This window comes from Balaenoptera acutorostrata, chromosome 16 (genome assembly GCF_949987535.1).
Source record: "Balaenoptera acutorostrata chromosome 16, mBalAcu1.1, whole genome shotgun sequence".
Lineage (NCBI taxonomy): Eukaryota > Metazoa > Chordata > Mammalia > Artiodactyla > Balaenopteridae > Balaenoptera > Balaenoptera acutorostrata.
Window position 1 is genome coordinate 62,983,515 of NC_080079.1, and position 120,873 is coordinate 63,104,387.

General features: G+C 39.7%; 2 protein-coding genes and 1 non-coding gene across 7 annotated transcripts; 2 read left to right on the forward strand and 1 right to left on the reverse strand.

The window, feature by feature from the left end:
• Positions 1-11,255: 11,255 nt before the first annotated feature.
• ANAPC16 (anaphase promoting complex subunit 16) lies at positions 11,256-22,676 on the reverse strand. Of its 4 annotated transcripts, none has more exons than XM_057530917.1 (5): positions 22,553-22,676; positions 19,240-19,408; positions 14,115-14,189; positions 13,230-13,385; positions 11,256-11,652 (listed from the first exon to the last, which is right to left on the reverse strand). In XM_057530917.1, the coding sequence occupies exons 2-4, from the start codon at positions 19,379-19,381 to the stop codon at positions 13,270-13,272; spliced, it is 333 nt and encodes a 110-aa protein (XP_057386900.1). In that variant the 5' UTR covers positions 19,382-19,408; positions 22,553-22,676; the 3' UTR covers positions 11,256-11,652; positions 13,230-13,269. The 4 variants fall into 4 exon arrangements, with proteins under 4 accessions (XP_057386900.1, XP_007167773.1, XP_007167770.1 ...); XM_007167711.2 differs by lacking the exon at positions 11,256-11,652 and adding an exon at positions 12,246-12,832; XM_007167708.2 differs by lacking the exon at positions 11,256-11,652 and adding an exon at positions 21,744-21,931 and having other exon boundaries at positions 12,246-13,385; positions 22,553-22,630.
• ASCC1 (activating signal cointegrator 1 complex subunit 1) lies at positions 22,376-119,671 on the forward strand. Of its 2 annotated transcripts, none has more exons than XM_007167705.2 (11): positions 22,376-22,484; positions 24,178-24,322; positions 25,492-25,591; positions 29,512-29,609; positions 35,258-35,436; positions 67,132-67,268; positions 74,484-74,603; positions 85,558-85,682; positions 91,616-91,701; positions 117,788-117,947; positions 119,026-119,671. In XM_007167705.2, exons 2-10 carry the CDS (start codon positions 24,211-24,213, stop codon positions 117,902-117,904), a joined length of 1,074 nt encoding a protein of 357 aa, XP_007167767.2. In that variant the 5' UTR covers positions 22,376-22,484; positions 24,178-24,210; the 3' UTR covers positions 117,905-117,947; positions 119,026-119,671. The 2 variants fall into 2 exon arrangements, with proteins under 2 accessions (XP_007167767.2, XP_007167769.2); XM_007167707.3 differs by lacking the exon at positions 22,376-22,484 and adding an exon at positions 22,690-22,801.
• Positions 76,928-76,999, forward strand: TRNAR-UCU (transfer RNA arginine (anticodon UCU)). Its single transcript has one exon. It is a non-coding gene; the product is annotated as a tRNA-Arg (tRNA).
• Positions 119,672-120,873: the final 1,202 nt, after the last annotated feature.

Sequence of the window (120,873 nt, forward strand, 5' to 3'; positions counted from 1 at the left end):
TTCTCAGTTCTATCAGTGAGCCGCCTGATCTCTAAATTCCAGGTCTTCACAAGCACTGTTACCTTTGCTTGAAGTTCCCTTTCCCAGGCTCCTCTGTCTGGCTAATTCCTCACTTCCCTTTGGGTCTCAGTTTGAAGAGCTCTCCCTCGAGGACTTTCCTGGGCCCCCAATGTTCTTAGGTGTCCCTGCTCTGTGCTCACCCACAGCACTCTGGACTCCACCTAGGATAACCCTGGATCCTTGGGATTGTTCTTGCTTATTGAATGCCTTTCTTTGCACTAGACTGTGATCTCTAGGAGGGGTAGACACCATGGCTGCCTTTCCTTTGTTTGTACATTTGTTTTTAGCAATTGTGTGCCCTTTATCAATCATTGCTTACTTAGTACACAGTAGGTGCTCAATGTGCAGTTGGGAAAGACTGTGATCCATGGCTACAGGCAAGGCCTTCCGGTGAGTGACTTCCACTCAGGTCGTTCAACAACCGTTTATCAAGGACCAGCATACCCACAGGATGCAAAGATGACTTGGAAAAAGAGGCTCACCATCTAGTAGAGGAATTGATGATCCAGAAGCCAGTTTAAAAACTGCAAAAATCTCTTCTAACCAGAGAGTTCAACCCCCTTCCTGAGTCCCTTTCCCTCTCTCCTGGCCCATTGATTCTTGGCTACTTGGGCTGGGGCCCAGCGTCTGCCTCTGAGTTTCAGGACCCTACCCAGGCCCAGAACAATCCGGGCCTAGTGTGGGGCTGCACATAGGCTTCTGGTGGCAGGTCCAGGGAGCTGAGGCACAGGGCAGACAGAGCACTGGGCTCTCCAGTTTCCTCTGGTCAGCCCTACACCACATGCCAGAGCTTTTAGCTGTTTTGGAGAATTCGTTAAGAAATCACCTTACTGTCAAATTCATCTGGAGAGAAACTTCGAAGGTAAAGGCTTACATTCATTTCAAGGGTTTGAAGTGCTGGTCTTTAAATAGTTATCGCTAAAGTGTCAGGAGATCTGGGTCCAAAAACCTTGAATTACTGACCTTGGTTGTTCCTCCCAATTTCCCAGAGCCTCAGTTTTGTCACCTGAAGGAGGTTTTGTCATGAGGAACATGAGATGCTATTACGTGACAGTGCCAAGCAAGTCGAAGATGCCTCAGGATGAATGGGAAGGTAAGTGCCCACAGTCTGGTCACTGGAGGCTCACACTGTAGGGAGGGCACAATGGAAGTGGCCTCCTGGGGTCCTTCAGTGGGCTTTACGCGGTGCAGGTGACCTAAGGCTGAGGCTAGTGGAAGGCAGCACTAGGACCCAGGGGCCGAGCCTGGAGCCGGCTCAGCCGGGTAAGTTCACAGCCAGAACACAATGTTCTCAGTGTACCCACAGGAAACCCTGAAGAGGAGAACTGCACATGGCCTTCTGCTGGGTGTGTTCTGGTCCTAGCCTTTTATTCTTTTTCCTAACCTCAGTCCCCACTTTCACATCCTGTAACCTGCAGAGCTGCCCGCCCCGCCCTGGTGGGCTGGTCCCAGGCCCCAGGAGAGCAATCAATGCAGGAAGCCCAAAGCCTGGCTGGCCTTCACCATTTTCAAATAAGACCGTTTGCCTCTAACCTTGGTTTCCTGAATCAGCCCTTTGTGATGGAAACTTTTCACAGTGCGGAAGGCAGACACAGGGGACAAAGCTGAGTTTCTAGCCGAGGCGAGGGTCTTGGCTCACATGCAGGGAAACAGCTGATGCCTCTGAACCACCTCCACCCTTCCTCCCTGAAGTCCAGGCCCCACCTGGGACGGGGTGAGGGCCTCCACGGCTGCTGCATGAATCAGAAGGAACTGGGAGCTGCCTGGGGAACCAGGGCCAAGTTTGGAGCAGAACATCCTATGATGTGGTTCCTAGTTTTTATTTCCACGAATGCTATAATATGTCGTCCCACCAAGCGATTTTTATTGAATGAAAAAATTTTTAAAAAGCAAACCTCTGCAAAACCAACAGCCCTCTGTTACAGGGAAGGACAAGGTGAACTTTTCACTTCCTTCCCCGCAGCCTATCAACTCATCTGCGGTTTGGTGTCACCCACACTTCCATACTATATTCAATCTCAATTTTTGCCTCCTCGTTTTTGAAGCTGCGAGAGCAAGGCTCTTAAACCCATGTTGCTCCTGCACGTTGCGTGAGACCTGCAAAAGAGTTTTCTTAGTGAGTTCTCACAGCTGATTGCAGAATGGCCAGGTATGGAGGCCAGATGCCAGCCCGGAGGCAGACACAAGCCCAGAGAGAGTGAACAGTCGGGGAGAGTCTGTGAGCAGCCAGCAGCACCCAGCCGTACTCTGGCTCCCTGCGCTACTGGGGGCTACAAGTAAGGAGCAAAGCTCTTCTTTTATAACACACCACATATCTGCCTCCTTAATGAGGGGCCTGGCCATTGAAAATAAACCCCAGTGCTTATATTAAGCTCCATTAATAGGGCTCCTTCCACTCTGGCATGTCAGAGTCTTTTCCCAAATATTGGTTTGTAAGAGAGTTTTAGTGTGTCCTCACCCCATGCCTATAAAGAGACTCGACTGGGTGCTTCCCATACTTATCCAAGCTCAGGGGTTCCTTTCTTGGAGAAGGAGCTTCCCAAAGCTGGCAGTGCTGCTACTGCACACTGGGAAATCTGCACAAAACTTGCAGCCCCCAAAGACCTGGGTTCTAGTCTCAGTTTTTCCAATTTGCTGTGTGACCCTGTGCAAGTCACTTTCCTACTCAAGGCTTCAATACCCTCATTTATAAAAGTAGAGGATTTGGTTAGACATCATTGCTGTTACAGGTGGAATTGTGTCCCTCCTCAAAATTTACATGTTGAAATCTTAACTTCAGTACCTTAGAATGTGATCTTATTTGGGGATAGAACTCAATAGAGGTAGTTGAGTTAAAGTGAGGTTCAGTAGGGTGAACCCTAATCTAATATGACTGGTATCTTTATAAAAAGGGGAAATTTGGACACGGACACATGCATAGAGTGATGATGATGTAAAGAGACATTGGGAGAAGATGGTCATCTACAAGCCAAGGAGAGAGGCCTGGAACAGATCCCTTCCTGCACAGCCTCCAGCAGGAACCAACCACGGTGACATCTTGATCTTGGACTTCTAGACCTCAGAACTGTGAGACTATTAAGTTTCTGTTTAAGTTGCTCAGTCTGTGTACTTTGTTATGGCCGCCCTAGTAGGCTCTTATGGCAGCCCTAGCTCAAATGAATACAGTTGCTAAGGCCCTTCAGCTCTTAGTCTATGGGATTCTTTCCTGCCATTCCTTGGTGGCTTCTTCTGCCCCACATGGCCTTTCTGTCACCCTCTCCCAGTGAGTAAATGACATCATGTGTGTGAAGTGCTTGGCACAATGCCCCACATATAGTTACTCCTCACTATATATTAACCATGATGAGTCCCCAGTGCCTGGGTATGACTTGTACCTACCCTGAGAGCCTCTGTGCCAAAATGAGAGGTGTGGGTGCTGAGCCCAGGCCCTCATGGTCACTCATGCCTTCATTACTGAAGCCTTTCCCATCCCCCTTGGCAGCTTTTAAATTGAAGAGTATTAAATTGGCACCTTCCAGGAGCCTAACTCTTTTTCATGGAAAGTTCATTTTGGCCACAGAGCCAGCAGGACTCAAAAGAGACTGCAGAGGCTCAGAATGGGAGATGGTTTCTCTGTCCTTGGACTCAGTGATCCCCGGGGTCATGAAGAGCTGCAGAACTCTGAAGCTAAGGCCCTGCTTTCCTATTTGCCTAATAAGGATGCCCCTTGGCTGCAGCATAGTGGATAAGGCTTAACTACAGGCGCAGCCAGAGCTTATGCTCCCAGACAGCAAGGCGCTGCCCTCCTCCTTGGTCCTCCATCCCCCCTTCTGCTTCTTTTCTAGCTCTCGGAATGAATACTCCACTGTACTGAGAGATGGCATGGGGATGATGTCCTGCTTTCTTCCTGGCTCAATGTCCTGCTTTCTTCCTGGTTCCTAAGTCCATAGGTCTCTGGAGGCCATAGCACCTGGTCCTCCAGCTGCAATCTCAGGCTGGCTAGGAGAGTCTGATTTTCCTTGTCATGATCAGGAGTGCTTTCAAAAAGCACTCTAGCCTTGAGCACTGAAGCGGGATCACAGAATGAGCCTTGAGTCTTCTCTGGGCAGTGACACTGGTCCAGGATAGAAAGTCCTAGGTTATCCTCTAGGCACTATGTTGGAGAGCTAAGTTGCCCTGACTTCACAGAAGATTCCAGATTTACTATATTTTGGAGACTCTGCAGAAAGTTACGTGGGTAGAATCTGACTTCAACAGCCCTCAAACATGACCTTTGGGTTTGCTAAACAGATGAAATGCCCATGCTTGTGTGGTTTATCTTCAAATATATGCCTGGAGATTTCTGAGAACAAGGAGGGGGAGAGAGGGTGTGGGATTTTACTTCAGGCCTTCAGGGCCAGGGAAGGAAGGAGGAGAAACCATTTGGGGGGAAAAACATCTCTCCGCAATGTCCATATACTTTATATTTGATCCCTTCAAGCTGCCTCTTATCCTGGTTTGGCTCAGAGCCCAGAAGGGAGGCTCCTTCAATAATTCTGAGCTTAGAACATCTGCCTTTCCCTAAAAATAAGTAAATAAATACAAATCTGTAAATACTTACTTTCCAGCCAGAGCAAAAATACTGTGAACAGTACTGCCTAGTGGCCTGTAAAGATCACCTCTGATGCGTTATACCAGCCTAAGGGTCTAATCCTTCCAGGTCTTGAGGAGCCTGCTTCCTAAGTTACTTATTGTAAAAGTCAGGAGTGTTGGCCTTTTTCTTAGGTGTACCCTGTCCGTGTCAGAGAAATGCTCTTTTGATGGAAAGTAGAGCACGGTGAATGAGGCTCAAAACAATCTGGTTCTTGCTTCCTTCTCCTGAGAGGTTGCACCCTTCCCCTGTTTACATGCTCAGCTCCAGCCACACCAAATGACTTGGAGTTCCATGAATGCGGCCCTGCCTATGCACGTGCTATTCCCTGTACTTGGAATGGTTCTCTGGCTTATTCCCCTCTAACCCCAATTGAGCAGTCATGCTCAGGCCCAGGCTTACCTTCTCTAGGAAAGTTTCCTTGTTATTTCCCTTTCTTTCCCACCTCCAAGACTTCTTGGCTTCCACAGCACCCCATATAGACCAGAGTCATGGAGTTATGGTGCTGTATAGATTCCATATGTCTGTTTACTTGTCTGCTTTTTCATTGGTCCAAGTGGTTTCCAAACCTGGCTGCAGGAGAGTCACACGAGACCCCCAGTCATAGACCTATTGGACCCCAGGAATGAGGCCAGGGAGTATTTTTATTAAGCTTGGTTCTGAGGCACAGCTAGGTTTGGGAACTATTGCTCCATCTTTGTATTTCTATTGCCTACATATTACCAGAGACATAGTAGACCCTCAAGAAATGTCTGACCCTTCTAATTTCTCTCTGGTAACCTCTTCTTGTTTTCACTTCCTTCCTTTGCTAGCCCTAGACCAACAATTTGCTTACCCCCTTGCCCTTACTGGGTAAAACTGTAACCACCAACTATTCATTCTTTCCATTCCTACTGCCAGGCTGCTAGGAGCTGCTGGTATACTTCCCCAACGATTGGTGCCATTGCAAATTCAGGGACTCAAACTGGAAATGCCCCTGAATGTGCTTGGCAATCCTCTGACCCTGGTCAGCTCCCTCCCATTCTTCACAGGGACCATTCCCAAGCCCACTGTTCCTGCTTCCCCCTCCCCCTGCCACAGACCATACACCAATTTGCCGCCTCCATCACAGAGAACATAGAAGCCATCTGATGGGAACTCCCTTAACTTCCTGCCACCTCACCTACACATTTACCCGCATCAGCACTATCCTTTTGCCCTCCTTCCCTCTAAGGGGTAATCACTCCACCTAGGCTCTGGATCCCATCCCTTCCACTTCTTCAGGGACCTTACACCCTCAATTATACCCTCTTTCTCTTTGACCCCTCCCCAGAACAAACGTCTTGACTATGTGTCCTCCTTTAACCATCACCCTCTTTGTCCCCCATTTTTGCCCCTGCTTCCCACTGAACTTCTTAAAGATGTTGCCTAGATTTGGCCCCATATTTTCGCCTTCCACTCACTCTCCCAGCCACAGCAGTCTGGCTCTGCCCCCACTGTACCACTAAGGTGGCTGCTCTTGAGACAAGGTCACCAACAAGTTCCTTGGTAAAATCCGAAGGCCTTCTCCACCCGTCAGTTAATTGCTTGGCTATACCAGATACTGGTATTTGCAGCAGGCTCCTTCTTTTTTTTTTTTTTAAATAAATTTATTTATTTATTTATGGCTGCATCAGGTCCTCTTTGCTGCACGCGGGCCTTCTCCAGTTGCAGCGAGTGGGGGCCACTCCTCGCTGCGGTGCATAGGCCGCTCATTGCAGTGGCCTCTCCTGTTGTGGAGCACGGGCTTTAGGTGCGTGGACTTCAGTAGTTGTGGCTCGCGGGCTCCAGAGCGCAGGCTCAGTAGTTGTGGCTCATGGGCCCAGCTGCTCCATAGCATGTGGGATCCTCCTGGACCAGGGCCTGAACCCGTGTCCCCTGCATTGGCAGGCAGATTCTCAACCACTGCGCCACCAAGGAAGTCCAGCAGCCTCCTTCTTAAAACATCCTTTCTCCTGGTTTCCCTGATACCACATTCCTCATTTTCTGGCTGTCTCTGGTGACTTCCTGCCAGTTGCTTTCCTGGGCTCCTCCCCCTCCTCTTCCTGTCCCTTAGATCAGGGGTCCCCAACCCCTGGGCCACTGTACCAGTCCGTGGCCTGTTAGGACAACAGCAGGAGATGAGTGGCGGGGGAGCGAAGCTTCATCTGCTGCTCCCCATCACTCGCATTACCGCCTGAACCATCCCCCCTCGGCCATCCTTGGAAAAATTGTCTTCCACGAAACCGGTCCTTGGTGCCAAAAAGGTTGGGGACCGCTGCCTTAGATGCCAGGGTTCCAATTCTCTTCTCACTCCGTGGGCTCTCTCCCTGGGCAATACCATCCATGCCCACCTTTGGTTGCATGTCTCTAGGTGGGTGAGTCCCAGATCTAACTCTAGCCCAGCTCACTCTCCTGAACTATATGTAGACCACTGAGTCACCTGCCTACTGACATCTCCTTGACCCTGCTCCTCTCCCTGTACTCCTGTCTCCGTGAATAGAATCCAGTCCGTCGGCTACTGACACAAGAAACCCGGGTGTCCTCCCTGAGTTCTCCAAGTTTGACCAGTCACCAAGTCCTATATATGCTACTTCTTGAGTGACTCTCAGATAAAATCTATCATCTTGTCCTTATACTCTATGAATCAGCCATAACAAAGCACCTGCAGCCCCACAGAAGCACGATGTCCTTCCTCACTCTTGAGCCTTTGCATATTTTGTTCCTTCCATCTAGAAAGTCCTTCCTTCCCACCCCACCTACTTGTTCTTCAGGTCTCAGCCTAAACACCATCCTCCTAGGAAGTCTCCTCTGACCCCTGCTCAGCTGGATTAGCTGTCTCTGATTTTATAGCATTTCATGCTTTCTGTTATCAGACAGTTTTTTACACTGCAAATTACTCTTTTGTCTTTCTTAATATATTTATAAACTTGAGGCTGATGACTGTGTTTTGTTTGACAGCATATCCTCAGCATTTAGCAGATGCTAAACACATAGTAAGTGCTCAATAAATGTCTGTTAAATGAGTAAAAGACATTTGGAAATAAACATCCTCTCTGTTGTTGCTGGTAATAAACTATATTGTTTCATTACCTTCCCTAAAGAGCTAATATTATAAAAATGAAGTAAGCGGATTCTGGATAAACAGTTCTTCTAGGGAGACTTGACAGGCTGCAGAAATTAAAGTACCTGGAGAGGTGGAGACCGGCTCATGGATGCTGACATGTGGAACTACCATCAGGCCCATGTGCAGGAGCCTATGAGAAGGGCAGCGGGCCACCAGCATTATTTGCCCAGGCTCCTCCCATGGCTGTTTTGGACACAGTTTCCATTTGTTCCACAGCTTCCACCTGTCAGTACAGCATTACAGAGAACCCTGGGCTAAGCTCTGGCTTATTGTCTTGGCTCTGCCCACCACCTATCTCAATTACGTTAGGCTTTTCTCCACTGTGGATGCTGCACTGTAAATAGCTAGCACAGCTTCTAAAACAGGGTAAACATGCAACAGATTCATACATTCATTCACTCAGTAAATACCTGTAGCACACCTACTATGTGCCAGGTAGTGTTCTAGGTACTGAATATACAGCAATGAATGACACAGACAAGGTCCCAACGTCCTATTTGTCAACCAGGGGGGATGAACTAGATGATCTCTAAGGTCTCTTCTATTCAGCTCTAAAATTCTCAGACTCCCTCTTTGACCAGATGCAAATTAACAAGGCAGGCTAGTGGCAAAGCATCCTGCTCCCGCCTCCTTCTCCCATTCTTCTTCACCCTTGGTGCCATCTCCATCCCAAACTCAGCTCTGGGAAACAGGAGAAGATCTGGTATCATCTGTACTCTGCCTGCAACCCAAAACTTTCCCATGTATCTGTTAGTTAAGCCTTTTATCTGTTTTGTGGAAAGGATCTGTCTTGGTTGGAACTTTGGGCAATTACAAGGAGGCCAGGCAAGATATTTTAGGCAAAGTTAGGTGCTTTGGCAAAAGGAGAGGGAGAGGCAGAATGGCCTTCTCCTCCAAGTGTAGTATCTCTTGGGTTTGCCTGAAAGGGAACCGCATCCTTGGGCAGGTTCCTCCTCTTTGTTGTGGATGATAGGCATCTCCTGGTCCTATCTCCTTTCTTCTACCTTTGGTTTGGCCTTAAGGTCCAAAGTTTCTACCACTTCAGTGTCTGGTGTTCTGATTGGGAACAAGAGATTCAAGGCCTCCCAACCATTTGGGGGAAGGGAAGCCACAGGCTGCAAGCAAATGGACAGAGCAGAGGGGTCCTAGGGTCAGGAATGTGATTTAGAGTTCCAGACCACTGTCATTCCAGGTCAGTATCAGCCATGCGATGGCACTAATAACCAACACATTAAAGCTTATCAGTGAAAACTCAGGACTTTAATGCTGATCCTGGATAAAGTCAGAAAGTAAGATTTTTGACTACATAAAAGTAAAACCAGGGCTTCCCTGGTGGCGCAGTGGTTGAGAATCTGCCTGCTAATGCAGGGGACACGGGTTCGAGCCCTGGTCTGGGAAGATCCCACATGCCACGGAGCAGCTGGGCCCGTGAGCCACAACTGCTGAGCCTGCGCGTCTGGAGCCTGTGCCCCGCAACGGGAGAGGCCGCGATAGTGAAAGGCCCGCGCACCGCGATGAAGAGCGGTCCCCGCACCGCGATGAAGAGTGGCCCCCACTTGCCGTAACCAGAGAAAGCCCTCGCACGAACCGAAGACCCAACACAGCCAAAAATAAATAAATAAATAAATAAAGTAGCTATAAAAAAATTAAAAAAAAAAAAAAAAAAAAGTAAAACCAGCTTTATTTATTTTTTAAAAAATATTAATTTATTTATTTGGCTGTGCTGGGTCTTAGTTGCGGCATGCGGGATCTTTAGTTGCAGCATGCAGGATCTAGTTCCCTGACCAGGGATCGAACCCGGGCCCCCCGCATTGGGAGTGTGGAGTCTTAACCACTGGACCACCAGGGAAGTCCCCAAACCAGCTTTATTTAAGTTTACTATTTATGTCTCATTACCATGAGACAAAACACTTATATGGAATTATGTATCAAACCAACATGAACAATTCTTTATTAACAGCAAGTTCTGCCTTCAGATTTTCTAGTATATGATGAACTAGAAGGCACAGAGACAAAGATTTGAAAGGCCTATATTATTAACTATAATTTGGATAATTATCTTGCTACCTTACCTCCTCTGTACTGGTTTCTTCAACTGTAAACTACCTGCCTCATTTATCTCACAGCGTTGATGAGCGACTGAAGACAAGACATATGAGAAAATGCTTTGGAAGCTGCAAAGTGTTTTGTGCACTGAGGCACCGTTACCGTCCGCTTTCTTAGGATGGCTGTCTGTGCAGTCCTGGTTGTTAGCTGCCATCTGCCCTCTTGCCTTCCTCCTTGCTCACTTAGGTAGGTACCCCTTAAGCATCTAACTACATTTCATCATACTGAATCTTAAAAGGTTATGTAGATACTAACATATAGCTAATTCCTATCAGTTTTTTTGTTTTATAAATTTATTTTTATTTTTGGCTGTGTTTTGTCTTCGTTGCTCCGTGCGGGCTTTCTCTAGTTTCGGCGAGCGGGAGCTACTCTTTGTTGTGGTGTGCAGGCTTCTCATTGCGGTGGCTTCTCTTGTTGCAGGGCATGGGCTCTAGGTGCATGGGCTTCAGTAGTTGTGGCTCGCGGGCTGTAAAGCGCAGGCTTAGTAGTTGTGGCACATGGGCTTAGTTGCTCTGCAGCATGTGGGATCTTCCCGGACCAGGGCTTGAACCCGTGTCCCCTGCATTGGCAGGCGGATTCTGCGCCACCAGGGAAGCCCCTAATTCCTATCAGTTCTTAAAGGAAGAGGCCTTCATTGTACTTAAGACTCTTTATCACCAAGCACTGGGAGGAAGAAGGGAGGGTAGTGACAAGGCTTATTTCCTCCAGGTAGTTAATTCATTTTATCATTAAAAAGAAAAAAGAAGGTTTTAGGATTTTCCTTTGTACAAGGCCCTGGGTTGGGCTCAATGGGATGCCGCATGATACAACTAAAATAATCTTAGCTTTGGAGTCTGGCAGACTTTGAGTTCAAATCCAGACTCGGCCATTTACTTAGCTATGCAGCCTTGGCATGTAGTAATGCCTGCTTTGTGCTTCAAGTTCCTCTTCTGTATTAGGGGGTGTTACACATCTTACAGCATTACTGAAAGGATTATGATTAATGCCTGTGAGTGGCTGGCACATAATGAGTGCAGAGGGGATGAAAGATGAGCAACAACAGGTCCATTTTCAAGCCCAAAACATGGTAATAGGAGTTGTGGATGAGACATAACGACCAACAGAAAGGTGCAGAGAGGGAGGGGCCATCCTCAAATAGTGAGGGTCTCGTTCCTGGCAGCACTCAAGTAGAAGCTGAATCATCACTGGGAAAGGTGCTTCAGAAAGTATTTCTGCTCAACTCTAGGATCTCTTCAATTTCTAAGGTCATAAAAGGAAATGTCCAACTTAAAGAGAAAAAAAATTTTTTTTTAAATGAACTATGCTAATGTAATTGTATATCTGGGAGAAATTAAGGAAAGCTATGAAGCTATAAAATCCCCAAACAATATAAATTTATTTTATTTATTATTATTTGTTTATTTATTTATTAGTTTTGGCTGTGTTTGTTGGGTCTTCGTTGCTGTGCACGGGCTTTCTCTAGTTGCCGCGAGCAGGGGCTACTCTTCGTTGCGGTGCGCGGGCTTCTCACTGCGGTGGCTTCTCTTGTTGCAAGCACGGGCTCTAGAGTGCACGGGCTTCAGTAGATGTGGCGCGTGGGCTCAGTAGTTGTGGCTCGCGGGCTCTAGAGCACAGGCTCAGTAGCTGTGGCGTACAGGCTTAGTTGCTCCGCAGCATGTGGGATCTTCCCGGACCAGGGCTTGAACCCGTGTCCCCTGCATTGGCAGGCGGATTCTTAACCACTACGCCACCAGGGAAGCCCGAGAAAAAAATTCTGTAAGTTCAAATACCAAAGGGTAACAATGAGGTAATACAGCGTCTGTGCTGTACAGTTACATAAATCAAATGAGAGAAAGTTAGTGATTGCTTGTGAACTGTCACTGAAAATATGATTTAAAGGTTTATTGCAGACTAGGTATTTTAAATTTTTCCTTTGGTAATCATAAAGATGGTTGATGCCAAAAAGGACAATGTTAGGAAACTCAATGGCTTTCAAATATGGAACTAGTTTAGGTTAAGAAGTATTAATATGGAAGTAGGTGAGTTTGAGGACTGGTAATTTTTGTGTTCTGATGTGCTTCAGAGACAAGGTTAGTGGGCTGAATTGTCAATCAACTGCAATCTATTCCAAGTTCCAAGATTTTCTTCTGTCTGGGCTACGTGGCCATGAGCAGGTCTTTAACTTCCCTGTGCTCAGATTCCTTTTCGACTCAATGAGGTCACCACCTGCCTGTTATATACTATGTGTTAAAACATTCTGAACTCCTGAGATTAAGGCCATTTGCTACTGGGATCTTATTTATTCATAATTAACCAACTCTAAGCAGGTCAGGTACAAGTTATTAATGAGGAGAAAGGCAAATGCTGTCTGAGGCAAAATTTGCATACAATTTAATAAATGATTCTCCTAACTGTGCAGTGTGGACCCTGGGGTCCCATGAGGGAAAACAAAAGACACCTCTTAGCTTTCCAGGTTTTTCCTTTTCATGGTAAAAAACCTACTCAGATATTGATGATAAATTCATATACTTCTAAAAAGACAAATATCCCTGAGAGAAAGCAAATCTACCATTTGCTTAGGAGAAATGGTTTTTAGATTCCCTTCTTATAAAAAGTAATTTGACCTCTTTCCCCTATCCCAAATCCCTGAGGCTTTGAAAGGATAAAGAAACCAATTTGGAGCTCTGTCAAAGGATTTATTTGCTACAGAATTGCCTGAGCCCACCAACAAGATGAACTCAGGATTTCTGTGTTTAAAAGGATTTTGCTCACTGCTTTATTTTTACCAGAACTTCAACATTCAAAAAGCAATTCTTTTTGCCAGCATTTGGCATGCCTAGAGGAGGTTAGAAAAAGATAGAATCTATAGAATTAGATGTCTAAAAATAGAAAAAAAATCCCAAACATTAAAAAATTCCTAATTTGGACAGGTCCTGAGTTGAAATCACATTCATCTGCAAAAAGAACAGTTTTAGGTCAGAAATGCTGTATTTTATAACTCCAGATCCCGACCTTGGACTTGACTGGTGAGGATTCTAGGAACTGCATGAATTGACAGGAGGGATGCCATTCTGTTGGCCAATTGTGGCATGTGTCATGGCTTGTGAAGTTTTATAAATCTCTCTTAAACCCAAACCTCCTGGTTCTGTGATGCCAATTGCCTAAATCTGATTCTCAGTACTTTTTTAAACAAATAAACAAAAAATGTCCTTGTAAGATCACACATTTAAGTATTCGTTGCTTGTGGATAGATACAGAGAAACCAAGTATGGATGTGAATGAACAATTCAGTGATGGAGCTGTGAATCTCTAGATGGCTATGTAAGCTGTAAGAAAAGTTCCTCACTGGACCTGCACTTGCTGTGCCCCAGAGGTGACTGTCCAGGCAAGGTCAACCTGAAGAGGGTGTGAACCCCAGCAGCTGCTCGATGGGTTTATATCGCCACTCATCTGCCTCCAGCTCTTCTACCAGACCAGCTAGTTTTTCCATCCGAGCAACTTGCTGATCTGTAAAGAATCAAGGAGATAATATATAATATACCAACCACCAACATGATTACTGATTTAAAAGTAATTTCTAGAAGGATTTCCCCCTCAAGATTCTAGTAATGGGGTCTTACCCTGTGTTGGTTAGAAGACTTATCTTAAAAAAAAAAAAGAAAAAGTAGTACTTATCCTCCATTCCATTTGTGTACTAAATTTGTGATTTGTATACTAAAAACCTAGGGTTACAGGCAATTGCAGCTTTCCCCCCCGACATTATGCTCTCTATGGAGAAATGGTCTGGTTTGGTGGGGAGAACAGAGTTCCCTGATGCATAAATGAAGACCTGATAAGGGATGATGGAACAGAAAAGGTGCTACCAGGATCTTAAGAGTCCAGTTAGACCAAGAGGTATTACATAAATACCCAAAGGTGCAGATAATGATGGTAACCAATGGAGGACAACAGTAGAAGAAGGTTTCAGAAAGGAGAGGAAAAAGCAATACAAGCAGAGTAGGAAGCATTAACTCCCCTAGAAAACTAACCCCTTTGACTTCAACTTTAAGCCTCAATGTGGACATTATGTCTGGATTAAGACCATACAATGTTCTTGTCTGCAGGTAATTTGGAAAGTCCACTTAAACAGCCTTGCTGAGTTTTTGTTACAGAGCACTCTGACCTTTCTAAGTCCCCCTCTCCCACCCCCCAATAAATTTATTCTCACAGTTAAGTACACAACACTCATGTGCTTACCATGTTTCACCTGTTTAAGCGTAGACGCCACTTGATAGCTGAAAACGGATTCACAGAGGAATCTCTCAGAGCCATCTACAAAGAGAAGAGGAAAAGTGTTAATCTGCTCTAATCCATTTTAATCTAATGGTGCCTGATAAACCTAGTAAACATGTCCATTCTTTTCCCTGCTTTTACATTCGGGGTCTAGTTTTTAGTGTTTACAAAGAGGACTTCTGTTTCACTTAGAATTAACACTGTTGTGTTATAAAAGCTACTTCTTCTATACCTAGAATATTAAAATAGTCCCTCCGCTTGTTAAAGAGTTTAAAAATAGTGTTAAAAAAACAAAAACAAGAAACCCCAGTTTGATGTCCTGGTCAACATTTCCCCCATCCTAACCTGACAATTTCTTAATGTTTTCCTATTGTGTATGTCAAGCAAACACTGACAGCTTACATATTTGGCCATGTGGCTCCCGTGCTTTCAAAATACAAAGGTACACCAACACTCTTAAGCAGTTTCATTCTAAAAAGTAAAGCTGAGGAAAAATAGCTATTGTTGATATTTTATATTTCAAATTACATCACTATGGCCATCACAAAACACTGCTGGGAAGCTTCATTCTGTAAACGCCAACTGTAACCTTGATTTTCCAACTGAATCAAAACACTGCAATTTGCATGGCCATAAGGGTATGGTGCAACTTCAGAACCTAGCATTGTACTGGTGCCAAGAACTGGCTACAAGAAGGTAGCTAACTCAGTCACCCCAGTACTTGAAAGATGATTGTGAAACATAAGCTAGTTCATGTTTTTCCTTGTCAGGCAAGGGCTGATACAGCAAAACATACCCCCAAAGACAAAGAACTCATGTAGGAAAATGTGACTTTTAAAGCGGTAGCCGAAACCATTCGGTGAAGGGATCTTATTGCAAAAATCCTAAAACAAATGGAGGGAGGGGACACAGCTGTCTTTTTTTAGGCGGTAGCTCATGCCAGCACTACTGGGTGTCACGCACTCACTCATCAATCATGGGTTGGTGCGTCAGCCAGGTATTAAGTGACAAGGAGATAGGACTAACACATCCTGGCTTCATGCTGAGTTTCACGCAAGGCAGACACCTTATTTCAGAAGCTCATGGTAAAAAAATAAGAAAAACTATAGATACTGTATCCAAATAGCTTGAATATACAACCAAGAGGGCTTCTAATATTATCTTCAAAACTGATGCAAAAATAATATATATAATTATTTCCATACATATGTATGAAAATATATTATGCATTGATATATACATATTGTATAATATTTCAAAATATAATTTCTTTCATATAGTGATGTAGACTTCGGGGAGAGTGTTATTATTTAAATCCAATCTCTTTTCTAAATACTGTGCTACACGGGATATGATCCTATTCCCTCATCCCACCCCTATTCCTCTGGCTGAATGTAAGTCATTTGTGAGCATATCATCTAAATTGAGCAAAAAACTTTTTATTTTCAATTAACTAAATATTATACTGGCTGTCCAGTTTAAAGATCTAGGTAAGCTAATGATATTACTGAGTTTTTTAGATAAGGGCAATGGCCAGAAAATAACTATGAATCCCACTATAGGAAGAGGGACTGTGTGAACATTTGACACTAATGATGCAATTTATTATGCCTCTTTTGTGTAAATATGCCAGCATTCATACCCTTGCTTAAAGGATCAAATTATAATTTGTTTTATTTTAGGAAGAGCAAAGCATAGAGAATTAGAGCTCACTTCTCAGGTGGTTTGATCCTGAACTTTAGGATCTCACACAAGGCAGCGGGGATTCTGGCTGTTAGGACCAGGCCAAGATTTGTTTGGAAGCTCTTGCAAGTGCTACCTCCCACTTACATTTGATCACAGGTGTTATTAGGATAAATGCTTAAATTATAACATTTGCATATTTCCCTTGGTAATGAACTTCAAAGCAAAAGGATGTAAGCTAATCTTTCAAAAAGGCACCTGCATATCACTTTTCCACTCTATATGTCTATGGAACACACTTTTGCTGATTTGCAGCTCTGTATTAACCACAAAGTCTACTGCTTCTTAGCCACATCCTATTAGATGTGATATCTGTACCAATCTAAAGCCTGGAATTTCTCCAGAGGAGTCAGCCTGGGGCAATCTGTCTTCCATTTAGAAATTGTAATCAAACCCTTTGTAACACACCAAGTAGCAATACATCAGCTTTCCTCTTAAGGGACAAGTAAAGGTTATAAATGGTGAAAAGTTCAGTAAATTGTCCAAATCTAACACCATTGCCAACTCCAATAAATAGGATGCTAACAAATTCATTTAAAAGAATATTACCTCACAGCAGGAAAACAGGCAATGGCAGATAATTTATGCTTCAGTGGCCTACAATGTCACTAAAATTCAGCCCCTTTTGGGCTGGAAGGCAGTCTCTAATTTGCTTACCAGTAACTGGGTGAGGACAATCCTAGCCAAGGGCAGGGGAATGCTGAAAAGTCCTGTACAGTATACTGCTTATGTGAGATGTCTGTTATCAGAGAGCAGGTACACAAAAAAGTTAAATCACAAGGTTAAGTACAGGTTTTTTGGGTTTATTATTTCCTAGATTTAGGAGGACGCAAGATCAGATTAACCTGTTAAGATTATAGACAGCATTCAACCTTGATTCCTAATTGCTTTTGTTCCTTACTCTGAAGAGGCAACTATTCCTTCTCTATTTTCATACAGGCATATCTCAGAGATATTGTGGGCTCAGTTCCAGACAACTGCAATAAAGCAAGTCACACTAATTTTTTGGTTTCCCATTGCATAGAAAAGTTATGTTTATACCATACTGTAGTCTATTAAGTGTGCAACAGCATTATGTCTAAAAAAACAATGTACGTACCTTAATTAAAAAATACTTTATTGCTAAAAAATGCTAACCATCATTGAGCCCTCAGTGAATTGTAATCTTTCTGCTGATGGGGGGTTCGAAATATTGTGCGAATTACCAAAATGTGACACAGAGACACGAAGTAAGTGCTGTTGAAAAAATGGCGCCAACAGACTTGTTCAAGGCAAGGTTGCCACAAACCTTCAATTTGTTAAAAAAAAAAAAAAAAAACACTTTCTGCGAAGCCCAACAAAACAAGCTTTGCCTGTATTCGATTAAACTACCGTAAGAAAAATGGTCAGGTTCACGTGTGTTAGATTACTTGCATAATAGTATCACCTATAAACATGGTAGATGATGCTTCCAAACTAGCATCCTTATTAACTCACATTTAAGGGTACTCTTTTCAATTTAACATTCTTCATTTGACCAGGATAGTTCAAGGACTACCATCTCTAAGTTTTCATAGTCTGTCCTTAAATGTAAGCAGCTTTAAAATGTAGGTGAAACTTTAAACCCGAGGAAGAGAATCAAAACTGTGCACTGTGAATTTAAACTTAATTTAAATTCATTCTACAATAGAAAGGCAACACAGTCCCCCATGAAGCATAATGGGATGGAATAGAAGTGGATAGAACTATAACTTGTTAGAATATCAACATTTAGAGTCATTTTAGAAGCCTTTCTTCTTTAGTGTTTCCAAGTAATCTGGTGTACACTGACAAAGAATGCTGATAGCTTTGAGACCAAGGAGGTACCTCCTGTATTAAATTCCTCCTGTAGCTAGAATTTAAATGACTTCAATCTTAGGGTCCATTGTTAAATGATGATTCCTCTTCTCCTGCTACAAAACTCATTAAGCAATTTAAGTTCCTCCAACTTCTGGTTTGTTTTGTGGGAAGCTTCCTTAATACCAGGTCTCTGCTGCATATAACTGAAGTCATAATTTATTTTTAGCGCCAAATATGGTAAACAAGGCACCAAATATTCGCTACCTCCAGACTCAGTGATGCTAGCTTGAGTATTCAGCTAACACAACTGAAGAAAACAAAAGGGCAAAGACAGAAGTACACACACCTCAGATGTATCACTGACTGACTGTCTACTAATCATGACTTGAACCAATTCTAAAAAGCCTTATGGTTCCAGCCTTCCCATGTTTTCCTGTCACAAATGATTCTTCTGTTTGTCCTGGCTTAATCCAAACCTCTGCTTTTTATTATACCTGATATAAATGAATAAAGATTACCCCCAAAAGCCAACTCTCAACTACAGTTTGTACCTTTCTCAGACATTTCCAGATTTTTAAATATACTTAGTGAGATTTGCAATATTTAAAGCAAAAAAGATCAATATATAATTAAGCACAGATGTGCTAGAATCAAGTAGATTTTGAATCCTTGATAGGTTCTTTGGTAATTTTTTTCAAGGTATGATGAATAGTTTAACAGTTAAGGACCATTTTCATGAGAATCCCCTGGATGTTGGTCAAAATGGAGATTCCTGTGCTATAACCTACACTAACTTGGAATCTCTAAGGTGAGCCAGAAAGGTACACTTTAAATAAGCTCTTCCGGTGATTTTTATGCTCCCTATTAAGAATTTATTGGTCCAGATCCTAAAATGACATGAATCTGATAAATTCTAGGTACCAATGCTGTTTCATGCTTACAGCCTGTGCCCGATCTTGGCCAGCCAGTTTGCAAATGTGTGCTGAATAAGACGGGGGATGATTTGATGCAAATCCAGCTCCAGTGCTAGAAAAACCACACAGCACTGTCCTGCAGTGGGCCAGGAGAGTCATCTGCACATACAAGAGTAGTAAATTGGTTTTTATTTCCTCTCAGAATCTCTTAATCTAGCTGTCGATGAATTATATTAGAAAAAAATATATCAAACCTACCAACCATAGGGAAGCAGACTGGTGCCAAGATAAAGCAAACTGGAGCAGGAGCTCAACAGAATTCCTGGTTCCAGTGCTGACTTTGTCCTTTCACATGGTCAAATTACTTTATCTTTGCTGGGTCTAAATAACTCTAGATGACCTCCTTGATTTCCAAAGTCTTTTTCAGCTCCAAAATTCTGATTCTAGAGAAAGATTTATGTTTTAAAGATATTATTTTGAAATGGGGACAAGAAATGAAATATGGAGCTGAAATCAGGGCAAACTTGTCTCTAATCCACTTAATAGCTTCTTTACAATTAATATTCATAGCAGGTCTGAATCCAATTATTCAGCAAAAAGCAGCATGAGATCACCTTCTAACATCTCTCCAGCTCCTTTGGGGTAGGTGAAAAGGGCTTTCCGTGGTGGGGCAAGGTCTGAGACACTGAAACCAGATCCAGTGACAGAACTTCCACTGACCCCACCGGCTGAGGAGGATGATGAGGAGGCAGCCATTTCCTCTCTAGTAGAATTCTCACTGCACTACAGAGAAAGAAAAACAGCAATTGGCAAGTTTATGGAAGTGAGATTGACAACATTTCATTCTAGCTGCCATGAAAGCCAGCATACAGTTAAGTCAAGAATTAGCTCCAATTTTTTCTGCCCTCTGTACTCCACGATCTTTTATTGATGCCTCAGGCCAAAATGTCACTCAGGATTTTAAGTGAAAATATATTTATTCTTAGTTTTTCTACTCGAAACACTACTTCCTACCATTAGCAAACTGTTTATGTCACTTGGGATTGACTGTGGGTGATTTATAGCTTATGAAGTGGTGATACGGCAGTGCCAAGGTAGCAATTTAACTGAGGAAATGAATTATATGAGGATAAAACAGCCATGCCTCATAGGGTAGTTTGTCTTGGACACATCCTGACCCAGCCACACCAAGAAATTCACTTATAAAATTTTCCAAATAAAATTCCAGAATAACAGTGTGTTCTGTTCCCAAGGAAGGGGAATTGGTTAGGAAATACATATTGGCCCTTTCATTAAAAAAAACCAAAAAACAAAAAAACCCCACAACTTTTGCATTCAAATGTAATACCCAAATTGATCACTTGGTGGCGTCCCAAAACTGGAACAAAATATTAATAGTACAGGAATGATCTTAGAATTCAAGGCCTATTAGGAATTAGAGGAATGGTGAGTGTTTAATATTATGTCACATCAAAAAATCAGAAAGTCCAAATGTAAATGAGAAAAATCTGTACCGAATACACGACTCCTTAAAAGAGTTCAAAACAGAAGCTTATACTACACATTTACAAAAGATTCTAAAAAGTTTATGTTTTCTAAAAAGAATACTGTAGTCTTCCTGCAAACTCAGAACTACTATCATTCAATACAAAAAACAGGGCTTCCCTGGTGGCACAGTGGTTAAGAATCCTCCTGCCAATGCAGGGGACATGGGTTTGAGCCCTGGTCCAGGAAGATACCACATGCCACGGAGTAAGTAAGCCCATGCACCACAACTACTGAGCCTGCGCTCTAGAGCCCTTCAGCCACAACTACTGAGCCCGTGTGCCACAACTACTGAAGCCCGCGTGCCTAGAGTCCATGCTCCGCAACAAGAGAAGCACCGTGATGAGAAGCCCGCTCGACGCAACTAGAGAAAGCCCGCGTGCAGCAACGAAGACCCAGCGCTGCCAAAAATTAAATAAATAAATTTATTTTAAAAAAGGTACAGGAATTAGAAGATATAAAAAAAAAAACAACAACAAAACAGCCAGGGTTGAAAAGTGGAGTGCAGAATTAGCACTAACTTTAACATAAATAAGCAGTTTTCTGCTGAGGTGGAAAGATACACCTAAGTAATTTCTAGCTTTAAAGATTTAGGTTAAATTTTGCATGCTACCAGCAGGTGGTAACAGGAGTTAAAGTGAAACCAACAATAAACACTAGTTTGTAACTTCTCTATGAAGGCAGGCATTCTGATCACCAGAACCAAACATTATGCTTGGCCTATACTAAGTAGCTGCTGATTTAAATAAATGTTTGCTAAATGAGTTAAACATTTCACAGGAATCACAAGATTCCTTAAAGGTCAGCTAATCCGATTCCCCCATTTTACAGATGACAAAACAAAACGGAGGTGTAGGGACTTTAGCTTATTTGCCGTGCCATTTTTTAAGCAATTGCTTCATTGGCATGTCATGTGCTATGTGAGAGGTAAAACAGCATAGTGATTAAGAGCTCAGACTCTGAAGCCTCTTGGCCTAGGTTCATGTCCTGGTTTTTTTACTTAACTTGCTGTATGACTTTGGACAAATCACCTAACCTCTCTGCTTCTCAGTTGCCTCATCTCTAAAATGGGGATAATGATAGTACCTACACCAGAGGTGTCAGGAAGGTTAATATAACTAAAGCATTTGGAACGGTTATAGGCAGAGTAAATACTTAATATTAGCTACCCAAAATCACTGATGGATATTTAGTCCTGAATCTTTTTTTTTCCTCTGCAGATCCCAGTTTTTCATACTTATGTTTCAACACACTTACTCATGGGAAATGTCCTAATTCTTCCCATTTGACATAGAGTGTCAATGTCAAATGACTCCTAGAGGAGAAAGGGCCTGCTCAGGAGGAGGGAAAATGCACTCGACACTTTCATTTTAAGGTTCAAGATCTTAGGAAGAACCCCTTTCTTAGGAAAAGGGGAAAGAGTTGTCTTTCTACCCTCAAAGCCTAGCACAGAACCTGGATCACAATGTTTCCTGAATGAATGATGAACAAATAACAGAACACAGAGCTAGCAGCTCAGCAAAGGTTATGCAGGGGATAGAGAAGCTTGGTGTCATGAGGGTTGGTCCATTACCGTTTTCTTTTTCTTCCTTATTCTGCAGATCTATTCACACAACTGTTTCTCTCATTAGGCTGCCAAGCCTAAGGTAGGTGCTCAGTAAAATTTTGTTGAATGTTTAAATACTGATGATGAAGTATTTGACCCCATCAAGGAAGTCGGAACTATCGGCAGTAGAGATCCTTATAGTAGAGCAATGCTATCTGGGGAAATACAGCATGGTTGTGTTCACAGTGATAAGATGATCAACACATTTACTTCATGTATGATAGGGATGACCTCGTATTCATAAACTACTTTCCTTCCTAGCAGATACAAGCTTATGTTCTTAAAAAGAATCCTTCCTTTTGAAAAAGTCTCCGTATCAAAAAGACGTTGAAGGAAGTACCCTGGTACAATGGCAAATTATTACAAGCAAATCATTAAACTCCATCATTAAGAAATCATTCCAAAGAGCTGGATTACCATTCAAAAAGATGCTGCAGCTAAAAACAGGTCGGGTGGAAAGAAAGGGGTAGAAGAGCGGAGGGGGCAGAATGCCAACGGTTCCCAAGCTAACTCCAAGCCTCACCCCCCCCCCCCCCCCCACCCCGGTCCCCAGCGGTCGACATCGGCGCTGCCCCACTGCGCAGGCGCCACCCCTCGGTCCGCATGCGCACTAGTCTGGTGCGGCCTGAGGAAATTTCCTCTTAACACGCCCTCTGCGGCAGGCTCCTGTTTCTCCACCTACTTTCTCCATTTTACTAGTCCCTGCAGGTAGGATCCTAGGGATCAACTCCCTTTCCACCAAGCTCCCGAGGGTCCCTGAGCCCTCGACCACTTACCTCCGCGGCTTTGGCCCTTTCCTCTACAGCCCCGCCCCCAAGGCCAGCCGGAGCGGCCCCGTTTACTGCGACAAGGGCGGCGGTGTGCTCGAGGCCGCGGCGTGCGCGTGCCCGTGCAATGGTGGGCGTGGTCGGGGCGGAGAGGCGCTGGGAACGCGTTCTCGAAGAGGCCTTCCGGGTCCTTCGTCTGCTGTGTCTACGGAGGTTTTCCTACCGCAGTGGAGCCACTTTCTCTTCGTTTGCTTTGACGTACTCGTTTTATTTTTGCTCGTTTTTATGATTCAGGGTTTCATCTTCCCCCACGACATTGCAGGCCTTCTGCTTTCCTCTCTGTCTCTCTTTCTCTCTCCAAACCACCGCGAAGCAGGGTGAAATTGGTTATTTTCCCATCATTCCTAATGAGCAGTCTCGTAGCCCAGGGCCGTATAGGAAAGGCAGATGAAGGGTTTCCTGTCTCTGAGACAACCCTATCTCCCCTCTAGAGCTCAGTCTGAGGCCCGACCTTAACATTAAAGTCTGTGTTTGTGGAGAGTTTTTGTGTGTGTGTGAGAGGTCCCGACCTTAACATTAAAGTCTGTGTTTGTGGAGAGTTTTTGTGTGTGTGTGAGAGGTCCTGGGAAATTGGGCACTAGGGTATATTGTCATTAAACTATTGCTAATTATGCCCCCTCTTCCGACATTCAAGTCTGTTTACCTTTTATATTGTTATTTCTCACAACACGAAATCTCCTCTTGGTTCTGTAAGCAAATTACCAATTAAATTACCAATTAAAGTGACTTACTTGCTGAGGTTGGATTGAGCATTAGTGTATTTAGTAAGGATTGTTTTTTTGGGAGGGGGCACTCTTTTAAGTTATTTTGGGCTTCAAGACCATCTAACATACGTGGTAGGAACACCGGTTAAACATAACCACAGCTAACCCGTAAGGAACCTTTGCTTCGTAAATTACTGATTCATTAAATGGTGACTGGAAACTTGGCTTCTCTGTGAGTGATGTACAGTTTTTGAGCAGTGACCTACGGAAATCGGATTCCTCCCCTCAGCAATGTGTTGGTTTGGAGAACCATGTTGGTTAAGTCATATTTTAACTTTGTTTTGATAGGCAACTGGATCTAATTGTTGGGTATATATTTCTAGCACCTCTAAAAGAATTTAGGGGTTTTTTTTGTCCTCCCCTTGAGGATAAGTGTATTAAATATCCCTAATTCTCTTAAAGGTCGTGCTGGATAGTGAGGGTAAGACACTTTGCAAATGTTTAGATAAGCACAGAAGGTTGCATTTTACTCCCTTTAGGTTAAAGTAATGAAGAGATCTCTATTCTCTCTTTCAAAGTCATGGATGGGCTCAGTATCTTTTAATCATTTCTGGGGGGAATGCTGAATAGCTTACAAATTACTGTCTAGAGTGTGCCAGGAGTGGTGTAGTGTAGTGGAAAATGCAGCAATTGATTTAAAACAGCTTCTAGGTAGGGGAAATCTAGTGGAAACAATGCTGCTTTTGCTTAGGATGTACTGTGAACTGATGCCCAATTATGCCCTTTTAGGCCTACGTAAAGATCCACATAATAGAGGTGGGGTTTTATTTATGATTAAAACAAAAGGTAAGGTGATCGTTTATTTTTCAGTATTTCACAGGACTGTTGTTTGGAGAAAGTATCATGGAAGTTCTGCGTCCACAGCTTATAAGAATTGGTGGACGGGTTTACAGGAAGAATCCCATCCAAGAGCAGACTTATCAACATGAAGACGAAGATGATGACTGTTATCAAGGTAATCCTGGTTGATCTTTGGTCAGATTAGAAGTAAAATGTTCTCCGTATTGTAGAAGCAGTTCTTTGTTTCAGTGTATTTCTGTGTGAGCCCTGAAATTTGAGATGTTTGGGCTCTCATAGCTCCCTTTGTGTTGATGTCCGAGGGGACAGATGAGTGAGTTTGATGAGGTGCTCTCAGTTCATACATCAGGTTGTGTCTCATCTTTGTGCAAAGGCTTAAGTGTAATATGGGGTAATTTTAGTTAACTATTAATATTAACCATTAATAACCTGTGGCAAAATGAAGTTCTTTTATCTGTAAAGCTATGAAGTAATTTCTATAAATTATTGAAATAAATGAACATGTGCCCAGTGTTAGCTGTTGTTATTATTATTGTTGTGTTGTAATTTTTCTTTTCTTCTTTGCAGTCATATACAGGCAGTTTCAAATACACAACCAACATTATTACTATTTAAAATAGGGATGATTTTTAAGAACTAAACTAAACCGTTGAGATGGGCAATATTTTCAGGCTGATTAACTTGGACTTGGGTTTAACGCACAAATAGGGCCTTTCAGGTTCTCTGCTTCCTTTTCCTTTTGGTTTGTAAGTTTTTCCATTAGGCCCTGAGCCTTGAGGAATAGTCTTCCCCTTGGTCCTCCCTACTGTTTCCCTTTTGCCTTGGGGCCTTGAGCTCCTTTATTTCACCCTCCTCCTTTCTCTTTGTCTTGGCTGTTTGGAGTAAGTTCTCCAGTATCACTCCTACCTCATTCACTGAAGTGATTTTGTGTTTTAATACTAAAACCCACTGAGTTGTACATTTTAGGAGAATGAATTTTATGTTACATGAAACACATCTCCAAAAGAAAAAACAGTACAAAAAATTTTATTGTGTCTTAGATTTCTGGGAGAAAACAGTTAAATAGTGGTATGTAAATACTCCTTTTCTACGGTTCCAAGATTGGAAGATTTAAAATAGTCATGTGTTTTTTATTCTTTATTTTTCTTCTAAGAGCAGGTCAGAAGGAATGTCAAAGCAGTGTTCTGTAGTGTAAAGTGTATGGCTGTTTTGTGTGTGTGTGTATTGCTTTTTTTAAACCTCGAGAATGGTTGGACAGCTGGGGAGAAAGCAGACTGTTGTCCATAGAGCAGCAGCTCTGAGCAAGATGTTACCATTTCTGTACAGGTCTCGTGGAGTGTGCAGAAGAGTCCTGTGAAGCCTATGAGGTGGTGCAGACCCCGCAAGGTTTCCGGTGTACTGTGAAGGCCCCCAGCCTGCTCTACAAGTGAGTGAGCCCCCGGCAGCTTCATGGGAAGGCATTTCTAGGAAACATAGCAGGAAGTGGATTCCTCTCTTTTCCACACTTACTGCAATGCTTGATTACTAGTGATAAAATGGTTTAGTGTTTAATGCTTGATTACTAGTGATAAAATGGTTTAGTGTTTAATGTCCTAGAATTTCTAACGACTGATTGTAGATCAGTTTCATCATTTCACATGTGTCACCAAGTCCTGTTGATTTTGCTTCTTAAATATCTTTTGAATCCACTTATCTCTTTCTTTACAGCCACCCTGCTGCCTCATCTGTGAATTACTTCAAGTAGCCTACTTACTGGTCTCTCCACATTGATTCTTGCTCTCTCTTCCAATCAGTTCTTCACATTGAGGGTGGAATGATCTTTTTAAAAGGCAAACCTGATTATTTTACTACCTTTGCTTGAAATCCATTAACATCCTTCCTGTGAAGACAGAATTCTCTTCCATTAGAGCAGTGGCCAAAATCTTGAACATGAGTTAGCTAGCCTTGATTTTTCAGTCTCATTTCACACCACTGTTTCCCTGGCTTTGCACTTAAGCTTAACTGGTTTTCTTCAGTTCTTCACATGTGCTGTGTTCCTTCCTGCCTTTGAGCCTTGGCATATGCTGTTCCCTTTGCCTTTTAATCTCTCCTGTTCCTTAGCTAGTTTTATTCTCCTTCCTTAGGGAAGCTTGCTTTGACACCGACATCCCCACCGCCACATTGATTACCCTACTATATGTTTTCATAACACCATCTACTTTTCCTTTGTAGCATTTCTCAGTCTTATGTTTGTATTTATTTGTGTGCTATTTGATATTTTTCCCACTAGATGGGAAGCTTCTTGAAGGTAGGAATGTGTCCTGTTATTCTCCAATGCTTGTCAAATACTGATGTGCTTTTTCCAGAGTTATCGTTATATGTAAATTGCTTGGGAAGCTTTGCCATCACTTCAGTCTGTGCTTGCTTGCTTGCGTGATGGACCACATTCTATCTCTTATTAACCACTAATGCGGTTAGCTTATGTGGCTGACTGGCTTCTTTTGGGCTTGTGCCTCTGGAGATAGGCTGGTCTGGGAAGTCATAGATTTTTTTTTCTGTGTTGTACCAGATGAATAAAGTCTACCCTTGATCTTCTGTGAGAGGAGATCTACAAATATGGAATCATATACCTTTAAGCGCCAAGAGGCAAGTAGTTTCATTTTTGTCAACCTTGAGAATCTCCTGAAACAGCTATTAAGGATGAAATTCTTATGGAATGTGGCTGAATGTGAAACCAAATGTTAATCCTGACAGCTCACTTTCCTCTCAGGTTCCAATGACATTTTCTTCTAAGAAACATGATTTTAGAAAGTTGTGGCTCAGGTTCCTGATAAAATCAATGCAACATGTCTTCCTTAATGTATATATTTGCTACTGCTAAGCTGTGTAAAGATTCCTTAAATATCTGATTCTAACTTGATGACCTTTTGAATTCTATATATTCTAAGTACTCATTTTGTTCCAGATGACTTGCAATTTAGATTAGGTATTGGTTCTGCTAAATCCTAATTAATAGACAATATTTACTAGGAAGACTCCTTCCTCCCTCTGTCCCTTCCTGTCTTATTGAGAAATAATTGTCATACAAGGAAGATTTCTTTCTTATGAATCATTTATGTAAGGTTATTTGGATCAAGGAAGAGATTACTTGACCAGACTAATTTATAATCAAAGCCTAATGGTGATACACGTGTCCACGGACTGGATCTAATACTGTGGTTCTCAACTTCAGGTGCACATTTGAAGCTCCTGGGGAGCTTTAAAAATTCCTGATGCCTAGGTGCACCCCAGACCAGTTGAGTCCGAATCTCTGGGAGCTGAACCCAGGCATCATTAGTTTTTGTAGCCTCCCAGGTGATACCAGTGTGTAGCCAAGATTGAGAACCACTTGATCTGGCAAGAATTTCCACTTACATATTCAATAAAGGAGTCACCCTTTCATTGCATATCTGTTTTATTGTAGTGAGTGTTTTAGACTTTCCATGTAAACCTCTTTTGGGTCTGGTACTCTTAACTGGAAGGATGCCACCATGGGCTTAATGAGGATGGCATGGGCTGTACTGAGCTATGTGTCAGTCACTAGGAAGCCCTTTTATATATGATCACATTTAATCCTTAAAACAACCTTATGTTACTTAGGTATTATTCACTCCATTTTTATAAGTGAGGAAATAGGCTTAGAGTGGTTAAATGACTTGCCCAAGGTTTGATTGTAAAGCGTCCTTAACCTCAACCACTTCCCTAAGGTGCCTGGACTATTAATAACACTTTGAGCCAACTACTTTATGGTAAGTTTGTCCACTAGCCATGTGCTAACAAACAGGAGCCTGGTTGAAAGCTCCCCTTGTTGATAAAGCCTGGAAAGACAAAGGCCTGACGGAGTTGGTGCTGCACAATCCCTAGCCCAATACAGAGAAAAACCACATGGAAATTGTGGAGTTCTCGTCCTCTTTTAAACATCTTGTTTTATAAAAAAACTGGCTTACTACAGTAGATCTCAATGGAAATAACCGGGCTTGGTTATCCCATGTAAAAAACAAATGCAGAGTTTTAGACATAGTCACCCGTGCTGTTGGATACTGTAATTGAAATCATAGAAGCTGAAATACTGTTGATGAGGAAGTTTTATCTCTTAACTTTATGGTCCTGTGATGGTCTCTTAGTGCTTTATAGACTCTGAAACTTTTCTCCTGGGATCCGGTAGTCTCATTTGCTTTAACACATCTAATTACTATGGGTTTCAGAAGATAACCTTGGATTGTCAGAATTATTTATGCTAGGAGGCCTAGGCAAGTAATGCAAATGAGCCAGCAGATGATTGAGGTGCAGTCAGTGAAAGACAGTAGGGAGGGACAGGGTTTGTGATGAGCTCATGTTCCATTTTTAGGAACGAGCTCATGTTCCAGCCTATTTTTGCCATGAGTAGTCAGATCTCCCAATTTTTCAAAAGAAGTTAGAAATCTATATTTTTAGGTAAAATTTCCCAATTTTTAGGTGAAATCTCCCAAACAAAACGTGCCTATGTGTTTGAATTCAACCTGAGGGTTACCTCTTTACTCTGTGTGCTTGAATCTGTCCTGACTGGTGAACCCTGCTCTTTGTTAAGCTCTTTACCTTTATTTAATTAATCAAGGATAATTCCCTTAGGGTGAACTCATAATGTAGTTAATTTGCTCTCTAAGAGAACAAGGTTTTCCCCCTTCAAACTGTAGACCCATTCAAGTGCCCTGTGAGACTGTGCCAGCTTTCCTTTCACTGAAGTGCAGACCCAGATTTTGAATATAGGTTTTTTTTGTTTTATTTATTTATTTATTTATTTTTGGCTGCGTTAGGTCTTTGTTGATGGGCGCGGGCTTTCTAGTTGTGGCGAGCGGGGGCTACTTTTCGTTGCGGTGGCTTCTCTTGTTGCGGAGCATGGGCTCTAGGCACGTGGGCTTCAGTAGTTGTGGCTCGCGGGCTATAGAGCTCAGGCTCAGTAGTTGTGGCACACGGGCTTAGTTGCTCCGTGGCATGTGGGATCTTCCCAGACCAGGGCTCGAACCCATGTCCCCTGCATTGGCAGGCGGGTTCTTAACCACTGCGCCACCAGGGAAGTCCCTGAATATAGTTTTGAGAAGCAAGCAGGCATTGAGCATAGTTATTCTTTCTATGTGGTTGAATTGGCTGTAGGATATCATTTTGCCAATGAGTGTAATGCAGTATGTTCTATAAAGCTGTATGACTTGTAATTTCCCCTACAGATACTGAGTTTTTACTGAAGCACTTTTCTATGAGGGAGTGTCTCTGGCCACATATGATTTAAACATGATGGAGTTCTTTATTCTTGTACATTTTGATTTATGTTAATTAATTTTCTTTATATTATAGGCATATAGTTGGAAAGAGAGGCGACACTAGGAAGAAACTAGAAGTGGAGACCAAAACTTCCATAAGCATTCCTAAGCCTGGACAAGAAGGAGAAATTGGTGAGACCCAATATATATGTTATATTTGGAATCATTTGTGTGTGTGTATGGAATAATATGACCCAACTGAGGTGTTTGGTGACTATATTCTTTATGTGGTTCTGTAGCTGTTGGCCTTTTTATATCAGTGTCAGTCTCCCAAATGAAGAAAGATGTAGTCATACAACCTTATCTTGATTGAGTACCTGGGCCTTAATTTTATACTTCACCACGCACTGATGGAATAAAGCTTCCAGATTTTGTTGTGGACGAGGCGATTTCTTTCATGCTTCAGTAGCTTGAAATGAAGTTGTGAATTATTTCAAGTTAGAATTAGAGAAAACCAGTGAGATCAGCAAATTTGAAATAAAGTTCAGCCCTTTCCATATTGTTCTCTTGTTTTTATCTTGCTTTGTAGACTAGGAAGGAAATTGTAAGAGTAATAATTAAAACAACAACCTGATTCAAATAACTGGTCAGGTGAGGAAAAATAGTTTAGCAATAGAAATCACGTCAGAAAGTGTCTGTACTAAAGCAACAGTGTGAACCAAGGGCATAGGCTTGTGTTGTAAAGTGGCTTTGAGTGAGAGGCACTGGAGGGACAGAATTTTAAAAAACTCATCCTAAAGCAGTAGGACTTCTTCAATGTTGAATAAGTGCAGCAGCCTCCAATAATCCATTTTCCATAAACACTCATAGGTTGTATTAAGTTTTAGGAGAAAAAAATAGTAAGTACTCTTTTCATTTTGTGCTGTGTAAGGATAATCACTGTGGCAGATAAGTAGCAGTTGACTTTAGGGCAGCGCTGTCCAGGAGAACTTTCTGTGGTTGTGAAAATGTTGTGTATCTGCACTGTCCAGTGCAGGAGCCACTAGCCACACGGGACCGTGATTACTTGAAATGTGGCTAGTGTGACTGAGGCACTGAATTTTAAATACTACTTCATTCTAATTCATTTAACTTTTAATTTAACTAGCTGCGTGTGGGCTCCTGTTTTGGACAGTGAAGTGCTAGAATTTTCCAAGCCCCTGAAGTTACCAACCCCTTGGTAACTTCAGCAAACTTTAGCTTTAGGACTTTAATGACATTTTTGAAGGACTCTCACTGAAATAAATATTTAGAATTACAGTTAAAAAAACTTGGGTCTTTCCTTAAGTGTTAAAGTTCAGGTTACAAATATTGAAGTAATTTTATTAATTGCATTAAAGCTTATTTCCTGATTTAAAAATTAATACATGGTTTCAAAAACAAAAACTTGTAGAAATTATATATAAAGTATAAAGGGAAGTCTCTTGTGTTACAAACCTCAGCCATAATTGCTGTTAATAGTTGAATCTGTTCCCCATTTTTTCTATGCATATAGCAACAGATGGATAATAATTTTTATTTTGGTAAAAATTATTACATGCTGTAAATGTAGAGACATTAGCCATTTTAAGATACTGGAGGCATTCCAAAACTTATCCAGAAAAGGTTAGACAGGTTGTTAAGATTCCATTTTGACTTAGAAACCACAAATATTTGAGTGTGAAAAATAAGTGTGTCTAATCATTAAAAGTAAGAGTTTAGTGGAACTAATTTAACTGAAAAACAAGATGATAAACTGGCTTATTGGTCTTGTAGGGAAGTAAAGTATATAGAAAAATCAAATTTATTGCTTACAGTAAATAGGGTTGTTATGTGAAATCAAGACTGCAGGTGCATTGGTGTGGTATATGCTGTAATTAGTTATTTTCTTTTTCCTCTCCTAAATTAGAGAAACTAGAGAAGAAAATGATCTAGTAGGTTTTAATTTTTCCTCTAGATAAGGATCTGGTCTAGTCTGTTTTGAAGTCTCAGGCAATGAGATGTAAGAAGATGCTTTTAAAATGTTACTGTCATTGTAGTTAGGCAATTGGTTTTTTTAAAGTTTCACATCAATGCCTTTAATTGTTTTCTTCCTCTGTATCCCTTATTGTAGTCTTTAGACCCATGCCATGTGAATTCTGGTCCTCTCAGAATATTTAAATATTCTAATATTTTAGAATATTTCTAACCTCATCATGTTTGCTCTTTAGTAATTGTTTGCTCAACTTTGAATCTTTTTCTGGAAATCAGCCTGAGCACCTTTGAAGTGCCCTTTTCAGTTTTCTATGTTAAAAAACTGAAAATGTCTTATTGGTCTTATTCTCTACTGAACTACCTTCTTAATGGAAAATAATAGATTTAGCATATTGTACTAAATTTTTACAGAAATAAAACATAAACATGAATTTTAAGCTTCCATCCCCTCCATCCCTTTTCCTTTTATTTTCTCACCATATTTTCTGTCTCTTGCAGAAATAATTATAATTTCTACTTTCCTTTAATTTTGTCCCAGTTTACCATTAAATCCTCCTTTGTCAGTATTTCTATAGCACATTATTTGAATGCCTGCTAGGATACTTCCCTTCACTGGGCATCTGAGTCTTTTGGATTCTCAAAGTATCCTATTTGAAAATATAAATAATGTCATTAGAAAATATCCTATCTCAGCTTCTTACATTTTTTGGTTATTACTTATGTCAATTTTTTACTTAGGTAAACAGTATTTAGGCTTTCTGTTAATTCATTCATTCATAATTTACTTCTTTTCTTAGAAATTTCCATCTTGTTTCTCTACAACAAAATGGGTATGATAATTTCATTCTTATTAAGAAATAGATAGGTTGTTCTTTAGAAAATTTCAAGTGCTTTTTTTTTTTTTTTTTTTAAACTTTGGGTTTATTTATTTTATTTATTTATTTATTTATGGCTGTGTTGGGTCTTCGTTTCTGTGCTAGGGCTTTCTCTAGTTGCGGCAAGTGGGGGCCACTCTTCATCGCGGTGCGCGGGCCTCTCACTATCGCGGCCTCTCTTGTTGCGGAGCACAGGCTCCAGACGCGCAGGCTCAGTAATTGCGGCTCACGGGCCTAGTCGCTCCGCGGCATGTGGGATCCTCCCAGACCAGGGCCCGAACCCGTGTCCTCTGCATTGGCAGGCAGACTCTCAACCACTGCGCCACCAGGGAAGCCCTCAAGTGCTTTAATGGGAAGTATTAAAGAAATAATTCGATTTGTTTGTCCTAACTTCTACAGTTGCTTGGAAGGAACAAGCTTTGTGGTCTTGAAAGTACATAGCACATTTTGCTACTATTAGAGTTAATACTTCAATATTTTATATTCAGAAGTCTGTCCTTTCCTCTTTAATAAATAGTCTGTTAAAATGCCAGTTTTGTTCATTGTTCCTATCTTCTGCACCTTTCCTTAGTTTCTGTTTTGGACCAAGCACTGCCAGTTCTGGAACCTAGAAGATTAATCTCTGCTTAAACAGAGGTTGTGTAATCCCTAAATGATTTTTTTTTCTTTGCAGACAGTGGTGTTAAGGCTTTGTGGCTTTTCCCCCTATTTTTGTTTACATATATATAAAGACAGCCCAGACCAAAGAAGACCAAATTACACCAAGGCGTGGAAATTTGATATTCATACATCAGTACAGATATAGATAAAACTTTTACTTTAACCTTATGTTTTCATACAGTTAGGGTAGGATTGTATATACTGTAGTAGACTCTCTTCTGCTCTTCTACTATAGTGAATCACTAAAAATTCTGCCACAGTATTTTTAAAAATTGAGGTAAAGGGCTTCCCTGGTGGCGCAGTGGTTGAGAATCTGCCTGCTAATGCAGGGCACACGGGTTCGAGCCCTGGTCTGGGAAGATCCCACATGCCGCGGAGCAACTGGGCCCGTGAGCCACAATTACTGAGCCTGCGCGTCTGGAGCCTGTGCTCCGAAACAAGAGAGGCCGCGATAGTGAGAGGCCCGCGCACCTCGATGAAGAGTGGCCCCCACTTGCCACAACTAGAGAAAGCCCTAGCACAGAAACGAAGACCCAACACAGCCATAAATAAATAAATAAAAATAATTAAAAAAAAAAAAAAAGATTAGTAAAAAGCTATCTGAACAGGTAAACTTATTAAAAAAAAAAATTGAGGTAAAATTTACATGACAGCTCCACTCTTTTTGTTCTTAATTTTTTATTGTTATTTGAATTTCTGTGTGATATATTGTTCTTTTTTTAAATGGTAGAATATACACAACATAAAATTTACCATTTAGACCACTTTAGAGTGTTGAATTCAGTGGCATTTAGTATATTTACAGTGTTGTGCAACCTTCACCACTGTCTAGTTCCAGAACATTTTATCACCCAAAAAGGAAACCCCATACCCATTAAGCAATCACTCACCATTCCTCACTACTCCCCAGCTCTTGGCTACCACTAATCTGCTTTCTGACTCTCTGAATTTGCCTGTTAGGTATTTCCTATATGTGGAAACATACAATACGTGGCCTTTGTGTCTGGCATCTTGAACTTAGCATAATATTTTCAGGATTGATCCATGTTTTTGCATGTATCAATACTTCACTCCTTTCTTTTGGCCGAGTAGTATTTCAGTGTATGGAAATACCACATTTTATTTATTCATTTATTGGCTAATGGACGTTTGTGTTTTTCCACCTTTTGGCTCTTGTGAATAGAGCTGCTATGAACATTTGTACAGGTTTTAAAAATTTATTTATTTATTTATTTATTTTTGGCTGCATTGGGTCTTCGTTGCTGTGCATGGGCTTTCTCTAGTTACAGCGAGCAGAGGCTACTCTTCATTGAGGTGTGCGGGCTTCTCATTGCAGTGGCTTCCCTTGTTGCAGAGCACGGTCTCTAAGTGCACGGGTTTCGGTAGTTGCGGCACGCAGGCTCAGTAGTTGTGGTTCAAGGGCTCTAGAGCACAGACTTAGTAGTTGTGGCACACAGGCTTAGTTGCTCTGTGGCATGTGGGATCTTCCCAAACCAGGGCTCGAACCCGTGTCCCCTGCACTGGCAGACGGATTCTTAACTGCTGTGCCACCAGGGAAGTCCCTGTACAGGTTTTTTCTTTGAACACCTGTTTTTACTTCCTTTGAGTTTCTATCTAGGAGTGAATTCCTAGGTCACATGGTATTTTTCTGTGTACCTTTTCAAAGAACTGCCAAACTTTTCCATAGCAGCTGTACCATTTTACATTCATACCAGCAAGGTATGAGGGATTGCTTGTAGCTTTTTTTTTTTTTTTTTTTTTTTTTAAACTTTTGGGTTTATTTGTTTATTTATTTATGGCTGTGCTGGGTCTTCGTTTCTGTGTGAGGGCTTTCTCCAGTTGCGGCAAGTGGGGGCCACTCTTCATCGCGGTGGGCGGGCCTCTCACTATCGCGGCCTCTCTTGTTGTGGAGCACAGGCTCCAGATGCGCAGGCTCAGTAGTTGTGGCTCACGGGCCCAGCCGCTCCGCGGCATGTGGGATCTTCCCAGACCAGGGCTTGAACCCGTGTCCCCTGCATTGGCAGGCAGATTCTCAACCACTGCGCCACCAGGGAAGCCCCTGCTTGTAGCTTTTGAACTCATTTTTCTACTTCATCAGATGGTCTTAAGGTTATTCTGTTTTTAAACCTCATTCTGCTTAGACTGAATTCATTAACAGCTTTCTTACCCTTGGTACTGTCCCCTGTTCAGAATTATATACACATTCATGACAATTTTATTCCCCAGAGATGATAGTTTCAAGAGGTCACCTATTTTACAACCATTTGATGGACCTTGAGATTTTAATCTTTTCTTTTTTGTTTTTGCTTACAGTAATCACTGGCCAGCATCGAAGTGGTGTAATTTCAGCCCGAACTCGGATTGATGTTCTTTTGCTCACTTTTAGAAGAAAGCAGCCCTTCACTCACTTTCTAGCCTTTTTCCTCAATGAAGCTGAGGTTCAGGAGCAATTTCTGAAGTTCCAGGAGGAAGTACTGGAGAAGTGCTCCATGGTAAGCAGCAAACAGAACAAAACAAAAAGTTAAAGAAAAAAATATAAAGAAGAGTACAAAAATGACTCATAATTCAAACAGTAGAAAGATAAAAGTCTCTTCTCCCACTGAAAAAGGGAACCATTTCTAATGGTTTCTTTTAATTCTGAACTGCAAAAAATATATAGACGTATCAGCACGTAAGTTTTTATGTTACAGAAGTATCCTTTAAAGGATGCTAAAGACACAAAAGGATCATCCTAATATCCACACTATTCTGCACTTTGTGGGTGTATAGATTTCTGTAGCCACCTACCACAATCAGGATACAGAACAGCTCTACTCCCCCAAAAAACTTCCTCATGTTGTCTCTTACAGTCACCTCTTCCTCACCCCATACTTTGGCAATCACTGATCTCTTCTTGGTTGCTATAGTGTTGTCTTCCTGAGAATGTAATATAAGTGGAATCATACAGTATGTAACCTTTTGAGATTGGTTTTGGCTTTCAGATTCATCCGAGTTGTGGTATGTTTCACTAGTTTGTCCCCTTTCATTAATTTGTTTCCAGTTTTTGGCAGTTATGAATAGAACTACTATAAACATCTGTGTACAGGTTTTTATGTGAACGTAGTTTTCATTTCTTTAAAGTAAATATCCAGGAGTGGGATTGCTGGGATATATGGTAGGTATATGTTTAACTTCATAAGAAACTACCAAACTATTTCTGAGTGCCTGTACTATGCATTCCCATCAACAGCATAAGAGAATTCCAATTATTCTGTATCCTTGCCAGCATTTGGTGGTGTTGGCATTTTCATTTTAGCCATTCTAATAAGTGTGTAGTGATATGATATTGTGGTTTGTTTTTTTTTTTTTGGCTGCATTGGGTCTTCGTTGCTGTGTGTGGGCTTTCTCTAGTTGCGGCGAGCGGGGGCTACTCTTCGTTGCAGTGTGCAGGCTTCTCATTGTGGTGGCTTCTCTTGTTGCAGAGCACAGGCTCTAGGCGTGCGGGCTTCAGTAGTTGCAGCACTTGGGTTCAGTAGTTGAGGCTCGCGGGCTCTAGAGCGCAGGCTCGGTAGTTGTGGTGCACAGGCTTAGTTGCTCCGTGGCATGTGGGATCTTCCTGGACCAGGGATCAACCCCGTGTCCCTTGCATTGGCAGGCAGATTCTTAACCACTGTGCCACCAGGGAAGTCCCTCTTATTGTGGTTTTAATTTGCATTTCTCTAATGGCTAATGGTGTTGAACATCTTTTTAATGTGCTTTTTTGCCATTCTTATATCTGCTTTGGTGAGGTATTCTTATCTTTCACACAACTTAAAATTGTTTTCTTACTGTTGAGTTTTGAGAGTTCTTTTATATATATTCTGGATACAAGTCCTTTCAAGGGTATGTGATTTCCAGATATTTTTCCCAGGCTGTAGCTTATCTCTTCATTCTCTTATCAGTGACTTTTACAGAGCGAAAGTTTTAAATTTTGATGAAGTCCAATTTATTAATTTTTCTTTTATGGATTGAACTTTTGATGTCATGTCTAAGAACTTTTTGCCTAACCCCAAGTCACAAAGGTTTTCCCTTAGAATTTTTATGGTTTTGCTTTTTTATGTTTAGATCTGTGACCTAGTTAAGTTTGTATAAGTTGTAAAGTTTAGGTCGGGGTTCATTTTTTTGCATATGGATGTCCATGCTGTGTTTTCTTTTTATTTATTTATTTATTTAAAATTTACTTATTTTATTTATTTTTATTTTTGGCTGCATTGGGTCTTCGTTGCTGCGCGCAGGCCTTCTCTAGTTGCTGCGAGCGGGAGCTGCTCTTCGTTGCGGTGCGCAGGCTTCTTGTGGAGCACGGGCTCTAGGCTCCTGGGCTTCAGTAGTTGTGGCACGCAGGCTCAGTAGTTGTGGCTCGCGGGCTCTAGAGCACAGGCTCAGTAGTTGTGGCACACGGGCTTAGTTGCTTCGCGGCATGTGGGATCCTCCCAGACCAGGGATCGAACCCATGTCCCGTGCATTGGCAGGCAGAGTCTTAACTACTGCGCCACCAGAGGAGTCCCAAAAAGTTATTAAAAAAAAAAAAAAATCCATGTGGGGTATTCCCGGGCCAGGGCCCAAACCTGTGTTCCCTGTATTGGCAGGCGGATTTTAAACCACTGCGCCACCAGGGAAGCCCCATGCTGTGTTTTCTTAATCTTGTAATAAAGAGAGGAATATAAAAGCATGTGGAATAAAATAGAACTGTGGTTAGTATTTTTTTTTTTTTTTTGGTTCTTGAGACAGATGGACCTACATCTGATTCTGGGTTCCTCAATCTGTAGACTTGAGCAAGTGAACCTCTCCAAATTTTTACAGCCTGCTTTGGAGAGTTGCAGGAAGGATTAAATGAGATAACATATAGTACTCAGCATGGTGCTTGATACAGAATAAGCATTTAATAAATGGTGACTGCTACTCCTGATATTTTTATGACTGGTTAGGTTAAAATTGTTAGTATTACTTGGAGTATTCAGAGTAGGTGAGCGCTATATTTGATAGCTGTGGGCAAGGTCAGTGAAAATGTTTTTGGTGAAAATTTTTACAAGATCCTTTCTTCCTTCTCTTTTTCCCTTCTCTTGTCTGTCCTGTCCACATTGCTCAAGCTGGGTCTTAGGTGTTAGAATATAGTGAGATACAGGTATGCAGATATAGAAGTATTAGAATCCAAGTACTTTTATGGGACAGGGGGTGACAGTTGATCAACTTAATTATTTAAGAAGTAGGCTATGATGGTGAGAAGATTCAGACTGGGCAAATGTGAGTAGACAGTATGGAATTGTATAATCTATTTTTAGGTGACTTCTTTGGCATTTATGTGCTTGAACAAAGGTACATTTATAAGTTCAATACTCAAATACTATATATATGTGTATGCATACATATATATGATTAGTAAACCATCAGAATATTACTAATTGTCATTAGTAAACCATCAGTATCTTTTTTCCTCTTAACATTTCATAGCAAGATGATTTCATTCTCAGTGGGAGTGGAGGGTGGGGTAGGAGAAGATCAATAACGCTGAAGTTATAAAGATGCAGATGTAGAGAATGGACTTGAGGACATGGGGATGGGGAAAGGTAAGCTGGGACGAAGTGAGAGAGTGACATGGACTTATATACACTACCAAATGTAAAATAGATAGCTAGTGGGAAGCAGCCGCATAGCACAAGGAGATCAGCTCGGTGCTTTGTGACCACCTAGAGGGGTGGGATAGGGAGGGTGGGAGGGAGACGCCAGAGGGAGGGGACATGGTGATATATGTATACGTACAGCTGATTCACTTTGTTATACAGTAGCAACTAACACAACAATGTAAAGCAATTATACTCCAATAAAGATGTTAAAAAAAAAAGCGGAAGTTTCAGTATGGTCTGGTAAATTTTGTGGGGGTGGTGTTGGTAAGTTTTGGAGTTGTTTTGCCTTGTAAATACCACTTATTGAAGCTCAGTGATTATTTATTTTTTGGAGTATTACAAATACCTGATAATCAACAAGCAGATTGTAATAAATTAGGCTTTTTCTTTCTCTGTGTGTGTGTATATGTGTGAACAGTTTCTCACTTTTCTTTTGGATCCTGACAGGGGCTGACAGGAAACAAATATTGGAATGATTACTTTAACTCAGCTGGAATGAGGTTGGCCACTATGAATGTCATGCTGGCCTTAATCAGTCCAAAGTACTTCCTTCCTGCTTTCAGGGAGACTACATACTGACATTGTCTTCTTCCTGCTTTTAAATCAAGTCCTGCCAACAGCAGGGAAGTAAGCACAGCATAAAAGAGTTAATAAGGGACCATTATCTACTTATTATATAGAAGAAAGTTTTTACTGAATTTCATTCTGATGTGAGAACGACAGATGACTGTAAAACCATGTAGGCATTTTCCACTGGTACTCTGCTTTTTTTTTTTAAATATAAATTTATTTATTTATTTATTTATTATTTATTTTTGGCTGCATTGGGTCTTTGTTGCTGTACGCGGGCTTTCTCTAGTTGCGGTGAGTGGGGGCTACTCTTCGTTGCAGTGCATGGGTTTCTCATTGCGGTGCTTCCCTTGTTGCGGAGCATGGGGTCTAGGCACGTGGGCTTCAGTAGTTGTGGCACGCAGGCTCAGTAGTTGTGGTTAGCAGGCTGTAGCGCGCAGGCTTAGTGGCTGTGGCGCATGGGCTTAGTTGCTCCAGGGCATGTGGGGTCTTCCCTGGGCGAGGGCTCGAACCCATATCCCCTGCATTGGCAGACGGATTCTCAACCACTGCGCCACCAGGGAAGTCCCTGGTACTCTGCTTTTATTTTTCCAACTTAGGAGAGTTCCTTTGTAGTAACTCTGAAGAATGTATGCCTGTTCATTGAGATAGCAGTTGTTTCCTGAAAGACTGTGTGGCCCTCAGTCTTGTTTTGATTTCTCTGACACTCATTTGACATCTCTGATGAGAGTTTCTTCATCTCTAAAATAGGAGTGGTCTCAACATTCTCTTACTTATAAGAAAAAGATGACACCTCTTGGTATAAAGTTGGCTCATACATTTTTGAATTTACATATGTATGTATTATATACATTTATTAAAATTAAGTTACACACACTGTTTTGTAACTACCTTTTTGATTTTTTTTGGCCACGCCACGCAGCTTGTGGGATCTCAGTTTCCTGACCGGGATTGAACCCGGGCCCCAGCAGTGAGAGCCTGGAATCCTAACCACTAAGCCACTAGGAACCTCCCTAGTTTTTCGATTTAACAACATGTTTCAGGTCAATGTAAGTAAATCTAATTGCTGCTTCCAGTTGCTATGAAGTATCCTAGTCTATGAATGTACCCTAACTAATTAATACCCTATTGATGGACCATTGAAAGAAATTATTTCTATTAAATAATGCTATAAAGAACATTTTTGTAAATGCATCTTTGTGATCTTGGCTGATGGTTTCTTTGGGGTACATTTTGGGATAAGTTCTTAGAACTGGAATACATGGGTTAAGGGAATGTAAACTTAAAAATTTTTGATAGTTTTTTCCATTTCATTTTAAAAATCTGCCTTTTTGAGTTACAACTTACAAACAATATAATGCACCCATTTTAAGAGTATGCTTTGATGAATTTTGACAGACAGATACAGCAGTGCAACAACCATCAAAAACAAGATGTAGAACATTTCCATCACCCCAAAAAGTTCCCTTACACTACTTCTTTGCAGCCACTTCTGCTTCCTGCCATCTCATCTCCTACTAGTGATTCCAGGCAACCACTTATCTGCTGTCTGTTACTATTGGATTTCCCTTTGTTAGAATTTCATATGTATGGAATTATGCAGTATATAGTCTTTTTTTTTTTTTTAATTCTTTGGTCACACTGTGCAGCATGTAGGATCTTAGTTCCCCGACCAGGGATCGAACTCATGTGCCCTGCATTGGAAGCACAGAGTCTTAACCACTGGACCACCAGGGAAGTACCCAGTATACAGTGTTTTGTGTGGCTTTTTTTTTTTGTTCAGCATAACATTTTTGAGCGTCATTCATGTTGGTGTGTGTTACAGTAGTTCATTTCTTTTTATTGCTAAGTATATTCCTTTGCATGAATGTACCAAAATTTGTTTATCCACTCAACTATTTGGGTGGTTTCTAGTCTTTGGCTCTTATAAATGAAGCTGTTTTAATCATTTGTACAAAAATCTTTGTGTTAAGTGTATGTTTTTGTTCCTCTTGGGCAAGTACTTAGGAGTATAATTGTTGGATCAAGTGCAGATATATGTTTAATTTTATAGAAAACTTAGAACTATTCCCAGAGTGGTGGTGCCTCTTCCTACCACAAATGATATATGAGAGTTTAGGTTGTTCCACATTCTTGCCAACATTTGGTGGTGTCTTTTTTATTTTTTTTAATTGAAGTATAGTTGATTTACAATGTTTTGTTAGTTTCTGGTGTACAGCAAAGTGATTCATTTATACATACATATACATATTCTTTTTCATATTCTTTTCCATTATGGTTTATTACAGGATATTGAATATAGTTCCCTGTGCTATACAGTAGGACCTTTTTGTTTATTTATTTTGTATATAGTAGTTTGTATATGCTAATCCCAAACTCCTAATTTATTTCTCCCCAGTCACCTTTTCCCTTTGGTAATCATAAATTTGTTTTCTGTGTTTGTGAGTTTGTTTTATAAATAAGTTCACATTTTAGATTCCATATGTAAGTGATATCATATGATATTTGTCTTTCTCTTTCTGACTTACTTCACTTAGTATGGCTAGGACCTCCAATATAGTGTTGAATAGAAGTGGTGAGAGGGGACATTCTTTCCTTGTTCTTGATCATCATAGGCGGAAAGTATTCAATCTTTTATCATTAAGTTTAATGTAAGCTGTAGGTTTTTTACAGATGCCCTTTATCTGGTTGAGGAAATTCCATTCTGTTCCTAGTTTGCTGAGAATTAAAAAACATTGCAACTGGATATTAAACTTTGTTAATCTTTTTTTAATATTTATGAGATTTATATAGTTTTCCTTCATAGTGTAAATATGCTTTATTACATAATTGATTTTGTAATGTTAAAACTAACCTTGCTCCTTAGATAACCTCACTTGGTCTCTTTTTTAAAAAATATTTATTTATTTATTTATTTTCGGCTGCTTCAGGTCTTAGTTGCAGCACGTGGGATCTTTTGTTGCGGTGCGCAGGCTTCTCTCTAGTTGTGGTGCGCAGGCTTCTCTAGTTGTGGCACTCAGACTTCTTTCTAGTTGGTGCGAGGGCTCAGTAGTTGCAACATGAGGGCCTTAGTTCCCTGATGAGGGATCAAACCCATGTCCCCTGCATTGGAAGGCAGATTCTCAACCACTGGACCACCAGGGAAGTCCCTCACTTGGTCTTAATGTATTATCATTTTTATATATTGCTGGATTTGATTTACTAGAACTTAATTATTAAGGAGTTTTATACCTATGTTCATGAGGAGTATTGGTTTTAGTTTTCTTGTGATGTCTTCATCTTTTTTTTGTGTGTGTGTGTGTGTTAGCTTTAGGTGTACAGCAGAGTGATTCAAGGTGTACAGTTATGTGTGTATGCTTTTTCAGATTCTTTTCCATTATTGGTTATTACAAGACATTGAATATAGTTCCCTGTACTATACAGTAGGTCCTTGTTGTTTATTTCATACAGAGTAGTGTGTATATGTGAATCCCAAACTGCTAATTTATCACACACACTCCCCACCCCACCCCTTGCTATCCCCCCTGGTAAACATGTATGTTTTCTATGTCTGAGTCTATTTCTGTTTTGTAAATAAGTTCATTTATATCATTTTCTTAGTCTTCATCTGGTTTTGATGTCAGGGTAATACTGACCATATAATTCAAAACCAAATGAGTAAAGTGAGTTGGGAAGGGTTCCCTTCTTATTTTCTGAGTTTGTGTAAGTTTGTGTAGGTATCATTTTTCCTTAAATGTTTAATGGAATTCACCAGTGAAGCCATCTAGATCTTTAGTTTTCTGAGAAGTTTTTAAATTAAATTTATTTAGTCGTTAGAACTATCCAGGTTATTTACTTCTTGAGTGTGTGTTTGTAGTTTGTATCTTTGAATTTGTCCATTTCATCTAAAGTTTTTGAATTTTATTAGAATAAAAGTGTTCGTAATATTTTATTATCCTTTTCATGTCTGTAAGCCCTGAAGTGGTATTCCCTCTTTCATTGATGATATTGGTAATTTGTGTCTACTCTCTTTTATTCCTTATCTGTCTGGCTAGAGGTTTATCAATTGTATTGGTCTTTAAAAAAAAAAAAAAAAAAAAGCTTTTGGTTCCATTGATTTTTCTCTATTGTTTGTCCATTTTCTGTTTCATTGATTTCTGCTTTTGTCTTTATTGTTGCATTTCTTATGCTTAGCTTTGGGTTTAATTTGCTCTTCGTTTTTTGGCTTCTTAATGTAGAAACTTAAATCACTGATTTGAGACCTTTCTTAGTATTTTAGTGTTTTAAGTATTTTAGGTAAACATTTTTGAGATAATTGTCGATTCACATGTGGTTTTAAGTCTTGTGATTTCTTATTTCACCCATGTTATTTAGAAGTTTGTTGTTTAGCTTTCTACTTTTGGGGATTTTTTTTGTCACTGTTACAGATATCTTTCTATTACTGATTTCTAACTTAATTCTCTTGGTCAGATAACATATTCTGTATGATTCCAATTCTTTTAAATGAATTTGTACCTGTTTTCTGTTACAGAATATTATCTATCTTGGTAAATGTTCTGTGTACATTTAAAAGGATGTACATTCTGATGTTTTTTGGTTGATCTATAAATGTTATATGTGCTGTCTGAGTGTTACTGATCATTGTCATCTATATCCATATTGATTTTCTGTCTACTTGTTCTGTTAATTACTGAGAGAGGACTGTTGAAATCTCACACTGTAATTGTGGATTCATCTATTCCTGCTTTCAGTTCATCTATTCCTCCTTTCAGTTTGGTCATTTTTTTTCATATCTTCTTGGCAAATCAGTTCCTTTATAATTATGAAATATCCCTCTTTATCCCTGACAATATTTCTTGTTCTGAGGTCTACTTTTTTAGATATTAATGTAGCCATTCCAGCTTTCTTTCGATTAGTATTTTTCATTGTATATATATTTTTATTCTTTTAGCATATTTGTATCTTTGTATTCTAAATATGTTTCTTAAGACAGCATATAGTTGAATTTTTAAAAATCTGGTCTGTCATCTGTTCCTTTTAACTGGAATGACTAGATTGTTTACTTTTAATGTAACTATAGATATAGGTGGGGTTAAATCTACCATTTTGTGATTTTTTTTGTCCTATCTTTCCTTTGTTTTTTCCTACCATTTTTTAGATTTAAGGTTTTTTGAAATTTCATTTTCTTGACACTATTGGCTTCTTAGCTACACCTGTTTGTTTTATTTTTTAAGTAAATGCTCTTAGATTTACAATATGTATTTAATCCATCACCTTCAAATAATATTACACCACTTTACATATAATTTAAGAACCTCACAATGTATCATCTATTTCCTCCCTCCTGTCCTTTGTTTAATTGTCATTAATCTTGCTTCTATATATAAACAGCTTTCTGTAAGATTTCTTACAGTTCAAGTTTGCTGATGCTGGATACACTTTCTCTCAGCTTTTGTCTGAAAAAAAATCTTTAATTCATCTTTTTTGAAAGATAATTTTTACTGGTTATAGGATTCTAAGTTGATAGTTTTTTCTTTCAACACCATAAAGACATTATTCTGTTGTCTTCTGGCTTGTACAGTTTCTGATAAGAAATCTATTGTAATTCTTTGTTCTTCTGTGTGTACTATGTTTGGCTACCTTTTTTATTGGAAATGTTTTCAAATTTATAAAAAGTGTTAAAAAATAATATGAGGAATACTCATATGCAGTAGTGCTGTATGATCTAATAATGTCCTTTATAATATTTCCAATACAAGTTCCAGGGTAAGGTCAGGAATTGCATTTAATTTTTATGTCCCTTTAACCGCTTTTTTGTGGAATATTTCATAGCCGTTCTGACTTTTATGTTATTGACATATTTGAAGAATGCATCCCTTCCAAACTTTTTTAAACAACAGAGCATTCTTTTTTGCATTTGTCTTATGTTTCCTCATGTCTAAGTTGAGATTATGTTTTCTCAGTTAGAGTACTGCATAGGTGATGTTGTGTCCTTCTGAGGATATCACACCTGGGGACATAACAGCCTTCATCTGTTTTTCGTAAGTGATGTTACATCTAGTCAAGATATTGCCCAAATTGCTCCTAAGTATAATAACTGTATTTTATATCTTCCTTGCAACTAATAAGCAGTCTGCAGGGAGATACTCTAAGATCATGCAAATATAGTTGTGTCTTGGTATCTGTAGGTGATGGTTCCAGGATCCCCTGTGGACACCAAAATCCGCAGATGGTCAAGTCACATATACAGTGGCATAGTATTTGCATATAACCTATGCACATCCTCTTGTATACTTTAAATCATCTCTAGCTTACTTATAGTATCTAGTACAGTGTAAATGCTATGAAAATAGTTGCCAGCGTGTGGTAAATTCAAGTTTTGCTTTTTGGAACCTCTGGAATTAAAAAAAAAAATTCGATCAGGATTGGTTAAATCTGCAGATGCAGAACCTGTGGATACAGAGGGCCGACTGTATCCTGCTTCTCATCAGCATTTTCCCCAGGCTTAGTATCCACTGGTGGTTCTTACCTGATTTTTAAAAAATTAATTAATTAATTAATTAATTAATTTATTTTTGGCTGCATTGGGTCTTCGTTGCTGCACATGGGCTTTTCTCTAGTTGCGGTGAACGGGGGCTACTCTTTGTTGTGGTGCGCGGGCTTCTCATTGCGGTGAATTCTCTTGTTGTGGAACATGAGCTCTAGGCTCATGGACTTCAGTAGTTGTGGCACGCAGGCTCAGTAGTGGTGCCTCGCGGGCTCTAGAGCACAGGCTCAGTAGTTGTGGCACACGGGCTTAGCTGCTCTGTGGCATGTGGAATCTTCCTGGACCAGGGCTCAAACCTGTGTCTCCTGCATTGGCAGGCGGATTCTCAACCACTGTGTCACCAGGGAAGCTCCTTACCTGATCTTTACCATGATGGTTGCAAAATGTTTCTAGCCCTTGCTCTACATTTAGTATTCAGCTTTCTACATTCTGTTGTAAGCAGGGGACCTTCCTTCTCCCCTTACTTTTATTTTTTAACTAAAAAAATCTATTTTTATTTTTTATAAATTTATTTTATTTATTTTATTTTTGGCTGCGTTGGGTCTTTGTTGCTGCGCACGGTCTTTCTCTAGTTGCAGCAAGAGGGGCTACTCTTCCTTGCGGTTCACAGGCTTGTTCTCACTGAAGTGGCTTCTCTTGTTGCAGAGCACGGGCTCTAGAGCGCAGGCTCAGTAGTCACGGCACACGGGCTTAGTTGCTCCGTGGCATGTGGGATCTTCCCGGACTAGGGCTCTAACCTATGCCCTCTGCATTGGCAGGTGGATTCTTAACCACTGTGCCACCAGGGAAGCCCCTCCCCTTACTTTTAAATTTATTTGTTATTGGTGTGATTTCATAAATTATATTTTTTTCTCAAGGGCTTATAATTTACTGTTGTGCTTAATTATTTTGGTGCTTAAATTGTCTGAGATTTATCTCAGGGTCCTCTCAAACCTTTTCTGGGGATGCATCTTCCTTGGCCTGTATTTGTGCTTTCGTTCCAGTTCTCCTATGCGTGTGTACACACACACACACACACACACACACACACACACACACACGGCTGCTTTTAAATGTCTTGATTTCTCTAAGGTCTCACCCCAGTGCTTCCTCTTAGAGCTTTAGTTGTTCTGTTGTATTCCTCTGCCTGTAATCTCTTGTCCCCAGGCGCCTGAAGATCTTCTGTCTCCTGTAGTTCCTTCTCTCCCTCTGCAGGCAATTAACATTTCTTATAGTGGCCTCCAACCTGATAACTAGATTATGCCACTGTTCCAAACTGCACTCCAAGTTAGGTAAGACAGAAACCAGTTCCTCAGGCAGCCTCCTAACAAGCCAGAACATTGCAAACCACTTTCACTCTTCCTTCTGCCCTGATGGAGGAGCAGAAGTTGTGTGGCTTCCTTCTGACCTGTTGTAATGTCCTAGGGAAGGGGTGTAGGGCCAAGGATAGACAGAAAACATGAAATTTCCTACCATTTTGAGTGCAGCTTTCCTTTGGTTAGGCATTTGCTTGGTTGTTGCTGGTTTTTAACTGGTTTCTGGAGTCTTCCCAAAGCTGCTTTGGTCTGTATGTTATTGTTTATTTGGTGTTTCTGTCGGGGAATGAGGGCCTGGATCTTCTTAGTGTGCCATCTTGCTAATGTTGCTCCAAGGGTGGATAATTTTAAGGCATTATTTTCTCAAATATCTTTTCTCTTCCCTTTTCCTCATCTCTGTAACTCTAATTTCACCTGTATTAGACCAACTGATGTTGGTGTACAGATTACTGAAGCTCTGTTCATTTGCTTTCCAGACTTTTTTTTTCCTCTCTCTGCTTCAGTTTGGATAGTTTTTGTAGCTGCATATTCCAATTCACTGTTTTTTTCTGAAGTGTCTAATCTGTTGTTAATCCCATCAAGTGGAATTTTCATTTTTGCACTTATTTTTTTAATCTCTTGAAGCTCCATTTGTTTCTTTTTGATATTGTCCTTTTCCCTCTTCAGTATCTTCACATTTTCCTTAAAATAGTTAAGCTTATAAATAATAGCTATTTAAAGTCATTATCTGCTAATACATTAGCATAATATTATAGCATTCTAGATGTATATCTATTGATAGATTTTTTTTCCATGTAATGTCTGAAACATTTATGTTAACATATTTCCATACAAATAACCCAAAGAAAGTTTAGTATTAGTTTTTTTTAATTTAATTTAATTTTTTTATACAGCAGGTTCTTATTAGTCATCAATTTTATACACATTAGTGTACACATGTCAATCCCAATCGCCCAATTCAGCACACCACCATCCCCACCCCCCTGCGGCTTTCCCCCCTTGGTGGCCATACATTTGTTCTCTACATCTGTGTCTCAACTCTTGCCCTGCAGACCGGTTCATCTGTACCATTTTTCTAGGTTCCACATACATGCGTTTATGTATGATATTTGTTTTTCTCTTTCTGACTTACTTGACTCTGTATGACAGTCTCTAGATCCATCCACGTCTCAACAAATGACTCAATTTTGTTCCTTTTTATGGCTAAGTAATATTCCATTGTATATATGTACCACAACTTCTTTATCCATTCGTCTGTCGATGGACATTTAGGTTGCTTCCATGACCTGGCTATTGTAAATAGTGCTGCAGTGAACATTGGGGTACATGTGTCTTTTTGAATTATGGTTTTCTCTGGGTATATGCCCAGTAGTGGGATTGCTGGATCATATGGTAATTCTATTTTTAGTTTTTTAAGGAACTTCCATACTGTTCTCCATAGTGGCTGTATCAATTTACATTCCCACCAACAGTGCAAGAGGGTTCCCTTTTTTCCACACCCTCTCCAGCATTTATTGTTTGTAGATATTTTGATGATGGCCATTCTGACTGGTGTGAGGTGATACCTTATTGTAGTTTTGATTTGCATTTCTCTAATAATTAGTGATGTTGAGCAGCTTTTCATGTGCTTCTTGGCCATCTGTATGTCTTCATTGGAGAAATGTCTATTTAGGTCTTCTGCCCATTTTTGGATTGGGTTGTTTGTTTCTTTAATATTGAGCTGCATGAGCTGTTTATATATTTTGGAGATTAATCCTTTGTCCGTTGATTCGTTTGCAAATATTTTCTACCATTCTGAGGGTTGTCTTTTCATCTTGTTTATGGTTTCCTTTGCTGTGCAGAAGTTTTTCAGTTTCATTAGGTCCCATTTGTTTATTTTGTTTTTATTTTCCATTACTCTAGGAGGTGGATCAAAAAAGATCTTGCTGGGATTTATGTCAAAGAGTTTTCTTCCTATGTTTTCCTCTAAGAGTTTTATAGTGTCTGGTCTTACATTGAGGTCTCTAATCCATTTTGAGTTTATTTTTGTGTATGGTGTTAGGGAGTGTTCTAATTTCATTCTTTTACATGTAGCTGTCCAGTTTTCCCAGCACCACTTATTGAAGAGACTGTCTTTTCTCCATTGTATATTCTTGCCTCCTTTGTCATAGGTTAGTTGACCAGAGGTGCGTGGGTTTATCTCTGGGCTTTCTATCTTGTTACATTGACCTGTGTTTCTGTTTTTGTGCCAGAACCATATTGTCTTGATTACTGTAGCTTTGTAGTATAGTCTGAAGTCAGGGAGTCTGATTCCTCCAGCTCCCTCAAGACTGCTTTGGCTATTTGGGGTCTTTTGTGTCTCCATACAAATTTTAAGATTTTTTGTTCTAGTTCCGTAAAAAATGCCATTGGTAATTTGTTAGGGATTGCATTGAATCTGTAGACTGCCTTGGGTAGTATAGTCATTTTCACAATACTTATTCTTCCAATCCAAGAACATGGTATATCTCTCCATCTGTTGGTATCATCTTTAATTTCTTTCATCAGTGTCTTATAGTTTTCTGCCTACAGGTCTTTTGTCTCCCGAGGTAGGTTTATTCCTAGGTATTTTATTCTTTTTGTTGCAGTGGTAAATGGGAGTGTTTCCTTAATTTCTCTTTCAGAGTTTTCATCATTAGTGTATAAGAATGCAAGAGATTTCTGTGCATTAATTTTGTATCCTGCAACTTTACCAGATTCATTGATTAGCTCTAGTAGTTTTCTGGTGGCATTTTTAGGATTCTCTGTGTATCTGCATAGAGATATGTATGGTGGCATTTTTAGGATTCTCTATGTATCTCATGTCATCTGCAAACAGTGACAGTTTTACTTCTTCTTTTCCAATTTGTATTCCTTTTATTTCTTCTTCTCTGATTGCTGTGGCTAGGACTTCCAAAATTATGTTGAGTAATAGTGGTGAGAGTGGACATCCTTGTCTCGTTCCTGATCTTAGAGGAAATGCTTTCAGTTTTTCACCATTGAGAATGATGTTTGTTGTGGGTTTGTCGTATATGGCCTTTATTATGTTGAGGTAGTTTCCCTCTATGCCCACTTTCTGGAGAGTTTTTATCATAAATGGGTGTTGAATTTTGTCAAAAGCTTTTTCTGCATCTATTGAGATGATCATATGGTTTTTCTCTTCAATTTGTTAATATGGTGTATCACATTGATTGATTTGCGTATATTGAAGAATCCTTGCATCCCTGGGATAAATCCCACTTAATCATGGTGTATGATCCTTTTAATGTGTTGTTGGATTCTGTTTGCTAGTATTCTGTTGAGGATTTTTGCATCGATATTCATCAGTGATATTGGTCTGTAATTTTCTTTTTTTGTAATATCTTTGTCCGGTTTTGGTATCAGGGTAATGGTGGCCTCATAGAATGAGTTTCGGAGTGTTCCTCCCTCTGCAATTTTTTGGAAGAGTTTGAGAAGGATGGGTGTTAGCTCTTCTCTAAATGTTTGATAGAATTCACCTGTGAAGCCATCTGGTCCTGGACTTTTGTTTGTTGGAAGATTTTTAATCACAGTTTCAATTTCATTACTTGTGATTGGTCTGTTCATATTTTCTGTTTCTTCCTGGTTCAGTCTTGGAAGGTTATACCTTTCTAAGAATTTGTCCATTTCTTCCAGGTTGTCCATTTTATTGGCATAGAGTTGCTTGTAGTAGTCTCTTAGGATGCTTTGTATTTCTGCGGTGTCTGTTGTAACTTCTCCTTTTTCATTTCTAATTTTATTGATTTGAGTCCTCTCCCTCTTTTTCTTGATGAGTCTGGCTAATGGTTTATCAATTTTGTTTATCTTCTCAAAGAACCAGGATTTAGTTTTATTGATCTTTGCTATTGTTTTCTTTGTTTCTATTTCATTTATTTCTGCTCTGATGTTTATGATTTCTTTCCTTCTTCTAACTTTGGGTTTTGTTTGTTCTTCTTTCTCTAGTTCCTTTAGGTGTAAGGTTAGATTGTTTATTTGAGATTTTTCTTGTTTCTTGAGGTAGGCTTGTATAGCTGTAAACTTCCCTCTTAGAACTGCTTTTGCTGCATCCCATAGGTTTTGGATCGTTGTGTTTTTGTTTTTGTTTTTTTTTAAGGAATTCCTTTATTTTTATTATTTATTTATTCATTTATTTTTGGCTGTGTTGGGTCTTCGTTTCTGTGCAAGGGCTTTCTCTAGTTGTGGCAAGCGGGGGCCACTCTTCATCGTGGTGCGCAGGCCTCTCACTATCGCGGCCTCTCTTGTTGCGGAGCACAAGCTCCAGACGCGCAGGCTCAGTAGTTGTGGCTCACAGGCCTAGGTGCTCCGCAGCATGTGGGATCTTCCCAGACCAGGGCTCGAACCCTTGTCCCCTGCATTGGCAGGCAGATTCGCAACCACTGCGCCACCAGGGAAGCCCCTGATCATTGTGTTTTCATTGTCATTTGTCTCTAGGTATTTTTTGATTTCCTCTTTGATTTCTTCAGTGATCTCTTGGTTATTTAGTAACATATTGTTTAGCCTCCATGTGTTTGTGTTTTTTACGTTTTTTTCCCTGTAATTCATTTCTAATCTCATAGCGCTATTGTCAGAAAAGATGATTGATATGATTTTAATTTTCTTAAATTTACTGAGGCTTGATTTGTGACCCAAGATGTGATCTATCCTGAGAATGTTCTGTGCGCACTTGAGAAGAACGTGTAATCTGCTGTTTTTGTATGGAATGTCCTATGAATATCAATTAAATCTATCTGGTCTATTGTGTCATTTAAAGCTTCTGTTTCCTTATTTATTTTCATTTTGGATGATCTGTCCATTGGTGTAAGTGAGGTGTTAAATTCCCCCACTATTATTGTGTTACTGTCGATTTCCTCTTTTAGAGCTGTTAGCAGTTGCCTTATGTATTGAGTTGCTCCTATGTTGGGTGCATATATATTTATAATTGTTATATCTTCTTCTTGGATTGATCCCTTGATCATTATGTAGTGTCCTTCCTTGTCTCTTGTAACATTCTTTATTTTAAAGTCTATTTTATCTGATATGAGTATTGCTACTCCAGATTTCTTTTGATTTCCATTTGCATGGAATATCTTTTTCCATCCCCTCACTTTCAGTCTGTATGTGTCCCTAGGTCTGAAGTGGGTCTCTTGTAGACAACATATATATGGGTCTTGTTTTTATATCCATTCAGCAAGCCTGCGTCTTTTGGTTGGGGCATTTAATCCATTTACGTTTAAGGTAATTATCAATATGTATGTTCCTATGACCATTTTCTTAATTGTTTTGGGTTTGTTTTTGTAGGTCCTTTTCTTCTCTTGTGTTTCCCACTTAGAGAAGTTCCTTTAGCTTTTGTTGTAGAGCTAGTTTGGTGGTGCTGAATTCTCTTAGCTTTTGCTTGTCTGTAAAGCTTTTGATTTCTCCATTGAATATGAATGAGATCCTTGCCAGGTAGAGTAATCTTGGTTGTAGGTTTTTCCCTTTCATCACTTTAAGTATATCATGCCACTCCCTTCTGGCTTGTGGAGTTTCTGCTGAGAAATCAGCTGTTAACCTTATGGGAGTTCCCTTGTATGTTATTTGTCGTTTTTCCCTTGCTGCTTTCAATAATTTTTCTTTGTCTTTAATTTTTGCCAATTTGATTACCATGTGTCTCGGCATGTTTCTTCTTGGGTTTATCCTGCATGGGACTCGCTGCACTTCCTGGAGTTGGGTGGCTATTTCTTTTCCCATGTTAGGGAAGTTTTCGACTATAATCTCTTCAAATATTTTCTCTGGTCCTTTCCCTTTCTCTTCTCCTTCTGGGACCCTTATAATGCGAATGTTGTTGCGTTTAATGTTGTCCCAGAGGTCTCTTAGGCTGTCTTCATTTCTTTTCGTTCTTTTTTCTTTATTCTGTTCTGCAGCACTGAATTCCACCATTCTGTCTTCCAGGTCACTTATCCATTCTTCTGCCTCAGTTATTCTGCTATTGATTCCTTCTAGTGTAGTTTTCATTTCAGTTATTGTATTGTTCATCTCTGTTTGTTTGTTCTTTAATTCTTCTAGGTCTTTGTTAAACATTTCTTGCATCTTCTCGATCTTTGCCTCCATTCTTTTTCCGAGGTCCTGGCTCATCTTCACTATCATTATTCTGAATTCTTTTTCTGGAAGCTTGCCTATCTCCACTTAATTTAGTTGTTTTTCTGGGGTTTTATCTTGTTCCTTCATCTGGTACATAGCCCTCTGCCTTTTCATCTTGTCTGTCTTTCTGTGTATGTGGTTTTTGTTTCACAGGCTGCAGGATTGTAGTTCTTCTTGCTTCTGCTGTCTGCCCTCTATTGATGGATTTTTTACCTGCTTATGGGTCACATTTTTCTGCTTCTTGTGTATCTGTTAATTTTTTATTGGGTGTTGAACATTGTGAATTTACTCTGTTGAGAGCAAATTTTATTTTTTCTCTTTAGAGATTCTGAAACTTGGTTCTGGAAGATAGCTACTTGTGGATCAGCATAATCATTACAAAGCTTGTGTTTAAGCCTTTTAAGGGAAGATCTGGAGTATTCCTTTCTCTAGGGCTAGTTTAGCTTCACTCCTAAGGTGTGTCCCTCCTGGAATCTCTATTCAGTGTTCTTTGTATTCAAGAGTGGTGTCTCCACTCTGGCTGGTGGAAACTTGAATGTTACCATGCTGTTTGAGCTTTGGGTATTGTTAGGCATACAGCTCCCCAGTAGTTGTTTTTCATCTGGTCTTGTGAATTTCACCCTGTGCATGTGCAGATTGTCCTTCAGCTGAAGTCTCAAAGAGAGTTTTATGCAGATTTCTGGAGTCTTTTTATGTTTTTTTTTTTTTTTTTTGGCTTCCTCCTCTTCAGTGCTTGGTCCTACAGATTTTATTTGCCTTTGCATTCCCAAATTCCAGAATTGAATTGAATTGTCCCCTCAGTTCATTGGGATCATTGGGCTCTGTTTGGGTTCCCCACTCTGTACCCCTGTGTGGAAATTGTCTCCATTCAGAAAGCCAAGATGGGGCTCAGTCTGTCTAGCACCATCTGTTATCCAGTGTCTGAAAACATTTGTTTTATGTATTTTATCTAGTTTTCTAGTTATTGATGGCAGGAGGCAAGTCCTGTAGGAGTTAATTCTTCATGGGCAAAAGGAGACATTCTCATACATTTTAAAATTAGGATATAATTCATATAACATAGGTGCACAGTTCAGTGCTTTTTAGTATATTCACTACATTATGCAACCATTGCCACCATCTAATTCTAGAATATTTCCATCACCCCGTAAAAGATAGCTCATACTCATTAAGCTATCACTTCCCATTGCCCCCTTTTCCCAGCCCCTAACAACCACTAATCTACTTTCTGTCTCTCTGGATTTGCCTATTCTGAATATTCCATATAAGTGGAATCACACAATATGTGGCCTTTTGTCTCTGGGCGTCTTTCACTTACAATGTTTTTAAGGTTTATCCATGTTTTATGATGTAATGCTACTTCATTCCTTTTTATGGCCAAGTAATATTCCATCATACGGCTTTACCACAGTTTATGCATTCATCACTTGATGAATGTTTGGGTTGTTTCTACTTTTGGGCTTTTATGAATAATGCTGCTATTCATACATGTTTTCTTATAATAATTTGTAATATTGTAAACAAGGCTGAGTTTACCATTATTTTTATTTACTTAATTGACCTTGATCTGATAAAAAATAGCTCTTGCGTTGTGCTAGACAGTGTTCTGAGTGCCTCCTATGCTTATTTTGTTTAATCTTCAGTCCATCCCTATGAGGTAGATACTGATTTTCCATTTTACTGATTAAGAAAGTGAAGTTTAGAGAGGATAATTTTCCCAAGGTACCACAGGGTACCACCGCTAGTGGGTGCCACCATGCTAAGTCAGATAGATGATACAGAGTTGTGTAGGACCTAGTAATGGCTGTAATTTACACAGTCCAATAGAACAAATACTGAAATTAGTCCTGGGAGTCACTGTGGGAAATTATTTGAAGAGGAAAAAAAAAACAGACTGTTTAGGGACTTCCCTGGTGGTCCAGTGGTTAAGACTTGGCACTGCCAGTGCTGGGGGCACAGGTTCAATGCCTGGTCGAGGAACTAGGATCCCACATGCTGCATGGCATGGCCAAAAAAAACCCCCAAAAAACAACCCTACCAAAAAAAAACTGTTTAAATTGAAGATCTTTTGATGGTTGCTTGTCTGTTAACCACTTGTACCAATCTTTCAGCAGGTATTTTCCTTGGGACTAGCCTTGAGTAGAATTGGATAGTAATTTGTACAGTATTTGAGTATTCAAAAAAGAGCAGCAGAGCCTTTCCAGTTGTGCTTGGGTTTTTCAACTCCAAATCATATTCTGTTCCCTAATAGTTAAAAAAAGATATCACGTGGATCTGATATTATTTAAGAAGGACTTTCTTTCATTAGGGATATCCATCTTCACTCCTGTATTAGGACTGAAGAAGGTGAGATTCTTTATCTTTTAAAAATTCATTAATATTATTCATTTTTCTTTCTTTGAGAAGGTAAATTTATCCTCCTTTGCAGCTTATGTCAAATAAAAGAAGTCCTTTTGGGATCTCTGAGGTGAAAAGTTATATTGGGAAAGGAATTTATTAGATTACATTTGTACCCTACTCTATTAGTTTTCTATTGCTGTGTAATAAATTACCACAATCTTAGCAGCTTAAAACAACACGCATTTATCATCTCACAGTATTGTAGTAGTTCTGTAGATTAGAAGACCTGGTGGACTCGAGGGGGTTCTCTGCTTAGGGTCTCACAAGGCCAAAATCAAGGTATTGGCCAGACCGGTCTCTTATCTGGAGGCCCTGGAGGAGAATCCACTTCCAAGTTCATTCACATTGTTGGCAGAATTCAGTTCCTTGTGGCTGTAGGTCTGAAGTCCCTGTTTCCTTGACATGTGGCCCTTCTCACTTCTGTCAAATCCTGCTTGTGCTTTGAGTCTCTGACCTCGCCACCAGCCAGAGAAAACTCTGCTTTTTTTTTTTTTTAAATTTTTATTTATTTATTTATTTATTTATTTATTTTTGGCTGTGTTGAGTCTTCGTTTCTGTGCGAGGGCTTTCTCTAGTTGCGGCAAGTGGGGGCCACTCTTCATTGCGGTGCGCGGGCCTCTCACTGTCGCGGCCTCTCTTGTTGCGGAGCACAAGCTCCAGACGCGCAGGCTCAGTAGTTGTGGCTCACGGGCCTAGTTGCTCCGTGGCATGTGGGATCTTCCCAGACCAGGGCTCGAACCTGTGTCCCCTGCATTGGCAGGCAGATTCTCAACCACTGCGCCACCAGGGAAGCCCCAAAACTCTGCTTTTTAAAGAGCTCATGTGTATAGGTCAGGCTACTGGGATAATCTGCCTGTATTAAGGTCAGCTGTGCCATATAACTTAGTATAATCGCAGCCGTGATACCACATTCACAGGTTCCACACACAGTCAAAGGAGAGGGGATTATATGAGGTTAAGGGTGTTTGAGGGTCATTCTTAGAATTCTGCCCACCGTAGCTATTAATGTTCATTTTAAAACATTGTTGTGAGGGTCACATTTTTGATACAGCTGACTTTTCTACTCCCGGCTCTCATCGTATCCTTCCCTCACCCTTGAACTCTTTTCTTCCTTTAAAATAGTGGGCCCCTTTTCTCCCTTTATTTGGTAGCATGCTTGTCCTTGACCTCATCCTTGACTCTCTAAGGAAACCCTGGATTTACCTTTTAGAATAACATTTCCTGAAATCACTTTTCTTTATGCTGATCAATTATATAAGAAATGTTGGACTACAGACATCATCATCATCATCCTTGTGCTTCACCTCTCTAAGACTGAGTATTCAATGTAGGATTTAGCTGCTCACAGACACCAGCAAGGTGTTTTTCATCTATGTGATCTGCAGATGAACTGCACCTTATTTTTTCACTCTTTCCTCTCTTGCATTAAGATTCAAAGATGTCTCACTGTCTGCAAGTTCAAGAAGTATGTTAAAACCCTGTATATCTCTCAATCTATCTGTAGCTAGTAATGCTAATATAATTCCATTTTATCTCACAGCAGGGTCTAGTAGAAAAGCACATCAGTAATGAAAAATAGTAATTCAAAGCTGTGTTTGGTGGAGCATTCTGAAGGCTTGTAGATCTGTCTGAAGCAACAGGGGATTTCTCAGGCTGCCTGGAGAACCTGAACAGGTTATAGAACAAAAACTACATCATTCTGCTCATACTGTGGTGTGAAGGCTGACACTGGTCAGAAATGGCTAATGGATTTGGGGTCCATCCCCTCTCCCCAAGTTAGGGTTATTTTCTTCCATTTAGTAGTATTCACTGAAGAAGAAAATTTATATATAAAAGCTTTAGTGGATAATTTAGGATTTTTCATGTGTAAGGGGAGTTGTAGGATTTGTAATTATCTTGTGAACTAATTTAGAATGAAGACGGATACAGGCATACCTTGGAGATATTGCGCATTTGGTTCCAGACCACTGCAATAAAGTGAATACTGCAATAAAGTGAGACATATGAATTTTTTGGTTTCCCAGTGCATATGAAAGTTATGTTTACACCTTACTATAGTCTATTAAGTGTGCAGTAGTATTGTGTCTAAAAAATGTATATACCTTAATTAAAAATAATGCTGTTGGAAAAATGGCGGCAATAGACTTGCTCCACTCAGAGTTGCCACAAAACTTCAATTTGTAAAAAACATAATATCTGCGAAGCACAGTAAAGTGAAACACAATTAAACAAGGTGTGCCTGTAGTTGTTTTTGGTTGTAATAAAAGTTATGAACTCCTGAGTTCTAATGTTAGGTGAGAAAGTAAGAAAAGGAGATGTTACAAGATTCATATAGTGTACCATTTGGATGGAGATGATTGTTGTGAATAAGTGTTTATCTTTTATTCATTCATTCACTGTTTTTTAAATGTCTACCATTGTCCAGGCTATATATTTTGTGCTAACAATGGACTCTACCCTATGGATCCCATACTCTACTGGGGGAAATAGTGTTCTTATAGAAATAGTTACAGTACTGTGAGTTAGGTGCTATTAGAAGGAGTGCAGTGGGTGCACAGAGGAGAGATTCTCCAGTGGTTGGAAAAGGCTTATTAAGGGAGGTGACACTTGAAGTGAGTCTTCATTGAAAGAAGAACAAGAGTTCTGGCAAAGGGGGATGAGCATTCTGGGCAGAGGAACTGGCACTTGCAAGGTATGGAGGTGTTCTAGTCTGGTGTGTTCAGGGAAGAGTTAGGAGTTTGTTAAGTCTGCAACCTGGAAAGTGAGTAGGGTAGGGAAGAGGTAGGAGTCAAGAGTGGAAAGGTGAATTGTATCCAGGTTGTGAAAGGTCATGTGTGGATTAAGGATTTTGAATGTATCTTATAGTTAGGAACCGGCAAAGATTTTAAGTAGGGACTAATGTGATTAACTTAGCATTGTAGAAAAATGCCTCTGAAGGCAGTGTGGAGGATGGATTGAGAGTTAGGGAGTGGGGTACGAGAGGCAGCTACCAGTTAGAGACTATTGATACCATCTATTAAAAAAAAGACTAAGGGCTTCCCTGGTGGTGCAGTGGTTAAGAATCCGCCTGCCAGTGCAGGGGACGTGGGTTCGATCTCTGGTCTGGGAAGATCCCACATGCCGCGGAGCAACTAAGCCCGTGCACCACAACTACTGAGCCTGCGCTTCTAGAGCCCAGGAGCCACAACTACTGAGACCACGTGCTGCAACTACTGAAGCCTGCGCTCCTAGAGCCCACGCTCTGCAACAAGAGAAGCCACCTCAGTGAGAAGACCGTGCACTGCAACAAAGAGTAGCCCCCGCTCGCCACAACTAGAGAAAGCCCGCGCACGGCAACAAAGACCCAATGCAGCCAAAAATAAATAAAAATAAAATAAATTAAAAAAAAAAAAAAGACGAAGGCCTGTGGCATATTCAGGAGGGGATATGTTCCAGAGGTATTTTAGAGGTCTCTCTAAAGTAGGGATAATAATGGTACCTACCTTTAGTGTTGATATGAAGAGTAAATGAGTTAATAAATTTAAGGTGTTTAGAGCAGAGCATGGTGCATAGTTAGTACTGTGTTTGCTCTTGTTGTAATAATAGCACGGATTACCGTATAGGAGATGAGGGTAAGTGTAGCATCAGGAAGGAGCTGAGGGTCTGACTTGAATAGGAGGTGTACCATTAACTCATCACTAATGTTTAAGTGATCATTGTCTGTCTTTGGGAATAAATGTAGGTTGGTAGATGGATTGCCAGCTAGTGCTTACAAGTAACTTATGGAGGAATAGTTAAGTTTTTAGAAAAGTATATTTAACTATTCATTGTGCTTATCAACATAAGAGAGATGCATCCTTTAGTTAAGGGGAGACGCATCCTTTAGTTAAGGGGAGACGCATCCTTTAGTTAAGGGGAGACGCATCCTTTAGTTAAGGGGAGACGCATCCTTTAGTTAAGGGGAGACGCATCCTTTAGTTAAGGGGAGACGCATCCTTTAGTTAAGGGGAGACGCATCCTTTAGTTAAGGGGAGATGCATCCTTTAGTTAAGGGGAGATGCTTTTTGCTCCTTTTCAGGTGGGTAAGGATATTTAGACCATGCGTGAGAACATTCATTTTTTCTGGTCACTGTAAAAGCTGATCCTTGAATATTTGTCCTTTGTTTTTAAGAACCTCTCCACTTTCCTGTAATTATGTCTGGATAGAATTTATAAGATAGAAGAGTCAAAACCCTGTTTTCTGAAGCTTATTCAGCATAACAGTTATTTGATTAATAACATACAGAGACTCTCAAATCAAGTCAGCATTTGTGAACAGTCTTAAAGAATAGAAATGACTCAGCAGAGCCTAATTAGCTCTTGAGGGTGCTCTAAAAGGAAGAGTAAAGATGGCATTTGTTTAGAGTGTGGCCTAGTCATATAAAAAGCAAGAAGGGGGAAAGCCTGTATTTATTCCATACTACTATGTGCCAGAGGCTTCAGAACAACCCTGAGAAGGAAATGTCTGTTTTAGAGATGATGAAATTGAGTTTCAGAGCAGTGAGTAACTCACCTCAAGTAATACTATGGACAGGTAGCAGAAATAGAATTTGAAACCAGGCCTATCTGGTTGCAAAGCCAAATGCTCTTTTCACCGGTCTTATATGAATAACTTTCCTATGTGAATGAGGTATATATCACCCACCCAGGAGTGATTGTCTGGGATTTGGCCATAAAAAAGAAAGAAAATATAATGAGCATAGGGGAAGGCTTCCGTACTTATTTCCTCTTTTTCTTTGCATAGAATATCAGGAAGTGAATTGGTAGACCCCTCACAAATACCTGTTTTGTACTTATTTACAGGTTTTGTGAAAGCATGTAAAAAATCTATAGGACCTTTGAGTTAGAGGTAAACTGGACCATCTCCCTTATCTTACAGAGAAGGAAACCAAGGTCTAAAGAAGTGAGATGGTTTGCCTGATCATAGCTGGTTTATAGCAGAGTTGGAATTAGAACCCTAAACTCTGTATTCCAGGTTAGAAGCCTTTTGGAGCTAAATCCCAAACCTTTGTTATGCCTGGAATTCCTGGAAGATGATATATGTGAATATAATTTGAGGATTACTTTTTTTGTTTCTGGCTCTCAGCACGTACTGTCAAGGCCGAGTGCTGTAAATTATATATGTTCTGGGTGCTACACATTTGGATCAGATTCATAGGCATTTTTTTCTTAACTCTCATGTAATGGAGCATGACCTTTGGGATCTGAGTCTGAAGAGAGACTTCACTTCTGCCAGCTGATAGCTGTGGCAGATGTACCTATATTATATCCCAACTGTGTGGACAGAATGGTTTGAGTTCTTACTGGGGCTTTAAGGAAAAAAAAGTGGGCTAATCCATACTTCTCTCTACTGGCCTTTTCCCCAAGCATGACATTTTTAGATATCACTATTCCTTGTTAATTGTTCATTCTGATAGCACTGCCAGCAGTTCTGTCCCCGTGGACCCCGAGAGCTGGATTAAAAGTGATATCAGTGAAGGCGCTGTGATCATGTGGTGACTGCTGATAAATCATGGAGCTGCAGTTTGAATGAGAGGGTTAAGGTCTTGCACCTGGGACTGCTGAGTTAGAACTCGACTTTGAACTCTGAACTGGGGCTTAGGCCTGCACATAAGCTTTCTGTGGAGGTAGCTTTTGCATGCATTTTTTTCCTTAGATGAGGTCTTATTTAACAAATAAAGAAACTGAGACTCATAGATGTGACTTAGCCATAAAGAACCGAACCCCCCAGTCTAGATAGAACCACCCTAGGGAATTCCTGTTACTTCACCCTTTGCTTCTGCTTGCTGGGTGGAAGGTCACCACCGTTAGAATTTTCAGGCGCCAGCCTGGGTGGCCAACCTAACGAAGTAAAATAGTTCAGGCTCCGAGTAATGGTGAACTTGGAGCAGGGCCCAGTGTAATTAAACCCCTGGAGAAAAGAATTTGTTGTTGGCCTGTATTCATTTCAGTGAAGAAGCTTGTGGGTAGAAATATGATATATTCCAAGCAAAGAAAAATAGTGGCTCTAGAGATCTATGCCATTGCCTTGAAGATTGTTTGGTTCCACATTAAATTTAGATAGTTCAGTAAGAGAAAAGCTTTTCTTGGTAGATGGCATTCCTAGGCAGGGTAAAATTTAGGGTGTTTCTCCATTTATTAAAAGACTGTCCAATAGGGTTTCATATGCATTGTATAATCTACAATACAGTTAAAGCCTGTTTGAACTCTTATGACTCAGAATTCCCCCAAAGACTTCAGTTTATGTTGCCTTTAGGTATCCCGTGGGTTCCTTTCCTTGCTCTTTTGTGTTCTCTCTGTTTTGTTTCCCAGTATTTACTATTTTTGTGGCCAGGGAACTCAAGTTGACTGAAGTGGTAGGCTCCCAAAGAAAAAGGTAAGGGAAGAAAAGTTCTAGAGCTTTTTTTTTCTAGATAGTAAGATAATAAATTTATGTTGGTTTAAACCACTAAGTTTGTGGTAATTTGTTATAGTAACAGTAGGATACTAATAATTTTAAACTCACAGAAAAGTTATAGGACTAAGGATAGTACTCTACTCAGATTCACTTGTTGTTAATATTTTACTTTGTTTTATCATTCTCTCTTTCTCTTTTTTCATTCTTTCTGAACTACTTTAAAGTGCATTGCATATGTCATGACCCTTTACCCCTAACACCTCAATATATATTTCCCGAGAGTTGGAATTTTTTTTACATAATAACCGTGTGCATTTTCCCATGTTTGAGTCATTTTTATTTTTGTGAAGTGTCTCTTTATGTCTTTTGTCTATTGCTCAGTAGCATTTTTAGTCATTTTCCTTTGATTTTTAAAAGTTCTTTATATATTAGAGATATTAACCCTTTATCTGTGATATATGTTGCAAATATTTTCTTCTAGTGTATTGTTTGTCTTTTAACTTTGCTTATATTTTTTGCCATGTAAAAGTTTTCTCTTTTTAAGTAATCAAATTTATTGGTCTTATTGCATCTGGATTTCTAGTCTTAGTTTGACAGCCTTTTTCTACATTCAGGTTAAAGAGGAATTTACCCATGTTGTTTTCTTGTATAGTTTGTTTTTTTACGTTTCAGTCTTTAATTTGGAGTTTATTCTTGTGTGTGGTGTAATGAATGATTATAATTTTATTCTTTTTCCAAATGGCTGTCCGGTTGCCCCAGTATCATTTATTAACAAAAATCATATTTGCCTCAGTGGTTTGAGATAACAGCTTTGCCATCCACAAAGATTTCTGTATCTACATGGTGTTTTTAACATTATATGTTGAAAGACCTTTGGGAAGTCATCAAATATGAAAGGTCAAATAAGAGTTGATCAGAGGTCAAGTAAACTATTCCATGAGGATAGCTCTCAACAGGTTGAGTTATAGGTGAAAACTTGTTTCAGGATTGCTAAGATGCTCTTAGAAAGAAAAGGCATACACATTTTTATATTTAACAGCTTTATTGAGGTACAGTTTACATACCAAAAAACCCACCCATTTCAAGTGTACAATTCAATCATTTTTAGTAAATTTATGGAGTTGTGCAATCATAACCATAATCTAAATGTATTTCTAGAACATTTCTGTCACTCCAGAAATGTCCCTTATGCCTATTTGCAGACCCAGCCCTAACCCCAGGCAACCATCTGTCTCAGTCTGTACAGATCTGCCTCTTCTGAATATTTCACATAAATGGAATCATATAATATGTAGTTTTTGCATCTGGCTTCTTTTACTTAGTTATTGTTTTTGTAGTTTATTCATATTATTACATGTGTATGTTGCCCAGTAGTATTTCGTTGTATGACTGTACTAAATTTTGTTTATCCCTTCACCAGTTGATAGACATTTGGATTACTTCCACTTTTCGGTTCTTATAAATAATACTGCTGTGACATTCACTTACAAGTTTTTATGTGGACCTACATCTTCATTTCTCTTGAGTAGAGTCCTAGGAATGAAACGTCTGGGTTGTACTGAAAATTCACGTTTAACTTTTTGAGGAACTGCCAAACTGTTTTCCAAAGGGGCTGCACCATTTTACATTCCTCCCAGCAGTGTATTCAGCAGTTCAGTTTCTCCATATCCTCACCAGTGCTTGTTATTGTCTGTCTTTTTGATTATAGTCATTCTACTGAGTGTGAAGTGATGCCTCATTTTGGTGTTGATTTGCATTTCCTAAAAGACTAATGATGTTCAGCATCTTTTCATATGTTTATTAGCCATTAGTATATCTTCTTTGGTGAAATGTCTATTCAGATACTCTGCTTATTTTTAAATTGGATTGTGTATCATTTTATTATTGAATTTTTAAAAATTTAAAAATATTTAAATTTATCAGATATATGATTTGCAAATATTTTTCTCCCAAATAATTTTTTCTCTGTGGCTTGTCTTCTCACTTTCCTAATGTATCTTTTTTTTTTTTATAAATTTATTTCTTTTATTTATTTATTTTTGGCTTTGTTGCGTCTTCCTTGTGGTGCACGGGCGTCTCATTGTGGTGGCTTCTCTTGTTGCAGAGCACAGCCTCTGGGCGAGCGGGCTCAGTAATTGTGGCCTGCCGGCTCAGTAATTTTGGCACCCGGGCTCTAGAGCGCAGGCTCAGTAGTTGTGGAGCACCGGCCCAGTTGCTCGCGGCATGTGACTGACTACCTGGGTTTGAATTTTAACTTCATCCCTTCCTAACAGTGTTACTTTGGGAAAGTGGCTTTATTTCTCTGTGCCTCAGTTTCCTCATCTGTAAAATGGGGATAATACTATTGGGTTGGCCAAAAAGTTCATTTGGTTTTTTCCGTAAGATCTTATGGAAAAACTTTTTCGCCAACCTAATACTTTGCTCATAGGGTGTTTGTGTATAAAAAGTTCATAAGAAATGCCTGGGGCAGAGTAAGGCTCAAGAAATATTAGCTTGTATTATTAGGGGAGCAATTCTCAACTGTAGTTTGGGATGGGGTTGTGCATATTGGAATCATTTGGGGGGCTTTGCATGCCTTTCTAAAGTGACAGATTCTGCCATGGGTTACAGCAGCTGGGGTGATAAGCATTGCACTTAGCCTTCCTTGACACACTTAAAGTTGATTGTTCCTTAAAATCACTTTCATTAAATGAGGAAGTTTGGGTTGATGTGTAGAATTATAAAACTCTTCATCAGCTGTAAAAATAGCTCAAGCTCCATTAACACTCAGAAAATGAATAATCTATTAATTCCTCTTGCCAAGGCAAAAATCAGGCAGTCTTAGGCAAACCATGAGCAGGATATAAGCTATCTGCATTTGATAAATACATTTTTCTGCCTTTGGGGTGGTTTATTAGTCCAGGGATCAGATTATGGGATAAGAACTTGCAATTCAGAGACAGAAGAATTCCTGCTTTGCTCCTGTTAGAGGATAAGATTCACAACTTTTTTTTTTCTTGTCTTCATTTGCAAAATGAGTTTAATGAAATTTGAGACCTAATTATCTTCAAAAGGGATTCATGATCTGATATGGGACTACTATCAGAATATATAAAGAATCCTTATAACTCAACAATAAAAAGACAGAAAATGGGCAAAGGGTTTATAGACATTTCTCCAAAGGGGAGGTACAAATGTCCAACAGGGACATGAAAAGATGTTCAGCATCATTGGTCAATAGTGAGAAGCAAACAAAACCACAATGTGATAACACTTTACACCTACTAGGATGACTATAGTAAAATTTAAAAAGGAAAATATTAAGTGTTGGTGAAAGAGTAGAGAAATAGGAACCCTCGTACATTGCTGCTTGGAATGTAAAATGGTTCAGTTCCTGTGGAAAACAGTTTGGTGGTTCCTCAGTAAGTTAAACATAGAGTCATCATAGGACCCAGCAATTCCACTCCTTAGTATATATCCAAAAGAGTTGAAAACATATGTCAACATGGAAACTTGTACACAAATGTTTTTTGTTTTTTAATCAATTTATTTATTTATTTATTTATTTATTTATGGCTGTGTTGGGTCTTCGTTTCTGTGCGAGGGCTTTCTTTAGTTGCGGCGAGCGGGGGACACTCTTCATCGCGGTGCGCAGGCCTCTCACTATCGCGGCCTCTCTTGTTGCGGAGCACAGGCTCCAGACACGCAGGCTCAGTAGTTGTGGCTCACGGGCCCAGTTGCTCCGCAGCATGTGGGATCTTCCCAGACCAGGGCTCGAACCCGTGTCCCCTGCATTGGCAGGCAGATTCTCAACCACTGCGCCACCAGGGAAGCCCCTGGGCATAACATTTTGTCAGGCTACCAGTTCATTTTTTAAAAAAATATTTCTTTATTGAAGTGAAATTCGCCTAACATAAAATTAACCATTTTAAAATGAATGATTCAGTGGCCTTTTGTGCATTAGCAGTGTTGTGTAGCTACCAACTCTGTATCATTCCAGATGTTTTCATCACCCCAAAGGGGAATCCCATACCCATGAAGCACATACTTGCCAGCACTTGTTTTCCACTTTTTTGATTATAGGCAGCCTGATCGGTGTGCAATGGTACCTCATTGTGGCTTTGATTTGCATTTCTCTTAATGACTGAAGCAGTTGAACATCTTCATGTGCTTGTTGGCCATTTGTATTTCTTCTTTGGAGAAATACCTACTCAAGTCCTTTTTCTTTTTCTTTTTTTAAAAAAATTAATTAATTTATTTATTTTTGGCTGCGTTGGGTCTTTGTTGATGGGTCTACGTTGCTGTGTGCAAGCTTTCTCTAGTTGTGGCGAGCGGGGGCTTCTCTTGGTTGTGGTGCGTGGGCTTCTCATTGTGGTAGCTTCTCTTGTTTCGGAGCTCGGGCTCTAGGCGTGCAGGCTTCAGTAGTTGCGGCATGTGGGCTCAGTAGTTGTGGCTCGCGGGCTCTAGAGCACAGGCTCAGTAGTTGTGGCGCATGGGCTTAGTTGCTCCGCAGCATGTGGGATCTTCCCGGACCAGGGCTCGAACCCGTGTCCCCTGCATTGGCAGGCGGATTCTTAACCACTGTGCCACCAGAGAAATCCCTTTTTCTTTTTTTAAATTGAGCTGTCTTTTAGTTGTTGAGCTTTGTAAGTGTTCTTTATATATTATAGATACTATATGACCCTTGTCAGATATATGGTTTGCAAATATTTTTCCCATTCTGTAGGTTGTCTTTTTCACTTGATTTTTTTTTTAACTTTTTACTTTATGTTGGAGTATAGTTGATTAACAGTGTTGTGATAGTGTCTTTTTCACTTTCTTGATAGTCCTTTGATACACAAAAGTTTTAAAGTTTGAAGTCTAATTTATCTGATTTTTCTTTTGTTGCCATACTATTGGTGTCATATCTAAGAATCCATTGCCAAATCCAAGGTCATGGAGATTTTCCTCTCTTTTTCTTCTAAGAGTTTTATGATTTTATGGTTTTAGCTCTTATATCATTGATCCATTTTGACATAGGTTTTGTATATAGTATACGGTATGCGTTCAAATCATTCTCTTGCATGTAGATATTCAGTTGTCCCAAAATCATTTGTTGACGAGACTCTTCTTTCCCCATTAAATTGTCCTGGCAGCCTGGTTGAAAATCAGTTGGTCATGGATGTGTGGGTTTATTTCTCTGCACTCAATTCTGTTCCTACCATGTACTTTTGTATGGGCTGAGTTTCTTGTTTTTCTCCCTTTGATAATAGGATCACGGGGTTGATAGCAGCATTTTCCAGAATCCTAAAAAGCTTCACCTAACTATTGGGATGTTGGTGCTTTTGAGTGAGCAAGAGATCCAGCAGACATGTGAGATGCTACAGCAGTGTAAAGAGGAATTCATTGAGTGAGTAATCCACAGGAGTGGGGAAGGGTGGTCACCCTGTACTGGCTTCTTTCTGGTATCACAGACTTGTTTTTGGACTAGGGAGCTGGGTGACATGGGAACAAAATTTGTTGACTCACCCATTTGTAACACTTAACATTGGATTATTGTCTAAAAGGTTTAAAATGGATTTAAAGCATATATTTACAGATTTGTGTGGAAAGGCTCTACCTTAAATTTTACCAGTTCAGTTGGCAAATTTTGTTCTTTAACAAGGACATCCCATTCTTTTCTCAAAAAGGAAATTCTCTTCATTATCTATAGAAGAGTGTAGGCTACCATATTAGTTTTCTGTGCTGCTGTAACACATTACTACAACCTTGGTGGCTTAAAACAACACAAATTTATAATCTTACAGTTCTGTGGGGCAGAAATCTGATAGGGGTTTCACTGGGCTAAAATCAAGTTACTGGCAGGGTTGTGTTCCTTTCTGGAGGCTCTAGGGAAGAATCTATTTCCTTGTCTTTAAAGTCCTGATTTAGAGGCCACCCACAGTACTTGGCTAGTAGCCTCCTTCCTCCATCTTCAAAACTAACAATGTTGCATCTGTTTGACCCTCAATCTGTTACATCTCTCTCTCTGGCCACAGCAGGGACAGGTTCTCTGCTTTTAAGAATGTGTGTGATTTAATTGAGCCCACCCAGATAATCCAGAGTAATCTCCCCACCTTAAACTCTTTAGCCTTAATCACATCTGCAAAACCCTCTTTGCCATGTAAGGTAGTATATTTAAAAATTCCGAAGAGTAGAACATGGGCATCTTTGGAGGGCCATTATTGTGCTTACCATAGTAACTCAGACATTATAACATGATTCCCTAGGAGAGTCTTCATTGTATTTCAGAAATGCAGTCTTTAATTTTCTTTTTTTTTTAATAAAGGTAATTTTGTTTGAGTCAGTAAGGATACCAAAAACTGTCCAAGCAGTCGGTTTTGGCTCAGGGAAAACATTGCTGTTCTGACGGCAGAGTTGTTATTCTTTTTACTGTAAGATTTTAATTTGCATATACATCTGACCTAACAGCTCTGTTTCAAAGGATCATCTCTTCTGAGCCCCCCTTCCTTTGCTCCTTTTACTTCAGATTGAAGCAAAACAAGAGGAACTTGAAAATTAACTCACTTGAATAGTTTTATTTTTATTCAATTGTAAAATACAGGTCCTATGCTATTCTGACATGGCCTTGTAGAAGTGGGTTACCTGGTTCATTGGGTAAAACAAGGTAAAAGGATTTAAATTTTTTCTCGAGCTATGTTGTATATGAAACTGTAATACAAAGACTTATTTGTGGGCCAGTTCTCTTTTTTCCATTAATTGTTTTGAAGACAAAATATTTTTCTTGAGCAAAATCGTAAGCTGATCGTGTTTGCAGCTGCCTATTCTTTCTGAATTTCAAACAGCAAAGAATACTTCTTTGTCTTGTTCTTTGCATAGTGATGGGCAACTGTTTTCTATCTTACCTAAAATTCAAAATAATTTGGTGTTTGTAATTAGATATTTACAGTTTTCCTTGCATAAAATAAAATTTTATGCTTTACCTTACAAAGCAGAGCAATTTTACCTTGTTTAAAAATCACTTCTGGGGGCTTCCCTGGTGGCGCAGTGGTTGAGAATCTGCCTGCTAATGCAGGAGACACGGGTTCGAGCCCTGGTCTGGGAGGATCCCACATGCCGCGGAGCGGCTGGGCCCGTGAGCCACGGCTGCTGAGCCTGCGCTTCTGGAACCTGTGCCCCGCGACGGGAGGGGCCGCGATAGTGAAAGGCCCGCGCACCGCGATGAAGAGCGGTCCCCGCACCGCCATGAAGAGTGGCCCCCACTTGCCGCAACTGGAGAAAGCCCTCGCACGAACCAAAGACCCAGCACAGCCAAAAATAAATAAATAAATAAATAAATAAATAAAATTAAAAAAAAAAAATCACTTCTGGTACTTTAACTTCCCAGATTACTTTTTGCTAAACAAAACTGAAAGCAGCTGCATTTTTTGGCTGCCATTAGGATAATCCTGCTAACAAAAAAATTAAAGGCGGATAAAATATTTGTTTAGAGAAGTATTTGGTTTTTTACCTTATGAAAATCAGGTCACAGGATTTTAATCACTGAAGACTTATCCTGAGCTATGTGAGGATTTAGTTGAGTTCCTCCCTTTTATGTCTCTTGGTGTCTTTTGTGACTAAATGCCAAATCTGAACCCTTTAAGCGTGTCAGAGTTGGTGTGCATAGGGAATGAAGAGCAGCCTTAATAGTTCCTAAGAATTTTTGACATGACAGGATGAAAACAGTAATTGTAGTTTTTCAAATTCAGCAAAGCTTTTGAAATAGGACACGTTACCCTGCCAAAAATCTGCAATGCAGGCAAAAATTTTTTAAAGTTGCTCTTTTCAAAAAGCTGGAAAGGTTTGAAACCAGCAAGTAAAGCAGGCCTCTCCAGCCTTCTTCTCTCACCTTCCCTCTGTTATACACACTTGTTTTAAAAGTATATAGTGCAAAATTAATCTACCTTATTGGCTAGGGGGGTGAGAATCAGAATTGGTTGTTTGTATTGTCCAGAAGTGCCTTGTTTTCCTAAAAGGAAGAAAAGCCTCCTAAAAAAAAAAAAAAGGATACTTATAATAAAGCCCTGGTGTAAAATGTATGACCTAACCTCTTTGTCTTCCTTATTCTTCATCTTCCATCTCAGTCTTTGTACTTGGTATGCTTAGAAAAAAATGTTAATAAATAATTGCATTTCTAACCTGAACCTTTTATGATGTAAAGATTGCAAATTAAAATATAAAGGTGGAAAACACTGGAAATGAATAGTCTACTATATAACATGCTGTAGCTTAATTTAATGGCTTTTTAAATTGAGGTATTAAATGTGGCTATATTGGTGTTTAGTTAAAATTGTGGTGATACACAGATATTTTAAAGAAATGGGTGGTTGAATATTCGTTTTAAATTTGGGGGTGGTATTTGAGTTTAAGGGATGTCACCTGACCAGAAATAGAACTTTGATTTCGTTTCTTAGGCTAAAGGCTCATGTAGCTGTGTAGATTTCAAATGAATTATTCATGATGTTCAGTACGTGCTGAAGCACTAAATTTGTCCCTTGTGACTTTTCTTTGTGATATGTCGAACACAAACAGTGCCATGTCTCTGAGTATATAGTCTGACAAAGGTGCAGCTCTTCTTTAGCTCCCGTAACACTCTACTCATACCTAAGTGTTCCCAGTAGGCCTGAAGTAAAACCAAATAAGAAGTTAAAAAGGAACAAGAATGAGGAGAGAAGAAGAGGAAAAATACCCATGGACAAATGTCCCTAATTATTGCCTCAGATGCCTCTCCATTGAAGAGTGTGCTCAGTGGTATCCCAGGTGGCATAGTTTGGTCACCAAGACAAAGAGCATTTATCAGGCAAACCATTGGATTCTCTCCTGCTCTTTAATTCTCCCTCTTGATGAATCCTAGGGATAGGTTGGAAGAGTTTGTTTCTACTTGTAAGGCAGACTTTGAATCTGTTTCATTGTTTTGTTTTTGGTGCTGCATCTAATTCCAGTGGTTTGAGGTAGTTTAGAGTGAGGACATATATACAAAAGAAATGTTAAAGTCAGACAGATTAGAAACCATAAAGATGGAATGGGAAGAAAATTCTGTCTAAAAACCGAGGTGAGATAATAATTGTACTAGAAGTTTAACATTTAGTGGTGTTTTCAAGCATCAGTATACTTGAACTATGGGAATTCCTGACAGTCCAGTGGTTAGGACTCGGCGCTTTCACTGCCGGGGCCCTAGGTTTGATCCCTGGTGGGGGAACTAAGATCCTGCAAGCTGGGCAGTGTGGCCCAACGCGCACGCACACGCACACACACACACATACACACAGACACACACACACACACACACACACACACACACACACACTTGAACTAAATTCCAGAAAGGAAAACACCAATTATTATAGTTCTTATCTGATAAAAAGGAACATAATTTTTCAGGAGAGATCCTTTTCTGGTTCTCAACCCAAGAAAAAGTTGTATAAATCTTAACATAAAGAACCCAGACAATGATGAGCCATGTCTTCAACAGGAGTTTGGCAGAAGATATAAAAACATTGTTCACGTTGCTCTTTCTTGTATTGACCCCTGGAAATTGAGGGTGTAACATTAAATATAACCCAGTAAAAACATTTTAGTGGGAAACTAAACCAGTGGTATGGTGTTTTCTGATGATCTAACTATGCAAGGTTAGAGCTGAAAAATCATAGAGGAATGTACATTTAGTATTAATTTTTTTTTCCCCAAAAGTTTTGTTGACTGCCCTTTGATAGGATTTAATGGCAGTCTTTCATATTGAATTCTTTGGCTATAACTAGAAATGGAGATACACTGTATTGGCTGGCTATCTATCTATCTATTTATTTATTTATTTCTGCATTGGGTCTTCGTTGCTGTGCGCGGGCTTTCTTTAGTTACGGCAAGCGGGGGCTGTTCTTGGTTGCAGTGCACGGGCTTCTCATTGCGGTGGCCTCTCTTGTTGCAGAGCACAGGTTCTAGGCGCATGGGCTTCAGTAGTTGTGGCACATGGGCTGAGTAGTTGTGGCACATGGGCTTAGTTGCTCCGCGGCATGTGGGATCTTCCCAGACCAGGGCTCGAACCCGTGTCGCCTGCATTGGCAGGCGGATTCTTAACCACTGCACCACCAGGGAAGTTTGTATTGTTGATTGAAGCTAAAGACTTCAATCAGATAATAATTCAGAGCTTGATTTGTGTTTTGGAATATCCCACTTATTGGAGGTGGTTATAGGGATACTTATGATCGAGCTCGTAATTTTTCTCATTCAAGTACCTGTCTAAAATAGTTGAGTTATTTAGTTTCTTAAAAAATTCTGGTCTTGTGCAATAATAATGGCCTTGGTGTTTTAAGGGAATCTTTTTTTTTTTTTTAATTAATTATTTATTTATTTATTTATTTATGGCTGTGTTGGGTCTTCGTTTCTGTGCGAGGGCTTTCTCCAGTTGCGGCGAGCGGGGACCACTCTTCATCGCGGTGCGCGGGCCTCTCACTGTCGTGGCCTCTCTTGTTGCGGAGCACAGGCTCCAGACGCGCAGGCTCAGTAGTTGTGGCGCACGGGCTTAGTTGCTCTGCGGCATGTGGGATCTTCCCAGACCAGGACTCGAACCCGTGTCCCCTGCATTGGCAGGCGGATTCTTAACCACTGCGCCACCAGGGAAGCCCTTAAGGGAATCTTTACCATTAGGATTCCTAGGCTATAAAAGGATCTCCCTGGGCCTCAATTAAATATCAAGAAAACTTTTTTGTTTTGCCTTATTTGGAATTATTTTTTGATTAATCCTAACAGCCTGTTGTCTTTGAGCCAGTACCACATTTTATTCAATGACAATATAGGCGTGTGTCCACGTTCTCAAAATTGTTCAGGACATCTTCTCCCTTTCTAGTGGTACATCCAATCAATGTTTATCAGAGATTTATGGAGTACCCATTTTATATAAGGCACTGTCCCAGGTGCTGGGGATATAGGAGTAGAAAAGATGGATAGGGTCCCTGGCCTCATGGGGCTTGGAGAAGGCTGTTTGGTGAGCTGATTTTTAGCTGGGTTTCAGGTTGGCACAGCAAGGCCTTTACTAGTTGAAGCATAAGTCTGTTTAAGGGGCCTGGGAAGAAAGCAGGATGGTGGGTCTTACTTAACATAAAAGAAATACATGTTAGCTTTAGAAAAGCCAAAATTTGCAGATAAACAGGAATTCCCTGGCTGTCCAATCATTAGGACTCCATGCTTTCACTGCCAAGGGCACAGTTTCGGTCCCTTGTTGGGGAACTAAGATCCCGCAAGGCGAGCAGTGCGTCCAAAAAAAAAAAAATTGCAGATAAACAAGATGTAACTTGTAATATTACCTGAAGATAATTACTATTAACACTTTGGGGCATGTACTCCCACGCTTTTTTGTTTGCATATATGTATTTTTTTTCTTTGAGGTGTAATTTACTTACAGTAAAATGCACAGATGTTAAGTGTAGTTGATGAATTTTGATAAATGTGTACACCCATGTAACTTCACCCAAATCAAAATGTAGAACATTGCCATCACCCTAGGAAGTTCCTTCATGCTCTTTTCCAGTAAATTCACTTCTCCTAAAAGTAACTGCTGTTCTGATTTCTGTTACCACAGATTAAATGTGCTTGTTCTCTAATGTCATATAAATAGAATCATTCAGTATATATACTTTTGCGTTTGGCTTCTTTTGCATATATGTGCAGTATATACACTTTCTGTGTTTGGCTTCTTTTGCATATATTTTTTATTTTAACTTTTTAACGAATAATACTTTACATGGTTCAAAAATTTTAAAGTACAAAGGATATGCAGTGAAGAGTTTCCTTCCTACTGTTATCCCACCAAGCACCCTGATCTCCTCTCTAAAGGCAACAGATTTTAGCAGTTTCTTTGTACTATATCCTTTCAGAGATTTTATGTATGTACAAGCATATAAATATGTATATATATTAAATTTTTTATCCCCATCTTTTGCACGAATAATGGAATTGATTAAATATTTCATCAGGAGTTGCAAAATGGTGATATTCTAATTCCGTCATTACCTCTACATTTATCAGTTGGAATTCTTCTGAAAGAACTTTCCTTTATTGGCTGTGGTTGGATATGTACCTGAATTTATAATTATTTCCTTGGGTTTGGCTCCTAGAAATAGAATTGCTTGGGCAAAGTTTTTCTATTCTTGAAGGCTTTTTATAAATATTGCCATATTGCTCTTAAAGATGTGATACCAGTTTACACCTTCACTGTTGTTATATGAGTGAAATACTGTCTGCAATTTGTAGAAATAATAAGGTAAAACCGGAGAGATGGGCAACGTAGTAAATGTCTTCGTCAATCAGAACTGTCATCACTAGACCTTTTCTGAGACATTTCTTAGACATGCTAATAAACTGGTATTGGGATAGATATAGTGTGACTTTGGAAATACTTGTGGTTCTAGTTTGTGTTCATTAAACATGTATCAGTTTTGAAATTAGAAGGACGGTTAAATCATGTTAGTTAAAAAAACCGCAACAACTTCATTTTTGTAATATTTGACTATGTATATTAACCATATATCAAAATATAATAGCCCTCTTAACTTAAACAGTTATAAAAAATCTAATGTTTTTTCCTTTGCAGTGACATTTCCGGGGGCAAACCCCTGGAAGTAGAGGTGGCAGGGATAGAATACATGAATGATGATCCTGGCATGGTGGATGTTCTTTACGCCAAAGTCCGTATGAAAGATGGCTCCAACAGGTATGCTTCTGGAATACTTCTTTGTTTTAATTGAGAGGTGCCTAGAAGAATCCCTGGGAGTTCAGGTAGTTTTGATTCCTTTTCTTTGAGGTCTTATTATTGTAAGGAGTGTGTAAATTCTTTCTTTTTCTGAAATAGTAAGTTAATATCTTGCAAGAGGAATTTGTTGTAGGAAAAAGTATCAGACTTTTAGTTTGATAATTATTGAATTACTTGGATGGTAGATATTGATAGTAGCGATCTAGTTTTTATGGAACTCAGTGCTTCCTTCATGTTTTCCAGGATAATAGGAGGCAGGAAGGATGGCATATTAGGATGGTAGTTTCAAAAGTGACATAATGCAGATCTAGTGAATACCAAGGCAAAATAGGGATGATAACTATACAAACATCATAGGATTATTAGGGTTAAATTAATATACATAAAATGCTTAGATCAGTGCTTGGCACATACTAACATCATCAGAACATACATTAAAAATGTTTGCTATTTTTAATTTTTTTTATTACCACACCTCGATCCCTACTGGGAATTCTCAGTCTGCAACGCAGGCTATTTCTGAGGCTAGCCTAGGCATCCAGAGCCCTTTGCAATATTAGTACCATTTATTAGTCTGTGCAAGGCCTTTGGTGAGCAGAGGAGCCCAACTTGAACTGGAAGTTTGTTTTTGTGTGGTCTTTTCTTTAGGGCAGGGTAGAAAAGAACTCACACTGAACAAAAAACCCTCTAGGGAAAAATCTGTGTCTCTAGGCAGGCCCCCAAATTGATTTGCTTTCCTAGAGGATCTCTTGGAAGGTTTCTCTTATCTCAATTTGAATTGATGATCTCAGTTATCTTCTATCTCAATTCCAATGGAAGTGAATTTTGAGTGTAAGGGAGGAAAAAAATGGTATAGAATCAGTTTTTGTGTGTGTGATGTATGTCAATTATATCTCAATAAAACTGGAGAAAAAAAGTGTCTTAATATCATTACTGGGAATTCCCTGGTGGTCCAGTGGTTAGGACTCCACGCTTTCACTGCCATGGGCCCATGTTCAATCCCTGGTCGAGGAACTAAGATCCTGCAAGCCATTTGGTGCAGCCTAAAAAACAGACAAACAAAAAAACAAGTTTTGTAAAGTCCCCTCCCCAAATCGCAGTGTCTAAGGGACTTGTACACCTCTTATTTAATTCAATATTAAAACTATTTGAACGCCTCCTTTGTGCAAGGTATTTTGAAAGACCATGTAAATTGATACAGAAATGAGTAAGACATGGCCCTATTTTTAAGGCACATTCAGTCATTTGTGTTTCTTTATGTGAAGAGACACTGCTCAATGCAGAGGCATGGAGGAGAGGCCATGTTATAATAAAAACACAGTCAGCTTTCTTTGTATGATTTCATATATTTTAGATGAAAGATTCCCTTAAAATGCTTGACCGTGAAGTGCCTGACCTTTAAAAGAATGGAACCACTTAGATCAAATTTTTCCTCTGGAAACAGAGCTGGGACAGTGTAGCTACACTTATTGATAGATCCTTGGATTTTGTAAAACCTGACTGTGTAGGGAATTTGCATTCAAATTACTTAGTAGTCAGCTGTTGCTAAGACTTAAGCATTGAACACAGTGGCTATTCTGTTCTGTTTCTTACTGTCACAGGCCTCCACCCTTGCCCCTTTAGAAGAATAGCTTCCTCACATTATACTGAGAACATGAAGCCAAGTCAGCTTCCTTCCTTTTTCCCTCACAGTCCACCTGTTTTCATCACACCCACCCCACTCAATTTCACTCTCTTTCTGAAGAATTGCATAAGTTTTCTCTGATGAGGCTAATCCCTTTACTTATTCTGGGACCCCATTCCTTCTTATCTCCTCAAAGACCTGACACCATCAATTATTCCACCCTGCAGGGCATTTCCAGTGCCCTTTTCCCTCAGGCACTTTTCAAATGCCCAGGATGTGAGATGCAGTAGACCCTAGGGCTTCTTTCTTATGGAGGAGGCAGATGTTGGTAACTAGAATACACTAGGTTGAGGGCTGTGATTGAGATTCTAGTGGTACATAAATGAGCAGCAAAACTCTGCCCATGTGTGGGCAAATTTTGTAAAGGAGGGCTTCAGAAAGGAGGTTTCTTTACTGAATAAGGAGTTCGCAGGCTGAGGGAGTAGCATGTTAGGAAGAGGGAATAAATACTAAGTACAGATCTAGAGGCAGTGTTATATGCCATGTAAAAGGAATGTTGATTTTCATTGGTCATTTGTTTATTCAACAAAACTTTATTAAATGCCCACTGTGTGCCAGACACTGTGCTAGCTGTGAATATAGAATGGTCAGTAAAGGGACTTCCCTGGTGGTCCAGTGGTTAAGACTCTGCGCTTCTACTGCAGGGGCTCAGGTTCGATCCCTGGTTGGGGAACTAAGATCCCACATGCCTCTCTGCATGGCCAAAGGAAAAAAAAGCAAGAATGGTCAGTAAAGCCAGACACAGTTATTACCCCCATGTAATTTACAGACTAATGGAGAAAACAGATGTTAACAACACGTATATATATCATTGCAAAGTGTGATAAAGGTGAAGCAGGGGGAAAATGGTGCTCTTTTAAAGACAGAAAATATGGCAGTTTAGACTGTGGGAGGGCAGGGTAAGGAAAGCCTCTTTGAGGAATTGATAACTGAATTGAGGTCCGGAGGAGTGGGATTTTTCAGGCAAAGGGGTGGTGGGAAATTCTAGGCAAAAGAAAATGCAGAGCAAAAGCCATGTGGCAGGAAAAAGCCTAGCAAATTCCACGTATGGATGAGACATAATGAAGGAGAGGTAGGGTCACATGAGATGTCCATGTGAAGAGATTAGAGGGGCTTGGATTGAGGCAGTAGCAAAGACAAGAGAAAAAAGAATAAATACAAGCAGAATAAATAAAGAGAAATCCATATCAGGATAAATCAGGATGGAAGTGCAGAACATTAAAGACAAAGAGTATAAAAGAAGTCACCTACAAAGGATTGACAGTTATCCGGACAGTGGACTTGTCAATATCAACAACAGAAGCCAAAAGACAGCGGACTGTTTTCTAGAGAAAATAACTGTCAAGCTGGAATTGTTTACCCAGAAAAAAAAAAATCTTTAAAGAACAAAAGTGAAATAAAAACTTTTTGTGTCCAGATGCTGTCTTTCCTTCTTGTTATCCTTCTTTTTCTCAAATAGACTCTAAGATTCTTGGAGGCAGGGGGTTTGTCTTATTCACTATAGAGTATTATGTGATAAAAACAGATTACAGAACAATTTGTAAATATACATTTACTTTTTTCCCCTCAAAAGTGGGAAGAGAGAGTAAGAGAGAAATAAACCAGTTAGTCTGAATATATAAGCATCTTATCAGTGGTTATTTTTGGATAATAAGTAATTTTTTTCTTTTAGCTTATCTGTAAGATTTTTTAAAAATATAAACAATGTTCATAAAGCAGGCAAGTGTTACAGTTGTTCAGGGACACTTGGTATACTTTGTCATACCAAGGTCAGTAGTAATCAGTATGTGCATGTAAATGGTAGAATTATGGTTTGACCTAGCTGTGTTTGACTGTAAAGCCTATGCTCATAGTGGGGCAAAAAAAGGAGATTAAGAATAATTGGAGACAGACCACTCTTTTGAGAAGTTGGGTGAAAGGAAGATGAGAGAGATGTAGTTAGATTCTACAACGTGCAGCTCAGCATCCCTGTAGCATCTTCCAGTTTGCCATCTTCCTTTCATAGCTGAGCTTCTTCTTTTTATATTGTTTTCTCTCATAAAATTAAAGCCTTCCAGATGGGTAAAGTGAAACTTAAATGGCTCCCTTTCCCCTGCTCTGACTCCCCCTGTGTTCCTCCCCAATAGGTTGTAAGCAGAGCAGACACTGCGGAGAGTCGCTGTCCATGCGTACTGTTTTACACAAACTGGATCACATTATTCATGTTGTTCTATAGCTTGTTCTTTTCATAAAACATAACCTAGACATTACTTTTATGTCAATGTCTATAGATCCTATGATCTACTACTACATCAGCCTTTCTAAGCCATAGCTTATATACAGTAGGACTTCCCCTTGCTTAAAAATCTCCCATCATTTCACATCATCCTTTGAATTAGTTCATATTCCTCAGTCTAGCAGTCAGTATCTTCCAGGATGAAACCAACTTAATATTTTAACTTGATCTTCCACTTATCTTGGACTTGCCCCAAGCCCTAGCCAGCTTCACTGCTTGTTGATGATCCTTTGTGTCTTTGTTAATGTTGTTTCTTGTGACTAAAATTTCTTTCATGTTACTCCTCATCTCTTTTTGTCCAAATGCTGTCATTCCCTTCTTGCTATCTTTCCTTCTTTTTTCTCAAGTAGACTTTAAGATTCTTGGGGGCAGGGAGTGTCTCATTCAGCATTATATATCCAGTAGCTTTTATAATTCATGACTCATAGTCGATGTTCAGTGAATGTTTGTTTACTTAAGTCATTTATTTTTTCAGCTGATTTACAAAGATGAATTGAGTACAGTTAGCTTCCTGTCCTGAGCCCATCCTCCTGGTAACCTATTCTAGTCTCAACGCAGCTGTGACGTCTTCCACATTTAAATTACCAAAGCACCTTGTATTGCTTGTGTCATTACCAAAGTCCTCTTTATAGTTATTTTAATAGATTGTAAGCTCCTTAATGACAAGAGCTATGTTTGCTTAGTTTTTAATTCTTTTAGTGACTACCGTGGTGCCTGTATACAGTAAGAACTCAAGAAATGTTAATTGGATAGAGCTGAATTAAATTGGGGGAAAAAAAGCCCAAACGAAAGCCTGGAATTTGCACTTTCTAGGGAGTCAGTGATCATTCTGCAGTACAACTCCACATCCATAAAGATGGCTCTGGAATGCTTGAGCTTTGTAGCACTTATAGGCCTTTAAACTAAGAGCTCAGATTCAAGGCACTGATAATTGGCTTCTGTTTTCAAACACAAAGCACTATCTAAATGATAAAGCTGCGTAAGAGTAATTTATTATTTTTCTCATAGCAACCCTATATTATTTTTAATTCACTTATGAGGATGCAAAGGTATAGAGAAGCTTTGTGACTCATTCTTAGTCAACCAGGAAAGGATCAGTGAAGTAAGAATTGAAAGACTATAATGTTAGAAATATGCTGACATATTGTCAAATGTAGTATCCATGACAGCAGCCTGAAATTTAGTGATTGTTTATAAGCACCCTTAAGTTGTCTTAATAGAACTCCAAAGATTTGTCATTTATGAATTCATGCATACATACCTGCAACAGCTATTCATTGAGCACTGATGATATGTCAATTAGGTATTAACTTGGGTGCCAGGGTAAGGCAGTGAATAACATAAAGAGCTGGCTTCGTGGAAGTGCACAATAAATTGATAGCAGAGCAGAGCTGGCTGCCAGGAGACTTAGATTCCCGTCCCTCTGCCCTGACTGAGCAACTCAACCTGTCTGTGCTTCGTTTCCTCTTGTGTAAAGTGAGCAGGTTAGACTAGAACATTTTAAAGGACTTTAATCTCTTCAAAGTTCTGAGGCAGAAATCTTAATTTGCCAGAAGGACAAAGCTGGAAACTGGACTCTTTCATTTAGTCAATTTAATTTCCTTCTTCTAGTATTACATGCTCCCTGTTTCTCTACAGCTGAGCTCCCTGTCCACTTCTTTTTCTTACTTTTATTTTTAAATAATTAATTAATTAATTAAGTAATTAATTATTTATTGCTGCGTTGGGTCTTCATTGCTGTGCGCGGGCTTTCTCTAGTTGCGGCGAGCAGGGGCCACTCTTTGCTGTGGTGTGCGGGCTTCTCATTGCCATGGCTTCTCTTGTTGCGGAGCATGGGCTCTAGGTTCATGGGCTTCAGTAGTTGTGGCTCATGGGCTCTAGAGCGCAGGCTCAGTAGTTGTGGCTCACGGGCTTAGTTGCTCCGCAGCATGTGGGATCTTCCCGGACTAGGACTCGAACCCGTGTCCCCTGCATTGGCAGGCGGATTCTTACCACTGCGCCACCAGGGAAGTCCGCACTTCTTTTTCTTTAACAGGAGAGAGGGAACAGTGAGGCATCATTCTGTTGTGATTTGAAATTGAGGTGCATTTTGCAGTGCTTGGTTATGTTTAGACCTAAGTTATGTTGTAATATTTTAAAATATTTTAAACTTTATGAGATGGTGTTAGTTAATCAGAAACTTTAGACCCAATAATGTAGGTCTTGGCTTGGAGATCCACATGCACAATTAAGTAAGTTAAACTGCAAAATCAGAGTTACGTGCATTGTGAATGTATTTTATTTTCCCCTTAGGAATGTAGGAACAAAATCGTTTTCTTGAATCAGTCCTCTTTCTCCATCCTTACTAATGTCTTATTGGTTAGCCCTTCTCATTGCTGGTTTAAATACTTGAGAAAAATATTTTATATCATGGGAAAATATTCAGGGTATATTAAGTGAAATAAGCAGGTTATAGAAAAATGTTCTGTCTTTTTAAAATTGATGTTTATCTATCTGTAGCAAAAGACTTAAAAATTATTTAACCGAAAATTAAGTGCTTATCTGTGGATGGTAAGGTTGTTTTCCTTTTTGTTGTTTTCTGCATTTTCCATTTTTTCTATAACAAACATGTATTATTTTTGTAATCAGAAAAAAATTAAGATAACTGTGCAGGGAAGCACAGCATCTCTCTTAACTGGCTTTCAGGCCTTTAGTTTTCCCCTGCATATCTTGCTTCTTACAACCCCGTCTTGCTTTCCTAGGTCTACCAAATAAGACTACAGCCCTGCCTGGCACACAGGAGCCTTCACAGTCTGGCTTCAGCCTGCCTCCACTTCATCGCTGCCCTTCCCTCTCCACAGAATTTCTCATGAACCTGGAGTGCGGTGTATTCTTTGATAGTCACTCTTTCAGTTGTTCAGGACAAAATTTCTTTTAGAATCACCTTCAACTCCTGACTGCAGTATATTTTAAAAGCCACCGCCCTCCTCACCACCCGCACTGCTGCTATGCCCACCAGCTGGGGTGTTGCCACAGCCTCTCAGCTGCCTTCCTGCTTCCATTCTTGCCTCCACCACTGTGTGTCATCCACAGGGCAGCCAGAGGTTTCCTTTTAAAATGTCAGTTGGATCATGTCATTGTTCTGCTGAAAACCCTCCAGAAGCTCGCCACCTCACTCAGTAGAAGACAGAGTTATTACAGGGGCCTAAGAGCCTTATGTAAGCCCCTGTGACCTGGTCCTCCCTCCTCTCCCACCTCATCACCTCTCCCCACAGTTTCATTCCATACACTGGCTTCTTACTGTTCCTCCGCCATGCCACAAGTATGCTGCTTCAGATGACTGTATTTGCTGTTCCCTTTCTCTGGAATGCTGTTCCCTTAGGTCTCTGCTCAAGTGTCACTTTATCAGGGAAGCCTTACCTGATCACCATGTCTAAAATAGTACACTTACCCTCAATCCCTTTCTCCTCCCTCTCTTCCATTTTGTTTTCTTCATGGTGCTTAGCACCACCTGATGTCGTATATGTATATTTGTTTACTATCTGTCTCCTTCCACCAGAATGTAAGCTGCTCAAGAGCAGGGACGTGTTCTGCTCATCCTTTGTATGATTCCCATTCCCACACCAGCCCTTCCTGTCTCCTTTGAGATCTTGTTCTGTTGATCCCCTCTGCTTCCTAAGGTTTCATCTTCCTTCTCTGTTGGATAGTTTCTTGTTGTCAGTAAGCGTTTTCAACTCTTTCTCCTCATTGAAAATAAACACAAACAACCTGCCCTCAATTCTGTATCTAATTACCGAGGCAATTAGTTTCTTCCCTTCCTTGCAAGTTTCTTGAGTTTATGTGCATGTATCCCCTCCCCGTCTGTCTGGCCTCTCCCTTGGTCCTCTGCAATGAGGCTTCCATCGCCAGTGTGCCAGCGAAACTGCTCTGGCAAAGTTCTCTAATAATGTTCTCATTGTAAGAAATAAGTAAGCATTTTTTGCTCCTTTTCGTACTTTACTTTTTATAGCATTGTACTATACTGATTATTCCTCTTTTTGCACCCCTTGTAATTCTCTTTTCAGCCTTCCTGAAGTTTTCCTTTTCTTGTTCCTCATCCTTATCGATTGTCCCTACTGGTTCCTTCTCTGCCCCTTACATAGGAGTGTCCCATAAAGGCTCTGTCCTTAGCTCTCTTCTTGCTTGCTCTGATTCCCCCTCACCCTGTGACTGCATCTATCCCATGCTTTTAACTACTTTTTTTGCACTGATAACTCCCAGATCTGTGTCTTTTGCCCAGATTTTTCTCTTGAGCTTCAGGCTTGTTATTTCCATCTCTCTCCTGGACATGTCCCATTTGAAATCCAGTGCCACACATGAAAAAGTATACACACTATTAACCCTCTCCACCACTCCCCACCTTGGTCAGTGACCCATCTGCTCATTTAAGGTGAACTCGTGGGAGTAGCTCTCAGCTGCTTCCTCTGCTATAACACTGTCGTATCTGAGGGCCCCAACTTCTCTCTCACAAGCTCTTTTGAATCCATTCCCTTGTCTCGGTTCTCACTGCCCCATCATAGTTTAGATCTTCATCCCTTTCTACTTCATAGCATGGTCCTTAAAATTTGTCCTCTGAAACCAGACTGCATGGGTTCTCATTTTGGATCTATCACTTATTAGTTGTGTGACTTTAGTCAAGTTTTATAACTTCTCTGTGCCTCAGTTTCCTCATTGGTAAGGTAGGGATAATAATTTATTGTGAGGATTAAATGATTTAACAGATATAAGGTGCTTAGAATAGTGCGTGACACATCGTGTTTGTTATTATTTCTACTATTAGTACTGTCAGTACCACCTAGGTGACCTCGGTACCACTCGTCTCTTCCCCTTCTAAAGCATCTCCCACTGTGCCACAGAGTTAGCTTCACAAATGGGTAGCTGACCACATCATTCCCTTTTAAAAGATTTCCGTGGCTTCCCATGGTCTGACCATTATAGTCCCAGCCCTGTGTTCTATTTCTGGAGGTCAATGGTGAGGGTATGGGTATTTATTTTATTATTATTAATTATAGCTACTTGGTACTTCCCTGGCGGTCCAGTGGTTAAGACTCCATGCTTCCACTACAGGGGGCACGGGATCAATTCCTGGTCAGGGAACGAAGATCCCGCATGCCATGTGGCCAAAAAATAAAAAAATAAAAGAATTATAGCTTACTCATGTTTAAATATTCTTTGGTTAGTAGACAAAATAAAAACAATTAAGATAGAGAAGTTAGAATTATAACAAGATTAATTTGGAACTTTGGAGCCTGAAAAACATGAAAGGGAAAAGAATCCTTTGTGCTTCTCACTCAATCTCTAGGGGAAGATAACTCCCTCTTGCTGCAGCGTATGAGTGCAAGCGGAAAAGGGTTGTTTTGCCCATGTCTAAATGGGTGAAAGATAACTGGGGGGTAGGGGTACCAGAGGCTGCTCTATTTGTGTGGAGACAGGCATTGAGCAACTCAGCTGCTGCAACCAGAGAGACTGCCCTGTGGCCTCAGGAAAACTCCCACAAATGGGCCATGCAAGGTGGGCTTGGCGCACATCTCACATAAAACAGACCCATCCAGCCCTGCTCAAGGAGAAGCTGCTCACTGGGCTACAGTGTTTTACCACGAGCCATGGCCCAAGAAGCAGTGGAAGATTCACCAACTCTACAGATATCTCAGGGCCACTTGCATCTGGGAAAAGAAGTGGTATGTGGCACAAAGAGTATTACTAGTATGTACATCTAAAATGTAAAATCTAAAAAATGTGAAATCTATTGTTCATTAGTACACTGGCGAGGAATGAAAGATTTTGAGCTGGGGAAGTCAATTAGCATGCAGCACAAATCTCAGAAAAAGCCAAGGGCAAGGTTGAAAGGAACAGGCTGCTCCCTGCACTCACCAGGTGCACTGCTCTGTCATTTGCTGCAGACCTCCACATCAGCACCCATGTTCAGTGAGAACTTCAGGCTCAGGTTGGACATTTGGTCACACTATGTAAAAGCCACAGGCTGAACTTCACCATCAGATGAGTGAGTGGTCACGGAAGATGGCTGCTTTCTGAGGCCTAGGGCCAAGATCTGCTCCACCACATCCTCGATGGGATAATGACCCCCCTCTCAGTAGCGCAACTGGCAAAGTTCTTCAGAATTGAAGGGGAGATAGAGTTTTTCAGACAAACAAAAACAGAAGGAGTTCATTGCCACTAGACCAGCCTTACAAGAAATGTTAAAGAGCGTTCTTTAAGCTGTTGATCAAAACACCTGAACAGAGTGAAAACTTCCTGTGCAAGAATTGTTTCTGGTGGAGGTATTGGAATGAACAGCCGTCATCAAGATAGTACTCACCCACTGTAGAACCCTTAGTGCTTAGAGCCAGCTGGAGTCCATTTGGAGGCATCAGTTATGTGGCCCGTGGATTTTCCTATAGTTGTCTTCATTGGTACTACACTTCTACCTCATTGAACACTGATGTAGTGGCCAGGGCTGCTGGGATTTTCACAGTGCATGTTCCTTCCCAATGAGCAAATGTCTTAGAGTCATGCCAGACCTCATTTGATCCTGGCAGAAACACATCAACCACAGTAGCTTTTGGTTCTGTGACTGGATGAACCAATAAAGCACTTTCTTTTAGACAGCTCTCTGCTGAGTCTGGCTTCTTGTGCAAGATTTCCAAGATCATAAACTTCCATCTTCCTTCAAGGCCATGCTTAAACCTCCTGTGAAAACCTGGCCCCTCCAAGTATAATCACTGCCTTACGCTCATCATGATGTGCAATTGTTTCCAGGTGTCTTGTCCACACAAAGCTGTGTGCTTCATGATGGTGGGGACTGCAGCCTTATTTACTTCCTCTTGTTTTGAGGGCCTTGTACGGTGATTGCTGAGAGTAGATGCTTCATAAATGTGAATTAGTAATCAGGGTTCAGGAGTTTACTAAGATTTCTGTACTTCTTTCTTCAATTTCTCCAGGCTGCAGGAATTGGTTGATCGAGTACTGGAACGTTTTCAGGCATCTGGACTAATAGTGAAAGAGTGGAATAGTGTGAAACTCCATGCTACAGTCATGAATACTCTATTCAGGAAAGACCCCAATGGTAAGTGCTTCATAGAACTACAGCACAGTTTGTGATCAATAAGGCCTAATGATGTCCCTGGGGTTTGAAGAGAATGGGCTATCAAAGAATCTCTGCTACATCTTCTGTTTTAGATCCATTAGCTTGTTTTGATGAGCGCAGTGGAAGGGGGCAGGGACATATCTAGCACGGGACTGTAACATTCCAAATCTTTTATTTCTGTCGCACATAGGGTTGCCGGATATAGCAAATAAAAATACAGGATGCCCAAGTAAATTTCAGGTGAAAAATGAATAATTGTTTTAGTGTAGGTATGTCCCATGAAATACATGGCAGCTTTTTTTTTTTTAATAAAACAAGAAAGAAGATTAACTAGTAAAGGTAAATGTTAGAGCAGTGATTCTCAACTAGAGGCAGTTTTGCCCCCAGAGGACATTTGGATTGTCTGGAGACATTTTTGGTTGTCACAGTTAGGGGGCTGGGAGTGAGTTGCTACTGGCATCTAATGGGTAGAGGTCAGGGGTGCTGCTTAACCCTCTACAATTCACAGGACAACCCCTCATAACAAAGAATTATTCAGCCCCAAATGTCGGTAGCACGAAGGTAGAAAAACCTTGTGTTATAGTAATGTTTTTTTCCCTCATGAATCTAAACCTTCATATAAAAATGCCTGTTTTAACCCTTTATTTGGCATAATAATCTACATTTTAATAAGGATTATTTTTCTTCCCATCCTCACCCACCAAGTGAAAGCTGTCTAGCACACATATCAGCATCTATCTGATCAGGAGCTACAAATTCAAGTTATGTGCAGCTTCTCCTTCAAAGCCCTGTTGTTTAAAATATGCCAGCACCAAAACTCCATATTCAGGTTTTATTACATTTGTTAGGACCCTGACCTTGGTTTTAGAAAGTCTACGTTGGAAGAGGACTCCATCAGGACTCCATCAGAACCCATGAACTATTTATAGATTTATAGTTTAGGACAGTTTTTGTGTCCCTTTTTACCAAAGTGCATCTTTTATTTTATTTTATTTATTTTATTTATTTATTTTTTATAAATTTATTGATTTATTTTATTTATTTTTGGCTGTGTTGGGTCTTCATTTCTGTGCGAGGGCTTTCTCTAGTTGCGATGAGCGGGGGCCACTCTACATCGCGGTGCGTGGGCCTCTCACTGTCGCGGCCTCTCTTGTTGCGGAGCACAGGCTCCAGACGCGCAGGCTCAGCAGTTGTGGCTCACAGGCCCAGTTGATTCGCGGCATGTGGGATCCTCCCAGACCAGGGCCCGAACCCGTGTCCCCTGCACCGGCAGGCAGACTCTCAACCACTGTGCCACCAGGGAAGCCCCAAAGTACATCTTTTAATTTCTTCAGATACATACCAGAGATCTCAACTGTAAGTTGTTTGGTTTGGTTAGCGCCATTGTTGGACTAAGAGATATGTAGCTAATCCAATTTTTGGTTCTAGTGTTAACTGTTCTATGATGCTACATTGTATTTTCTTTAAGGCTTTTCTAAATAAATCAGTGTTTTACCTTTCAGAGCACTGAGATCAAAAAACGTTCAAATGACTTCAGTCAAAGCCTATGGACTCTGGGTAGTTAATAGAATCCGAAGCGCTATACTTATTCTTGTTCTGATGGAATATATTTCTTTCATTTGGATAGTGGTATTGCAGAAGAACATTTGGAATTCCAGAAAAAAAATTTTTTTCTGGAATATTTGATATAAATTATAATGTAAGTTATCTAATGGGAACATTTAAAGGAGTTTGTGGTATTTATTTTGTTCTGGACAGTTTTTCTAGTTTATTTATTTTTGGCTGCGTTGGGTCTTCTTTGCTGCATGCAGGCTTTCTCTAGTTGTGCCGAGCGGGGGCTACTCTTTGTTGCGGTGCACGGGCTCCTTGTTGCCGTGGCTTCTCTTGTTGCGGAGCTCGGGCTCTAGGCACACGGGCTTCAGTAGTCGTGCCACGCGGGCTCAGTAGTTGTGGCACACGGGCTTAGTTGCTCCGCGGCATGTGGGGTCTTCCCGGACCAGGACTCGAACCCGTGTCCCCTGCGTTGGCAGGCGGATTCTTAACCACTGCCACCAGGGAAGCCCTGGACAGTTAGTTTTAATCTTGGAAAACAGTTAGATCCCCTGAGGTGGTGTACATTTTAACATCATCATGTAAAGACAGAGGTTCAGAACTCTAAAGTACGCTCTAGGAACTTCCCTGGTGGTCCAGCGGTTAAGACTCTGTGCTCCCAATGCAAGGGGCCCGGGTTCGATCCCTGGTCAGGGAACTAGATCCTTCATGCATGCCGCAACTAAGATCCCATGTGCCACAGCTAAGATCCCGTGTGCTGCAACTAAGACCCGGCACAGCCAAGTTAATTAATTAATTAATTAATGAAAAAAAAATAAGGTACACTCTAATTCAGGGGTCCCCAACCCCCAGGGCACACAGCAGGAGGTGAGTGGCAGGCAAGCAAGGGAAGCTTCATCTGCCGCTCCCCATTGGTCTCATTACTGCCTGAACCATTCCCCCCACCCTGGTCTGTGGAAAAATTGTCTTCCATGAAACCAGTCCCTGGTGCCAAAGAGGTTGGGGATCGCTGCTCTAATTCATTGGTTCAGAAGTTACATTGTATCTAGCACCATCCAATAGGACTTTCTGTGATGATAGAAATATTCCATATCTGTGAAATCCAGTGTGGTAGCCACTATCCACATGTGGTTATTGAGTACTTGAAGATGGCTGGCTAGTGAGACTGAGAAAGTGAACTTTTAATTTTAATTAATTTAAATTTAAATAGGGACTTCCCTGGAGGTCCAGTGGTTAAGACTTCGAGCTCCCAATGCAGGGGGCACAGGTTCGATCCCTGTCAGGGAACTAAGATACTGTATGCCGCATGGCATGGCCAAAAAAAAAAAAGAAATTTAAATAATCACATGTGGCTAGTGGCTACTGTTTTTGGACAGTGCAGTATTTTATTAGACATCTAATACTATCAATAATACATTCTGCATCTGTCCTAGTCCTTAAAACTTAGTTCAGAGCTCTTACAACTATACCATACCCCATTATTAACTAACATCTTAACATAAAAGAGCTGAATTATATAGGAATCTGTATCTTTTAAATTGTGTGGATCCAGATGTATATTCAGTTGGCACCAGAGCTTCATGTAAGAAAATGTTCTGTGTTCACAGTCTAGTTATCCTTTCCTATTGACATATATTTTAAATATAACGGCTTTAGTGAGATATAATTCATATACTGTATAATTCACCTATTTAAAGTATATAATTCAATAATGTTTAGTATAGTGAGTAATGTAACCATTACCACAATAAATTTTAGAACATTTTCATCACCCCAAAAAGTAACTCCATAGTTATTGGCAGTGACTCCCCATTTTCCCCTTACTCTTCAGTCCTAGGCACCACCAGTCTACTTTCTGTCCAATGAATTTGCCTTTTTTGCATATTTCATATAAATAGAATCATGCAATGTGTGATCTTCTGTGACTGACTTCTTTCACTTAGCATAATGTTTATAAGGTTCATCCATGTTATAGCATGTATCAAATGTCATTCCTTTTTATTACCAAATAATAATCCATTGTATGGACATACACATTTTATTTATCCATTCATCAGTTGATGGACATTTCTGTTGTTTCCACTTTTTGGCTATTATGAATAATGCTGCTGTGAACATTTATGTATGTGTTTTTGTGTGGGCATATGTTTTCATTTCTATTAGGTATATACTTAAGTGTGAAATTGCTGCATTATGATATCACTATGTTTAATTTTTTGAGGAACTGCCAGACTGTTTTCCAAAGTGGCTGCACCATTTTACATTCCCACAAGCAGTACAGTAGTTCCCCCTTATCCGCGGGAGATACGTTCCAAGATCCCCAGTGGATGCCTGAAACTACATACCACATTCTGTATTTTTCCTGTGCATACATAGCTATGATAAAGTTTAATTTATAAATTAGGTGCAGTAAGAGATTAACAACTAATAATAAAATAGAAGAATTAAACGATATACTGTAATAAAAAGTATGTGAGTGCTGTCTGTCTCTCTCAAAATTTTTTATTGTACAAATTTAGTGCCTTTTCCATTTTCACTAAGCACTTACCATGCACTGTGACCGTAACTTTTGCAGTTTCTGAGGTGTGACAGCAAAACTAGTACGAATCTCTTTTTCCTTCTTCCTAATTTCACGGATAGAAGATTCTTAATGTAGATATTAGCAAACCTCAGCATATGATTTTTTTCTTTCCTTATTAAGTCAAGAACTTTCACCATTTCACTTAAAGGAAGCGCTTTATGGCTTTTCTTTGGCTTATCCGAATTGCTCGCATCACTATTCTTGCCCTTTGGGGCCATTATTAAGTAAAATAAGGGTGACTTGAATACAAGCACTGCAATACCTTGACAGTCAATCTGATAACAGAGGGTGGGATACGCTGGACAAAAGGATGACATTTTCTGGGTGGGACAGATCACGGTACTCAGAATGGTGCACAATTCAAAACTTAGGAATTGTTTATTTCTGGAATTTTCCATTTAATATTTTCAGACCTCGGTTGACCATGGGTAACTGAAACCATGGAAAGCAAAACCATGAATAAGGAGGGACAACAGTATATGAGGGTCTCAATTTCTCTACATCTTTATCTGCACTTGTTATTATCTGTCTTTTTTATTATTGCCATCATTTTGGGTGTGAAGTGGTATCTCATTGTGACTTTGATTTACATTCCCCTTATGGCTAGTGCTACTTATAGATTTTGCACCTGTCATTAAACATTTTAATCTTCAGATTTCATTACTGCTTTTTTATTGACATTTACTTAGTATGAATTTACTTTAAAGTTTCACATCTCCTTTTAACAAGGAACCTATTTTTAAGTTGTGAAATTTGCATGGGATTGGGATCTTGGATTAAGAGAATAGTTCTCATTAGAAAAATAGTCCTGTAGTTACCCAGGTGTAATTCCAGTGGGCTAGCTAAAATATATTATGTTCATGGAGTTAACACTTTGGATGTGTTTTATCAATTCTGATGTGGTAATCTCCATACTTATATACAATAAAAGAATATACTCAAAAGTAGAAATACAAATATTTTTGAGTGTCTGTTGATGGGCAGGAAAGGGTTGATATTTCAGAAAATATTCTGATAGTTAAATAATTCTTGAAGATGCTTTGAATTTTATATACCCTGGATTCTTCTCTGTCTTGTGTTTTTCTCTTGAAAAGGCTATAGAATACATTGTTTTGCTTTTTCTTGCCAGTTATCCCTTTCCTTTGATATCCTTTTTCTGCTGCTTTTGAAGGACATCTTTTCGGATAAGCAAGCTAAATTAATGCAAGGAGTTAGAACACAGCTTTGATGAGGCTAAGGTCATAGATTTGCAGATTTCTGTGTAGAATGTCAGGATACCTTTGATTGTAACTGAAGAGGTTTTTCTCATTCGGGGTGAGTCCTTAAATCAATCCAAAGCATAGTTGCCGGCATTTTTGACTAGTTAATGTGTGAACTGTATATTTTTATGTATTTAAAAATGCATGTAGCTTATACAAAATCTTGGGGTTTTAGACTACAAGGAACCTTTGGAAATCACCTAGTCTTAACCTCTAACTTTGTAAATGAGGAACTGAGGTCCATAGAGGAGACATAAACTGCCTAAGAATATGGTTAGTTATGTAGTTTATGTACAGTGAGTACTTGGACAGTGTTCAATGAATAAATATATATCAGTTGATGACAGAGCTGAGACTAGATGCTGGGTCTCTTGACTCATAGCCTGATGTATTTCCCTCCATATTATGTCACTTTCCAGGTAGTACATGAAGATCTTGCTAGTTGTCCCTGTAGAAGTCCAAGAGAAAACAGATGCATAACCCAAGCTTCTCTTCTAACATTGTCTTTGGAATATTTACAGCTGAAGGCAGGTACAACCTCTACACAACGGATGGCAAATATATCTTCAAGGAAAGAGAATCATTTGATGGCCGAAACATTTTGAAGGTCAGTATGAAGCAGAGTGAATTGGAAACCTTTGGCATGTGTCCTAAAATAAGGGAGGACAATAAGTGGTTCTCCTTTTAACAGTAAAGTATATTTTTCTCATATTTCCCATGAGGATTATTGATTGAAAGGCCTGTTAAAATTTTTTTTCATTGTCCTAAAAGAGAAATCTTTTTTGACTTGTTAAAAGGCTGTTGGTATCTCTTAGAGTTCTTGAAACTGATGATTTAAGAAACAAGTATAGTGACTATTTGGATCCATAGGAATAAGTTGATTTTAACCTTGTGAGTCTTGCTCTGTATTTTACCTCTGGAGGACTGAGTGTGCATTTTTTTAAGTGAAAAAGAATAGTTTGTCTTGTTCTAGTAGATTTTTCTCTTCACCCACAAAGTCGCTCTCCAAAGTTCCTGTATAATCTATTTTTACTCAGGAACAGCCCATGTGCTAAAGACTTGGTGGTCCATTTCTGACTGTTGAGGATTTGCTTCTGAGCGTTAAATTAACCTATGAAATTTAAATAAAAAGGGTTCTTTAGGATTGCATTTATCTTTCTCCCACAGACCACATTCTGTAGCATCCACAGTTTATACCCTATCAGGTTAACATACCATTGTGCCTCTGCGCAAAGAGAAACATAAGTTGATACCAAAGGAGAGGTTTTTAAATTTTTTTCTAGATTTTTTTTTTTTTTAAATGACTACATTTATTTATTTATTTTTTGGCTGTGTTGGGTCTTCGTTTCTGTGCGAGGGCTTTCTCTAGTTGTGGCAAGCGGGGGCCACTCTTCATTGCGGTGCGCGGGCTTCTCACTATCGCGGCCTCTCTTCGTTGCGGAGCACAGGCTGCAGACGCGCAGGCTCAGTAGCTGTGGCTCACGGGCCCAGTTGCTCTGCGGCATGTGGGATCTTCCCAGACCAGGGCTCGAACCCGTGTCCCCTGCATTGGCAGGCAGATTCTCAACCACTGCGCCACCAGGGAAGCCCAAGAGAGGTTTTTGATTCTTCATTTTACTTGTTCTATAATGATGTAGGTCATACATTTTCAAGGCCATGGGTGTTTTTTGGAGCTGGGAGGGAGAGTATGTATATAATAACTTCAGAATAAGCTCTAGCTTTAAAAATGTTTTTTCTTTTTCCTTCCTTCCTCCATTCCCTTATCTTATCACTTGACAGTTTTCTTGCCAAATGCCTAATATGACCTCATTGTGTATAATTAATGACTTCACTCTTCAGCAGCTGCAAGCTTCTCACTGCAGAGCCCAACAGGGCAATGACAGCATTCACTTAGGCAGGCATTCCTGCCTTGTGGGGAAGGGGCTTTGCAGTGCATTGTTGATTCCTTCTTTTACTTGATACCTTTTCTCTCTTTGAGTAAGTTTCTTGTCTTCAAAGTAGCTATTGTAGCTTCTGTTTGAGTGGCAAGCTGCTAATGAATTCAGTTGCAGTTTACTTATTTTCCCAGGCCACAGCTTCATTGTATGACTCTTTCTCCTCCTCTAGCTCATTTCCTGGGGCTTTTTAAATAATAGCATTAATTACTTTGCTTTTTTGTTATTGTTAATTTGATTAAGAAAAAAACTAGACGAATGGGGGAAGAAATCTGTTGGAATGACTCAAGCCAACTTGGTTCCTTTGAAATTAGAATTAAAGCCCAAAAGGTATGTTGATGCAAGTGGAGTGTGAGGTGCTTTGACATCTATAAGAGGGAGGTAACAGCAGGGAGCCTGAGAAGTTGCTGTATGAACAGTATGGATCTCTCATTTAATATTTAATTTCTCTCATTCTGGAAAGTCAGTTTTCCATTTAAAGATGCTCGGCTTGGAAATCTTCCTAACCCACCCCAGTGATGACACAGCTGTAGCTCCCTCTAGTGTTGATGAAAACTTGCTATAGTAGTTGTACCTTTACTGTTAATGCCTAATCGGAGTTTTAGAGCTGGGCCCAGCTAGGTACTTGGAAACTGTTTAATCCAGTTCCTCATTTTACTCTCTAAGGGAGTGAGATCCAATATGGTTAAAGTGTTTTGCCAAAGATTAACGCTAGATAGTAGCAGAGTCTGAATTAGAACAAAAAGATTCAAAGCTCACAAGTTAGCAATGTTCCTCCTCTCTTCCATAAAGATGCTCAGTGTTTAGGTAGAGATCAGTAGATATTTGAAACTGGGCCTATCTGAATTGTGAAAATATCTGACTAGACATAAATGTTGGGGCAATGGGTGTGCCAGTTAGTCTAAAACTGGCTAATTAAGAATTAGACTTTTGAGTTGAATATAATACGAACACCAACAGAAATACTTATTGACTGTATACCATCTGTCAGACTATGTGCCCTGTAGATAAAAGTCATTATGATACAGTCCTTACCTTCCAGGAGCTTCCTGTCTTTGAGAGATACAGACGGTTAATAGGTAATTACAGTATAAAATGATGGGGGCAAATTATGAGATGGAGGGGAAGTACCTTTGAACACAGGTAGTTGTAACAAAGTATCTTTTAATAGAATTTCCAATATATTACTTTTTTTTTTATAAACTTATTTATTTATTTTTGGCTGCATTGGGTTTCATTGTGGTGCACGGGCTTCTCATTGCAGTGGCTTCTCTTGTTGTAGAGCACAGGCTCTAGGTGTGCGGGCTTCAGTAGTTGTGACACGTGGGCTCTAGAGCACAGCCTCAGTAGTCGTGGCGCACAGGCTTAGTTGCTCCGCAGCATGTGGGATCTTCCCGGACCAGGGCTCAAACCCGTGTCCCCTGCATTGGCAGGCGGATTCTTAACCACTGTGCCACCAGGGAAGTCCCCCCAGTATATTACTTTTTAATCATTATTTCCAGAAAATATAATCTTTCACTTACATTTAATCAAAGGAATTAACTTTTCTTTGAGAATAAAGATAAAATGTGGCATCCAACAACTAGCCCCCAAACACACAAGCGGTAATAACTGTATTTATGAAGTAGCTATAGCAGCCCACTTTTTGGAATTACAAGACAAGTCTTTCTCAACTAGAACATTAGAACCCATGGACCCTGAATCTCTTGAAAAAAAAAAAAAGATTTAAAAAACTGATGGATTATACATAGTTTTTGTACCAGATATAATTATTATGTTTAGAAAGGGAAAAAAATCACTTTCATTAACAAGATAGGAACTGACTTGGAATAAACAGAAAGGTTAACTGCATTGGTTGTTAAGGATCCCAAGCATATGTGTACAGCATATTAACAGCTACATAGGTCAAGGATCAGGAATGCTGGTGATGGGAAGCAGCCTTGGAAAAAAATCAACTTCATCTGCTATTCAAAGAGAAACAAAACGAGAATGCAAGTCATTGCTCATTGCTGTAAGAATTTAATGAGTAACAGCCAATTGCTATTCTACTCCATGAAGAGAATTGGTCCTTTTGGCTTGGTGTAGTATTATGTGTTTTGGATGCCTTAATAAGAAAAAAAAAAACTCCAACTCTTGGAGGTAGAAGCCACATTTTTCTTTTGTATAGCTCTTTTGAGAGTTGTTGCAGCTGTTACAGACTAGTATCTGGTTATTCCTAGTTAAAATAAGAATTTTCTTACCCTAAGAAAGACTTTGAAAGAAGAACTGACGACTAAAGAATCATTCCATGTGTTTTTCAAACCAGAAAAGGAATATATTTAGTAATAGCATTTTTTTATGGAAGACTGACAGATAGCTCTGAAAGGAGGATATACAAGTGAAGAAGACCTAGGCCAAATTAATAGGATAGTGTCCTGTCAGAGGGTTTCCATTTCTCATCTAAGAGATAGGAGCAAAGATGTAGTTTGTCTATAATGCAGTGATAAACTTGTAAATGGAGAAATCATGCTGATCTAAAGACGTGATGCAGGAAATAACTGCTCCCTCACCAGCTAAAAGTAGAATGGTCATTAACTGCCAGTTTCTGGAGAGAGAAGTGGTCTTAATGGCAGTCTGTTTGGGGGACTTATGAAATGGCCTTATGCAATCGAATCAGTATTCCAAGACTGTGCTCTCAGCAGATTGAATAGGGGTACAGTACTAACTGTTTAAAAGCATAGCTTCTAACTGCAAAGTGAAGAGGAGACATTAGAGCCCTAGGTTGTACTCACCAGAGATGATTTGTTACAAATAAAGACACAATAATATATTTGGGAAGGAATAGACAGTACTATAGGTCCAAAATCAAAGGGCATTGTGAAAGTACCATTTCTTTAGATACTTAAAAATCCTGGAACAAAGTGATGCCGGGAAGACTGGACAGCTTCATGTAAAAGAATGAAATTAGAACACTTCCTAACACCATACACAAAAATAAACTCAAAATGGATTAAAGACCTAAATGTAAGGCCAGACACTATAAAACTCTTAGAGGAAAACATAGGAAGAACCCTCTGACATAAATCACAGCAAGATCCTTTTTGACCCAACTCCTAGAGAAATGGAAATAAAAACAAAAATAAACAAATGGGACATAATGAAACTTAAAAGCTTTTGTACAGCAAAGGAAACCATAAATAAGACAAAAAGACAACCCTCAGAATGGGAGAAAATATTTGCAAATGAAGCAACTGACAAAGGATTAATCTCCAAAATTTATAAGCAGCTCATGCAGCTCAATATCAAAAAAACAAACAATCCAATCCAAAGATGGGCAGAAGACCTAAATAGACATTTCTCCAAAGAAGATATACAGATTGCCAACAAACACATGAAAGGATGCTCAACATCACTAATCATTAGAGAAATGCAAATCAAAACTACGATGAGGTATCACCTCACACCAGTCAGAATGGCCATCATCAAAAAATCTACAAACAATAAATGCTGGAGAGGGTGTGGAGAAAAGAGAACCCTCTTGCACTGTTGGTGGGAATGTAAATTGATACAGCCACTATGGAGAACAGTATGGAATTTCCTTAAAAAACTAAAAATAGAACTACCATACGACCCAGCAATCCCATTACTGGGCATATACCCTGAGAAAACCATAATTCAAAAAGAGTCATGTACTGCAGTGTTCATTGTGGCTCTATTTACAATAGCCAGGACATGGAAGCAACCTAAGTGTCCATCAACAGATGAATGGATAAAGAAGATGTGGCACATATATACAATGGAATATTACTCAGCCATAAAAAAGAAATGAAATTGAGCTATTTGTAGTGAGGTGGATGGACCTAGAGTCTGTCATACAGATTGAAGTAAGTCAGAAAGAGAAAAACAAATACCATATGCTAACACATATATATGGAATCTAAAAAAAAAAAAGGTTCTGAAGAACCTAGGGGCAGGACAGGAATAAAGACGCAGACATAGAGAATGGACTTGAGGACACGGGGAGGGGGAAGGGTAAGCTGGGACGAAGTGAGAGAGTGGCATGGACATATATACACTACCAAATGTAAAATAGATAGCTAGTGGAAAGCAGTTGCATAGCACCAGGAGATCAACTCTGTGCTTTGTGACCACCTAGAGGGGTGGGATAAGGAGGGTGGGAGGGAGACGCAAGAGGGAGGGAATATGGGGATATATGTATATGTATAGCTGATTCACTTTGTTATACGGTAGAAATTAACACAACATTGTAAAGCAATTATACTCCAATAAAGATGCTTAAAAAAAAAATCCTGGAACATATAAACCAAGTAAAAAAAGAGATGAATTTTTTTTCCTTTTATATATAAGAATACTTAAATTTAGAGAAAGAGGGAATTGGCAGTATTTAACTATATTAATATTTAATAGTACTTTGTCTGAAAATATGTTTTAAATCTAGCTAGGTACATTGAGACTTTTCTTGAAAGATGTAAATGAGAGTAACTCAAGTATTTCATTCATTTTTGCTTTTGCTCCATCGCTGCCTCTTAAAGTTCTTTAAAAGGACAGTTAGAATGAATGCATTTAAATGAGAGCTTTATTTAGTTTTCTTTACTTAGAGAAGTTTCTATAAAGGAAGCTGTTTAAAAATACATACTATTTATTCTCTTTGGTAAAAGTTCATAAAACGTATATGTACTTTTAAGCGAATAATCATAAAGTGAACACTGTAACTACTACCAAGGTCAAAAAGCAGAATGTGCCTCACATGTCCTTCCCTGGCCAACTCTGTGGTCTATTTGTCCTAAGGTAACAAAGGCACAATTAAGTTCTTTTTTTTTTTTTTTTAAATTTATTTATTTATTTATGGCTGTGTTGGGTCCTCGTTTCTGTGCGAGGGCTTTCTCCAGTTGCGGCAAGTGGGGGCCACTCTTCATCGCGGTGCGCGGGCCTCTCACTATCGCGGCCTCTCCTGTTGCGGAGCACAGGCTCCAGACGCGCAGGCTCAGCAATTGTGGCTTAGGGACCTAGTTGCTCCGCGGCATGTGGGATCCCCCCAGGCCAGGGCTCGAACCCGTGTCCCCTGCATTGGCAGGCAGATTCTCAACCACTGCGCCACCAGGGAAGCCCTAAGTTCTTAAATACTCTTAGTGAAGAGGCTTGTTTTCAATGATTACTTGTTTCAGAGTATTAGAAGAATATTGAAAAGATGAATTCATTTTTATTTTTTCAAGGGAAGAGAGATTAGATTGAGAACTTGGTAGTAATTTTGTTTAAAAAGATATTAATGACTACAGAGGAAGACTAGCATTTAGAAAGTATGTTATTTCTAAGGAAGAAAATATTGTGTTTTTTATTATCCAATTCAGTATTAAGCCACATTACATACTGTTCTTGAAAATTACTTCTTAGTCACATGGCTCTTCTTTAGAATTTTTTTTTTTCAAAACTCACCTTTCGCAGAAAGCCTTTCCTTGAAAATCTATCACTAAATGTTCCATTGCACTATTATATCAGTGTGAATAACAGCAAATTGAATGTAGAAAAAAGTTGCTATGTCTCATTACCACCGTAGCTATGGTGTCATTTTTACTACCTGATATTTCTATGACTTGAAATTTTTTTTTTTTTTGGCCGCCCTGCACGGCTTGTGGGATCTTAGTTCCCTGATCAGGGGATCGAACCTGGGCCCCGGCAGTGAAAGTGCCGAGTCCCAACCACTGGACTGCCAGGGAATTCCCGAAATTTTAATTTAAGTAAAATCACTAAGCAGGTGTCACTTTCTCTTTAAGCTATTTATGCTTATACACTGTTGACATTTATTAACTTCACTTGGGCATACTAATATTTTGTAAGAGCTTTTATTCACAGCATTGGAAGCAATCACATCATTCTTGACAATCATGTAAAATAGGCAGCTTGTTAGAGGAGCAAATGTACAACTTTCTGGAGAATTTACTTGGAAAATAAAAGCAAGATGTTGTGGAAAAGGCTTCTGTAAGAAGAGAGTTCATAGAAATAACATATATACTCACATATGTATATATTAATTAAGGATTGGAAGATAAAGCTAAGGAAATCTCTGGCAAAGTGGAGAGATAGAAAATAGGGAAAAGTCTGACAAAGAGGATCCTCAGGCAGTGCAAAAATGAACTGTTAGGGTTCTGAAAGCAGAAAACAGACCTTGGAGTCTTGAACTTGGATGAAAGAGCCTCTGGACTGGTAGTGTTCCCAGGTACTTGGCAATAGTAAAGAAAAATCCTTTCTGGAAAAAGTTCTATCACTCTCTGCCTAAAAATATTCTTCTAAGGAACTTTTGCCCCCAAAACAGCCAATACACAAAAATAACTAGGCATATGAGGAAACCACTCACCATAAGCAAACAGACATCCAGAACTCATAAAGACATGAAATACTAGAATTATCAGACTTAGGCTAAAAACAACTTTTTTATCAGGTAATTGGGAACTATTGCAAAGAAAAAGTGATGTAGCAGTTTTGAAAAGAACCAAGTAGAAATGCTAGAACTGTAAAAAGGCAATAACTGAACTTAATAGCTCAGTGGATGGATTTAGCAGCAAATTAGCAAATTAGATAGAGCTGCAGAGGGAAGTAGTGAAGTGGAAATTGCCAGAAGAAATTATCCAACATGTTGCATGGGCAGAGGGGAGAGGTAAAAATTACAGATGAGAGAAAAAGAGACATATAGGATAGAGTGAGAAGATCTAATATACATTTAATTGGAGTCCCAGAAGGAGAGGAGAGAGAGAATGGGCCAGAGCTGATGAAAGACATCAACCTACAGATTAAAGAAGCCAAATGAATTCCAAACAGTTTTGTTGAGTGAGCCTATATTGCACTTTTCTTCCCTACAACTTGTGACTGAATCATGGACAACATTAACTAAACTACTTAGGCCCCAGCACTTTTTAAAATGAATGTCCAGAGTTTGTTGGCAGTATCCACATTACAAAGAACAAAAACCAGGAAATCAGTGAAAGAATGCTTTTCTTAAAGTAGGTTATGAAGAAAAAAGAAAGAAGGGTAAAAAGGTATCCAGGAATTCTCTTTACTATTTTTGTAACTTTTCTGAAAGACTGAAACTACATCAATGTAAAAAATTATAAAAAAAAAGAAGATGGAAAGACAGACATGCTCTTGGGAGGGGAATAGGACACTAACCATTTGTTATGGTTGTGGGTTTTTTTTTTTTTAATAACCATCTTCCAGAAAAGTTTGTTGAAGTCTTGCCTATGTTCTGTTCCAGCATTTAGGATAGATGTAACTTCTGTTAATTCCTGATCTTACTACAAAATTTGGCCCATTTGATTTCAAGGGGTATAAGAATTTAATGTAAGGAACAACTTCCTGATTAGGATGTTTCATATTGAGCAAACTACTAATAAGGTAGCTGCATCTTTCACTAGAATGTTTTTTGTTTTGTTTTATTTAAGAAAATAGAGTCCATTTCTCTTTAAAGCCATTCTTCCCACCAACATCCTTCTCAAACTATTCCATTTAATTCCATGAAACCTATCTGTCAGCTCTGTCATTACACTGAAACCGCACTGTAAAAAGGCACCAATAGCCCCCTTTTGTCCAGAGCCTTAACCTACTTTAATTTTTTCCCAGTAACCACATTGAGAGTTGTAAGCCCTTTTCTCTTTCAAATGTTGTCTTCTCTTGGCTTCAGTGGCAGTTGGCTCTCCTGGTTTTTTTCCTTTTTCTGGTTCTACTTTTTTTTTTTTTTTTAATTCACTGCCTTGTATGACTACTTCCTAAAGTTTTATCCTTATCTTTCTGTTTTTCTTTTACTGCAATCTTGTTCTATCCAAATCCTACTCATTCTTCAAAGTCCAATACAGGTGTTACCTCCTCCATAATGGTAAGGACCATCCCAGTCTATGGCATGCTTCCACCTCTTAATGCCTTCCCTCCTCTCCTTACTTTGTGCAGACACCATTCACGTGCCTCTCAGTGCTTAGCAATGTCTCTTGTGCCTGGCAAGCATTTGGGAAGCTTTTTCTGGATTGGCTAAAACTGTTTTCCGTAGAAATCAGAAATCTATAAATTTCTATAGAATCTTCCTTTGGCAGAAGAAAAGAAAAAGATTTTGTTTGACAAAGGGGATATTTTTTGCCCCTTACTTGAAATTGTAACTCTCAGAGCAGGGTCCTGCAAGCTGTGGTCTAAGGACCAAATTTGGCCTATCCCCTGTTTTGTTGTATGGACCTCAAACTATGAATGGTGTTTATATTTTTTTAATGGTTGAAAAAAAGTAAAAGAAGAATAATTTATAACATGTAAAAATTATATGAAATTCAAATATCAGGGTCTCTAAATAAAATTTTATTGGAACACAGCTGTCCTCATTTGTTTATGCACTGATTGCTTTTGCGCCACAGTGCCAAAGTTAAGTAGTTGTGATGAACAATGTATGACCACCTGACCCTTTATGGAAAAAGTTTGCTGACCACTGTCTTAAAGGTTACTGTTTAGTTCAATTTTTTTTTATTTCACCCAGTGCCCTTTCTGCTTTATGATTAGATATGATGCTTGTATTTAATAGACCTTCAAGATATATTATTTATGTCATAAATATTTAGTTAACGGCAGTCAGTCCTATTGAATTTTCATTTACTTAACTCTTTTCTAGCAAATGTTTCTTTTTAAAAATTAGTTTACTAAATTCAAGAAAAGAGAGCCCCAAGTCAAATATACCTGGAACTCATACTCACAATCCTCCATTAATAAGTGACATTTTTCGGTTAAATTTGATTGCAACTTTATTACTTCACATCAGCAAGGTTCAGCTGATAGGAATAATAATGAGCTTGAATTTACATTTAAATTCCTTTTATTTCAAAATACATCCAAAAATAATTTTGTGTTTCTCTGTGGTGTGCACTAATTAACTTTAAACATGAACAGTGATTTCTTTTGCATTTTCATTTATGCCTTATTACAGAAGGTATTAATAAAAAGTATTGAATGAAAACTAAAGACCAGTGAACTTGTAAGTAAACCTGTGTTAATTTTAAAATTAGCATGAATAGGGCTTCCCTGGTGGCACAGTGGTTAAGAATACGCCTGCCAATGCAGGGGACACGGGTTCAAGCCCTGGTCCTGGAAGATCCCACATGCCGTGGAGCAGCTAAGCCCGTGCGCCACAACTACTGAGCCTGTGCTCTAAAGCCTGCGAGCCACAACTACTGAGCCCACGTGCCACAACTACTGAAGCCCACGTGCCTGGAGCCCGTGCTCTGCTACAAGAGAAGCCGCAGCAATGAGAAGCCCGTGCACCGCAACGAAGAGTAGCCCCCGCTTGCCGCAACTAGAGAAAGCCCGCGTGCAGCAGTGAAGACCCAATGCAACCAAAGATAAATAAAAATAAATAAATTTTAAAATAAATAAATAAATAAATAAAATAAGCATGAGTAGCAGAAGAATGTGGCATTTAGAAAGGAACCTGTGACAAGACATCTTGCCAAAATACGGCCACTCTTGCTTTGCTCTGTTAGTGATAAAATATGGCTGTGCCTCCATTCTTTTTTTTTTTTTTTTTCCCATGGGTTTAGAATGCAAGTTTTATTTTTGAATCCCCATTGAAATAAATGTTACTCTTTGAAAAATATTTAGTTATATGCCACTAAAATTATCCCTAGAGCCCCCAGTGATAGTCATGCCCCATTCTGGAAAACACTACCATAGGGAATTACTGGAGGTACCCTGGGGAGGTAGGATGAGACCACTGTTTGTTGAGCAAGGGTCGTCTGTGTCCCAAGTAAGCTGCTTGCTGCTGTTCATAATTCTCTGAACCCCAGACCTACCAGCATATTGGATCTTATCTTTCCTGGCTGGCAACACTTTGGTGGCTCCCTATTCTCTTCTAGATAGAAGAGTAAATACCTTAACATAACCTACAAGGTCCTTGGGGATGCTGGGATAGGCCTATCATTGCCCCATCAGGCTGGTGAAGAGAGGGGGACAGGAAACAGGGAGGATCTCCTGGAGGAAGTGACATTTGAGCTGAAGTCTAACCAATTTATGGGAGAGAACTAGGTGATGGTGGTGAAGAGCTTTTTTAGGTAGAAGGAACAGCATGTGCAAATTTCCTGAGGCAGGAAGGAACAATGTGCATGTGAGCACCTGAAAGAGGCACTAGAGGAAGAGTCAGGGAGAGGAGTTTTGCAGGGGCCAGACCCTGCCTGCAGTCCCTGGAGGCATCACAAGCATTGTGATCTTAATGCTGTGCTTTACGAGGAGCCATTTAGAGCTTCAAGAACCGTGACTTCAGTTACTTGAATAACAAATACTTTTTGAACAGCTACTCCAGGTGGAGCACTGAGGATTTTAATAGAACAAGACTCTCATGGTCCCTGCCATCAGGAAACTTATATTCTTTTAAAAACAAAAGTTATACATATGCATGGTTTAAAGAAATAACAAGTATTACAAGGTTTTCTATGAAAACAGAAGGCAGTCCACTACCTTTTCCCCCTTTTCCACTTTCGCAGTCTGCCTCCATTCTTGATGATTACAAAACAAAACTTGAGCGAATGGGAGATGCAGGAAGTCATTAGGGGCTTTTCATATTTTGCTAGTAATAGAAATAATGTATTATATGTTAAAAATCTGAAAGACTTCTGACAGGTGATTGAGCAATTTCTTAGAGCATCAGATATATAAGGAAAAGTACAGTTTGAAATGCTTCAGTTTGGTTTGGTACTATCTTGTTTTAGATTATTGGGTTGGGGGCAGGGGGAAAATTCACATCCAAGCAGTATTTCACCAAAACTTATCCTCTGAATTTGTTTTATGTGTCAGTTTGCCTGGAAAGTGAAATCTTAAAACACTGATGAGAGCAGCTAAAGATATGACTGTCAGTGAGGCACAACCATTATTAAAATGTAACTGGAAAATGAGCAGTTGGCTGATTTTTGACAGAGCCAACATCTGTTCTAGAAAGATGCACCCTCCCTGGTCTGCTGCTGTCTGTTCATACAAGATGGTTTTTTTTTTCTCCCTTCACTCTCTTTTGAATTTATGTTTATTGGTTATTCATCTTTGCAGTGGTACTGGGATACTTCATGCCTTGTCTTGGCTCAGGCAGGGAATGATGGGTTTGGAAAGTCTAACCTGCACAAAGACAAGAAATAGGCAAAGACAATAAGAATGAAAAAGAATTATGAGATTAAAATTACTTTTCTTAAAATCTTTTCTGGTTTTTATCAGGATGAAAAATATTTTATTGAATACCTGCTAAAGATAAAACACTAAGCTACGTGCTTGGTGCATTTGGGGGGGATGGGGATAAATATTCGATTGTTTGGTCCCTCTGATCCCATTCCTATGAACTCTTTTGACAAGGTGCCTGTTGTTATTGTGGGGAATATTTATTTCTTTTATATATTCATTTGTAGGGGTCTAGTATATCATTTTGGGTGTAGTTCACAAGTGAAGGGATTTGGGTTATGGTTCACTTGGGTCTATTTTATTTTTTTTAAGTTGTGGTAAAATATACGTAACATAAGATTTACCATTTTAACCACTTCAAGTGTATAATTCAGTGTCATTAATAAGCAGGTTCACATTGTTGTATAACCATCACCACCATCCATCTCCAGAACTTTTTCACCATCCCAAATTGAAACTGTGTACCCATTAAACAATAACTCTTCATTCTCCCCTCCCCTCCACCCTTGGCAACCATAATTCTACTTTCTGTCTCTATGAATTTGGCTCTATAGGTACCACATGTAAGTGGAATTATACAGTATTTACCTTGATTCTGGCTTATTTCAGTTACATAATGTTTCCAAGTTTCATACACATTGTAGCATGTATCAGGATTTAGTTTCTTTTTGAGACTGAATAATATTCCATTGTATGTATACATTCCATTGTGGTTTTTTAGCTACAGTGTAAACACACCAGTAACCAAATATAAATCTGCACCTAGAGATGGTGACAGGGCACTGTCTTCCTTGAGACAGCCTATTGTTTAGAGACCAGACCAAATGAAACCATATTAGATTAGGTGGCTTGGTGCCAGCAATGTCTAAGTGTTATTCCAAATGTTAGAGGACATTGTGGAAAGAGAAGGGAAGTGAGAGTGAAGTTCACGATGAAGCTGTGACGATTTCTTAAGAAATCATGTCTTCTTTCCCATATCTCAATGGTGAAACAGTTTTAGAACTAATGCTCGTAGATGAACATTATTATTACAAAATAAAAGTAGAAAAACAAGATGTAAGTCAACCAGAATTCCAGTTCAAAGTTTGCACTCTCAGTTGTAGGTTAAAACATTGATACCAGTTTGTTAAATTGGAGAGGTCTCGCAACTCCTGAGGTGTGTGTGGGGATGATAACCCTACCCCTCTTCCAAGGCCTTTTGTCTGACCTTTAGCCCACACCTTTGCAGAGGGGGAGGAGGCCATCTGGACTGGATTACAGACAAGTAAGTGTGTGTCATAATAGATAATGTTCCAGTGGTGCTACTGAAGGCAGGTTTCCTATGGTCCTGACAGAGGACAAAATAAATATTTCACGTCTTGTTGTCTAATAAGATAAGATGACTTAGTTGAAAATCTAAGATAACATGTGGCAACCTCTCTCTCACCTTCCAAGGAAGCATTTCAAACAGCTATTTTTTGGACAGCTCTTTTTTTTTTTTTTTTTTTTTAAAGGATTTTCTTATTTATTTATTTATTTATTTATTTATTTTTGGCTGTGTTGGGTCTTCGGTTCGTGCGAGGGCTTTCTCCAGTTGCGGCAAGCGGGGGCCACTCTTCATCGCGGTGCGGGGACCGCTCTTCATCGCGGTGCGCGGGCCTTTCTCCATTGCGGCCCCTCCCGTTGCGGGGCACAGGCTCCAGACGCGCAGGCTCAGCAATTGTGGCTCACGGGCCCAGCTGCTCCGTGGCATGTGGGATCTTCCCAGACCAGGGCTCGAACCCGTGTCCCCCGCATTAGCAGGCAGACTCTCAACCACTGCGCCACCAGGGAAGCCCCTGGACAGCTCTTATTTATACGTATATGTGCTCTTGCTGGTGCCTGATGTTGCCGAGGGACATCTGATTTGCTCTTTAACTTTTCTTGTTGCTGTTCTCCTGTTGGAAAAGTTGGAGTGGAGGTGGCTGTACCTGATGACCTTTCCTCTTTTCTCACTGTTCTTTTTCTGAATTTGTCACTTGCCACACTAGTCAGCCTCTTGGTGCCCCGCCTCCCTAAAGCCATTTGCCTAGAGACCCCCAGGCTGAGCAGAAATCACCTCTGCTGCTTTCTGCTGACGTGCACTTCCTTTCTCATATATAATACAAAGATCAAACACTTACCTCCTGTTGCTATTGTTTGAGGGACAATTATGAGCAATCCCTGAGGGAAGATGACCAAACTGAAAGTAAGAGTGGTAACAGATTTGAATGAGCATTATGCAGCCTCCTTCTAAGGGAAAGAATTTATCTGCAGAAACGTTACCTAGATTAGTTCTGAAAGGGCATCTGCCCTTAGGGCTGGTGGTCACAGGCTTAGGGCATTGAAGAGACCCTGCTAGCCAGCAGCCACCTGGGGCAGTTTTTCCCTGGTGAAGCAGTAATATCCATGCCTGAAGGCAGGGCTTTCTCTGGAAGAAATTTTGCAGCAAACTCAACTCCCAGCGGCCCATCTCTGATGCTAATTCTACTTGCTGCTGTGGAAACCAGCAGAGCGTGCTGCTGTGTGCTGAGATGAGGTCTGGGTTCTTCAGCCATGTCAGCACAGACTCTTCTCTCCTGCCTCCTACCTCCACCCACATTTTTTTATTGCTTCTTTTTAAAACTGAAAAGACTATGCAGGGACGGGAAGTCCTTTGGCATTTTGAGTATTGAGGTGCTCAGCAGAACTGCCTGGCATCCTGTTTGTATATAGCAGTTTTAATTCACTCTCTAATAGGTCATTTGGCCTTACCAGCAGAGTCTTAAACTTGATAATCCTCACGTCAGCAGTGAGGCTCAGGCCAAACATCCAAAAGTGCAACCCTGCGTAATTATTTGAAGGAGGTTTTAAAGCCTTCATTCCCTGGCTGTTTGGCTTCTGCCTGGCGCCTCTTCAGGTCAGGCCTATAACATTCCTCGTGCTCTCTGCAGCTGAGAGAGGCAGGTGGTTTGGGAGAGCAGAATCAAAGAGGGAAGTTCACGTTCCCATTCTGTGTGAGCAGCTTGATAACGTTCCTATGCCGCTGCTGTCAGTGGAGATGAGACTTGGGCTCTGGTGACATGCAAGCTTTTTGGTACTGTTTTAATGGAGATGCCCAAAGCAGGAGTGATGTGCTGATAGGTTGAAAAATCGTAGCTGATCCACTGGTTACATTCTTCTTGCTGCTTTCCTTTTAGAGGTAATTGATGATAAGAATTACTCCTCCCACAGACTGGCCTTGACTTGCTCCCTGATCTGAGGTGCCTCTGGCCTTTTGGAAGCACATTATGTCCTATTTTTATTGGCTATTATTAGCTATCATTATTGGCTCTTACCACTGATCACTGCAGTTTGAGGTTTCAGATTAGATGTGGTGTCTCAGGCGGAGTTAGGGCTGTATTTGGAGATGACTGTAGGATAGTAACCACCTAACAATCACATTGTCTTTTATTCTGAAGTAGATGTTTCTATTCCATTCTTTAAAAATATTATAGCCCCGTGAAACCAGTTGATGACTGCAGAGACTGTAAGCTATCAGAGTTCCTTCTAGACCTTTTCTTTTTTTCTTTTAAGGAAGCTGCTTTTTGTCCTGTAATGATGCATTGGACGTTATAGTTGGTGAGTGACAATAATAGAGCTCAAAATTCCATCTGATAATTTATCTTCCTGTAACTGCAGAATATCCTTGTAAGGTATTGTCCCTGTTTAAAGATGGAGAAATTGAGGGAGAGAGTAGCTATGTGGTTATTGATAAGAAAGCATTGAAGTCTAGTTTGCCCTAAGAACTGTTTTGATCTCTCTCTTCAATAGAAAAGAAGTTTCTACCTTTGGTTTCCAGGTGAAGTTGGGTATGTTTGTGTATGTGTAGAGGGACATGGCTTACCTTAGTGTGAATAGGCTCCATTGTGTTCTTTTGTGATGATTTAGAAAGAATCAATGTGAGTGGAGCCTGTATGAATATTTTTCAAGTAGATGGAAGGTGTTTTTGACCTGATGTATTGGATCACCATTTTCCTTCTTGTCTCTTCACATCTCTCGTATTTGCTCTCTTCAAGAGTAATCTTGCACGTAGCCAGAAGAAAAATGCAAGGTACGGGAAGGCTTGAGAATTTGAATTGCCTGGTACCTTGGCAGAAACTCAGAATCATTTTTTTAGGTTTGGGGAATTTTAACAAACAAAACTTACCTGTGGGAAAAGAAAAAACTCACTTGTGATCCTAATTCTAAGTGACATTGGCAATATGACATATGAAGAGCTGTGATAGTTTTCAAATCTATTACATTTTTAGTCTGTTGTCCATATCTTTCTGTTTACTACCTAAAGTCTTATCATTCTTGTACCTGGAGGTACAATTTCGTGAAGAATGCTTCTGAAATATACCATTATTTGTTCTGTTGTTTTTCAATTAGAATCTTCCAAGGACTGTGATTATAGTTTTTTCACATTACTTGTTTGTCTTTCTTGGCCACAAAACCAAGTGGACGCTTCCTTTGCTGTCTGATTGCATATGCATAGCCCAAGGATGGGACTTCTTCCCCACTTGGCATTCTTTGGTACAGATTTGTTATTCAGATTGTGAGACAAATGCACACTGCCATGTGGACATGGCCTTCTACTGGCCTGTGTTCTAGGCCTGGTCCCAGGAACTCTTAAATTTATATCACAATGTTAGTGGGCCTAGCCTGTCTCTGTTTCTTATCTTTTAAATGGGGATAATAATGCTGAGCTCTGGTTTATGTCACAGTGATTTTTTGAAGGGTTAATGAGCTGGGCTTTGTGAGATACTTTTTAGATCCTTAGATGAAAGGTGTTATTTAGCCTCAGCAAGGCTTCCTGTGGGAGTGCCTTCCAAAGAGCTCAAAGTGCTTGTCAGACTGTCTTCTATTCATCCGCATACCATCCCTGGTAGGGAGGTAGGTGGGGGAGCATTATTATTAAGTACAAAATAGTGTTATTACTGATACTTTCATCTGTAAACAGGAGGTAATTATGAGAAATAGAAGTTGGTAAAACAGATTATAGAAGAAAAACACTGGGAAAACTTCAGAGTAGCGTGCGTTTGCCATTCCTGTTTACTTTAGGTTTCAGAAGTCTAATTGCCATACGTGAAAACAATAGAAATCATCCCTTCTTGGGGGAGAAACAGGACCCGTTGCATCCTTCTAAATCCTTGCATTAATTGAACACCAGTACTTATTTTCATTTGTACCAGATTATATACTAAGGGTTAGTTTAACTTGCACATACCAGGAATGACTATAAATTTCATAGGACTTAACATTTTAAAAAAATTGTATAAGGACTTCCCTGGTGGTGCAGTGGTTAAGAATCTGCCTACCGATGCAGGGTATATGGGTTTGATCCCTGGTCCGGGAAGATCCAACATGCTACGGAGCAACTAAGCGCGTGCGCCACAGCTACTGAGCCTGCGCTCTATAGCCCGTGAGCCACAACTACTGAAGCCCACGCACCTAGAGCCCGTGCTCCGCAAGAAGAGAAGCCACCGCAATGAGAAGCCCGTGCACCACAACGAAGAGCAGCCCCTGCTCACTGCAACTAGAGAAAGCCTGCGCACGGCAATGAAGACCCAGCGCAGCCAAAAATAAATAAATTTTAAAAAAAACTATAGTTGATTTATAATATATTAGTTTCAGGTGTACAGCAGTGATTCAGTATTTTTATAGATTATGCTCCATTTAAAGTTATTTTAGGACTTCCCTGGTGGTCCAGTGGTTGAGACTCCGTGCTTACACTGCAGGGGGTGTGGGTTTGATCCCTGGTGGGGGAACTAAGGTCCCGCATGCCACATGGTACGGCCAAAAAAAAAAAAAAAAGTTATTTCAAAGTAATGGCTGTAATTCCCTATGCTGTACAGTATATCCTTGTTGCTTATCTATTTCATACATAGTATTTTGTGTCTCTTAATCTCATACCCCTATCTTGCCCCTCCCCCCTTCCCTCTCACTGGTGTCCACTAGTTTGTTTTCTATATCTGTGAGTCTGTTTCTGTTTTGCTATATACATTCATTTCTTATTTTTTAGATTTTACTTATAAGTAATAACATATAGTATTTGTCTTTTTCTGTCTGACTTATTTAACTAAGCATAATACTCTCTAGGTCCATCCACATTGTTGCAAATGACAGAATTTCATTCTTTTTTTTATGGCACAGTAATATTCCTGTATATACCACACACACACACACACACACACACACACACACACATACACACACACACATACACACACACACATACACACACATACACACACATACACACACACATACACACACACATACACACACACACACACACACACACATACACACACACACACACACACACATACAAATATATGTATATACCACATCTTCTTTATTCATTCATCTGCTGATGGGTACTGAGTTTGCTTCCATATCTTGGCTATGATGTAATAGTGCTGCTATGAACATTAAGGTACGTGTATCTTTCTGAATTAGTGTTTTTAAATTTTGGGGGGATATATACCCAGGAGTGAAATGGCTGGGTCATATGGTAACTCTATTTTAGTTTTATAGGGAACCTCCATACTGTTTTCCATAGTGGCTGTACCAGTTTACCAGGGGGGTTCCCTTGTAGGGGGTATCCCTTGTAGGGGGGTTCCCTTTTCTCCACATCCTCACCAACATTTGTTATTTGTAGACTTTTTGATGATAGCCATTCTGACAAGTGTGAGGTGTTATCTCATTGTTGTTTTGATTTGCATTTGCCTGATAATTAACGTTGTTGAACATCTTTTCATGTGCCTTTTAGCCATCTGTATGTCTTTGGAAAAATATCTATTCAGGTCTTCTGCCCATTTTTTAATTGGGTTGTTTTTTTGTTATTGAATTGTATGACCTGTTTGTATATTTTGGCTATTAACCCCTTGTCAGCCATATCATTTGCAAATATTTTCTCCCATTCATTAGGTTGTCTTTTCATTTTGTCACTGGTTTCCTTTGCTGTGCAGAAGCTCTTAAATTTAATTAGATCCCATTCGTTCATTTTTGCTTTTATTTCTTTTGCCAGGACTTACATATTTTGAATCTCCATTTTAGACTTCAAAACTGAATTTCCTCTTTTTGAAGTCAAATCAGATAGCAGATAGTTCACTGAGGCCACCCAGCACAAGAAATAGATTTTCTTAAAGGAGAGATCTTTGAAGAGAGTGACCACCACTTTGTCTAAGATTGAAGAAAGAGAGCGAGCCTCATTTGGGAAGCCCAATGGACAGGGATCCCCAACATGTCTGTCATTATGCTGTTGAGGATTGGCCATTCATTCAGTTTTGTAACTTGAGGTCACAGATATTAGGAGGTTCCTCTTTACTCTCCTCCCCACCTCTCGCTGAGATTTTGAGGCTCATCTTTGCAGCCTAGTCACATGTGGAATTATTTCTGGTCTTTGTTGGTTGTGTCATAGAGCCTGAGAGGAAGGAGTAGAAGGTCTGAAATGAATGCAAGGGAAGATGACCACAGTTAGCCCTTAAATCTTGCTATTTGTTTTCTTTCAGTGTATACCACTACACTACCAGAAATCAATAATTTCTTCTGTGTTCTCCCTAGGAAACAAACATGTACAAACTAAAAATGGTAGGCTTCACAGATCATGTGAGCAAGGGACAGCAGGATGGTTAGATCTTTGTCTTGAGATTCTGTCAGGGAAGCTTTGGTTTTGACCAAAAACCTTTCATCTTGGTGGTCCACATTTGTCTCTTTACTTGGTAATAGGAAAACTTTGTTTAATTTTCTGGAGATAACTGTGAGTAGTCAATAAAGGATAGCAGCTGTATGCTTAACAGTTTTCAAATGTCATACTTACACTTACTTGGGTTTTAAATTTTCTTAAATTGTCCAAATCAGTACTTATTACTTACAAGTGATATCACAAATATTGGCAGTCTTAAATTCTATGTTTATTTCCTTATCAAATATTTGTAGTTTTGTGCAGCTGTTCATTGTTTTGTTCCTTTACGACAGGCTTTAAAAAATGCTGGCTTCCAACACAACAGGGCTCTGTGTGTGCGTCAGAGAGAAATGTTTTCAGAAAGAAAAAGGTTTAGGTTTCAAAATCCCCAAGGAATTGTTATAAAACAACAGTGAGGGGAAAAAACTCAATATGATTTAAATACTTTTCCATGATTCTTTTTTAATTTAAATATTTCCTGTTAGGTCTTTTATTTTCTAAACAATAGACCACTTTGCTCTTCTTGAACTACTTTAGCCTGTAAAGAGCAACCACTGTTTCTTTTTTCTTTTTTTAAACTTGTAGTTTAAGCTTTTTCCTCTTCTCCATGCAGGTACCTAATTAAATGGAGCCATTTAGTTGATTTGTGCTTATTTTCATCCAGAATTCAATTAAAATTCTTCTAGCTGAACTAGAGCCATCTGATTCTTAAATGAGGTCCAGGATAAGAGGTGGCAACGAAAGTAGGAATAACAAGGAAAAAATATGTTCATTTCAGTCTTTGGGAGTTTTGTGAGTCAATCTTGATCTCTGTGGTTTAACAGGGCCAGGTTTTAAGGGGCGTCATCCACAAGGAGAGGCTGTAGAGTACAGAGGTTAAAGAGTTCAGACTTAGAGTTAGGCTACCTGGGTTTGAATCTTTTTTTCTTTTTTTAATTGAAGTATAGTTGATGTACAGTCTTGTGTTAGTTTCCGGTGTACAACAAAGTGATTCAGTTATACATACATATATATCTTTTTTTTTTCAGATTCTTTTCTCATGTAGGTTATCACACAATATCGAGTGTAGTTCCCTGTGCTATACAGTAGGTCCTTGTTGGCTATCTATTTTGTGTATAATAGTGTATATATGTTAATCCCAAACTCCTAATTTATCCCTCCCCCCCCTTTCCCCTTTGGTAACCATAAATTTGTTTTCTATGTCTGTGGGTCTGTTTCTGTTTTGTATATAAGTTCTGGGTTTGAATCTTAATTTCCTTTTTTTTTTTTTTTCTTTTCCAGCTTTATGAATGTCAATTTTCCACTGTTTACTTGCTGTGTATTCTTGGGCAAGTTACTTTAGCCTTTTAAATTTCAGGTTCAACCCTAAAATGGGGGTTAATAATAGTATCTGCTTCTTGGGGTTGTGAGGAGGCAGTCAGATCATCACATAGAGCCCGAAGTATAATGCCTGGCATGCATGCTTGCTCAGTAAACTTTAGCTTTTATGATATTTACTTCATTAGTGTTGTTGTCAACATATATATTTGTTGTTCACCTTGATTTTTTAATATATAACAATATTGGCATTAGGTAACTTTGTTTTAAAAATCTGTTATGATATATTTGAGTTTATAAAAATTTAAATTGACATGGTAAAAATCACCGTAAGTAAAGTGAAAAGACAAATGACAAATTGAGGGAAAATATATTTGCAGTTCATCACACAAAGAGTTCATTTCCCTAATACATAGAGAACTACTACTCAATTAAAAAAATAGACAGTTGTAAAGTTTTTATGGTGATGTGCTTCCACTTAACTGTGCTACGATTTCATGTCTTTAATATATATTCTCAGAGCATACCAGGCAAACCCTTGGTTGGAGAAGGGCTTGAGACACACAGCTAAAGACACAGAATGAGTGTGTAAACAGATCTGAATTTTTTTTGTTTTTCCCCATAAAATAGCTCCCACTCAAATGTTCTGTCGCTATCAGTGGTACCCTCACATATCCCTTTACCCTGTCATCCATGACTTTTCTCATCTTCTTTTTGTATCTCCTTCCTCTCATCCAGAAAATCACAGAGTCTGTTCTGTGTTTCATTCATAGTATTTCACATCTGCTCCAATCTTTCCAGGCCCACTACTACTATTTTTAGTCAGTAGGCACTCAGTATCTCACAGTTTAACTGCTACCCTGGTCTCCTTTTCTTTCTTCTCTTGTTCCTTTCTCCAGTCAGCACAATCAATATGCCACACCCAGATTAATTTCCCTTGGTTTTCATCTTGGGCCACCAGCTTACTCAGAAGCCTTCAGGTTCCCCACTGTCTAGAATGAAGTCTAACTTCTGAACCTGACCCTCAGGGCCCCCCTTAATCTGATTTTCCTTCCTTATGTCTCTAGCCTTAGTCTTCTCACTGCTTCTTTTTAGGAACCCTCCATTACATCTAACCTGGTCTACTTGACCGTCCATACCCATTTCTGCCTTCATTCTGCCCTCCCTCCTCCTCTTCACTAAGTCTTAGACTTGCTACAAGGCCCAGCTCAGTTTCTGACTCTTCCAGATGGCTTTTCTAGATGCCCCAGCCCTCTACATCCATTGTTTTCTTACCTCCCGCTGCATTTATTAATTGCCTATACCTCTCCTCCCACACTTAACCTTTGCCACCTATACTGTTTTAGGTAAACTTTAATTGAATACATAATACAGTAACTTTTCACAAGGTGAACACACCCATGTCATCAACATGCCTCTCTTCTGACACATACCCCATCTCCCTAACCAGATGGCAGTTGCCTGGGGGACAACACCACATCATATGCCTCTTTACATGAAAATGCACAATATCAGGTGCTCTGTGACATTCTAGATCAGAAATTTGAGCTAAGACTAGGCTTTGACAAATAAGAAACACATGGAAATTTAAAGGAATATGTGAAATTTCCATTACTAATAACTATAAATTCTTTCTTCACAAGTAGTTACAGTTGAGGTTGCATTAGAGGTAATACCATTGGGTAAGTCTTGTTCAAGGATTCCTAGGTGGTGATCTATAAATGAGATTTTTATATCCATCTAAACAAGGCCATGTTATAGTTTTCTCTTTTCCTACGTGAAGTACACAGACATCTCCAACATTCGATTTTGTTGTCATTTTATCCAACAGATGCTTATTGATCATATGCATAGATACAGTCACAGCATATAGTGGGATTCAGCTTTGAAGAACATAAAAGATCTTTCTTCTGTAGAGCTTATATTTTAACGAGTCACCAGAAATAATTGGCAGAACTAAAAGAGAAGCTTAAGACTAAAGATAAAACAATGACTAAACAATAAAATAACTATGAAAAATTGTTACTAAATCGTCATAAACAAGAGAGAGAGAGAACAAGAACATGGGGACAAGAAAGGCTAAAATGAAGCTTGGCCTTGCACTAGGGACTTTGGATAAGAAATCCATTTGATTATGATGTTATCAAAAGGTGTGGAAGAAGATGGCAGCCTGTGAAGGTAGAATAAGGACAGGTTAGGAAGAGCGGAGAGGTGTTGTAAACATCATAGGAAATATTTACTTTTCAGTAGTGCTTTACAGTTTACAAGGAAGGTACTTCGACTTGTTCATCTTATTGAGTCTTTACCCATTATGATCTTGTACCATGGGTGGTGTCGTCTGTCCACAGCCACCGAGCTCACACGTGCCTGTCGTAAGTTTAGACTGACTTCAGTCTTTCCACCTGCTGCTCTTGCCTTAGAGGAGCATGAGAATTTGTGTTCAGTCTTCTCTTAATTTGTGTGATTACTGCATTGAAATCACATCCCAGCTAACTTCATTATCACCGTATTTACTCTTTGCTTCAAACTTAAAGCATGAGAAATCTCCCTGGCAAATCATGCCGTCTGGAGGTTATAAGTATTTAAAAGGCAAAGTGAGGGGCTTCCCTGGTGGCGCAGTGGTTGAGAATCTGCCTGCTAATGCAGGGGACACGGGTTCGAACCCTGGCCTGGGAAGATCCCACATGCTGCAGAGCGGCTGGGCCCGTGAGCCACAACTGCTGAGCCTGCGCGTCTGGAGCCTGTGCTCCGCAATGAGAGAAGCCGCGACGGTGAGAGGCCCGCGCATCGCGATGAAGAGCGGCCCCCGCTTGCCACAACTGGAGAAAGCCCTCGCACAGAAACGAAGACCCAACACAGCCAAAATCAATCAATCAATCAATCAAACATACGCATCTGATTCAAGATCCTCATAAAAAAAAATAATAATAAATAAATAAATTAATTAATTAAATGGTTAAAAAAAAAAAAAAAAGGCAAAGTGAAGTCAGAGGTAAGTACTTTCCAGCTCCTAGCTGTGGTGTCTCCATCACTTGGAAGCATAGGTACAAAGAGAAGAACCATGGACTGCTAATCCCTAAAAACTAACTTGTTGAAAGTATTATGAGTTCCCTTTTAGTTTTGTTTTGCCTTGTCTTTTATTGCCCCTTTGGTTATGTCTTCTTTGTACCTAGAAGGCTTCAGTTTGTAAAGCTGTAAATCTGTCAGTCTTGTTGGCGTGGCTTTCACTTCAAATTAACGTTCAGCAAAGGGATTAGCCGATAAACATTTCGGGCTGTATTTCTTTGCACAAAAGGGTGGATATGGTTTGAACAGGCTGCTGAAGCCAGGAAGAGAAGTTAATTGTGTAAATCAATGCAGGCAAGAGCTGATCACCTTTCTGAAAGACAAGACAATGAAGCACACAACCTCTAAATAGATCTTTGGGGTCAAGTTGATGTCATGTTGAAGAATCAGTATTTACTGGGCTTTATAAAGTTAGACTTTAAATGAACCCCGGGCATTTTGCTAGGCCATTAATTGCAGGAAGAGGAAAGGTGACAGTGGCTGAAGTCCATGGCTATAGAGATACTATAAAAATAAGTGAAGAGACAAGACAGTCACTTGCTAATGTGCAAAGGTCTCAGCTTTAGGTTCTACTCAAGCATTGTTGGTTCACGTACTGAAAGGCTTTCTCAGGATCGTGCTGACATTTTAAGAAAGAGCAACTCTTGCATCCTAACAGAAGAAGGTCAGACCTTTACTCTTTGACACTCCTTATCTAAGCAGTGTGGCTTAATTTTCCTCGAATGAATTCTGATGTCATTTTGCATTCTGCCTTGTAACTGTACTAATTACAAGAGCAGGTCTTTCTCAGAGTGTGGCTCATCCCTCCCTCTGACAAAGTTGAAAGCTTTTTAAATAAAGAATTGTAGTAAAGAGCATTTACTTTAGGATGCTGGCTTGAATCCAAAGTCTAATGAAAGGTTTTTGATAAATATTATCATTTGTACTTGTTATATCATTCAATAGAAGTGTTCCTCTGGCTGTTTTGTGTGCGAAAGTGTTCTGTACTCCTCGCTGGGTTATCAGAATTATTTGTAGGGCAGGAACCTTATCTTCTGTTTATTTTAGTCAGTGTTTCTAATAAATGTTGTTGACGAGGTGGGGGAATATATTATATCAAATTTTATCCTGGCTGTAACAAAACTAACATCCTGCATGGTCAGTAACTGAAAGTCATAGAAGCAGCTTTGTTAGGCCCTATGGATCAGGGTATGGCCCTAGGATGTTTGTTATGAGTTCCTGGTCATATCTGCTCAATAGATACATTTTGGAGTTGACTTCTCAGAGCTCTTTCTCTAGTGCATTTTGTCCGAGGAGGCTTTTCAATTAATCAACGAAGAGCTGCTGTTCTTTTCTCACTCCCGCTCCTATCCCTCCTCTCCAGGATCATTTTTCAGATTAAATACTGAAAAGAAAGCACAGGAGGTTTGTCGGGATTGTTGTGGTGTTTTTACAAGAGAATCTGATGTTCAATGTTTTCATCTATGATTTTCTTTGGATATTCACTCTGAGTTTTTATTCTTCCTTTTCAGCTATTTGAGAACTTCTGCTTTGGTACCCTAAAGCTCAATTCAATTCACATCTCTCAGAGGTTCACAGTAGACAGCTTTGGAAACTATGCCTCCTGTGGACAAATTGACTTCTCCTGAGGTGGATCTTGGGAAACACTGGAAATTAAACATCCTCACAAAGGTGCTGAGGGAAAGTATCATCATTTTAATTGCCAAGGAGGGATGTGGAAATTTGGGTGATAACTTTCCTGGGTGGTTCCCCAAGGATACCATGGTGTCTAATGGTGGTCCACAGTCATCGCACTGTCAGCGAGATGGTTGTGAGCACAGGGAGAACATACGCTTGTAACCCTTAGCTTGTTCATCTTTCACAGGGTCTACCTCTCTTTCCAAAGCTCTTCTCTGAAAATGTACCTCTGAAGCCCAGTGGAGCTCAGATTTGCATTATTTCTTATATACCTACTGATTTTGCCTCAACCATTAAACTCTTATATTAATACTTTAAAAGAGAATTACAGATGTGTGATCTTATTAATCTCTCCACCTAGATAATATCTACAGATTCTAGAAGGTTTGTATTTTTTCCTTCCCCTTGTACTCTTTTAATCAATACCTGGAATTTGTTTTTTATTGTGGTAAAAAACACATAACCTAAAATTTACCATCTTAAGCCATTTTCAAATATACAGTTTGGTAGTGTTAGGTATATTCATACTGTTGTGAAATATCTCTAGAACTTCTTCATCTTGGAAATCTGAAACTCTGTACCCATTTAAGCAACTCTTCTTCCCCCCCACCCCCAAGGCCCCTGGCAACCACCATTCCACTTTCTCTTTCTATGGATTTGAATACTTGAGATACCTCATATAAGTGGAATCATACAGTATTTGTCTTTTTGTGACTGGCTTATTCTACTTAGCATAATGTCCTCAAGGTTCATCCATTTTGTAGCATGTGTCAGGACTTCCTTCCTTTTTAAGGCTGAGTAATATTCCATCGATGTATATACACTCATCCCTCGGTTTCCCTTGGTTTCAGTACCTCCCTTGGTATCTGTGGATTCTCAAGTCCCTTATATAAAATGGCATAATATTTGCATATAACCTATGCATACCTTCCTGTATACTTTAAATCATCTCTAAGTTATAATACCAAATACAATGTAAATGCCATGTAAATATTTGCCGGCACACAATAAATTCAAGTTTTCCTTTCTGTAACTTTCTGTAATTTTTTTTCTGAATATTTTTGGTCTGCAGTTGGTTGACTCCACGGATGTGGAACCCATGGATGTGGAGGGCCGACTGAACCACATTTTGTTCATCCAGTCTTCCGTCGATGGACACTTGGGTTCCTTCCACCTCTTGGCTATTGTGAATAATGCCCTATGAACATGGGTATACAAATATCTGAGACCCTGCTTTCAATTCCTTTACTACTTAGAATTTAAACTTTAGCAAAATAACTGGTAAAGTTTTTACCTTTTACTTTGATCTGTCCTTTTTCTTCTGAAGTTGGTAACTTTTATATTTCTTAGATTCCTGTTCCTTCACCCTACCCTAACCCTCGCCTTCCCATGCCACTGATGGAGCTGCAGTATTGTACCTCTTTTCTGTTTACTTCTCAGGGCAGCAGCAATCAAAACAATGGTGATATCAGCAGGACTATGCAGAGTTCCCTGGGAGAGTGTCAGCCACAGGAGGCACTCACTCCTTCCTTGCTGCAGACCAGCAAAGGGAGGGAGCTCCCAGCACAGGTTTGCCCCACGCATCAGTCCTGCCACACTCTCTGCTGGGGAGCTCCAGCCTCACTGTTTCCTCTCATCTCTACCCCCTCACAGCCTTTCTCCCTCCATGGCCTCTCTCTTTCCTTCATTCCTTAGTCTTAATCTTGATTCTTACTTTCTATTTGAGAAGTATGATTCTGAATCCCGTGTGTTAATAAAGGCCACGACATGGTAAGGGCTGTATATAACACTCAGAGATTTGTTATCAATGTGACTGCACAGATTGTTTGTGAATAAATGAATTTCTAAAGTAACTGTGTTTTTCTTTTAGTATTATTATATACTTTCAGTTTGGCTCCCTTAGTCAGTGTGTGTTGGGATACATTGCTGCCATCACTTATTCACTAGCATAGCATATTTTTCATCCAGGAATTACGTATTGGTGCCTGCAGGGTTGCTTTTTCCCCAGAAAGCTTTCTACTGGTAATATTCATTTTTTAATTTAAGTTGAGCTTTTACCTCACTCACCTCTGATTGTTAAATGGCATATGGGAATGAGTGCTCCCAGAGGTAGTACTGAATAGCAGAGTCGACTGAAATTCAGTGCCCGCATCTCTTCTTGGTCCCGTTTCTGTCTTACTGATTTCTTTCTGACAGCTGCCGTTGGGCAACCTTGACCAGGAAGTAAAGATGTCTTCTTTTGAGTATCAGAGGTATGACTTATGTTTTTAGGAAAAAAAATTTTTATCTTTGGAGAATGTAACTTTATATATCAAATGCTAAATTCTTAACAGAATTAGAAATTCTGTTATTTAGTATTTAGAGGTAACTATGCGTTTAAGGACTTATCATACTGTTAAGTAATTTTTCACAAGTTATTTGTCTTTTTCACTCTCATTCTCTCATGCTTGTAAAGTGGAGTTTTCCAGCAGCTATGTGATATGGTGACATCATCACTCTGATGGTTAATAGAGTGTGTGCTTATGTATTTTTGTTTGTTTTGTAAGTTTGTAGGTATTGGTAGAATTAGAAAAATAAATTTTATGTTTTAAGTTTTCTTTCTAGAAGCCAATAGACAAAGTTTTGAGACAATGTAGCTCTAAAGAAAGTACACTTTAAACTACTGTTGTAGAAGGGGGAGTAGCAGGTAGTTTTGATGTAGAACTTTTCGAAAAGAGCAACAGTGTTAGCAAATAATTTTTGATGGAGCTAAAAGAATTTTTCAAGATTCCAGGTCCCCTTTCACCAAACTGCAATGGGGTCAAGGATGGAGGATTTACTTCTGTGCTTATAATCCAGTCTCCCTTAGTATTACCACTTTGCAGTTCATTCTGCACTGAAATAGAGTTAAATTGCACCTAACATCCCTCCAGTTGGCTTT

Coding starts and splice junctions, on each gene's coding strand:
- ASCC1 (XM_007167705.2), top strand. CDS start 24,211: ATGGAAGTTCTGCGTCCACAGCTTATAAGAATTGGTGGACGGGTTTAC. Junction 24,323..25,491: donor AGATGATGACTGTTATCAAG/GTAATCCTGGTT, acceptor ATTTCTGTACAG/GTCTCGTGGAGTGTGCAGAA. Junction 91,702..117,787: donor ATGGCCGAAACATTTTGAAG/GTCAGTATGAAG, acceptor CTTCCTTTTCAG/CTATTTGAGAACTTCTGCTT.
- ANAPC16 (XM_057530917.1), bottom strand. CDS start 19,381: ATGGCTGCCTCCTCATCATCCTCCTCAGCCGGTGGGGTCAGTGGAAGT. Junction 14,190..19,239: donor AGCTGGAGAGATGTTAGAAG/GTGATCTCATGC, acceptor TTCTCTTTGTAG/ATGGCTCTGAGAGATTCCTC. Junction 13,386..14,114: donor GCTTAAACAGGTGAAACATG/GTAAGCACATGA, acceptor GATTCTTTACAG/ATCAGCAAGTTGCTCGGATG.